Source organism: Chelon labrosus, assembly GCF_963514085.1.
Source record: "Chelon labrosus genome assembly, contig: SCAFFOLD_31, whole genome shotgun sequence".
Taxonomy (NCBI): domain Eukaryota; kingdom Metazoa; phylum Chordata; class Actinopteri; order Mugiliformes; family Mugilidae; genus Chelon; species Chelon labrosus.
The window spans coordinates 674,234-818,412 of NW_028181545.1; the positions used below are offsets into that span (position 1 = coordinate 674,234).

The 144,179-nt window shown below is 42.2% G+C and overlaps 3 protein-coding genes across 3 annotated transcripts; 2 read left to right on the forward strand and 1 right to left on the reverse strand.

Annotated features, from left to right (window-relative positions):
• The first annotated feature begins 41,165 nt into the window (after positions 1 to 41,165).
• Positions 41,166 to 66,109, forward strand: LOC311509919 (NLR family CARD domain-containing protein 3-like). Its single transcript, XM_084575369.1, has 7 exons — positions 41,166 to 41,259; positions 41,381 to 43,166; positions 44,825 to 44,998; positions 53,551 to 53,724; positions 54,668 to 54,841; positions 61,737 to 61,910; positions 62,718 to 66,109. Exons 1-7 carry the CDS (start codon positions 41,256 to 41,258, stop codon positions 62,737 to 62,739), a joined length of 2,508 nt encoding a protein of 835 aa, XP_084431495.1. The 5' UTR covers positions 41,166 to 41,255; the 3' UTR covers positions 62,740 to 66,109.
• Positions 66,110 to 66,156: 47 nt separating this feature from the next.
• On the reverse strand, positions 66,157 to 68,515 carry LOC311509922 (inositol 1,4,5-trisphosphate-gated calcium channel ITPR3-like). The gene is made up of 3 exons (XM_084575373.1): positions 68,363 to 68,515; positions 68,113 to 68,274; positions 66,157 to 67,305 (listed from the first exon to the last, which is right to left on the reverse strand). The coding sequence occupies exons 1-3, from the start codon at positions 68,369 to 68,371 to the stop codon at positions 67,189 to 67,191; spliced, it is 288 nt and encodes a 95-aa protein (XP_084431499.1). The 5' UTR covers positions 68,372 to 68,515; the 3' UTR covers positions 66,157 to 67,188.
• Positions 68,516 to 69,097: 582 nt separating this feature from the next.
• On the forward strand, positions 69,098 to 106,914 carry LOC311509907 (uncharacterized protein; the record flags this gene model as incomplete). Its single annotated transcript, XM_084575347.1, has 11 exons — positions 69,098 to 70,003; positions 70,361 to 70,656; positions 78,469 to 78,629; positions 78,787 to 79,123; positions 89,484 to 89,489; positions 89,657 to 89,735; positions 89,881 to 90,109; positions 90,276 to 92,091; positions 93,747 to 93,920; positions 103,137 to 103,310; positions 104,252 to 106,914. The coding sequence occupies 11 exons, from the start codon at positions 69,098 to 69,100 to the stop codon at positions 104,427 to 104,429; spliced, it is 4,356 nt and encodes a 1,451-aa protein (XP_084431473.1). The 3' UTR covers positions 104,430 to 106,914.
• Positions 106,915 to 144,179: the final 37,265 nt, after the last annotated feature.

The following is a 144,179-nucleotide window of genomic DNA, read 5'->3' on the forward strand; positions in this document are numbered from 1 at the left end:
AATGGGGATTGCGAAGTTAGCTAAGGGAGGAAAAGAAAGAAAGGCATGTCAAAAGCTGAGAAAGTGATGAAAGGAAACAAGATAGTTGACTCCAGGACAACAACAAGACAAAATTAGACCAATGGTCAGTTGGAATAGAAATGTAGACTACTCATCAATGCCTTACTAATGTCTGAAAGTTAGCGAGACAACAACATTTCAGGACAAATGGACATTCACAGTAAAAATCCAATAGTGCTTACAGATGACATATAATAGGCCAAACGTTTTTCTCTGGGTTCTTGGGAATTAATCGCCCCACTGGCCGTCGGTTGAAGAACCCAGCTTTGACTGTGCTCCATTGAATAACAAGTAATAAAAAAACACAATCACGCAATCAAGCTCCTAGGAATGAACCATAAGAGGTTGGGCACAGAGAGTAATTTCTGCAAAATGTTCAAGTGTATTACTCACAAGCGTATCCAGTTGTGCCAATTGTTGAACCAGTTGTGCACGCTTTAACAAATTCATTGTATGCTGTCTTTCTTTAGCATTTCGCTCCTCCTCTGCAATTTTGTAACGATTGAAGCATTCCTCATGGTGCTGTCTATATTTGGCCATTCGAGACTGTAATGACAGCAATCACATAAAGAACGGATTGTTTCAAAGACAGTTTGCAAATACAACTACAAATTATAACACTTCACAGCCAAAAATAAACAATAGTGATTACATTTAAAGATGAAAATTGGCTCTTACTGTATGTGCCGCTGGATTGCTGCTGTTTATTTTGATCTCATCATACACCTGAGATGCATCCACAGGACTTGATGACAGCTAAAAGAAAAAAAAAATTAAATTTAAATTATTTTTGTTAAATGTTACAGCAACTGATGTCATGTAATTGTTATCCTAGAAAAAAGCAAACATTACCTACATGCTAACACCAACTGTTAATGCTAAAGAATCATGGTGTTCATAAGGCAAGGGTAGGCTAAATTGATCTTACAAAATGATATTGTGTTAATGTCGTCACAGTGACAAAACCTAGTGGTTTTTTTTTCCCCAAAGTGTTTTTCAGATTAAACGGGAGGGCACACTGAAATGCAGCCTTCAGAGACTAGTGTGTTGATCCCTGTGACCACCTACCAGAGGTTTGTCCCTGACATCAGGTGTCAGTTGCTCGCTGACATCAGGTGCCATATTCTGCTGGAAAAGGAAACCGGATAAAGTAAATATATAATCAATCTTGATACAGTTGAAATCTCAAGACATATTGAGACAAAGGTGCTGCATGACCTCATTTAGGCCTGAGTAGTGTGTGTGTGTAATAATCTCTACATAAGGAGCACTTTTCTAAATCCATGTCAAAGTGCTTCATAAAGGCATCAACATAAAAGTCATAAAATAATAACAATAATAATAAATCATTTTCTATCTGTTTTAGAAAATCTAGTGTGTAAAAAACAATTCATATCAAGAAAATTAAAGACAGTTCAAAGGAAATTAAAACTCCAGTAAAATCAGCAAAGTATCTTCTAAAAAACAAAGAAAACAGGGCCCAAAAGTAATATAATAATAATAATAGTTATTATTATAATAATTACTATTATTATTATTATTATTATAACCTGTATTTACAGAGCACTCTTCTAAATCCATGTACGAAGTACTTCATAAAGGAAGCAAAATAAATAATACCTTGTAATAAATTGTTTTCTATGTATTTTATTTTAAAACTTGAAGATTTTATGACTTTTATTTTGATGCCTTTATGAAGCACTTTGTCACGTGGATTAAGAAGAGTGCTCTATAAATAAAGATAATAATAATGATAATAATAGTATTCATAATCATCATTATTACATTATTACTTCTGGGCTCTCTCTCTTACTTTTGGGGTCATTTCAAACACACACACACACGCTAACCATATCTAATTGGGGACATTCATCTATGTATATTGTTAAGACACCAGTATGTAAGTCTGTCAGTACTTTAGGAGATGTTCCAAACACAGATCATTGTCCTCACAGTCCATTACTACTTGGGCTGTCATTAGAGAAACACTGGACAATAATACATACTAATATAAAGGGATTCAGCAGTGGTTTAGGTGGCAGGCATAGACCCCCAACACTAAGAAATAAGAAAATACAGACAGAAGGCAGGCTCTCTGTGAACACACACACTGTCACACAGGACTGAATTGGTAGGACCATTTTTGGAGAATTTTCTGCTATTTCAATACAGAAAGTCTTGCTCAACAGGCCTTTAAGTAGTATTTTATAAACTGGCCCCTACCTGAGGTCTGTTAGTTTCCTCCACAATCAGCTGGCTAACATCAGGTGCCAATTGGAAAAACAATGTTATTTACTATTTGTTATCACTTTTGGGGTCATTTCAAACACACACACACACGCTGATCATATCTAATTGGGGACATTCATCTATGTATATTGTTAAGACACCAGTATGTAAGTCTGTCAGTACTTTAGGAGATGTTCCAAACACAGATCATTGTCCTTACAGTCCATTACTACTTGGGCTGTCATTAGAGAAACATTGGATAATAAAACATACTCTGAAACCCACTGAGTACTACACTGAGAACAAATACCTTACAATCTCTAAGAGATTAAGTAGTATGTTATAAGCCGGCCCCTACCTGAGGTCTGTCCCTGACATCAGGTATCAGCTGCTCGCTTACTTCAGGTGCCATTTTCTGCTGAAAAAAATTTAAACAATTATGATATAGGTGAAATCTCAAGACACAATGAGATCAGTTTCATCTGAAAATCACTAAAACAACTATTATCAATATTAAACAAATTGTACCTGTCTGCGCCAAGGCCAGTCTGAATCCCAGTAATTGTAAGTTATTTCTTCACCTGGGGCGATGTCTCTTAGGGCAAACAGGCAAAGATGTGGCATCCCACCAACATCAATAGCTTTTATCTTGCAGTTAGGCTTGATGTGGTCATCATTAACAAGCCTTCCCAGAGACTTGTCTTCAACAGATGCATCAAGACTTAAGGAAAAAAATACTGATGTTAAGAGTAGAAGTAACCTACTTTGTTTGGATACAGTGTTAAGAAGGGCACGTTTTATTTGAAAGCTGAGCAAGCAATTGAGGTAGCTTGCAGCAATATACATTTAGACAATAACCGGGGTGGTGAGTCTCTTGCATGGTTTGTTAGAAATTGGGATATCCTTAGGTTAACAGGTCATTCAAAGCTCATCTTCTAAAACTATTGTAATGTATTACACCTGCCAACAAAAGCATATTTATTATAACTTACCACCAACATCCCCCTTTCCATTTGAAGTCAAACAGGAATACTGCTTCTGTGTCATTGTAGTTCTTCGTAAGAAGACCATCTTGTTTGAAAAGTTTACCACGGTATTCAAGCACAAAATCTCCTTGGTTGAAAACCTCCACAGCAAGCACACCTCGACCTTTAAAATAAGAAAAAACATGATGTGACTCACATTCTAAAACCAGCTGCTGGAGACTTGACAAGCTGAGTTGGAGGCCACAACACTGCTGCAACGTTTACCGTAAATTCCGGACTATGAAGCGCTTTTTTCCCACCCTTTGAACCCTGCAGCCTATAATATGATGCGGCTAATCTATAGATTATTACGGGCTAATGGCCTTCAGGGGGAAGTTAACACCAAGTCCTTACCACAATTACCCATTAACCTCAATGTCCCAATTCCAAATGTCAATCAAATCAAGTTTATTTAACACTTAATTTCTTTTCATTAATTGTATATATTAGGAATCGAGGAAAACATCAATACCTATAGAGAAATACTGCTGTTACATGTTTTTTCCTAAAACGGTCCTAAAATTTTAATCTAGAATAGTTTTTATATAAATTACACAAAATATGATATGTTTTACCTATTTCAGCCATAAGTGGTCATAATGACCACACATCATTTCACAGGGTTTCATTGTTGCATTTTTCGTGTGGTTTGCTTCTTTCATTGTCTCTCTTGTCTCTAACTTTGTTAGGGGTCTCCAACTGTGCTTCTTTGCAAATTTACTTGTGAGTTAATTATTATATAGTTGTATTATATAGTTGCCTGGTTGGCACCATGGGCAAACAAAAACGGGAGTTCCCCCTGTTCAGCACAAGGTACAATTTTTTAAATTAGGTGGTGTTGCTTATATTCAGGTGTGCTCTATAGTCTGGAATTCAAGGTATCTGCAACTTTCTAAAATGGTTTAGTTTTGTCTCATCGCAAATCTTTGGTCTGAACTGGGCTTACAACACCAAAGTCACACAAAAACACAAACTAACTAATCAGGCAGGCAGTGGTAGACTAGCAACTACCATGTTCTGCAAGGTAAAAGACTTTAACTAAATATAACCAAAATTGCTCTAAAAAGTTGTCTAACCCAGCTTTAAAATGTAAATAGCCAATCCACACTGGCAGTACAAAGTAGCCTTGTGTAAATGAGATACGCATAGGAAGCAATGATGAATTTTGTATTTCCATAGTGTAATTCAACATTATTATTAATAGGATGTGTACAACTGACACTAACACTACTTGCAAAATGTAAGAACTTACCTTTGTATGGGTTGATAAAATGGTCTGTGAGACCAGCCTGTTGAGGACGGACCCGTCTTCTCCTTACAGATCTCTCCATTATCGCTTCATTGCCAGCCATATCATCTGTTTGACAGAATACTTCATGTATAATTAACAAAGGTGAGCCACCCAGTTAAGCTAACATACATTCATTGGTTTCCTTTATACCAGGATATACTTTTTATGTTGATAGCTTAGCCACAAACTAATGCAGGCTTTTTATCCTCATAATCAAATCTCTTAAGTAGTAAATGAGGTGGATTTACCTGGAGGACCCCTGTTGTGATCCTCAGTGTGTAGCTCAAGGTATTTACCCTTCTCTCACACACACTCGTTATTTTATTATGCAAACAAGAATATATCTATATATATAGTAAATCATATCCCTAACATCAAAATACTGAGTGAAGTTAAGAAAGAATTTAGAACACAGACGTCAGTCAGTATTTGTCAGATTTTAAGATACTGGCACAATAAGCTAAACAGTTAAACGACCCGGGACAGAGCAGATTGAAATATCGCTTTCTAAGTATTTACATGCTTATGCTCGTTGAACAGGTATATTGATAAAGCACTGGCATTTTTCAACATTAAAAAAGTAAAGCTAAAAGAACCTATCATGTCAGAGCTTATCAATACTACTGTCTTTAATAATTTAGTCCAGGTGACCGGTGCCCATCCTACCACTCCCTGCTAACTAATCTCACACCAAGCAATTCCTGAAAGTTGGCAACCCTGCTAATTACCTTGAAATTATAGTCTTGATAGTGGCTTGCTTGTTCTGATGTTTAATAAGGCTATCCATCACCAGAACAACTTGCTAAAGCTTGTTTTCTACCCAGCTTACTTAGCAAGTGTGCAACTAGCTAGCTAGTGTTAATTAGCTAGCTAGCGTTAGCTAGCGTTAGCTAGCTTTGTGGATAAATATCAATTTATCGTTACCAACTCGACAGAAAATGATCAGTTTCACATTTTTCACTGTCATAAAATGACTGGATGAACCACATGGCATAAAAACCTGATACATTTCAAGAGAAAGGTCCAGTTTGCTTACCTTAAAGACTGCTCCTCTTCATGCCATCTCCCTGCTGTCAGTCTCACGCATCTCATGGGGGGGCGGGGCTCCCGCGCTTCCCGCGCCTCATTGGGGGCGGGGCTCTCGCGCAAGTCATGGGGGGGTTGGAAAACTTCTTTCTATCATGACCACTTCCTTTTAGTTGATTTTGACTTTTTGAATTTATTGAATGAGTTTGTAATTTGTGTTTAGTTTATAAATATTCAACAGTGACTATAACATATAAATAAATAAATAAATAATATAGGCAACAGTACACCCCTATAGGATTTATCAATTAGCCTACAGTATATTAGATAGGTACACCTGCTTGTGTGTCCATAGTGATGGCAAAAGTGGGTTGGGAACAGTGTGCCCTTGTAAGTTCTATCTCCTCAATGACAGATCTTCCTCATGCTGACTGATCACTGATGATTCCCGCATTGGAGACCTGAATGCCAACCCCATATGTTACTATCATGCACATGTGCATTGATGAAATTATGAAATGATGTTGATGACTTTACTTGCACCTGCTTTCACATAGCACATAGCCTACTGTATGTACTGGCTAGCTATTCAAATTATACTGTGTACAATTCAATTAAAATCAAAGCATTTATTGTTATATGCACAGTTAAAACCAAGTTTAAGTACAATAAAGGTCTTACTTTGCCTTCCACTCTGAATGCCATTCAAAATACAATAACATAAATTAAAATATTTGGAGAGATAAAGAAAGAAAAGTATCCGAAGAACACAATAGTCTGTGTCTCCAATAGTCTCCGAAGAACACAATAGTCTGTGCAAAGTCTGTCCAGGTAAAATCTGTCAGTGATTGTGCAGTACGTGTGTAATTGCGTAATGTATGCAAAGTGAAGCTTCCTGTATGATGAGGTGGGTTAGGGTTGAGGTAGGGGCAGTGGATTAGATCTATTGATCAGTCTGAGGGCTGAGGATAAAAACTGTCCCTCAGCCTAGAGGTCCTGCATCGTTTGTACCTTCTGTTAGAGGGCATACATGTGAAAAGCTTGTGTTGCAGTTTGGGGGAGTCATTGATGATGATGTCCTGTAGAGATGGTGGGGGCATCTTGACAATCCTCTCAGCAGTTTTTACCACTCTCTGCAATCTCCTTACAGTATATATATGATAGTGGTAACAGCCAACAGTCTCTGTGTTCTGTTTTGATGTTTGCTGCTGTTTTTATAAATGACTGGTATATTGTTGTCAAAATGTCCTTTCTGACATGAAAACCTTTTATGTATGTGGATATAGCCTTCTTTATACAGGCAACCGAAGGAGGGGTTTCCCTTATATCCCTATTATATACATAGAAATTGTGACTTTTAAAATATGTGATGAAAGAATATGATATCAGGAGATAGAAAACTGTAAACTTTTGTTGTGTACAAACTATGAAACAAATGGGCTGAAATGGGCATATTAATTTATACTATATATATATATATATATATATATATATAAAAATAAGAAGAAAGTCAAGAGCTATAGGTAACTATAGGTAGCCTGTATTTTGCCAGACAGATAGATAGATAGTCAAGAGCTATAGATGGCCTGTATTTTGCCTGATATTAAAGATATAATATATATATGTATATATACACACACACATCATAAATATATATATCTTTAATATCAGTCAAAATACAGGCCATCTATAGCTCTTGACTATCTATCTATCTATCTATCTATCTATCAGTCTATCTATCTATCTATCGGTCTATCTATCTATCTATCTATCTATCTTTATTATCAGGCAAAATCCTATTAGCTCTCTATTTGCCAATTCACATCATCAAAGTAGTTAGCATGTTGCGTTAGCATGTAGCGCTAGCATGCTAATGCTAGCTAAGTCATTTTAACACATTGCTAATGCTCTGCTATGGAAATGTTAATTTTAGAGCCAAACTATATTTTGCTAGGCTATCATAATCTGTCTAATGGAGTTTTTATTAGTGATGCAGAGCTACGCAATGCAAACTATTGTTCTTCACTACGTTTTTATCTGTGCCGATGCACTAGCAGGCGCAGCCTGCCTGTGCATGGCACATATATTGCTATTGATTTGCGTTTATTTTTCTTCCGCCTTCCGCCCGTTTTTTCGGTTCGCTTCTCCTCCCAGAGTTCTTAAAAAAAATAGACAAATTGTATATCCAGACGTGCGCCTTAATCGGGACAAGTGTGCTATGACTTTTCTAAGCGATCCTTCCAACGGGGCGAGAATAATCGGGCAAAAAGCGGGCGTTTTGGCCCATTGAAATGAATGGAGACGCCCGAAAAAAGCGGCAACATTCCAAAATCTCCTTCTTCGCTTTGCCGAGCGATTACTCAGCCGTGCTTCGGAGTAGAAAAATGCTTGGAAGTTTGTACGAGGCACGGGAAGTGGGGCTTTTTTATTCTGAAAACGGCGTTTCGATACCTTTTACGGTTTGGTCAGGGTCGCAGTTTACGTTTTGGTGAAATTTTGGAAAAATCTGAAAAAATCATTGTTTATAATGGATCTCTATGGCCACACTCTGGCGCTCACTCTAACTTCAGAGTTTCGTCGAAATACTGAAAAAAAAAAGGTTCAATCTTACGGGGTGGCCACAGTTTTTGAGATACACCGATAAAAACTATATAAAAACGTAGGGATTTTTGTTGGCTTTCAGATGGTGTGGGTTTTATTTGTGTGGGACGTACGGTTTGGGCTGCAGGCTCCTCCGAGCGAGGAGTGCGCCGATCAGTTTTCGAATTTTTCCCCATGTGTGTGTATGTGGAAAGCGAGAGCGGTTTTTCGACGATTTTTTGTGTCGCGTATTTTTTTTCTAAAACGACTACGGCCACAATTTTCGCAGTAGGCGCGTGGGAACAACACTAAATTGTAGAGAACCCTCGGCTGACGCTCACAATGTGTTCGTTTTCCCGATAGGACTTGTAGTTTTTGATTTATGAGCATTTGTTCGGAGGGCAAATCCTAGGGTCCAACCGGACCCTAACGAGCTTACACACGCAGCAGAAGAGGAGCACATTCACACAGACACAGAGTGCCAAAACATTATGACCAATCCTGACGAGCAGACTCAGCACAGGTGCACACAGAAAGTGGCGGGAAAAGGGTTCTCAGTGGATAACAGGTTCTGCCACAACATTAAACCCCCTCAAACCATTACTGCAGTACTGTAGGGAGCCAGAACCTGACACTATGACCCCCCCACTCCAAACCCCCCCCCCCCCCCCCACTATAGTATTACAGACACAGACTGCCAAAACATTATGACCCCTCAACCTATTACAGGAGTATAGTTGGGCTACAGAATCTGACACTATGACCCCCCTCCACTCCATTTAAGCATTACAGTAAGAGACTGCCAAAACATTATGACCACTTAACCCATTACAGGACTATAGTAGGGTGGCACAATCTGACACTATGACCCCCCCACTCCAACCTCCCACCTCCCGTCCCACTATAGCATTACAGACACAGACTGCCAAAACATTATGACCCCTCAACCCATTACAGGACTATAGTAGGGTGGCAGAATCTGACACTATGACCCCCCCCCCACTCCATTTACAGTAAGAGACTGCCAAAACATTATGACCACTTAACCCATTACAGGACTATAGTTGGGCTGCAGAATCTGACACAATGACCCCCCCCCCCCCCTCCATTTAAGCATTACAGTAAGAGACTGCCAAAACATTATGACCACTTAACCCATTACAGGACTATAGTAGGGTGGCAGAATCTGACACTATGACCCCCCGACTCAGTAATAGACTGCCAAAACATTATGACCCCCTAAACCCATTACAGGACTATAGTAGGGTGGCAGAACACGACTCCATGAAATCCCCCACCCCTCTCTCTCCCCCTGAGTTGGAATTTCTAGAATTATCTATATGTTAAGTGTTTGTGCCCAACATAGCTGCACTGCTAATATATGTTAACTATTAGCCGACCAATGACTTAGCCGGCGGCTAACAATCCAGCATAGCTCATGTATGTTAGCAAGCTAGCGGGGCTAGCCGCGAGCAAACTCGCGGGGCTAGCCTCGGGCAGCTAACCTTCGCTGTAGCTAACCTTTGTTGCAGCTAATCCTCGCTGGAGCTAATCCTCGCTGGAGCTTGTCACAGTCATCACCACGCACACTTGAAACTGGACGTCAGCATCATCGGCACAGTCAAAATTTCCGCAGGAATTTTCTAGTTATCTGTGCCGATGCACTAGCTCCCATTGCAGGCAATGGGCGCTAGTGCCTGCCTGTGCATGGCACATATATTACTATTGCTCGGGCTTAATTTTCTTCTGACTTCTTCCGTAATTTTTCGGTTCGCTTCTCCTCCCAGAGTTTTGGAGCAAAGTAGATAAATTGTATATCCAGACGTGCGTCTTAATCGGGACAAGTGTGCTATGACTTTTCTAAGCGATTCTTCCAACGGGGCGAGAATAATCGGGCAAAAAGCGGGCGTTTTGGCCCATTGACATGAATCGAGAAGCACGAAAAAATCGCCAACATTCCAAAATCTCCTGCTTGGCTTTGCCGAGCGATTACTCGGCCGTGCTTCGGAGTAGAAAAATGCTTGGAAGTTTGTACGAGGCACAGGAAGTGTAGCTTTTTAGTCCTGAAAACGGCATTTCGATACCTTTTACGGTTTGGTCAGGGTCGCAGTTTACGTTTTGGTGAAATTTTGGAAAAATCTGAAAAAATCATCGTTTATAATGGATCCTTATGGCCGCACTCTGGCGCTCACTCTAACTTCAGAGTTTCGTCGAAATTCTGAAAAAAAAAAGGTTCAATCTTACGGGGTGGCCACAGTTTTTGAGGTACACCGATAAAAACTATATAAAAACGTAGGGATTTTTGTTGGCTTTCAGATGGTGTGGGTTTTATTTGTGTGGGACGTACGGTTTGGGCTGGAGGTTCCTCCGAGCGAGGAGTGCGCCGACCAGTTTTCGAATTTTTCCCCATGTGTGTGTATGTGGAAAGCGAGAGCGGTTTTTCGATGATTTTTCGTGTCGCATATTTTTTTTCTAAAACGACTACGGCCACAATTTTTGCAGTATGCGCGTGGGAACAACACTAAATTGTAGAGAACCCTCGGCTGACGCTCACAATGTGTTCGTTTTCCCGATAGGACTTGTAGTTTTTGATTTATGAGCATTTGTTCGGACCCCTAATCCTAGGGTCCAGTTTTTTTTGGACCTCCTTCTCACTCAGTCAGAGGTGAGAGGCAGAAGGAGACTCCAAACAGCAGCTGGACCTGGTGGTCATGACAACCGGACCCTAACGAGCTTACACAAGCTTACACACGCAGCAGAAGAGGAGCACATTCACACAGACACAGAGTGACGAAACATTAGGGACTCTCAGACTGTTACAGTAGGAAGGCAGAACACCCCATGTGCCGTAAACTGTTAAACTATTGCTCAGGTAGGAGTAATGAGTTTTATTGTTAAAATTATTATGATTATTCATTCATTCATCTTCTATACCCGTTTAGTCCTGTTAAGGGTCACGGGGGTCTGCTGGAGCCTATCCCAGCTGTCATCGGGCGAGAGGCAGGGGTACACCCTGGACAGGACGCCAGTCCATCGCAGGGCCAACACAGAGACAGACAACCATTCACACTCACATTCACACCTACGGCCAATTTAGAATCACCAATTAACCTAATGAGCATGTCTTTGGATGGTGGGAGGAAGCCAGAGTACCCGGAGAGAACCCACGCAGACACAGGGAGAACATGCAAACTCCACACAGAAAGGCCATCCGGCCCATGGATTCGAACCGGTGACCTTCTTGCTGTGAGGCATCAGTGCTAACCACCTCGCCACTGTGCCGCCCATTATTGTGATTAACGATCAATTATTACGATTTGCTCGTTCTTTGTCTGGGGATCCTAGTGAGGACGCCCCTCTTAAAGGTGGGGGTGTGACGATCCCTCCCACTCTCTTCCTTATTTGATGCTGGCTTTCAGGTGGAGCTGGGAGGGCTCTGCTGCCTGTACCTGCCCTTCAGTTTGTAGAAGGCGAAGCATAAAGGACGACCCTTCTCAGTGTCTCTCTCTCTCAGCCAGGCCGACTGCATCCTCCTCATCCTGTTTGGTTTGTTGTACCCTGCATGACATCAAACTCACACCCATCCAGTCAGTAGGAACCAGGCCTTAAATTACTATTTGAATGCTATGATGCTAAGATGCTTTAATGATGCTACCATGCTATGAAGCTTTAATGATGCTACAATGCTATGATGCATTGTAGTATCTTAGCATCATAGCATCTTAGTATAATTGCATTGTAGCATCTTAGCATCGTAGCAACATAGTATCTTAGCTTTGTAGCATCTTAGTATCATAGCATCTTAGTATCTTAGCATCATAGCATTGTAGCATCTTGGGTTAGTAGCATCATCATAGCATCGTAGCATCGTACTATCACAGCAATATAGCATGGTATCGCAGACTGCTGCGGCCACTGCATCACTCTCGCGATTTCCCGCAGGGGAATTGTCTAGTTAAACTTTTTCCTACGCGATTTCGAAACCTTTCAACTCAAATACCGTTCGTCGCACACAGACACAAAATACATCAAAACGTGCGTCTCGATCGGACTCGGTGTGCTTCTATACAGTTTTTTCAAACAAGATTTTTTCGCGAATTTATTCGCGAAAAACCGCGATAAATTTCCCATTGAAATGAATGGAGAAGCCCGAAAAAAGCGGCAACATTCCAAAATGTCCAGCTTGGCTTTGTCGAGCAATTACTCGGCCATGCTTTGTAGTAGAAACTTGCTTGGAAGTTTGTACGAGGCACGGGAAGTGTAGCTTTCTCTTCCTGAAAACGCGTTCGATACCTTTTACGGTTTGGTCAGGGTCGCAGTTTACGTTTGGTGAAATTTGGGGAAAAAAATTAAAAATCCCTCCCTCTAAGCCTCACTCTAACTTCAGAGTTTCGGTGATATTCTGAAAAAAAAAGGTTCAATCTCACGTGGTGGCCACAGTTTTTGAGGTACAGAGATAAAAAAATACATAAAAACGTAGGGATTTTTGTTGGCTTTAAGATGGTGTTGGTTTGATTTGTGTGGGACGTACGGTTTGGACTGGAGGCACCTCTGAGCGAGGAGTGCGGCGACAGCTTTTCGAATTTTTCCCCATGTGTGTGTATGTGGAAATCGAGAGGGATTTCTCGACGATTTTCGTGTCGCATACTTTCTTTCCAAAACGACTACGGCCACAATTTTGGCAGTACGCGCGTGGCAACAACACTAAATTGTAGAAAACCCTTGGCTGACGCTCACGATGTGTTTGTTTTCTCGATAGCACTTGTAGTTTTTGAGATATAAGCATTTGTTCGGAGGGCAAATCCTAGTTTGCACTTTCCCTCTGACTCAGGCAGAGGCGAGAGGGAGACTTCAGCAGCAGTTGACCCTGGTAGTCATGACAACCAGACCCCAACCAGCTTACACACGCAGCTGGAGGGGACCAGAGGCGGGAAAACATGATCTGCCAAAACATTAAAACCCCCCAAACCATTACTGCAGTACTGTAGGGGGCCAGAACCTGACATTATGACCCCCCCACTCCAACCCCCCCACCTCCCCTCCCACTATAGCATTACAGACACAGACTGCCAAAACATTATGACCCCTCAACCCATTACAGGACTATAGTAGGGTGGCAGAATCTGACACTATGACCCCCCCCCCCCCCCCCCCCCCCCCATTTAACCATTACAGTAAGAGACTGCCAAAACATTATGACCACTTAACCCATTACAGGACTATAGTTGGGCTGCAGAATCTGACACTATGAGCCCCCTCCACTCCATTTAAGCATTACAGTAATAGACTGCCAAAACATTATGACCCCCTAAACCCATTACGGGACTATAGTAGGGAGCCAGAACCTGACACTATGACCCCCCCACTCCAACCTCCCACCTCCCCTCCCACTATAGCATTACAGACACAGACCGACAAAACATTAGGGACTCTCACAGCATTACATTCATTACAGTAGGGAGGCAGAACACCCCATGAACCCCCCTCCCTCCCTCTCTCCCTCCCTTCTCAGTTGGTGCTTCCACACAGCTGCTGGGCCTCTTAGCTATAGCTCCTCTCATTGACTGAATGACAACTTCTCAGTCATGTTTGACTGACGACAATTTGCTCGCTCCTTGTCTGGGGATCCTAGTGAGGACAGCCCTCTTCAAGGTGGGGGTGTGACGATCCCTCCCACTCTCTTCCTTATTTGATGCTGGCTTTCAGGTGGAGCTGGGAGGGGTCTGCTGCCTGTACCTGCCCTTCAGTTTGTAGAAGGCGAAGCATAAAGGACGACCCTTCTCAGTGTCTCTCTCTCTCAGCCAGACCTACTGCATCCTCCTCATCCTGTTTGGTTTGTTGTACCCTGCATGACATCAAACTCACACCCATCCAGTCAGAAGGAACCAGGCCTTAAATGACTATTTGAGTTGTGCTTTTTGTTACAGCTGCTGCTCATGGTAGTAAAGACATGCTACTTAGTAAAGACATGCTAATTGCTAACATTAGTGGCTAATGCTTTACTACCAAGAGCAGCCAGCGTGCGTCTTGACCAGACCGTTGCTTCTTGTTCTTAGCATCATAGCATCTTAGTATAATTGCATTGTAGCATCTTAGCATCGTAGCAACATAGTATCTTAGCTTTGTAGCATCTTAGTATCATAGCATCTTAGTATATTAGCATCATAGCATTGTAGCATCTTGGCATAGTAGCATCATCATAGCATCGTAGCATCGTACTGTCACAGCAATATAGCATGGTATTGCAGACTGCTGCGGCCACTGCATCACTCTCGTGATTTCCAGCAGGGGAATTGTCTAGTTTTCTGTTTCTATTGTCAGACAATAAAACAAGGGTGAAATGCTGAGTGAAACGTGGCCCATTAACCCATTAATTACCTCGAAGTTCTCGCTCTGTTGATATCAGAAATATGTAAATCTCACTGCGCACAGGTAACTCGGTGAACGTCACGCCCACTAATAACTTTCCTCTGCTCCTCCACCTGTCACTCAACGAAGGACAGGGAGGAGCCTCTGGCCGTGGAAGAGAAAAACCTCTAACTCGCGGACCAATACTAGCGACACTGGCACTTTTCAATTTACCGTAGTCCCGAGTGTTGCCTCTAGGCGCGGGGTCTGAAAAGTCGCTAAAGCCAGAAATTCTCTGCTAAAGCTAGCGACAAAATCAAATTTGATTTGCTGGTAGTGTCACGTGGGGCGCTGCGCTGGCGAGAAGCAGAGAAGCTCTGTACCGTATGTTGCCCAGAACACATGCATGTGCATAACTTTTAACCCGTTTGCATTCGCTCCAGGCAGGCGGAGGATAAATAATTTTCCAGGACATTTGACCCTTTTTCTCATTTTCCATATGTTTTCCATGACTGGAAAATTGGTCAATCATTTTCCAGGTTTTCCAGGTTTTCCAGGACGCGTGGGAACCCTGGTTTGTGTTGTGTCCTGGTTTCACCTAGGCCGGTCATAACACATGCATGCCACAAGGTGGCGCACTAGCCATTTTCTCATGGTCATGATCATCGAGTGCGGTCCCTCTCTGACTAGAGAGTCCTCCATTAATGAGTGAGCTGATGAACGTTGGTGAGAAAGACGACGTGAAGGTGGAATATTGATGATTTATCACTGCATAGCACTGTCTAATAAGTCCTTCTCTGATTAGGAACGAGTCTTGTGCATTATATTGGATGAGAGGAGCTGTTTCACCGCGTGAAGCCTCTGTGAAAACTCCGCTAAGCGTGGTTGCTACATGCTAAGAGGCTAGGCCTCGTTGTTAGCTTGTTGTGTGAAAATGCTTTTCATTGAGATACTTTTCTTCAACCAGTTGGAGCGATAATGTTTCCTAATGTTTGAACCCATCGTGGTTCTGTTTGTATCATTGTGAACCGTAGAAACTGACTTTAAAATGATCGCTAGCTGAGTTAGCATGGGGCTAACGCTACGCTAGCTCAGGTATGACTTGTAGCATGTAACGTGAGTGCTAACGGTGTAGCTGGCTAAGCTAACGTGTCGTTACTGTAACTGAGGAGAGAGATAGAGACGGTATATGATCCATATTTGTGTTGACATGATGCCAGGTTGTGATCATTAATAACGGAATGTGTTTTATTGAACTGAAGCTGTTTAAATATTCATGTTAAAGGTTAAAAAGAGGAGTTTAATACTGTTCATTTCTGGTTAAAAGAGTTAAAAAGAGGTTTATGCTACAGTTCTAAAGATGAATGGTGATTAATAGAGCTGTTTAAAATATAAATAGTACTTTATGAAGATAAATAAGTGCATTTATGTTCAAATCTAAGTTGGTGATGAATCATTGTTTGGTGATTCAGTCCGCATCAACGTATCAGGTCCGTTTGATTGCTCCATAAAAGGACGAGGCTAATTATTGACAGATTAGTTGTTGATAGTCACTGGATGGTGAGATAAACGGGGTTGTGCAGTGGCAGCGTGGGGGGGGGGGGGAGACTCCAGGACGCTGGACGTCCCTGTTCAGCCTTCTTGAGGTGTCCTGGGCCTAACTGAACCAAACATGGGTGAAGGGAGGTGCCCACTTGAAAAGCCCAATGACATGCTGCATACTGCTGTTGACTAGGCCAGGTATCTGATGTCTTCATGCTGCTTGCTAGCTAGGCCTGTCACCACTACACATTTTGCTGGACGATATATTGTCCCACAGTTTATTGCTGATAAACCATATTATTGTCAACATTATTCTGAGACCATTGTTTCACTAATGTAATGATAATATCATAATAATGCAAGTACACCCTTTCAGAAGTACTAAACTTTTATTTCTCAGGAGTATTTAACATTGTAACTGGAATGTCAAGAACTTTTAAATCTCCTAAATAAATCAAACCAACGTAATGTAGTGAACTCCACTCTCTGTGAGCACACACCATTTGACTGTGTTTGGTTTCTGTTCACGTTGTCGACCAAACGTCTCAGTGAGTGTTGACTGTCGGGGTGAAGGCTCCTCTGAATCTAGAGCTGCAGCTTTTTATTCTCAGCTGGAAAACTGGACTGGATGCTTGTGTTTCAGGTGCGTACAAGTTGCTCCTATCAGCTTTTTTCCGTCGCCGCTACTTTCAAACAAACACAACGTACTGGCTCGTCCGTGTTGATGGACTCACCTTGTTGATTGGGTTTAAATCCCAGATGTTCCCACACTGGGGCTGTGCCAGCGTTCTTCTTTTAAATCATCTCTTTTATTCCTCCATGTTTCTACTGGTGTTACCTTACTCTCTGCTCCTCACCAGGCTCACCTGCTGCTCTCTCTCTGTGGATGCTAGTGGCCCCGCCTCCCCCCACTGAGACAAAGACTGGATGACTGACAGGAGGGTTCACTCCGTTCATTATCTGTGGAACCAACGCGTCCAGGTGCTGAGACCGATGCACAGAGTGAACCCTCTTGTCATCCAGCCTGTTTGGTAGAGAGAGACGAGGAAAACAAACACGTATGCACATGGCAACATATGGAGGCCGGGTGATGAACTGATTGATTGATGATTGTGACAGGCCTATTGGTAGCTCTATGTCTTTGTTTGGTTAGCTGCTGAGCAGGCCATACAAGCCAGCACTCATTGACTTAGTTCATGTAGATTGTAGGTTCATGGTCAGATCTCATGACTGGAGGTTTGTTAGAGTTTCTCAGTTGGACAGGGCCTCTACATATGTTTGGCCTGGGATCTTGGCTAAAGGGATTGTAACATCTAATCCTGTGTATTAACCAATGTTGTCATGGTAAAAGTACTTGTACTGTAGTTGTACACTATATGGCCTAAAGTACACACTCACCCATGCAGATAATTGAGTTCAGGTGTTTGACAGGTGTATAAATCCAGCAGCTAGGCATTCAGACTGCTTCTACAAACATTAGTGAAAGAATGGGTCGCTCTCAGGAGCTCAGTGGATTCCAGCGTGGTGCTGTGATAGGACGACACCTGAGCAACAAGTCCAGTCGTTGCTAAATGTTCCACAGTCAACTGTCAGTGGGATTAGAACCAAGTGGAAGAGATTGGGAACGACAGCAACTCAGCCACAAAGTGTCAGGACACGTAACATGACAGAGCAGAGGTCAGAGGTCAGAGGATGCTGAGGGTCATAGTGAGCAGAGGTCAGAGGTCAGAGGATGGTGAGGGTCATAGTGAGCAGAGGTCAGAGGTCAGAGCATGCTGAGGGTCATAGTGAGCAGAGGTCAGAGGATGCTGAGGGTCATAGTGAGCAGAGGTCAGAGGTCAGAGGATGCTGAGGGTCATAGTGAGCAGAGGTCAGAGGTCACCAACTTTCTACAGTTGGGCTTCTAATAAAGGAGAAGGGACATTTTTATTTCACCTTTTATTTTCCTTGTGTTTTTAGAAAGACTCTATATTCTTTAGTCTTTTCTCATTTTTCATCCACTTTCATCAAAAATCATCTTTTGTGAATCAATAAATTGTCAACGTTCAACTTGATGTTCTCTCATGTGACTAATTTAGGAGTCCATCTTTGTGAACCTAGAAAGAGTGTAGTTGTCAGTAGTGTGTTTGTTCTAGTCAAGCTAAGGGCGCTACACATATGTTCAATGTTGTACGTTCTCTATTAATGTTGTCCAATAATAATGTGCAATCTGTGTCTATGTCTTCAGAAACAACATTCTATATTAGTTATTAGTTTGAAATGTAAAGGAGGAAATAGAAAACCATCCTAGTATAGTATGATATAAAAACCATAGATTATAGTAGGTCATCTTCTAGAAGCTCATGGCTTTACAATAAGAATAAGAATAATAATAATACATTTTATTTCTAAGCGCCTTTCAAGACACACAAGGACACTGAACAAAAACAATAAGACACAGAAAGAAAGAAACAACAAGAGCTAATAAAATGGAACAGAGCAACGACAGTGAAGAAGCTTCTGGAACAGGTGAGTTTGGAGTCTGGATTTGAAGAGAGGGAAAGAGTCAATGTGACGGATGTCTGGTGGGAGTGAGCTCCAGAGTTGGTAGTGAGGCGGGCCGAGGGCACAGAGAGGTGGATAGAGGAGGAGGATCTGAGGGAGAGGGAGGGGGACGTCCCACAGAGAAGGAGGGGCCAGGTTATGGATGGCCTTGAAGGTGTGGAGAAGGATCTGGAAGTCAATCCTGAATGTGACTGGGAGCCAGTGGAGATGCTGTAGTACGGGGTGATGTGGTGAAATGAAGGGGTTTTGGTGACGATGTGAGCGGCTGAATTCTGGACCATTTGAAGCTGATGGAGGGATTTGTGAGGGAGGCTGAAGAGGAGAGAGTTACAGTGATCAATGCAGGAGGTGACAAGGCTGTGAACGGGGGGGGGGACCATTTATATTGTGGAGGTGGAAATATGCAGACCAGGTAACGTTACTGATGTGAGAATGAAATGATAATGAGCTGTCAAGGATGACACCCAGACTCTTAACCTGGGGGGAGGGAGGGGGAGACTAAGGAACTGTTGATTGGGAGGAGGGAAAAACTGTCAGCTTTGGAAAGTGTGGATTTAGTTCCATGAGGAGGAGTTCAGTTTTATCACGGTTTAGTTTTAGGAAGTTTGAGGTGAACCAGGATTTTATTTCAGATAAACAGGTGATGAGGGAGGAGGGAGGGAGGGAGGGAGGGAGGGAGGGAGGTGGTTTGGTGGATAGGTAGAGCTGGGTGTCATCCACGAAGCAGTGGAAGTGAATATTGAATCTGCAGAAGATATTACCAAGGGGGAGGAGCTAAGTGATGAAGAGGAGGGGCCCCAGCACAGAGCCCTGGGGCACACCTGAAGTAACGGGAGAGGGCTGGGATCTGAAGGACTTGAGTTGAATGAAGTGGGTACGGCCTGAGAGATATGAGTGAAACCAGTCTAGGGGGGTGTGAGAGATGCCAATGGAGGATAATCTGTTGAGGAGGATAGAGTGAGAGATGGTGTCAAAGGCTGCAGTCAGATCAAGGAGGAGGAGGATGGTGAGGAAACCAGAATCAGCTGCCATGAGGAGGTCATTAGTGATCTTTAAGAGAGCAGGTTCTGTGCTGTGGTGGGGGCTGAAACCAGACTGGACTGGTTCATACAGGCAGGTGTGAGATAGGTGGGAGTGAAGCTGAGTGGCAACAGTTTGTTGAAGGATTCAGGAAATGAAAGGTAGGTTAGAGATGGGGCGGAGCTTGTTGTAGTGGTTAGGATCTGAAGCAGGTTTGTTCAGTATAGGGGGGACAGCTGCAACTTTGAAGAGTGGAGGAACAATTCCAGTGGTAAGTGAGGAGTGGATGATGGCAGTAATGAGGGGGGGCAGAGAGGAGAGGCAGGATCTGACCAGAGTTGTGGGGAGGGGGTCTAGCTGACACGTGGAGGGCTTGGATTTCTGGATGAGGTCTGTGATTTCTGAAGCAGACGGGAGTTGGAAACTGGAGAATAGCTGACAATGGGGGAGAAGTTGAGAGGAGGAGAGAAGAGTTGGAGTTTAAATGACGCTGGAGTTTGTGAAGTTTCTGCTTCTGGTTCTGGAAAAACAGCAACAGGGAGTTCCAGGTATCAGCTGAGTCCATGTGGGGGGGTAGAGAGTCTGGGGGTTGGAGAGTTTTGTTGAGCAAGGAGAACAGTGTCTTGGAGTTCCCTTCATTAGAACAGATTAGACCAGAGTAGTCGTCAGATTTGCTTTGACAAGTTGAGTCCTTGTAATGTAATATGTGAGCTTTGTGCATTTCTTTGTGAATAGTAAGAGCAGTTTCTGTGTAGAGTGGCTCCAGTTGTGGACCTTTGTCTTTCATGGAGCGGAGTTCAGGGGTAAACCAGGGAGCAGTTAGTGAGAAGGTAACAGAGCCAGTTTTCACTGGGGCAAGACAGTTGAGAATGTTGTTGAGGCTGTTGTTGTAATGAGGAACCAGATCATCAGGGTGGAGAGACAGACTGGAGCTGAGATGTTGTCCAGAGTTTGACTTTGCTCAGTGTCGCTTCAGATGTTAAAGAAAACAAAGTGATTTAAAGTCTACATCTATGTTTGATTAAATAGAAGAAAAGATGGTTGACAGGTGATGACAGGTGATCACTTCTCATTTTACAGCTTCCTGGACAAAACATTTCTACAGTTTCTACTCGCTCTGACTGAGAAAATGAAACTTGCAGACGTTTAGTCTTTGAATAAACAACCAGTCATCTTTAACATTTTCATTTTTATCTTTAATAATTCATCTAGACATCAAACACACTTCACTCAAAGCTGGAGACGACACCACAAACTGCTAGAAAATGTGCATTTCTTCTTTAAGGTATGTAAATGACAGTTAGATTCTTTGCTGCCACCTAGCGGCCAACTTTAGCGTCAGCCAGGAAGTCACATGATGAGGAAAACCTGAAGCCTTCATCAGGACTCTTCATCCTCCTCCTCTTCCTCCTCCTCCTCTTCATCCTCTTCATCCTCGTCCTCCTCTTCCTCTTCTTCCTCTTCCTCCTCTTCCTCTTCTTCCTCTTCCGCTTCCTCATCCTCCTCCTCCTCCTCCTCCTCCACTGTGTAATAGTGTGTTGTGATATTCCAGCTAACTTTAACTTTCTGTTCAATAAGTGAGTTGGTTTGTTCTAATTTCTGACAGTGAGAGGAGGGGTGTACATATTTATCACACTTTTATAATCTTAATTGATACCCAATGATTAGATGAAGTCAATCATACCATTTTCGTGAGACTGTTTCCAGTGTTGGGAGTAACGCGTTACAAAAGTAATCTAATTACTGTAATGTATTGCTTTCTGCTGTAACGTGGTAATGTAAGGCATTCCAAAAAATAAATTGGGTAATATTTGACTCGGTACAAAGGTCAGTAACGCGCGTTACAATGAATTTTAACCTGAATTAATTGGTGTTTTGTTTTTATACTATCGCCAATAACACCGCGAGATCAGCAGAGGAGAAACATTCAGCGCTAATTCTAAAACGTTTCTTCCTGTAGGGCTGAAGCAGCTCGACGTAGGACAGTAGCCCGTTTATAGGGGGGCTCAAGCCTCACCCCTAAACTTTGTCCCAGCACCCCTAAAAATAAGAGTTAAAAAAAATGGTTGTTTTATTTTAAAAGGGTTTGTCTATGATAAGATGACAAAAAATAACACAATCGAAGAAATATGTGGTTTAAAAATAATATTTTAACGAGGAAATGCAGTATTACCCCCTCCACACCCCCCAGTGGTATGATCCACCTCTCTCGTTTACCCCTCCCTCCCCCACGCACGCAGCGCGCACACACCTGAGGTTTGTCTGAGCACCTGAGGGGCGTGGCTCCTATAAGTTACCAAACGATCTATTGACTTTATCACTCAGCACCAACACATGACAGGAGTTTACTAGCTGACGTTTCTCTCTCTGGTAGCTAATAGTGCAGGTTGTCAATCAACCACTGTCCACAGTTTATATGAAGCTTCTGGTTTGTGCATATGTGTTGATGTTAAAGCAGGTTTAAGACTAATACTGTCTATCTACAGAGGACATTTACAGCTTTTACAATGAGAACAAATGTAAAGGGGCGGGGCTTTGGTACCTTTCTCTTTCTCATTAAGGAAAATGTCTCCATCAGTTAAATCTTAAAAAACTTATTTAATTATTTTTTCATCATTCTAATTACCTTACAAAGATTGGGGAATTAAAATAAAATGTGATTGGATAATATTTATTTCCTGGTAGTCAGGAGTTTGCATGTTCTCCCTGGAGTTTGCATGTTCTCCCTGTGTATGCGTGGGTTCTCTCCGGGTACTCTCTTCCTCCCACCATCCAAAGACATGCTCATTAGGTTAATTGGTGATTCTAAATTGTCCGTAGGTTTGAATGTGAGTGTGAATGGTTGTCTGTCTCTGTGTTAGCCCTGCGATGGACTGGTGTCCTGTCCAGGGTGTACCCCTGCCTCTCGCCCGATGACAGCTGGGATAGGCTCCAGCAGACCCCGTGACCCTTAACAGGACTAAACGGGTTTAGAAGATGGATGGATGGATATTTCCAGTTATTCTGGTGAAAGTAACTTAAAAGTAATGCAGTAGTAGTGTAACGCCTTACAATTCAGAGACAGTAATATTATAATGTAACAAAGTACTTTGAAATGACAGTAACTAGTACTACGTAATGTATTACGTTTTTGAAGTAACTTGCCCAACACTGACTGTAGCGGTCCCCGGTCAATCAATGGTTTTACTTTACAGATATTGATGAGACGTCGGTAGATTTTCGCTCATTTAATACCGTTCCATTCAACATCCACCAACACCGTAAGAGCTGTTCATTGAACAAAAAATATATACAAATCAATATAACTACATAAATCATAGACACAATCACAGTCACTACAACATCAGAAGATTAAATAAAAGATACCTTGTTGCCATTTTGACAGGGCGCTCAAAATATTTACATCAATTTACAAAGTACACTCCTTTCTTCCCTTTTTTGTGTACTCTTATCCGTCCACTTTTCTCCGTTACCTCCGTAGCCATGACAACATACACGAACATTCGAAACAACACAGAACTATGAATTATGTATTGCAAATAAAACCATATATTGCTTCCAAGTCTTTTACACTCCCACCAAATTATAAGTGTTTTATATAATATGCAAAACATAAAACACTATTAATTTTTACGTGCAATTACTTCATATAAAATAAATAGTAAATACATTAATACAACAGATTTGTTTTGTTTTGTTTTTTGCTCACTTAAGAGGCCTCTACTAGTAGAACTAATTTATGAGCTGGACGTTCTACCAAGGATACTTTGTTCAAGCATTCGCCTCTTCTGTTCAGTTGTCTATCTCCTAAACATATCTTGACCTTTCTTACAAGACCATCATCATCTCTCACTGTCTCTGAGACTCGTCCGAGTCTCCAGTCTGATCTTGGAAGCTGTTCCTCTGTATCCATTACAATGTCACCCACTTGAAGATTCCTCTTGGGCGCATGCCATCTTTGTCTGAGCATGATGTTGTGTAGATATTCCTTTTTCCACCGGCTCCAAAACTGTTCTGCTAAATATTGTACTTGTCTCCATCTTTTTCGGCCATATAAGTCTTCTCTGATGAACTTGCCTGGGGGAGGAGGTGTAGTGACAGCTTTCATGTTAATTAGATGGTTTGGAGTGAGTGGTTCTAAACTGTTTGGATCATTCAGGTTATCTGTTGTAAGAGGACGGGTGTTTACAATAGCAGACGCCTCATATAATAGAGTTCTTAAGGAGGCATCATTGAGTCTTCCAGGTGAGAGAGAGAGTGTGGAGTTGAGCACATTTTTTACAGTTCTGATCTGTCGTTCCCACACTCCACCTGCGTGACTTGCATGAGGTGTATTGAACACAAAATCACACTGCTGTTCTGCAAGGAAGGTTGCCAGTCTTTCAACGTCCAGTTCTTGTAGAGCTGCTCTCAGTTCATTTTTGGCTCCTACAAAATTAGTGCCTTGATCACATTTAATTTGTCTCACTGAGCCTCGCAGTGCCACAAAGCAACGTAGACCGTTGATGAAAGCATCAGTTGACAAATCATCTATCATTTCGACATGGATAGCACGAGAGCTGAAGCATGTAAAGAGTAGGCCATATCTTTTTTGCTCTTTTCGACCTTGTTTAGTCAGGAGAGGGCCAAAACAGTCCATCCCACAGTATGTGAATGGGGGAGAGGATTCCATCCGTTCTGTTGGGAGATCACTCATTTTTTGCCCTACTGCATGTCCTCTTAGTCTCTGACATGTTACACACTGGCGAATGTAGGATGCAACTGCTTGACTTAAACCCGGGATCCAATAGCCACTGGCCCGGATTTCATTGATGGTAAAGCCTTTGCCCTGGTGTTTAACCTTTTCATGGCAGTGTGCAATTATCAGTTTTGTGGCATGATGCTGCCTGGGGATGACTGTTGGGTGCTTTACTGAGCTAGGAAGGGATGAGCAGCGCAGTCTTCCTCCCACCTTGAGCACAGCATCTCTGTCCAGGAAGAGATCAAGGGGATGTAACTTGTTATTCCTTGGTAATAGATTTCCATTTTTTAATGTCTTTATTTCTTCCGTGTATGCTTGTTTTTGTATGTCTTTGATGATCACAAGTTCTGCGTTCTGTCGTTCACTGACTGTAGAGTGAGTGTTTGATTTGTCTTTCAGGAGTCAGCGTTTGAGACGAGCCACAGCACTGACAGCCTTAGACCAGGATGAGAATTTCACGAGGCGGTCAGACAGACTCACTTTTGCAGTAGTCTTTGTTAAGAATGTTTGAACCCTTTTTACTTCTGGGTCTCCTATTGGAAGATCCAGAATCACCTTGGCTGGAGGATATATTTCCTTTTCCCACAGGAACTTGGGACCTGTGAGCCACTCAGATGACAGTAGTTCCTCCACTGTTGTCCCTCTGGACGCATGGTCTGCAGGATTTTCTTTGGTGGAAATGTACAACCACTGCTGGGGTGCTGTACTGTTGCGTATCTTTTGCACCCTATTTGCGACAAAGGTGTGGAACCGTCTTGCTTCATTATGTATGTACCCAAGAGTAACCTTTGAGTCTGTCCAAAAGAATTCATCTATAGTGTCGTGAGTTAGCTCTTCTTTAAGCATGTTACTCACTGTGACTGAGACCGTTGCTGCTGTGAGCTCTAACCTTGGAATAGGGGAGACTTTTGTGGGGGAGACGCGGGCTTTTCCCATGATGAAGGCACAGTGAACATCTCCATCCCCATTTACAAGTCTCAGATAAGAACATTGTCCATACCCAGTGGTGCTTGCATCTGAGAAATGATGCAGTTCTCTTTTCTCCACCTTTCCAAAGTCAGTAGGCACATAACATCTGGCTATCTGTACTTTCTCCAGATTGATGAGATCCCTTTTCCAGCGCTCCCACCGTGGTTTCAGACCTTCAGGCAGTGGATCGTCCCAGCTGGTACCCTGACGGCACATTTCTTGCAGGATCCTTTTGCCACTGAGGAGATAGGGAGCAACAAATCCCAGAGGATCATATACAGATGCGATGGTGGATAATATTCCACGGCGTGTAGGTGGTTGGTCTTTCAGTGTGATGTTGAAAGTGAAGCAGTCTCTTTCTACATTCCAGTGAATGCCTAGTACTCTCTCTATTTGCATCTCACTGAAAGCAAGGTCCTTTGTTTTAATGTCAGTTGCATGCTCTGATGTTGGTATACTGTTTAGAACAGAGTCACTGTTTGATACAAACTTGTGTAGCCGGAGCCCACCATTTGCGCATATTTCTCGTGCCTCTTGTGCCAGCTGAATTCCTTCTTTCACTGTCTCTACACTTGTAACTCCATCATCCACATAAAAGTCTCTGGCAATGAACTGTGAAGCTAGAGGAAATGCAAGGTTGTGCTCTTTGGCCAGATGTTTTAATCCATAGTTTGCACATCCTGGTGAAGACACTGCACCAAAGAGATGTACAGTCATTCTATACTCTTGTGGTTGTGTGCTTAAGTCTCCATTTTTCCACCATAGGAAGCGGAAGTAGTTGCGATCAGTCTCTTGAACTTTGAACTGATGGAACATTTTTTCTATGTCACACATTAAAGCTATCTGATGCTGTCGAAAGCGTATGAGGATGCCTGTTAGATTGTTTATCATGTCTGGACCGGAAAGTAGGTGCTCATTCAGACTGGTTCCCCTGTGTTTGGCTGAGCAGTCAAATACAACTCGCAGCTTTTCTGGTTTCTTTGGGTGATAAATACCATGGTGTGGTATATACCATTTGTTGCCATTAAATCCATCATCTTTAGCTTCCTCAGCATCACCTCTTTTGATTATGTCACTCATGTACTTAACATAATCTTCCTTGTATCTCTCATCCTTAGACAATCGCCTCTTGAGGTGGTTAAGACGAATCTCTGCAAGCTGTCTGTTGTTGGGCATGTATGGTCTTTCCTTAAAAGGCAATGGCATTTCATAATGTCCTTGTTCATCCCTTCTTATGCCTTCCTTAAGTTTGTCCAAGAAGATGAGATCCTCTTGAGACACTGTTTTCTCATTTTCCTTGCTTTCTCTGAAGTCTCTCTCTAATGCTTGAATTGCATCCATAGGAGTTACTGGGGGGATCTCTTTTACAGCTACACGGTGACAGAGACCGTTCATCATGTCTGTTTCATGGTGAGGTGTTTCACTGCCAACTATGCTCCACCCTAGCTCTGTTTGCACTGCATAAGGCTCATCATCTTTGCCTAGTATTACTTGTATAGGTGCTAGTGCCTTTGGACAGTTATAACCTATCAAGAGTCCAATTTCACAACTGAGGAGTGGTGGAACTTCATCGATGATTGGTGATAGGTGACTCCAGCGTTTGGCAGTTTCACAGGTTGGTATGTGTTCTCGGTTCACAGGAATATGGTCCTTTGTGTATGCAGGAGGGAGGAGAATGTGTTTTTCAGAATTGTAACCTCTAACACGGAGACCAGATATTCTCTCACTGTTTGTAACTGCATTTTCTCCCATCATGGTGGTGAGTTTTAGTTTTACTGGACATCCATTTACTTGTAATTCGCAACTCACTTCCTGATCAATGAATGCGGTGTCACTTTGAGTGTCCAACAAGGCATAGACAAGCTTTTCTCTGTATGGGTTAACAGTAGTTGACACCCATACTGGAACAATCATTGAGGTACTAGCTGATTGTCCCTCTCTGGCGACATTGAGTGATACGGCAGTTGTTGTCTCTGATGTGCTATTTTGCGTGGTGTCTGATGTATTCACTTGCCTTTCTCTTGTTATGTTTTTTAAGAAATTGTCATCATGAAGGCAGGTTGGGTGTTTTTTCGAGCAAGTGTCACATTTTAGGCGACGACGACACTCTTTTGCACTGTGGCCTTGTTTTAAACAGCCATAACAAAGTCTGTTCTCCTTGACATATGCTCTTTTTTCTTCCAGTGACTTTTCCATGAGGACAGGGCATTTATGGAGCTGATGTGTGCCTTTACATAATATGCATTGAGGCCCCATGTTTTCTCTCAATGATGTGCTGTCACTGTGCACAGCAGTTTCAGTACTGAATACACTTGCTTTATTTCTCCTAGTATCTTTCAGGTTATCTTTGTTACTGGATAACTCTGAAGAGCGAAGAGCATGGATGGAGGTAACTGGGTTGCAGGCAATTTCTGCTTCTAGCAACAGAAAATCAGCAAAATCCTTGAAACTTGGAAAGTCTTTGCCATCTAACTGGGCCTTTGTAACTTGACGGTTCCATCTAGAAGCTGCCCAGTCAGGCAATTTTTGGGTCAGTTTTTGGTTTTGCTCGCAGTCATTTAATATTTCCAGGCCCTTTACATGGGGAATGGCTAGCTGACATGCATTAATGAAGTCTGCAAAACTCCTTAGTCCTTCAGCATCCTTAGTCTGTATCTTTGGCCAATTTGATAATTTCTCTCTAAATGCTCTTTGGACAACAAAAGCCTGGCCGTATCTCTGATTTAGTTTTTTCCACGCATCTTGATAAGCTTGCTCATCATTTCTAAAAAAGGTTCCTTCTAAGCATTTACGAGCTGGACCACTGACATACTTTTTTAAATAATACAGTTTATCACAGGCAGAAATGCCCCTTTGGTCTATTAGTGATATGAAAGAGGCTTTCCACTCAATAAAATGTATTGGTTCACCATGAAACACTGTAGGCTCAGGTATTGGAAGTCTGTTAAGTGTGATACTGTCCTGAACAGCTTGTGCTAGTTGAGCAACATCAGGGGGCGCTGACAGCACTGTAGGTGAGTATGGAGCAGGGGGCTGGGGGGCTGAAAGTGGGTTCATCTGCTCCCCTTCAAATGATTGTGCATCACTTAACTGTATCATTTCTCTGTTGTAGGATTCTAGTCTGGCCCGTGCTGCCTCCACATCTCTTTCAGCTTTTAGACGTTCCAGCTCAGACCTTTGAATTTCAAGTTCTTTCTGGTGTTGTTCTTCCAAAGCCTTGATCCTTTCCTTTTGTTTGCCTTCCACTTGTACGATCCTATACTCAGCCTCCTTTGCTGCAAGGTCTGCAGCTGCCTCAGCTCGTCTCAAAGCGATGCATGAAGATGAGGAATGATGAGTGACTCCTGATGGTGCAGCAGTGGAACCATAGATGGAGATTGCATAATCACGATCTAGCAGCTCACGCAGACGATTTCTTTCAACTTCAGCATTAAAATCTCCATTAACGCCTGTTAGTCTTTCATATATGACTTTGGTAATGTCATGAGTTACTGCTTCACATGCATCAATTTTCCTCCTCAAATCAGCTGATGGTGCGATTTGAGTTCTTATTTCAGTGTAAAGTCTCAAAATGTCATCTCTTTCGTTTTCTAAAATGTCCACAAGTGATGACATGAGTGCATCACTTATATCTGATTTAAGTTTCTCTCTTGCTTCACGTGCTTGCATTTTCCACTGTTCATATAGGCTTATGAGTTTCTTTTCCTTTTTACTTAGTTCTTCTTTTTGATAAGCAAGCATTTTTTCCGTTGGGACTTTGGGACGCACAGAGCGGCGAGGATCCTCTGTGGCGTTCTGGACGTTACACTGTAGCACAGCCAACGTCTTCTCTTTACACTGTATCGTTTGCCGGATATCCTGCCTCGTAATTTCACTCGCATTTTGAAGCAGTCCTTTATAGTCCTGAATTTCCTTTTGAAGAGTAACAATCTGTTCATTAATGTCCATAAGGCTCTCGGATGAAGCTTGAGTGTCTTCCATACTTCTTTAATGTTTGTGAGATCAACTTTTGCTACTTGCTGTGTCCGTTATCCGTTGAGCCGTTGCTAAGACGCTGTGCAGCATGGCAACGGGGCCAAGCGTTGATATCCTCAGCGGCGAGCGGCGGTGATATCCTCCCGTAACAGCGGCCGGCAGCGGCGATTTCCTTCCTCAGCGGTGGCAAGCAGCAGCGTCAAACTCTTGCTCACCAAGCTCTTACTGTAGCGGTCCCCGGTCAATCAATGGTTTTACTTTACAGATATTGATGAGACGTCGGTAGATTTTCGCTCATTTAATACCGTTCCATTCAACATCCACCAACACCGTAAGAGCTGTTCATTGAACAAAAAATATATACAAATCAATATAACTACATAAATCACAGACACAATCACAATCCTGTCATTTGTTTTACTTTCTTATTTTATTCTGGGAGGACAGAGAAGGATGTAAACTGATGCAGTCCCTGTCACATGTTTTATCATGACAGTAACAAAGATTGTAAAGAGAGCCGTGGTGTGGTGGTGACGTTGTGGGGGTGTTGCAAGCTGGCTACAACTGGATAAGAGTGATTCTCTGTAACTGGTGCCTTTTGTGTCCCAGAGGTTTAACGCAAAGATTTAAAAATAAAGTTACCAATAAAATGCATTTTAACCAAGAAACAGAAAGAAACATGTGTATTTGCATATAACACAAAAAAATATTTGAAAAAAATACATTATTCACATTTTTATAGGTCACTGAGTATCAGATGGCAGACAAAAATGCATGTCCCCAGTGACCAAAGTTACTTTTTCCTTCAATCTAAAACGTATATAAATTGCCATTAACCCCATTTTTTCTGCTAATATAATCATTTACCTGTCTACTTTAACTAAAATAAAAGAAAACTCAAAAGAATTCATGATTTTTTTTCATGAAATGGTACTATGTAATCATGTCCCCCAAGTTTGTTCAACCCCGTAACAGCATAGCATTTTCCCCCCTTTTTGAATAATGGTTCAGTCCAACATACTCAACCTTCAGAAAGTGACCTTACTCAAGTCTTTTCAAGTTCATGCTGTGAAGAGAGGTAATTGTTAGCATACATTTTTAACCATATTTCATTGTTTTTTTTGTGAGATTGACATCGTCATGCTCAACCTTTCAACACTGTTACACAGATAAATGATATTTAGATATTGTTTAGGAAGAATCAAACAATTGTGTGGAAAAGTATATCAATTTCATGATTTCCAAATGCCATGTGGTGCTAACATGTTTGCTAACATGGGAGCTTTGGCTACTTTTAGCTAGAATCTTCAACCCCGTAACATTCAACCCCGTAACAAAAAGCATTGTTACGGGGTTGAATCCTTGTTATGGGGTTGAAAGTTGACCAGTTGTTGAACGCTACTGGTGGGGGCAGGAGACACCCTCCAATACCCCCACCCCACCCAGGCACCTCCCCCAACCCTGCCCACCCTTTATGACTGTTATTCAGTATTTATCAATATGGGCATGCCATATATCATTTTATTGGGTTAAATCACATCTACAACCTCACTGAAACATTACTGGCACCACTATCTGGTAGGTGGCATTTGTAATATACTTTTGCAACAGCGCTACTTTCAATTTGGGTGTACTTTAAAAAAAGGGCTTAGGGCTCTAACAAGTCCTTTGAGTTTAAGAGTTACATGCAATTGTCTGAAAGAAACAAATATTTTCTTAATGTTATTCCATGTTCATTATTTTTAGATGGCAAAATCAAATGCAGAGAGGCAAAGAGAGTACAGGGCGAGAAGAAATGCAGATTCACAGAGAAGAGAAGAATATCTCAGGAAAGAGCGTGCCAGGTGGCAAAGAGATACTGCAGCAGGGAAAAAGAAGTCAATTAATGACCTAAGTGAGAGAGCTAAAAGACATAAGCGGAAGATGTGGCGGAAGGCTAAAGAAAGACAGAAAAGAAAAGCTGAAATTGAGAGCAGTGGGTCTGCACCTTTAACCCCTCCACATAGTCCTGAGAGTGAGAATCAGGATGCAGTGCAAGCCAGACCAGGGTCTTCAAGGTAAGGGACATTGCTACTCAGTCTAAATTGTAATAGAAGCTGCTGTAACCCTCCTGCTGTGGAGGGAGAGAGGAAGGAAGGGAGGAAGGAGGGAAGGAAGGTGTGCTGTGTGCAGCACAACTCAGCCTCCATGCTGGTCCTGGAGGCCGCCATCAACCACCTCAAAGACCACCAGTCAGAGGTCCTCAAACAGGACTTGGTCTCCCTGCTGGATCTCCTGCTGGACACAGGGAAGCGGCCAACTATCTCCGGTCCACTTCCCTCACCTCGGTATGGTGACGTCACCACCAGCCGCCTTCGTCAGCTGCTCCTGTGGCTGAAGGGGGACCGCCTGACCAAAGGGATCCTGTTTGTTGACAGTTTAGCAGCTCTTTTTTAAGCACCGATGCACCTGTTGTTCTCTCTGAGGCTTCCCCACCACATTTTAACTTTCTATTTTCTACTGGGGGGGGGGGGGGGGGACAGAAAAGGTGGAGGAACTGCATCCATAACAAGAACCACAATGTGCTCAGATGAAGTTCCTTTTAACAGCTACTCATCATCTGAGCATCATGCCTTTGTTTTTAGCAGCCCTCCTACTCTCTGCAAAGCGGTCTACAGACCCCCCCAGTACTCCACCTCTTTTATCAGTGAACTCTCTGAATTCTTATCAATCATTCACACCACCTACAACAGAATTTTAATAACTGCTGATTTTAATCTACACGTAAACAACACCTCTGACCCAGTATCCAGAGAATTTATAAACCTCTTCAACTGTTTGGATTTTAAACAGCATGTCACACAGCCGACCCACAGCAGGGGGGGGGGGACACCCTGGACCTGGTCATGACCTATGACCTGTCCGTGGGTGTGTCCTCTGTTGTGGACTTGGCTGTGTCTGACCACTACTGTGTGTTTTTTAACGTCACCAGTGTGGGTTTTTGTCCTTGTTGTTTTTAGCCTCTGAGACACTTTGTTTTGCTTTTATGCTTTTATGGCTTTTAAGTGCCACATAAATAAAACGTGACTTGATTTAATACTCTATACATGTTCTCATTCTCGTAGTACTCCTTGTACATACACACTAGGTTTTAGGGTTGGTGCCATCTTTGTGTTCAGCTCTATTTCTAGATCAGAGAGTCAGGTTTTTGTTGTGTTTCAGTTGTAGCCTCAGTATAGGCCTAGTGTTGTTGTATGTTTTTAGGATTATTTGACACAACCACACCGTCCCACACTCCTCCACATTGTGTTTTTGTATTAGTAGTGTTGCTTGGTTAATAAAGCATTTTTCTTTTCTTCCCCACACAAACTCTGGCATCATTTCTTCTGATTGTTGTGTTTCTGTCTCCTTGCCCTTAAAACATCTAAGGAGTCGTAACAAGACTGAGGCACATATCCTGTTAATAAAGATCAATTGATCTGGTTCAGTATGGAGGTGTTCATTAGTTGGGATTGGATCTAGAAGACAAGTTGATGGTTTAGATGCTGTAATTGTTGAAGAGAGCTCAGAAAGATCTACTGGAGAGAAGGATTCCAGATGTTGATTAGGTCTTCCAGAAGTTTCTAATGTCACTGTACTTCCATCTTTGACAGCTGGAGGAAGGATGCCTTGAATGTTTTCTCTAATGCCAACAATTTTCTCAGTAAAGAAGCTGATGAAGTCGTTACTACTGAGGGCTAAAGGAATAGATGGCTCAACAGAGCTGTGGCTCTTTGTCAGCCTGGCTACAGAGCTGAAAACAAATCTGGGCTTGTTCTTGTTTTCTTCTATTAATGATGAATAATATGCTGTTCTAATATTACACAGAGCAAGTTTTACAAGTTGTTCAACTATCTTTCCAGGCTATGTGAGCTTCTTCAGAATCAGTGGAATGACAGATTCTTCTTCTCTCCATCTTTCAGACTGTCTGCTTTGAACTGATCAGCTGTGAATGATACCATGGAGCTAGCCTCCTCCCATTCATCACCTTCTTTATCAGAGGAGCAACTAAGTTTAGAGTTGAACTAAGAGATGCTGCAGCGCCATCAACAAAATAATCTGTTAGTGCAGGAGTTAAACTGTGGTTGCTGTCGTCCACATCATTGACACATGGCACTGAGGTAAATAAAGAAGGAATGAACTCCTTCTATCTAGTTCCAGCATCATCAGATAAACATCTACTGGAATGAAATGTCTTTTCAGTTCCTGTGTAATCCATTACTGTAAATTCAAATGTTCAGAGGAAATGATCAGACAAAAGAGGGTTATGAGTAAATACTGTTAAACCTTCAGTTTCTATGTTAGGACCAGATCTAAGGTGTGATTAAAACAGTGAGTTGATCTGTTTCCATTCTGAGAAAAGACCATTGAATCTAATAATAATGTGAATGAGGAGCTAAGGCTGTCACTGTCCTACACAAAGCAAAGAACATCCTGAGTGGTCCAGGAGGTGGTCTGAACTGTTTGGGGCAGTTTATCACACAGACTGTATCCAAGGGCAGAACATCCACGTTCAGGCTCTATGTTATTAGAGGTGAGAATGTGAACGAGCTGCTCAGCCGGCCAGCATCTTTAGCAACGGGGCTAATAAAGCCAGTGTATGAGATCAGGACCAGTGAACAGGAGTTTGGCCGACTGAAAACACAGCCTGTGGAAATGACACTGCAAGATAACACTCAACCCTATGCAGTGGCCACAGTACGCTGAGTCCCCATACCTCTGTTAAAGGCAGCCGCCCATGAGCAACTCCAAGTGGTAATCAGGTCCATTAAGAATGGGTGGCCAGAACACATGACACACACACAGAGCTGAAATGAAGTGTCTGTGCATGATGGGTTGGTACTCAGAGGGAGCAGGATAGTGATACCAGGGTCAATGAGATCAGAGATGTTAGAGACAATACATGATGGTCATCAAGGACTTAACAAATGCAGAATGAGAGCAAACACTTGAGTGTGGTGGCCTGGCATAGCTTCACAAATCACACACAAAGTGGAGAAGTGCATGTAGTGTCTGGAGCATAGGAGAGCACAGAACAGAGAAGCTCTCCTGTCAACAGCCCTCCCAGACAGGCCGTGGAGGAACATCAGCATAGATCTCTGTCAACATGAAGAAGAGAACGTTCTACTATTCCAGATACCCACTACAAGTGCACAGGTGACTTTAAAGCTGAAAGCTGCTTTTGCCCGGTATGGAATACAGGAAGAGGTTGTCAGTGACAACGGGCCACAGTTCAGCAGTGACGTTTTCAGAGACTTTGCCCGTGAGATGGACTTTAAGCATCATGTGACCTCTAGCCCCCACAACCCACAGGGCAATGGCCATGCTGAACGTGCAGTGCAAACAGCCAAAAGAATACTGAGACAAAAAGATCCACTACTGGCTCTTATGGTCTACAGATCCTCACCGCACAGCAGCACTGGTGTCAGTCCGGCTGAACTATTAATGGGCAGGAACATCTGAACAACTTTACCCACTCTGTCTAAAGTGGCAGCACGTCAGACATAAGGACGCTGTGGAGAAGAGTAAGCAAGCTTTCCACTACAATAAGCCACATGGTGTGAAAGCGCTCACACCACTGCAGCCAGGAGGCCCTGTTCTCATTAGGCTGGACAATCAAAAGACTTGGTCCACACCTGCAGAAGTGGCTGGGGAGAGCACCACTGAGAGATCACATGTCATTGTTCCAGAGCAAGGAGCCCTGTACAGGCCAAACCGCCGCCATCTCCAAGCACTGCCTGATGTGGAGCCCCCAGTCAAAACCACTACAAAACCAGATCCACCAGAGACTCAGGCCAGACCAGGATGGAGCTCTCCTGGTCCAAAGGTGACCCCTAATGGACTGTCTCAAACCAGGTCTGGTAGAGTTGTTAAACCTGTCCAGAGACTGGATCTGTAAAGGACTTTATGTTGAAGTTGTTCAAAAGGGAATCTGATATTGTATTGATCCAATATAAAGTTGTTTGTTGATAGGGCTATTAATGGCTAATGGATAATAATGGTTCCAGACCATAAGAGGAATTTACTGTGATGTGACTGAAGAGTTGATGTTTGTAGGCATTAACAAGGATGATGTTAAAAAAAATAAAAAGATGTCAGAGAATGTGTTTTACGACAGATGTGTTGCGACAGTTACGGTCGTACGAGGCATGCACGTTTTCCATTAGTTCTGTTATGGTTGAGAAGTGTGTTCAAAGAGCACTCTGTCAATAAATGAGCAAAGGTTGAAACAACAAGAACTCTCATCATTTTAGGCCCCGTCCATACGTAAACGCAAATATGCCAAAACGGAGGTTTTTTTAATCGTTTTGGCCGAGCGTCCAGACGTATCCTGTAAACGCATAGCCCTAAAACGCACTTTTCTGAAAACGGGTCCCAGGGTGGAGAAATTTGAAAACGCAGCTCTAGCGTTTCCTTGTGGACACAGAAAAACGAAAACGATGACGTCATCGTATGCGCCCCCCCCCCCAGCAGCCTTCCACCTCCCGTGAGCGAGACGTCTCGTAACAACATCAACAACAATGGCGGACTACATGCTAGTTTTCCTGCTGGAGAAGATATTGAGCCTATTAGGGTTACCAGGGCAAAATATCATGCTCCTGTGCCACCACGCTGAGCAAAAAAGGCGATTTGTAAACAGCGCTCAAGCTTTGTGCGCATGCTCCGCCTCTTCCTCTCCATTTTTGGTGAATTTCTGAAACCGAAACAGCGCCACCTATAGGCCTGGAATAGGAAGTAGCGTTTTCGGTCGTGCTGAAACGGACCCGTATGGACGCGGATATTTCTTGAAACGATGACGTCAAAAACGGAGAGAAAAAAGATCGTTTTCATTTTGGCGTTTACATGTGGACAGGGCCTTAGAATCAACTCATCAGTTTATTCCACAGTCTGTTTGAGGCGGGAGGACAGAAGGTTCAGTGAACACGAAGACAACACGTTAAGAGGCTGAACTCACACTAAACATCCACAAACATTCAGGACCGGGTTCGAGTCCAGCTGAGAGCTCCGTCATCTTCATACAACCTGGAATATTATTTAGTTTTTAGTCCATGACACAAAACATTATTTATTGATGGATTTGAAGAAATCTTCAGACTTTTAATCTGAGTCATGAAACGTTTGTGTTGACTCCTCCTCCAAACACCTGGCAGGTAGTTTCCTGGTTTCAGTTTAGTTTCTCTTTCACCAGGATCGTGCCGCAGATATTTTTCTCTCCGTGTCAAACTCCGTCTGAAGGTAATGAAGCAGTTTTGAATGTTTTCTTGGTTAACATCAGATGTCAGCAGCTCAGCTCCAACAGAAGCAGCAGAAATCTGCAGCTCCATAAATTCACGTTAATCTGAGTCAGAGCTGAAAGTCCAGAGTCTGGAGGAGGACTAGTATGAAACTGATCCGCCATTTCTAGTCTCTGCGTGATCAGCGCCAGACCTGCTTCCTAAATATGATTTCAACTTATTTGATTATTTCCATCCATGACACAGTCTTTGATTTGAAATCTGTCTCTAGAAGTTTGATCTGCTTTTCTAATGGGAAGCGCTGAAAGTAACTAAGTACTTTTACTCCAGTTCAACATAGAGACGCTTTCTACATGATATACACATTTCTATCTAGAATATAGAAGAGTTTAAAACATGGAATGGACATGAGATATGTTGTGTTCATATGTAAATCTATGTCTGATATCTAGAGTTTTCTATCTAGAAGGTAAATCTATTAAAGACTCAAGTGGTGTTTCTTGTCACCTCCTCAGTATATGAATGAAAACATATTAGTGTGAGATTGTGTTTCTCCTGGTCCCACTGTGCTACATATCTGCTGACAAGACACCACAACATGTTACAAGACAGAATACAAAAGGAATAAATGAACAGAAGGTTTACTAGTATATGAAGAATGTGTCTAAAAATATATACAAGATATTTAATGTCTGCATAAAATATAGAAAGTCTATGAACTGGAAGATAGTATAAAATATATACGTTGATCATGATGGACCTGAGTTTGTTGAAAGTCTCAGTGTCAGTGAACGCATCATGTGTGTCCTCCATGGCTCCATCTAGTGGACGGATAGTAGAAGTACAGCAGCTGATGAATAAGAGCCAATCAGTGGAGGATCAGCTGATCTGTTTACAACATGAATGATTAGTGTTTCAGCAGCATGGACCAGAGAGAGGACAGACTGGAGGGACCTGGACCTGGACCTGGACCTGGATCTGGACCTGGACCTGGACCTGGATCTAGACCTGGATCTGGACCAGGACCTGGACCTGGACCTGGACCTGGATCAGAATCTGGAGCCAGCTCTGTGTCCTTGAAGAGCGACCGGTCAAAGGAGATTATTACAAATTTTAAACAGAGTCAAAGGTAAGTTGTTAATATTTCATCAGAATTATAGGATTTTAATCAAAGGGAATTTTCCTGAATAATTGATCTAATTTAATCAGTGATGTTTTTCTATCAGGACCCGTCAGAGACCAGAGTCTGATCACCATGAACCCAGCTGTGTGTCCTTGAAGAGCGACCGGTCTAAGGGATTTATTATTGGTTTTAAAGGAGGACGTGGTTCTGGTCCAGAGAGGTAAAGTGTCAGTAAATCTGTCTGACTTGAGGAGCTGAGGATAAATAAACGTTGACTTGCTCATGTCTGTTTCATCTCTGCTGCTTAGATGTTGTAGATGTTTCCTCAGAAGATAAACAGATGTTGATCTAAAACAACACAGACACACTGGAAGAAGAAGATAGACAACATATAGATATACAGTAGAACAATCACTAACTTTATACAAGTCACATGGTTTGAGTAACTTGCTGAATTCTTGCTTATTTTACAAAGATCTTCTAAAATGGCCGACACAGTAAGTGTCAGGCCTTAGAGGAGGAGACAGATAAGAGACTGATCTTTGAAGCAGAGTAGTGTCTTCAGTCTTTAATCAGCTGTTCAGTCTGTTTCCATGGAGACAAGTCTTCATTCTGTTTGACTGTGGACTAGAGAGAGAGAAGATGAGATGTGTCTGAGGAGAGGAGGAGCTAAACTAATGCTAAGCTAACCAGAGTTCATATAGACACAGTCTGCACATTAGTATGAAACATTGAGGAAGAGAGTCAGCAGCTCCACGTCTGAGGCCTCGGCCTGCAGGTCTTCTTCATGGTAGAGACTCAGATGAAACTCATCAGCTGTAACGCTGCAGAGGAAGTGGAGCTGGAGAATAAAAACTCCTGCTTCATCTACGTTCTAGTCTTCATGGACACTCGTGACCTTTGGTTTATTCCTGGAAGAGTGAACATTGTTATGTCCAGAAACTAAACTGAGACAAAGACGTCTGGACAAGAAGACGTTTCCTCCAAGTGTTCAGCTCTAAATGACTGGTGGGGAGTTTAGGTTTTTATCACCTGAAGGTCACATGACTAGAGTCTGTTAATGACCTGATACTCACCTGGACCTGGACCTGGACCTGGAGGAACCTGTTCTGATCAACCTGGTGGTTCTCTGATGATCCATTAATGTCCAGAGACTCCTCAGATGTTCAGAGCATGTGGACATTGTTGTCCCTTGTCCTTCAGGTGTAGGTGGACAGCTGAGTCCTGACCTGAAGACCTTGTTTGAGTCGTAGACAAGATAAACTCAGGATGAGTTGGGGGGAAGGACATCCAGGCTATTTTGTGTAGACACTTTGTTTCTAAGTGTCCAAAGTTGAAATAGTGAAATATGTTTGAGGAGACAAAGAAACAGCTGATGGCTCTGAGGTGAAGAACATGTGCCTCGCTAGGATTATCATCTCTAACATGATCAGTCAGAGAGTCTGAGGTTTCTTAATGTTTCTGTCTGCTTTGTTTTCTGTGTGGCTGATAATGGCCTGTCAGTCACTCACTGTGGACTGGTGGACGTTTTACAGTCTTCAGTCTCTGGCTCTGGGTTCCTTCTCCAGCTGATTCATCAGGGAGGCAAAGCTTTATGAAACAGCTGCAGACTGAGCTGTTGATGGTCAGTGGGATCAGCAGGACTAGTAAACCTTTACCACTACAGAGACTCATCTGATTCACTCTTCACATCCACATATCACTCCAGGGACATTTACCTTGTGTTTGTCTCTGTGTGGACAGACATGATGAGAGCTAATTGTTGATGATTGGTCCACAGAGTCCACCAGCAGAGCTCAGAGGTTCTCAGTGGTCAGTCTGCCCAGCAGCATCAGACACAGCTGGACTCCATCTTTCTGGTCTGTACATGTACAACAACTACTTTCCATCATCTCCATGCTGCACTTTGTAGACCAGTGGATTGTCAGTGTGTCCAACATGGATCTGATGTTTGTCTCCATGATTTCAGTCTGCCTGTGTCATTCATATGGTATTCTGTTCCAGATGCTGGAGGACAACATCATCACTTTTGTGAAGAACCAGCTGAAGAAGATCCAGAAGGTTCTGAGTCCAGATTACCCAGAATGCTCAGAGAGTCAGAGGGAGGATGAGGAGGTGTTGGAGGGTGAGGATGAAGAGCAGAGGAGGAGCAGCAGAGATTTATTTGTGAAGATCACAATGAACTTCCTGAGGAGAATGAAGCAGGAGGAGCTGGCTGACTGTCTGCAGAGCAGTAAGAGGATTTCTCTAAACATTGAAGCTGCTGGAGAAATGGGACATTTACTAATGTCTCCAGAGATGAACCAAGATACACTATATTACCAAAAGTATTCGCTCACCTGCCTTTACTCATTCTATGAACTGAAGTGCCATCCCATTCCTAACTCATAGAATTCAATATGATGTCGGTCCACCTTTTGCAGCTATTACAGCTTCAACTCTTCTGGGAAGACTGTCCACAAGGTTGAGGAGAGTGTTTATAGGAATTTTTGACCATTCTTCCAAAAGCGCATTGGTGAGGTCACACACTGATGTTGGTCGAGAAGGCCTGGCTCTCAGTCTCCGCTCTAATTCATCCCAAAGGTGTTCTATCGGGTTCAGGTCAGGACTCTGTGCAGGCCAGTCAAGTTCATCCACACCAGACTCTGTCATCCACGTCTTTATGGACCTTGCTTTGTGCACTGGTGCACAGTCATGTTGGAAGAGGAAGGGGCCCGCTCCAAACTGTTCCCACAAGGTTGGGAGCATGGAATTGTCCAAAATGTTTTGGTATCCTGAAGCATTCAATGTTCCTTTCACTGGAACTAAGGGACCAAGCCCAGCTCCTGAAAAACAACCCCATACCATAATTCCTCCTCCACCAAATTTCACAGTTGGCACAATGCAATCTGAAATGTACCGTTCTCCTGGCAACCTCCAAACCCAGACTCGTCCATCAGATTGCCAGATGGAAAAGCGTGATTCATCACTCCAGAGAACGCGTCTCCACTGCTCTAGAGGCCAGTGGCGGCGTGCTTTACACCATTGCATCCGACGCCTTGCATTGCACTTGGTGATGTGTGGCTTGGCTGCAGCTGCTCGGCCATGGAAACCCATTCCATGAAGCTCTCTGCGTACTGTACTTGGGCTAATCTGAAGGTCACATGAAGTTTGTAGCTCTGTAGCAATTGACTGTGCAGAAAGTCGGCGACCTCTTTGCACTATGCGCTTCAGCATCCACTGATCCCTCTCCGTCACTTTACGTGGCCTACCACTTCGTGGCTGAGTTGCTGTTTTTCCCAAACGCTTCCATTTTGTTATAATAGAGCTGACAGTTGACTGTGGAATATTTAGGAGCGAGGAAATTTCACGACTGGATTTGTTGCACAAGTGGCATCCTATGACAGTTCCACGCTGGAATTCACTGAGCTCCTGAGAGCGGCCCATTCTTTCACAAATGTCTTGTTTCACAGTCTGCATGCCTGAGTGCTTGAATTTATACACCTGGGGCCAGGCCAAGTGATTAGAACACCTGATTCTGATCATTTGAATGGGTGAGCGAATACTTTTGGTAATATAGTGTATATTCACACACTCATTCTTTAGAGCAATGACATGTTGGAATATTTACTGGAGAGTTTATTCATTCATCTTATTTCTTGCTTTTTCATTCAGGACTTGAAGCTGCAGTTTGTGGACGTAAAGTTAAATCTACTCTGAAGGAGAAGTTCCAGTGTGTGTTTGAGGGGATTGCTAAAGCAGGAAACTCAACCCTTCTGAATGAGATCTACACAGAGCTCTACATCACAGAGGGAGGGACTGCAGAGGTCAATGATGAACATGAGGTCAGACAGATTGAAACAGCATCCAGGAAACCACACAGACCAGAAACAAGCATCAGACAAGAAGACCTCTTTAAAGCCTCACCTGGAAGACATGGACCAATCAGAAGAGTGATGACAAAGGGAGTGGCTGGCATTGGGAAAACAGTCTTAACACAGAAGTTCACTCTGGACTGGGCTGAAGACAAAGCCAACCAGGACATCCTCTTCATATTTCCATTGACTTTCAGAGAGCTGAATGTGTTGAAAGAGAGAAAGTTCAGCTTGGTGGAACTTGTTCATCACTTCTTTACTGAAACCAAAGAAGCAGGAATCTGCAGCTTTGAAGAGTTCCAGGTTGTGTTCATCTTTGACGGTCTGGATGAGTGTCGACTTCCTCTGGACTTCCACAAGACTGAGATCCTGACTGATGTTACAGAGTCCACCTCAGTGGATGTGCTGCTGACAAACCTCATCAGGGGGAAACTGCTTCCCTCTGCTCGCCTCTGGATAACCACACGACCTGCAGCAGCCAATCAGATCCCTCCTGAGTGTGTTGACATGTTGACAGAGGTCAGAGGGTTCACTGACCCCCAGAAGGAGGAGTACTTCAGGAAGAGATTCAGAGATGAGGAGCAGGCCAGCAGGATCATCTCCCACATCAAGACATCACGAAGCCTCCACATCATGTGTCACATCCCAGTCTTCTGCTGGATCACTGCTACAGTTCTGGAGGATGTGTTGGAAACCAGAGAGAGAGGAGAGCTGCCCAAGACCCTGACTGAGATGTACATCCACTTCCTGGTGGTTCAGACCAAAGTGAAGAAGGTCAAGTATGATGGAGGAGCTGAGACAGATCCACACTGGAGTCCAGAGAGCAGGAAGATGATTGAGTCTCTGGGAAAACTGGCTTTTGATCAGCTGCTGAAAGGAAACCTGATCTTCTATGAATCAGACCTGACAGAGTGTGGCATCGATATCAAAGCAGCCTCAGTGTACTCAGGAGTGTTCACACAGATCTTTAAAGAGGAGAGAGGACTGTACCAGGACAAGGTGTTCTGCTTCGTCCATCTGAGCGTTCAGGAGTTTCTGGCTGCAGTCTACATGATCCACTGTTACACCAACAGGAAGTCAGAGGTGCTGGAGGACTTCCTGGGAGGAAACTACAATAACTCACCTCTGGATGAATTTCTGAACAAAGTCATGATTAAATCCCTGGAGAGTAAAAATGGTCACCTGGACCTGTTAGTTCGCTTCCTTCATGGTCTCTCTCTGGAGTCCAACCAGAGACTCTTAGGGAGTCTACTAGGTCATAGAAAGAACAGTCCAGAAATCATCCAGAGAACCATCAACAACCTGAAAAAGATGAACACTGATGAAATCTCTCCTGACAGAAGTATCAACATCTTCCACTGTCTGATGGAGATGAACGACCTCTCAGTTCATCAGGAGATCCAAGAGTTCCTGAAGTCAGAGAACAGATCAGAGAAGAAACTCTCTGAGATCCACTGCTCAGCTCTGGCCTACATGCTGCAGATGTCAGAGGAGGTTCTGGATGAGTTGAACCTGAATCAGTACAGAACATCAAAGGAGGGACGACGGAGACTGATCCCAGCTGTGAGGAACTGCAGAAAGGCTGAGTGAGTCCTGATGTGATCATTAACAGAATCAATCAGTGGAGATTAGTAGTTTAGTTCTTCAGACGTTCTCATTCTTCTTCAAACAGTGTTCCACTTGTTCACTGTAAACATCACAGTCAGTTGTATTTAGTCCCAGATGTTCTCCAGCTGTTTAAAGCTGTTCTTCTAGTTATTGACTCTTTTCTTTCTATTTCTCTGTCTTATTATTCTCTCCATCAGTAAGTTAGTTTAGCTGAAGCAGCCTCTGAGGCCTCACGTTACAATGATGAGAGGATATTGAAGGCTGTTTGTAGAGTACAGAATAATCCTGAAGTCAGTGAAGTGGCTCCACATCAACATCTATCTAAAGCTTGTTAAGATCAACATGAGCCACCGTAAACTACTGATCATCCCACACAGAGACTGACCCATCAATGGAGCATTTTATTGACTGAGTTCAACGTTTCATTTTAAGGAGAGAAGTCGAGTCACATGGTCTTGTTTTTATGTCTTTCTTTCTATTTGTTTCCTGTCTTGTTGCTGTAGAGAAGAGTTGAAGCAGGAAATGCTCAGAGGTCTGAATATATAAGAGCAGAACCGTAGAAGTCTGACTTGTTAAAGAGATGTGAAACACACAAAGGTCAGAGTTTAGTTTGACAGATAAAACCCTGAGAACATCTTTGTGATGACTTGATGGTGAAAAGAATTCAACCTGATTGTTTGTTCATTGTGTTTGTGCTGAACAACTAAAGTTGAGCCAGTCCTGTGTCCTCCACATGGAAATATTTCACCATGTTCATACTGAATGATGTCCATGTCTGAGGTTGTCAAGTGATAGCTTTCATTTGTGTTGGACTAAAGACTAAATGTTCCACTTGTGGACTGAAGCTGACGGCAGCAGGTCGACAGCAGAGATCATCTTTCCAACTGGAACTGTTCACTGAGCTGAACTCAGTCAAAAGATCCAGAGTCCATTAAACAGTGAAGACAGTCCAGATGTTTGTCTCATCCAGATGTCCTCATGATGGGATCAGATTAGGGTTGCCAACCGTCCCTTGAAAAACGGAATCGTCCCGTATTTAGAAACAAAAGTACGCGTTCCGTATGGAGCTGAAACAGGACGCACTTTGTCCCGTATTACCGTGAGAATCCAAAATAGTGTAAAATGTCAATGGAATGAATGAATAACAGGACGCTTTATATGAACAGTTACGGTAAACTTATTCCCAGGCCGTCTCCTGCTCTGTGACCAATGAGCTGACAGCAGGAATCCCTCTCATCTCATTGGTCGAGGTACTGTTGCTTGTGAAGAAGATACCAGAAGACAACAAAGCAACAACTTTTCCTCACACTTTCTGTTTGCACTTTTCTTATTGTACTATTACAAGAGGAATGTTCTGTTTTCTATTGTTTTATATTAATTTATACAGTTTTAAGTGAAGCAGGACAGGTTTCTGTTTTATTCTGTTCATCTGCACATTCAACTAAACAAAGGTCTGAGAGAGATGATGAGAATGATTGTTTCCTGTCAAACACAGTCAGAGAAGACGAGCTGAACCACTGATGTGGAGACAAAATGTCCAACATGATGTGTCCAACTGTCCACTCATCAAACCCATCATGTTCATAGAAATGTCTTCTTCCATTATAACAGATTTTATTTATTTGTCTCATGACAGACTTGGTGGCTGTGAACTCTCAGAGAGTCACTGTGAAGTCGTGGCCTCAGCTCTGAAGTCCAACCCCTCCCATCTGAAACATCTGAACCTGAGTGACAATGACCTGGAGGATTCAGGAGTGAAGCATCTGTCTGCTGGACTGGAGAGTCCAAACTGTAAACTGGAGACTCTGATGTGAGTTTTCATTTATTTTCTTCTCAGGCTTCTGAAGAATGGAGATCCAGTTTAGATGAGTTCTCTTGTCAGGACTGTCAGATAGAAAAGGAGCTCAAAGAGTTTAAATGAAGGAGCATCATGTTCCTGAACATCAGCAGGTATCTCCTCAGTCATCAGACGTGCACAGGTACGGGCTATTGTTGCTCAGGAAACAGCCCGTTTGCCCTTAGTAGCTGAGCTGCCCCTCTGGAGAGAGAGCCTTTTTTATTTTGCTGTTGTGTCTACATCAATACAATGAGCCCATAACTGGTAAAGTAGAAGTGTTCATTCATTCATTCATCAGCTGTAACAGCTTGTTCCTGTGGTTGAACAGGAAGTGATAACGTGATCACCAGAGGTGGGACGTAACGAAGTACAAATACTTTGTTACTGTACTTAAGTAGATTTTTCAGGTGTCTGTACTTTACTTGAGTATTTCTTTTTCTGATGACTTTTTACTTTTACTACATTTGTACACAAATATGTGTACTTTCTACTCCTTACATTGTAAAAACAGGCTCGTTACTTTTTTAACCTCCTCGGATGACAAGACGTAAAAGACGTGACATGATGGGACATGACTACAGCATCGGACCAGAGAAGGAAAGTCAATGATGTGCTCATAAAATGAGCGGCCTGTTGGTGATACCTGTTGACCTGATGCTGATGCTGAAGGTGCCTGTTATCAATCCATGGAAATTCACAGGGGACTGACAAACTGAGCCTAGAATTAGACCAGTCGCTTCATATTTAGTAAAAAGGTGATCTATGCACATGAACACAGTTCTAAAGATAAATACCCTCTGATACCCTCCATCAGCTCTACACCTGTGTTCCTGTGTTCTTCTTCTACTGGGTTGAACAGGCAGCCTGTTGACAGCGTTGCCAAGTCAGCTTATTATAAGTGACTTTGGGCTTGTTTTCCTGTAAAGTCTCTTACAAATATTGGTAGTCACAGGTCGTGTTTTTTTGGGTCTTGTTTCTAAAGTGTAGTTGCTTATTTAGGCTTGTTCCCAGATCCATAATAAATTGTCAAGCAGATATTTTCATTATGTACGGAAGCCCTAAACGGCCATGCATTCATACATTTTATTTCCTCCGTTTTCCCGAGATAACGATGTGCTGCCTTAAAATGTTAAAATGTTAAGTTAAATAAGTTAATAATTGAGCAGGTTAAAAGTCTAAAAAGTCTATATTTCTTGGTTTAGAGAAACCGCGTCAGAGTGAGAGCTCCTTTCTTTGGTTTAGAGAAACCGCGTTGGTGTGAGCGCTCTTTCATTTCATTTCCAGCTATGTTGTGCCGTGTTGTGTTTACCTGCTGCATGCGCCGCTGAGTCGAGTTAGCTCAGAAGAGCAAAGCAGACGCTAATCATTATTGTTGAAGTGTTGTCGACGCTTTTGCCTTGGAAAATAATTATCTGTAAGTGTTACTGTATATGTAGGCAGTTGTTAAATGCTTGTGTATTTTTGTGAGGAATGTTTGATGGAGACTTCATTTCTTATGTTGGCGAAAAACGTACTTTGCTAGCTTTCAGCAGATGCTAACTCATTCATTTTGTCTTGATTAGAGATGCTAATTGAAATGTACTTATACATTGCTTTGCTTGTTCAGTGTTTAACAGTTGTGTTTCTATCTGTAATAATTTTCAGTTTTACGGGAGAAAAAATAACAAAGAGGACTTCATTAAAGGACGAGAAAAGTCCAGCCTTGTTGTTTATTGAAGGACTTTCATTCGTTAGCTGACTGTCTAGCTGTGCACAAGCATACGCACTGCGAGGGCAGTACAAACGAGATAACTTCATTTGTTTTCCCGAGATAATGATATAATTAATTCTTGATCTGGAGATGATGACAGTGTGATAGGTGTCTATTGTCTGTAATAGCAAGGCATAATGCTATTTCAGCCTGTGTCAGGCCTTGATTGAAAAGATATGTGACGCGGTTATCAATATGCTCCTGCTCCTCTGACATTGCTGCACTGAATGATGTTTCCTGCAATGATTTAATATAGCCTACTACAATATTGTTTTGTTTTCCCGAGATCTCGAATTAATTATATCGTTATCTCGGGAAAACAAAGCTTCATTATCACGAGATCTCGAGAAAATGATCCCGTTATCTCGGGAAAACGGAGGAAATAAAATGTATGAATGCATGGCTGTTAAGGGCTTCCGTAATTAACTAATAATAACTATATACATAGGCCTATACAATATAAGGAGAATTAATTAGTAACCCTGTTAAATTTAATGATGTAATAATTGGCCAATTTTACAAAACTGGGCTTCCCCTATTTGAAAGACCAGCAGCCGCCACTGGTACGAGCCAATCAGAGGCAGAGCAGGACAATCTGTTTGTTTCTAGTTAGGACGTTTAATTGAAAATACGCGTGGATGATGGTGGGCTTTAGGAGAGGTTTTGAGGAACAAATGCCCGGGACAAAGTGGTTGAAATACGGGAAGAAATATATCAAAGACTGGGAGAAATATAAAGTTCCTGAAGCTCAGGAAGAGAAAACATAAATAAACTGTGAACCGTGGGCTTGTTATCACAGGCCTGGTTGCTTATTTGTCTCACGAGATCTGGCAACACAGCTGTTGATCAGTTTGAGCTCTGCTGCCACCTAGTGACTGGAGGCTTGTGTATCGTTCAAGCATCAATAAAGACACTAATACTGACCCTCCAGTTTACAACGTTAGCAATGCTATGGGAACACACCGTTTTGATAGTTTATAGCTAACGCTAGCTAGCTCTCGGTTTATAAACCGGGGGCGCTGGTGAGAAGCTCATGGAGTAGATGTGCTTTCAGGGGGCTCTTCCGTGCCAGTGGTAAAATTATTATTTTGACAGTCTTATACATAATTTCATCAGCCTCTGGAGAAACTGTGAACACTGGGGGCTTAACCAGTTATGTTTATGCAACGACATGCCGAAGAAGTCGCCCAAAAACGTCGAGTGGCCTGGACCTTCCTCAGCTTCTGCTAACGTTGATGCTAACAGTGCTAGCGGTAGCCGGCTAGGTCATGATTCAGGCGACAGCGACACTGAACATTTGCCTTTAATCTGGGAGAAAGTTTCTGTCAAGATCCTTGAACATATCAACGGCAGGTTTGATAAATTAGAGCAAACACTAGAGGTGGTGCAGAGCTCTCAAAGAGAACTACTGGAGAAGGTTGAAACGGTGGAAGAGCGAGTTCTGGATCACGAGAACCACATAACCTGCTTGGAGAAGACGGTCTCTGGCCTGAAGGACGAGAACAACGCGCTCAAGTTCAAAATGGATGACCTTGAAGGCCGGTCCCGTCACAACAATATTAAGATTATCAGCATTCCTGAGCATGAAGAGGGGGTAAACCAACAGAATTCATCGAGGCATTAATTACGAAGCTTTTCAGAGAAGACATCGTTGGGTCACCGGTGGTTATCGACCGGGCGCACCGGACCCTGCGGCCGCCGCCCACAGCTGGAGCTGAGCCTCGCTAAGCCATCATCACCAGGGTCCACTTCTATCGGGAGAAGGAGCTCATACTTGGCCTCCGGAGGGAACGACAACTGGAGTACAAAGGCAACAAGGTGCTTATTTTCCCGGACTACACGCCCGATGTGATGCAGCAGCGGCGTGGATACACCGAGGCCCTGGGGATGCTGCGGGAGACAGAGAAAGGGAACGATGGCCGGCCAGCCGGGGTTTTTTGGTAGAAGAAGAAGAGAAGACATTTGGAAAAACTTTAAATACATAGAAGTGGAAAATAAAACCGAATGTCTTGTGGTGAAAGATAGGGAGAAGTGCGGCCACAAAATCGCAGGGAAGAACACAACAAACTTGAAGAGACATCTCAAGGCATTACATAAAGAAATTGAGGTAAGTCAAGACATTAACGTAACGTTACTTTCTATTTTAGAAAGCTCATGCCAACTCATGAGGCTGTGGTGAATGTGTCTCATTTTAACGTTAGCCTGGAGCTGAAAACGAGTGAGCCAAACGTATGTGACTAGCCTTTGCACTTGACTAAATGTAGACTAAATGTCATCAGTTTTCGTTGACTAAAACTAGACGAAAATAGTCATGGATAATTCTGACTAAAATAAGACTGACTAAAAAAATGCTCAGACTTTTAGTTGACTGAAACTTGACTAGACTAAAAAGAGTATGAACATGACTAAAACTAATAAAAACTAAAATGACAGCTTGACACAAAGACTAGACTAAAACTAAAATTAAAACAGGCCGCCAAAAACAACACTACTCAGTGGTAGGATAAAGTACACAGGCTGCTGTTTTATCTCTTGACGCCCAGAAGACATTTGATCAGATGGAATGGCCGTACATGCTGAAGACACTGAAGTAATTTGGATTTGGAGAAATTTTGATTGAATGGGTGAAAATAATTGACCTTAAACCAGTATCTTCTATTCTCACTAATTCAGACACATCTCAGCCCTTTGAGTTACAGCGGGGTGTGAGGCAGGACGCCCCTCTTTCTCCTCTTCTTTCTGATATCACCTTGGAACCACTTGCTATAGGTATAAGAGGTCACCCAGGTATTCATGGTGTAAAGTTTGGTGATGCTGAAAGCCTTGTTAATCTGTATGCTGATGATTTATTGATTTGTTTATCAGACCCAATGGTCTCAGTTCCCAACCTCCTGGATTATAGAAAATCATTTAGTAGATTGTCTGGGACACAGTTAACTGGGACAAGTGTGAGTTCATGCCATTGACTAACATGTGTCCTACTTTCTTGAAATCTTTGCCATTTAAATGAGCTACTACTCATATTAATTATCTTGGCCTTAAGATCTCCAGAAACCCCAAACTTTTACTGGAATTGAATTCTTTGGACATGGTGGATGAACTTAAAGCCAGTATTAGAAACTGGAAGTTGCTCCCTCTCTCAATGATTGGCTGCATTAATGCCATTAAAATGGTTGCACTTCCAAGGTTCTTGTAACTCTTTCAAAACCTCCCTGTTTATTTACCATTACATTTTTTAAACAACTAATCCAATGTACAGAAGTGTTCTATGAACTCCAGATATCAGTTCATTCAGTTTAAAGTCATACATAGACTGCATTATTCCAAAACTAAACTTAATAGAATATGTGGATCAGTGTCTTCCATGTGTCATAGATGTAACAGAGCTGAAGGTTCACTCTCACATTTGTTCTGGTACTGCCCAGCACTGGACAACCTTTGGAGCGACATATTTAACTGGTTCTCTAGGCAATATAAAATAAATATTCAACCGGACTGTAACCTGGCTATCTTTGGTTCTTCTGGAAGGATATCAACCCTCCCTTCCCACTGTGAGCAGGTTCTCAAAACGGGCACGGTAGCAGCCAAAGAACTGATTTTACTTCATTGGAAGTCTCCATCAGCGCCTTGCTTTAAGAGGTGGCTCCATGAAATGTTTTTTGTTTCTAGGATGGAACAGATTCACCTTAGCAGATGGAGTGCACCAACTTTTTAGGAGAAAGCATGGAAGCCATTTTGGCCTTACTTGATGAGACCTAAATGAACAGTCTGTGAATTAGACTGCAATGTGGTGGTGGTTTACGTGTGTAACCTAACCTGTTAGCTGTCATACGTCAATCATTTCATTCCTGTGTTGTCATTGGTTATCAAAGTCACGAGCCCATCAGAGTCAATGAATTGTGTAAGTGAGGGACTAATGGTGCAGGTTAGTGTGATGTGTAGTGAGCATGCAACAAGAGAGACAGACGCTATGGACCAGAGAGCTAAGACGGAGGCTTGGTGGTGTGGGGAGCATTTAAGTTTAGTGGTGGAGGTTGACTACTCGTTGGTCCTGATATAAACTTCTGTGTGACCTGAAGAGGTGAATATGATGCGTCTGCTTGTATCTTGTTCTATATCTAACTGTTCTAGTGTAAAGGGTTAGGGTTAGAGTTCTAGTTTTCAGGCCCCACCGCACACAAGCTTCATCAACAGGCCTGCAACGGTTCAAATCTCATTAATAGAGTGTGTTTTATAAATGAATGTGTGTGGGCCACAGGTTAATATTGAGTTTAGAGTTGTGAATTAAAGCACACTGTTTTAAAGGTGACTTGAAGATCCTAAAGAGATCAGAGTTAGTTTGAAGAGTATCTTACAAATAGTTTGGTCTTGAAGTTAAAGGAAAGGTGTGAAACCAAGAGAACCTGAGAATTTTATTTTGAAAACCTCTTTATTTACATATTGCATTTTATTTTTACTGGACAATCAAAACCTTTACATTTTATTTCATTTAGTAAATAAATACCTGAGGAGGAGGATTATTGCATTTAAAGTAGAGTTGTGGTCATTTATTAAAGTAACCTATATTATTAGAGTTACATACGTTATAAAAGTGACATATAAAATAGTTGTATCTTTCTACAAGGAGCCCAGGCCCAGTCTCATAGTATTAACCACTCTAGCTTTATATTTAACTACATGGGACCTGGGTTACATATGTTTTAGTTCAAACTGTTATTAAAAGTGTTAAAATAACATTTCATGAAGGTTAAAATAGTTTGATGAATGGGTTAAAAATGTAATAAATAAGTTTGAAATGTTTTTTTTAAAGACACAGAAGTGCATTATTAAATCTTTGATTTTATTTTGAAAGAGCTCATGGTGACAGAGGAAGTACCAATGGAGAAAGAGAGTAATACTGGTCCCTGATTGGTCAAAGGTGTGTGATTGGTGGGGTCAGACCGGAAGAGAGAGTGAGTGTAAAAATGAACTAGAGAATGAACGAGAACGAGAGACGATCGGAACGAGCGCCGACGAGTCACCTGGCAGTAATGTAATGTAATGAGATAAAGTGGTAGTTTCAGTATCTAGAGGACTGTCTGCTCCACATTCTGGACCTGGACAGCTGAGCTACGCCTGATTGGGGACAACTAGAGACATTTCTGCTCCAAGTTTCTTTGGAGTTGTGCACGTTTCGCTAGCTTCTTCGCGTCATTAGCATTCGCTAGCTAAGTGAATGGAGCATTAGCCGCTGCGTAGCTAAAGCAGCTAACTCTGTGGCTGAGCCTTGCTGTTTCTACACGGGACCGTGAGGATTTATCTGGAACACTGCCGGTACCGGGACAAGTTGTCGGTCGGACGTCGTCTCAGGCGGGTTGCCTGTGGAGACTCCATCTTTCTTTCACCTGTCTGCTTCCATATTGGGCCATTACCTTCAGCCTCGCCCTTTCATCACAGACTCGGACTGGATCAACTTCATTTAAATCACCAGTGTGGGAACACTTTGGTTTCCCGGTGCAACATAACGGTGATGGCACGCGAGTGGTGGACCGGACAAAGACTGTCTGCCGACGATGTTTGGCGGAGGTGCGGTACGTCGCTGGAAACACATCAAACATGCTAACGCACATAAGACGGCATCACCCCGATATGTCTGTCACTGGTGCGAGGAAAAAAAACGTGTGTGCAACAAGTTAGTTGAGTTAGTTTCTTCTAATCAAGTTACCAAAGTTGCCAGTTGCTACCTGACTACCTCAGTTTATCCCTACAAGAAATTGTGCTTTTTCTTTTCCTCTGTATGAACAAAATGAATGAATGGTATGAGAACCCTCCTAATGCATTAGTTGGATGTTTGATTCTAGTTTTTACTTTTACAACAGGAGGTGGTTTTTAGTTTTTTCACTCTATTGGTGTCTGCTCAAAATCAATGAATAAAGCTAGTTTTCTACATGTGTGAGTTTTTGTTTCTTTGTTCCTGTTGGACCGAACCGTGACTTGTGTGGACCGTTCCACCCCTATCATTAACAGAGTTCTTGGTGTCACTAATCATTCTTTCTGTCCATACTGTCTGTGGAGACGTCCCCTTCTAGTCTGACTCCAATGAGACAAGATGGAGGACAACATCCACAGTGTTGTTGTGTGGATGAATGATTGTAAAGTTGATCTTCAACTCATCTTGTTCTTCAGCACATCCAGTCAGTATCTTTGTGTTTCCACAGTGTTTCCTGCTGAGCTGCAGTGGAGGGACAGGAACTCAAAGAGGAACTTTGATTAGTGTCAGTCAGACTGCTGAAGCTTCATATTAGTGTCAGCTGAACAGTGGAGTTGTGTTAGGAAGAGACCACTTCACAGTCAGTGTGGACAGCAGGAATCTGAAGAACTCTGTAATGTCCATATGACATGTGACTGTTGTTGGAAGACACACTTGAACATGTCAACTTGTCCTTTAACATTTGAATGACACAAACCTCCTGAGACACCAAATCCAGGAAGAAGAAGGTCCTGGAATCAAAGAACTAATCAACAGTTTGTAGTCCAACATGTGTGAGGAGGAGATATTGATCCTGTAATGAGGTCAGCAGCATCTTATTGATCTGTGTTGACATGAATAGTTGTCTGAATGTTGTGCTGACGTTTGGATGATGTCTGTAGAAGGCTGACATGATGAAGATCCACAATAACACAAGGACAAAGTCACTCTACTCATTTTAGAGAACAGCTCATTGATCAGGACACATTTAAAACCTCAACACATCTGATTGATCATCAATCATTTCATCTTTTATTCTTTATTCAGATTGTGGAACTGCTGTTTGTCAGAGATCAGCTGTGATTCTCTGGTCTCAGCTCTGAAGTCCAACCCCTCCCATCTGAAACATCTGGACCTGAGTAACAACAACCTGAAGGATTCAGGAGTGAAGCAGCTGTGTGGTTTTCTGGAGAGTCCAGACTGTAGACTGGAGACTCTGGAGTGAGTTCACTGTCTGTTACTGTTGTAGATCTGATATGTTTAATCACCAACTGAATCTAATTTATTTTAAATAAAACTTTATTGTTCCTCAAAGTGAAGACAAATACAAACTCATTTAAATAACTGTATAATGTTGAGCTTCATTTATGGAGTGAAATTAGTCTCCAAATGGTCACAAATGCATGTTCCATGATCCACACGTGAAACATGACATTCACTAATGTGTACCTAGCTATCTGAACGTGTGTGATTGTTTTGCAAATTCACAAATCAGATGGTTCAACTTCACAAAGCTCATCCTTTTCGTTTTCAAAAGACTTCCTGTCTTACGAGTGTCTAAGCCTACGCATACGGATCAGCAGATACGGACAGATCAGGCTGCGCACGCACACGGAGTTTTGAGACTATTTTCACACTGCTCAGATCCACAGATCCACAAATGCATGGTGCCTTTAAGTGTCACCGGGAAAATGGGAAATCTGGGCTTTGGGCCAAGTGAGCTATATCTTTCCTTTAGGGAAAATGAATCTTTACTGATATAACTCACTTCTCGTTTAGTTCCAACACTGAACTCAACAGAGGACCACGTAGATATTAATATATATTTTTAATTTAAGATTATTTTAAACATTTAAACATCTTTGGTCCAATAAGTCTTTGGTACAGGCTAAAAGCGGTTAGTGCTCAACCGCAGACAGTACCGGGACCCCCGACTAGTTGGTCCGAAGTGAGTTTATAAATCAAATATAAATGTAAATAATACAAACTAATACTTTGTTATAAACTCTGTGATAATGTTTTGGATAGATGGCGGTATCTAATGCGTTGCTGATTCCATTGCTGATAATCATTCCTGGTGAACACACACATTGATGAGGACACATTTAAAACCTCAACACATCTGATTGATCATCAATCATTTCATCTTTTATTCTTTATTCAGATTGTTCAGCTGCAGTTTGTCAGAGATCAGCTGTGATTCTCTGGTCTCAGCTCTGAAGTCCAACCCCTCCCATCTGAAACATCTGAACCTGAGTGACAACAACCTGAAGGATTCAGGAGTGAAGCAGCTGTGTGGTTTTCTGGAGAGTCCAGACTGTAGACTGGAGGAACTGGGGTGAGTTCACTGTCTGTTACTGTTGTAGATCTGATATTAGGGCTGGGTGACAGTGTTGGGTATAGTTACTTTATAAAGTAGTTAGTTAGGTTACTACGTTACCATCAATTAAAAGTAATCTGTTACGTTACAGCGTTACCTATGAATAAAAGTAACGCGTTAGAGTACTCGTGCGTTACCAAACATTAAAAGCCGTTTGCAGCGCCTCACACATGCTGCAACTCAGCGACACAGACACACAGCCTCCTTTAAATGCACAGAGAAGTCCTGACAATGAATAACGTCAGTCATCCAACCAAATGAACTCTGCAGGATAACAATACCAGGAAAGACAGTCAGCAATATGCCACAGAGCGTTTTATTCATGAATTATGTTTTGATCAGTTAGAACATACAATATATTACCAAAAGTATTCGCTCACCTGCCTTTACTCATTCTATGAACTGAAGTGCCATCCCATTCCTAACTCATAGAATTCAATATGATGTCGGTCCACCTTTTGCAGCTATTACAGCTTCAACTCTTCTGGGAAGACTGTCCACAAGGTTGAGGAGAGTGTTTATAGGAATTTTTGACCATTCTTCCAAAAGCGCATTGGTGAGGTCACACACTGATGTTGGTCGAGAAGGCCTGGCTCTCAGTCTCCGCTCTAATTCATCCCAAAGGTGTTCTATCGGGTTCAGGTCAGGACTCTGTGCAGGCCAGTCAAGTTCATCCACACCAGACTCTGTCATCCACGTCTTTATGGACCTTGCTTTGTGCACTGGTGCACAGTCATGTTGGAAGAGGAAGGGGCCTGCTCCAAACTGTTCCCACAAGGTTGGGAGCATGGAATTGTCCAAAATGTTTTGGTATCCTGAAGCATTCAATGTTCCTTTCACTGGAACTAAGGGGCCAAGCCCAGCTCCTGAAAAACAACCCCATACCATAATTCCTCCTCCACCAAATTTCACAGTTGGCACAATGCAATCTGAAATGTACCGTTCTCCTGGCAACCTCCAAACCCAGACTCGTCCATCAGATTGCCAGATGGTAAAGCGTGATTCATCACTCCAGAGAACGCGTCTCCACTACTCTAGAGGCCAGTGGCGGCGTGCTTTACACCATTGCATCCGACGCCTTGCATTGCACTTGGTGATGTGTGGCTTGGCTGCAGCTGCTCGGCCATGGAAACCCATTCCATGAAGCTCTCTGCGTACTGTACTTGGGCTAATCTGAAGGTCACATGAAGTTTGTAGCTCTGTAGCAATTGACTGTGCAGAAAGTCGGCGACCTCTTTGCACTATGCGCTTCAGCATCCGCTGACCCCTCTCCGTCACTTTACGTGGCCTACCACTTCGTGGCTGAGTTGCTGTTTTTCCCAAACGCTTCCATTTTGTTATAATAGAGCTGACAGTTGACTGTGGAATATTTAGGAGCGAGGAAATTTCACGACTGGATTTGTTGCACAAGTGGCATCCTATGACAGTTCCACGCTGGAATTCACTGAGCTCCTGAGAGCGGCCCATTCTTTCACAAATGTCTTGTTTCACAGTCTGCATGCCTGAGTGCTTGAATTTATACACCTGGGGCCAGGCCAAGTGATTAGAACACCTGATTCTGATCATTTGAATGGGTGAGCGAATACTTTTGGTAATATAGTGTATGATCAAATCTCAGGAGTTTCATTTTGTTTGCTACTCATATACACCTACCCAGCCCAGGTAGCCTATATATGAGCACCTAACAAGATTAGGAAACTCCTGAATTAGTTTTAACCTGAATGCAGTTATGAAAGTGCATTTAATTGAGCTGAAGTAAACACAATCTGAGGTAAACAGGTAGCAGATTCACATCCATTAAAAATGAACGACCAGTCAACGATCTAACAGACATTTTTACAGCTGCCTCTATGTCAAACAAAAATGATAACAGGCCGAATAACACAAACAATAAAATGGCTCACTGGCACACAGGCAAATGACAAATAGCCTAATAGCTGAACTATGAAAATACTATTCAAGTGTCACAAGCCTAAATTCACTTTACCATCGTCCACTTCCATTTACTCTTCAAAGTAGTGATTAAAATGTAGCAGAAGAAGATTTTAGAAACGTCTGTCTGACAGTCGACTTCTCTTAGGAGTAAGAACGAGACTCCTGAGGCTGGAAAGCCTCTCCACGGGTGCACTGGAGGGTGGTGGAGTATTGAAGCCCAGAAATACTGTCTTGATCCTGGGGAACTTGTTGAACATATCGATCTCCACACCTGACTTAAAATACTCAGCAATTTGAGTGTCCACTGACTCTGAGACCTGGCTGTCCTCTGTAAATGAAAAAAAGTCGTCTCCTCCGCTGAATGAACAATTCTCCAACCTGCCTGTGATTCCTCTTCCATTTTCAAACTGTCATGTAACATCATCAGTTTGTATCATCAGATTCCACATGTACGCTTTAGTCAGATATGTGTATCTATGACAGATGGATGTTTATCTTGCTGTTCTCTTCTCTCTTTCTTCTGTCTGTACCCGGCTGGCCTTAGGCAGATGGTTCCTCCATATGAGCTGGGTTCTGTTCAAGGTTTCTTCCTGTTAAAGGGAGTTTTTCCTGCCACCGTCTCCTTCAGGCTGCTCTGGAGGTTTCAGGCCGGGTTTTGTAAAGCGTCTGGAGACGATTTTTTATTGTTACTGATGCTATATAAATAAAATTGAATTGACAGGTGCAGGTGACAGTTCCTCCAGCAGTGGATGCTCCAGCACACGGCACTCGTCAGCAAGCAGCACCTTGGCAGCGTCTTTTTTAGCCTCATCCTTTACCCAGCACAGTTTGAGTTTAGGAATGGTCAGTGCAGCCAGCAGGGCCTCCTTGCTGTCCAGCGTGGATGCAAAGCGTCTCTTTATGGCCTGCAAGATATAGGCGTATTGAAATTAGTTTAAAGCCTGCAGTGTAAATCTCATCAATGTTTGTTTGATATGAGCAAAAACAAAAAACAGACGAAAAAAGCTCAACTACCTCAACTATGACATCAGGCAGGCCAGATGTCATCCGGGAGAGACTGTCTTTTAGATCCAGTGTTTTAGCCATCAGGGCCTCCAGTGTCGGCAGGATAGTTCCATAAAAGCAGTTCTCCTCCCCTTGAAGAATATCCAGGGCCATGGCCAGCGCTTTGAGAATCACGCAGTACTCTTTAATAAACTGCTGCTCCCTGTCCGTAATGCACCTGATGCCCAGTTGGGTGCATAAGTTCTGCAGGTCAGTGATGGGGATGTCTATGACCCTGCACAAAGCCTCATGAAAAGAGTCCATCTGGTCGTCGTGGCAACCAGCAGCTTTCTCCTGCTGAATGTTTCCACAGTTTCTGATGCTAATGTTGATCTGCTGGCTTTGGTCCAGAGTGCTGAACATTTAGCGATGGCTCTCCTGTTACTGCTCCAGTGTCACTGTTGGAAGACAGCCATTTCTCTATGTCAGTGGTGGAGATGAGATTCAGACTGATCATACTGTCATTGCCATCACCATCACAGCTGGACAGTACATTGTTTAGATCCTCCATAGTCACACTTTCATTCCCATCTTCCTCCTCCTCTGTTTCTGAGTCCGAGGCCGTTTTGTGAAACACCTGGAAAGCCTCAACAAAACTAGATCCATAGTCAGTGACCGTGGCTGTCACTTTCCCACCAAGGCCATATGACACATGGATTTGTTCAATCTCCCCGGCAGTTACGTCATACGTGTGCCGTCCTCTCACCCGCCTACATGCGACTGCAGCTTTCTCCAGCTTCAGAGTGAAGGGATGTATCCAGTGTGCCGTCATTCCCATGAAGCTCTTATTATTAGCTGTCCACAAGTCTGCCGTGCTAGAAACATATTCCAGATCTTCAAAGGTTGTTTTCAGTTCTTTCTCCATATCTAGGTAGGATTTGTCCAGATAGCTTGCAAAGGTTTTTCGGTCAGGCACTGTTCCCTCTGTGTTACGTGTCGTTGGGATTTTACTCATTAGTTTAGGGAAAGATGGAGACTCCACAGTTGTAACTGGAAGCATCTCCTCAACCACATAACCGGCCACAAGCTTGTGAACGTCACTGGTAGAGACAGTTTTAGCTGAGGCTGAGCTAAAACCCAGACGCTGTTGCTTTGCAGCTGGTGCACCACCGTGGTCTTCCTCAGCAGGCTTTGCTACCAGGGTGATAGAGTGGTGCTTGGATAAAAGATATTTTTTTAAATTGGAAGTGGAATTTTTTGCCATGGACAGAAGCTTTTCACCAACGCAGAGTGAGCGTTTTACCGTCATGTTGTTCTTGTCCTTTTCACTGGTGAATTGAAAATAATGTGCGTACTTCCACGATTCAAAAGCTGTCCACACACACACACACACACACACACACACAGACACACACACACACACACAGGTAACGTAGGTCAGCAGGTCACAGACGCATCATCACAGCGCTGCTCCTCCACTGACACATCTACAGGTGGCACAGTACTGTCTGACAGAAAGCAGCTGGAGTCGGAATTTTTCTTTCCTTATCTGGAGAAATTCTTAAAGTAACGGATTACTTTTTTAAAAAAATGACGAAGATGCTGATTACTTAACGCACGAAACTAACACGTTACATTACAAGTTACACGAAAAAAGTAATTAGAGTACTCTAATGCGATACTTTGTAATGCGTTACCCACAACACTGCTGGGTGATGTGGACCAAAAGTCATATCCTGATATATTTAGGCTGAATATCGATATACGATATATATCCTGATATGGAGCTTTTTCAGGTTGTGGATGGCTTACGACTGGGGCTTCTGCAGCGTGCAGTTTCACACACTCTTCGTACTGCAGTTTGTGCCACTGTTTTAGGTGGTGAAAAGGATTTGAAGTGCTTCCACCCTTTGCTGTATCTTGTTCATGGCTCTATCTACATATAACCAGGGGTCGCGTTAGCCCAATATTTTCCATCATTGCCCGTTTTTTTAAACTGTGACGGAAAAACCGTACGTCCCACACAAATCAAACCAACACCATCTGAAAGCCAACAAAAATCCCTACGTTTTTATATATTTTATATCAGTGTACCTCAAAAACTGTGGCCACCCCGTAAGATTGCAACCTTTTTTCTGGAATTTCTAAGACAATCTGCTCCCTTTTGGAGCCAGCCTCAAGCGGTCACTCGATGAACTGCAGTTTTTTGCACGGCCGCTCAAGCTGAAGCCTGTTTCCCTTAGTTTAGCCCCGCCCACAAGCTCCTCCATTGGCTCTGCCGTCTCTTGTGTGATTGGCCGTCCCCGCTGTCACTCCACCTTGCTGTCACACCGGTCTGCTAGTCTGCGGTCAGGAGTCCTTGTTAATCTGCTACTGTAAATTGTTCCTTTGTTCTGCCTGGGTCACGTCAGCTAGAAGGATTGTAATATCAGAGCTTTCATTTACATTAACCTTTGAATCGGTGTCCATGTGTGGATGTGTGTTTGGTAATTAGCCGCAGCCAGGATGTCTACAAAAAGAAAAGTGGACATAAGAGACTTCTTTACAAGTCAAAGTGGAAGTTCCTCAAAGAAATGTGTTCCAGCCATCCTGCAACACCTTCACTGGCTCCAATAAAGCAGCAGATCCACTTCAAGATCCTCCTCATCATTTACAAAGCTCTCAATAATCTTGTAAAGTCTATTAGTTTGATTGAAAGTGCTGATGAATCAAACTTCTCTCTGACACTAATTTCAAATCAAATGTAATACTTGACTACTTCCACTGAATAATGGACATTTGATTCAGTTTCTCTCCACCTGTGATGCCAGTTTGACCTGCCCACCACTGGGTGCTGCTTTGTAAATGAGCTCTGTTTACCATAGATTCCATAAATAAGTGTAACATTGGTGGTACTGAGTTGGAGTGAAGTTGACTAACAAGGTGAAACACAGAATTGGGTGATAATGTTTTGCTACATGCTTTACAAGCAGTCAAACCAAAAAAGGGAACATTAAAGTTAAAAGTAGCAATAGAAAACTAGAAGAACTACTAGAAAACACAGTCAACTGAAAGATTAGAGTTTTATTAAAAATACTTGTGTCCCCCCCACCTCTGAAATCAAAATGTGGTCCTTGACCGAAGCACTTCAACCCTACGGTAACGTCTAAGAGCTGTTAGCGCTAGCAGTCCCGGTCCCAGTACGGACAAGACGTGTCGGCAGCACAAACTTTGTTTTTTCTACCATTTAAAGTCAATACTGTCAATACTGAAAAAGTACTTAGAGTTAATGATATTTTAATGAAAATTAAATGCTATTGAATTACATTATTATCATTTTAAAAAATGAAAGTGACGGGTAAAAATCGATTATGACGGGATTTTTATGACCCTGTCAGTCAAAATGAGAGACAACTAAAAAGTCTAGCACAACCTCTGCATATAACGTCATTTTGTTGCTCATCTGATACTTTGAATCTGAACCATCTCCAAATTACTGAGCCACTGCTTTTTCTTTTACTAACCAATTTCTCCTCCACACACTCTGCAGACGTTGTTGCTCCTCCTCTGTGCATGAAAGAGGAGGGACGGGGGGAGCAGTGCAGAGAGCTCCGGGTCAGCAGCTTGATGGAGCAAGGATCACAGCGCTAATTTGAACTATATCCATATACGAGATATAGTTTAAATACCGTATCACATTAAAACATATATCCATATATTTATTAATGTGATATATCGCCCAGCCCTATCTGATATGTTTAATCACCAACTGAATTTAATGTATTTTATGTAAAACTTTATTGTTCCTCAAAATGAAGACAAATACAAACTCATTTAAATAACTGTATAATGTTGAGCTTCATTCCTGGTCAACACACACATTGATGAGGACACATTTAAAACCTCAACACATCTGATTGATCATCAATCATTTCATCTTTTATTCTTTATTCAGACTGAGTGACTGCAGTTTGTCAGAGATCAGCTGTGATTCTCTGGTCTCAGCTCTGAAGTCCAACCCCTCCCATCTGAAACTTCTGTACCTGTATAACAACAACCTGAAGGATTCAGATGTGAAGCAGCTTCTTGATCTTGTGAAGAGTCCAGACTATAAACTGGAGACTCTGTGGTGAGTAGAGGGTTCCAGTCAGTCCATGCTGCTTTCATCAGTATTGTCCTAAACACAGTTAGTATCAAAGATCCAGTGTTTCCTGTAAACCTGCAGCTTCTCAGTGAAGCTGTGAGAGGAGAATGGAGACAGGCTTCAGGATTGGACAGAAAGACAGAGAGAGAGACAACAGTCAGCCAATCAGATGAGCCAGAAGCTTGTTGTGATCATGTGTTTGAGTTGATGTGAAGACGACTGTTGTTGTTGTGTTGATGTGTCCAGGAAATAAAGCTGGATTCCAGCTGACAGCCTTCCAAGATGTATAGAGACAGTGGTGGTCATTCATCAGATCTGATCAACAACTGATCACAGCTCTGAGATCAGTCTGACTGAAGCCTGCACATCACAGAACCAGCATTACATTTAGTAACCATGAGCAGAGTCATCACATGTGTCATTAGTTTGATCAGATCTCTTCAATGACAGCCTCCATGTTTATTAGTCAGCTGATCTTTGTTTAAATGGAGCAGCAGTAAATCCATCACTAAAGTGTTGGTGCAGTAATGAAGCGTTCAGGACTCTCAGCAGTTTATTAGTCAAATCTGCAGAGGAAACAGACTTGATGCTAAAAGTCTCTGCAGGTCTGTGTGTGTTCACTCCAACACGTTAACATGAAGCTGAAAGGAAGCTGGCTGAGCTCCACAGCTGCTCCACTGCTGCTCTGAACAGGACTGAAGTCCCTGCTGCTCTTTCTACTGGATGTGATGATGAAGGGAGACTCTGGAAACACTCCTTTACCTCCTCTCTTCTTTCTCCTCCTCTCTACAGGTGGAAGGACTCACAGTGGTAAACAGGACGGTGTGTGTTGTGAGAGGATGAGCTGTGTCCTGATGATCCAGAGGTTGAAGCAGACTCTGACTGGACCATGTTACTGGGAGGTGGAGAGGAGAGCTTCATCCACATGGTCTCCATTTAAGACCATCAACAGAGCTGCACTTCAACTCTTCACAGAGCTCCAACAAATCAAGTCCAGTCCCTCATGAATGATTCAGACACATGTCAACCTGCCAGCATCAACAGTCCTTCCTGTTGTTGTGTAGATGTTTGTTCCATGTCTTCTCTTGTCTCTGTAGAAACAGTAGATTCCAGATGTTTTTACTCCTGTTTCATCTAGTGTTAATTTTGTCACCTATTTTTAATTTAGTCTTAGTCTTAGTCTTGTGCCAAATGTCCTTGTTAGTTTTAGTCATATTTAGTCATTCACGTATCTTTTTTTCTTAGTCAAGTTTTAGTCGACTAAAAGTCTCGTCATTTTAGTCTAGTTTTAGTCAAAAGAGAACTCAAGGTATCTTAGTCAAGTTTTAGTCGACTAAAAGTCTCGTCATTTTAGTCTAGTTTTAGTCAAAAGAAAACTCAATATATCTTAGTCAAGTTTTAGTCAAAACATTTTAGTCTTTTTTTTATATAACAAATTATTTCTGAGATTATTTCTGATAACCATTTCAGTCAAATATCGAGCCTCTTCCTTCTACCTAGCATGTCGACGTCTGCACCCACTCTGGCAGAAATCTCAGGTGTTTGCTACTGTCTATCTATGGGTGTTCTTGCTCCATGTAGTTTCATGTTGCAGCCACATGTTGGCAGCATAGCCACAGGCTGGCAGCAACAGCACGAACACATTCGGAATATTTTGAAGGCCTAACAGTTGAATAGTTCCGGACTATAAGGCGCACCTGAATATAAGCCGCACCAGCTAAATTTTGGGGAAACTACAGATTGTTCCATATATAAGCCGCACCCGACTATAAACCGCACCCGACTATAAACTGCTGGTGTTTTAATGTTTAATTACCGTAAGAGTTTCTTCTACCACGGAGGGATCGGGACAGAAATGACTGTTTGGAAACGCAAAGCGTCCCATTTATTTACATTTGACAAACATAAATCTTTCGATCAATCAAACAAAAAATCAATCGATCAAACTTTCACATCTTTGACATTACAAACAGCATTCGTGCAGTGCACAAATAATACAACGGTGCGCTCCTAGCGCACTTCCTGCAGTCATAGTACCGTATTAGTGCAGTATAACAAAAAACAAAGCTTACAACGCTTGACGAGGCAATAACGTTAAATGGCTAAATTTAATTCGTTTTTAAAAGTGCTTGCCTGTAACACGGCAGCAAAAGTGCAGTAACCCGGCTGCTCAACAAAATAACCAGCATCTTTTTCGAAAACAGCCAACACAGCAGTAAAGGTGCAGTAACACGGCCGTTTACTGTATCTAAATAACCAGCCTACTATACCAGAAAAGTCAGTTCTTAATCCTCGTGTCATCGTCTATGACATGATAGTGCGCCCCTGGTGACCGTTAGCTGTAAAGATCCATCCGCCGTTGTATAAGCCGCAGGGTCCAAAGCAAGTGACAAAAGTAGCGGCTTATAGTCCGGAATTTACGGTATTCTATCTCACGATGAAAAAGTAGAGACAATTGTAGACGAAACTGAAGAGAGATTTTATCTTAGTTTTTATTTTATGCAAAACATTTTAGTCTCGTCTTTTTTCGTCAACAATAATGGATGTTAATTTAGTCTTAGTCAGCGTTTTTGGACAATGGTGCAGTCTCGTCATCGTCTCGTCTTAGTCATGGAAAAAAAGGTCGTTGACGAACATATTTAGTCTCGTCTCGTCTGACGAAATTAACACTAGTTTCATCCACATGTTTATTGTGTTGGAGCGAGCAGCAGCTGCTTTATCTGTCATTGGTTATTGGTTGGTGAGTGTTTCCTGTTTGTAGAACTGGTGGTGAACTGTAGGAACAGGTGAGTTTAGAGACTAAAAGATGATTTAAAAGCAGCTGAAGATAAAACATGAAGCTGTCGACTGTAAAGCTCACAGTCAGACCAGAGACTCAATCAGATCCATGCTGGAGCTGGAATGAGTCTTCTTCAGTTACATCCACAAATACATCACTGCAGATGATCATATATATTAGAGGTGGGACAGTTGTTCTGTGTGTACAACAGTATCACAATGGAGGATAACGTATGTGGTATTACAACGACAGAGTGCAGTAGAGAAGTAAATAACTACATGTAAATATTGTAAAGCTTAAATAAATCATAAGTTGCCTTTTGGTTAGTGCTGTCAGATATTGAAGAGTTGTATAGTTTGACATTTGCTGTTAGTTCAAGGATTGTTGGTTTCTTTTTTAAAACTTTGGATCGATGAATATAAAGTTTGGTTAAAATAATAAACAAACTGATCACATAGAATTGTGAGGAGAGATTTCTGTCAAAGTCTATAAATCCAAGTAGTACATTTCTCCAACATAAAACTAAACCAGAATATAACCAATCAATAATGTAATGTGACAGTCTGCTGCAGAGAAATGTTGGAAGCTCACATGACCAAGATCAGTGAGTCAGTGTTTCCCTGAGATCTCCACAAAATGTCCAGTTTACATCCATGTCTCTTTTCAGCCTTTGTATATTAATATTAGTCGTGTAAAATCTGTGGATCATTTTGATCTTATTGGTTCAACTAAACTAATGTGGTAAAAGTCCACATTTATTCCAACAAACGTTCCCAACAAAGGTAGACCAGTACGATGAAGCAGAAGGTGAACTCATCATGTCTTGGTGAAATAGTTGTCAGATGATTTTGTTTCTGTTTTAGATCCGTCCAACAGTGCAGCGTGATCAGTGTTTCCTCTGGAGTCTTTTAGAAGTGGAATAATTCATGGCGCGCACTGCTCACACGTTCTCCACGCACAAGAAAATATATGCAGCGCATAAAATAAAATCCAACATGAACTGTAAATAAATAAATAAATCATTTGTTTATGTGCCATTTTGCAATGTAACTCAGTGAGTCAGTGGTTCTACATTGAATTACGCCCCGGGTGAGACCCCCTCCAAGCAATTACTGTTGTATAAGCATTGAAAGCATCAGAGTAAAAAGGTTAACAAACGTAGAGCAACAATTAACATGGGTTTGACTTTGCTCAGTGTCGGTTCAGATGTTAAAGAAAACAAAGTGATTTAAAGTCTACATCTATGTTTGATTAAATAGAAGAAAAGATGGTTGACAGGTGATGACAGGTGATCACTTCTCATTTTACAGCTTCCTGGACAAAACATTTCTACAGTTTCTACTCGCTCTGACTGAGAAAATGAAACTTGCAGACGTTTAGTCTTTGAATAAACAACCAGTCATCTTTAACATTTTCATTTTTATCTTTAATAATGAATCTAGACATCAAACACACTTCACTCAAAGCTGGAGACGACACCACAAACTGGTAAATGTTCTTCCTCCTCCTCCTCCTCCTCTTCTTCCTCTTCCTCCTCTTCCTCCTCCAGTGTCTGAACTAAACTCCAGCAGATTACAGCGTTAAAAACAAACTAGATCTAACATCTCCTTAAATATGTCTCAATTAAACCTTCATAGAAACAAGCTCTTCAAATCTACACGTCTCTTTCTAGATCAACATGATCTTAAACCACTAAAGCTGATCATGTTTACATCCTTACAAACACTTTTTTATCACACTCACTAGAGAAATGTTGTTTGAACTCGTCCTTCAGCGCCCTCAGCGTTTTAGTTTTCACTTTCTTTAAGAAGCTTTATCTTTATCAACCATTTTCATTCCTGTTAAATTCAGTTTCTACTTTGTGATTTTAGTCCATTTTCATTGGACAAAGCTGGTAAAGGTCAAAGGTCATGGTTGGTTTTGGTTCCAAATCTAAAAAGGGCTGCAGAACAGGTCAGTGCTGAGCCAGGTTGATGCTTTAGAGCTAAAGAAAGTCTAAAGCTCTATCTGCAGCGCCCCCTGCTGTGTGGACGCCAGCGTCTAAACAAGCTGCTCATTAACTGGAACTAAGAATTCATCATTTTAGCAGCAGCTCAGAAGCATTTAGTGATTCATTCAAGTCTTTTCTAATCATCAATATTTCTGTTCATGTATTTTATTCAGAATAATCAAATCTCAGAAGGAAAACGTTCTCCTGGTTTGATGCTGATCAACCAGAGAATTGAACTCATTTCTGGGTCTAAATGTTTTAATTGTAAAATCAGGAGGAAATCGACCCAGATCAGAAAGAAGTTGATGAACTGATGGACTAATGTCCTGGGATAAAAGATTCAGATCAGCTAAGCTTAACGTTGGAGACACTTGTCCCACACGTGTGGACGTCCCGTCACTGAAGGTCCAACTGTCCATCATCAGCTGCATGTGTTGTAGTGTTTTTCTGACTGGATCGTTGTCAGCTCTTCTAGTGTGTTCCTCAGTGTCTCTTTACGTCTTGTAGATCTGGTGGTTTCCTCCTGCGGCGCTGGGAGGCAGCGCGGCGCTGGCTCCAGACTGGGCGTCGACGAAGCCCATCCTCTGCCTCCTCTTCCTCTGCTCTGTCATCTGGACACACAGGAAGTAAAGGAAGTCCACAACAGTTCAAAGTGGTGACTACAAACACTCTGTGTGGGACACTGGTCCAGTGGGTGCTCTACTGTGTCAATAAACGGCTCCATTCAAACATCTTCCATCTCACTCTGCAGAGAAACAAACCGTACTTGACCACTAGCAAACTAAGACACTCAGACACTCATTCACTGATGCACAATACGCAGAGAAACCAAACTGAACCCACTCATAAAAAGATCTGAAGGGTTGAGAATTTATATCTGACGTTACCGAACAAACTGTGGCCGTTGTATTATATTGATAGTATTATATTTATATATCATTATATATCATAGAGACTCTGATGCTGCTAAGGCTAACACAGGCTAGTACAGGCTAACGCAGGGTAACACAGGCTAGCACAGGCTAACACAGGCTAACACAGAGGTCAGCACTGATGCCTCAGAACAAGAAGGTCGTGGGTTCAAACCCCGCTGGGACCCCATTTACATGAAAGGTGCTTTAAGAGATGTTAATAGTTGTAGATGAGGATGATTCTAAACTCCTCATCTTTCTCTATGACCTCACATTTAATTACCGACTCGTTAGCTTGCTAACCTTTAGCAGCGGTGCTGTCATAACTTTTTTCATTTGTAACTTGTTGTTTTAACCACGCGGTCTGTTTGAAGGCAGCATGAGTCCAACTTTAAAATCTACTCCATCTTTTAAGAAGCAACCCTCTGATTGGACAGCTCAGCTCTGCCTTGTGATTGGATTGTCGCTGTCCAATCAGATTCCCTCTACTTCCTGCTGAGTGAATACCTGCTCCTTCAGCTCCGTCAGCTGGGACGTTAGCGTCGTCACCACCTTCATGGTTGACGCCAGTTTGTCCTGTAACATCCTCATCTCGTTCTGCTCCCCGTCGCCGTCGGTTACCACCAGAGACATCGCCTGCATCCGTGGAAACCAGTCCAGGTTGTTGTTCTGAAACAGCAGCAGGAGGAGGAGGAGGAGGAGACGTCAGCTGATGAGTGTGAATCGTTCCTGGTTTCTGGTGGTGCAGGCTTCATACCTTGATCATGTGGGCTACGTAGCTCTCTGGTCCGGTGTAGTCCGTCTTGTTTTTCTCCCGCACCAGAACGATGAAGTACAGATAGTTCCAGATGTTGTGCTCCAGTTTGATGTGCTCCTCAAACGACACCGTCTTATTGTCGAACTTAACCCTCTCCAGACCTGCAGCGACACCGTCAGTCACCAGAGTTTAGCTGTCAGTTAGCCGTGTTAGCATTGTTAGCATTGTTAGCAGATCAATCACTATGTGGAACGCACCGCAGATGAAACATTTCATTCAAATACCTAGTATTACCTTTCTATTGCGCTGTGATTGGTCCCATGATGTACCATGGAAGGTATTCTGCCACAATGGTGTGTTTTTCATCCAAAGAGCTGACGTGTCTGAAGCATCCAGCAGTTTGAAGCAAGGAGCTGTGTTTCAGTAACGCATCTTGCAGAGACGAGTCAAAGAATGTGCAGACTCAATCTTAATGGAGAATCCACACACAGTAACCATCAAAGACATGTATACAACTGCTAATTGTAATATTGGATATCACTATACTGCTGAGACAAAAAAGAAATGGAACAAGTAGTTGAATGAATGTTGTTTCATTCAGTGTTTTCACTAATGATTCCTCTTCAGCATTATCAGTCATTTGAATAAGGGCCTTTACTGTACACTTAACCAGATGTACTGCACTTGTAAGTATTTCATTCATTTAATGACCAGTGTACTCTCTGGCCATACCTCATGGAGAGCTCTCCCTATCTCATCATCTGTCACATCCTTCACCTGTGCACAGAAACCAGGCTGTCCAACTATGTGATTGACCAGGTCAATCACATAGTTGACCTAAGCCTGGTTAGAGACCTAAGCCTCCTCACAGACTCCATCTCCTCCTACCTGTCCTTCTGTGAGGAGTCTGCCATTCCAACTAAACAGGTCAAGCTGTATCCTAACAACAAGCCTTGGGTCACCAAGGACCTGAAGCATTGCTTAAACAACAAGAAAGTGGCGTTCCTCCAGGGGGACACACACAAAGTCAGAGAGCTGAATAAAGAGCTGAGGAGGAAAACCAGGCTGGCTAAACTCCAATACAAAAACAAGGTGGAGGACAAATTCACTGCTGGCAACGCAAGGCAGGCATGGCAAGGACTTAACATCATGATGGGCAGAACAGCTAAATCTGCCCAGATTCAGTGCCCTGATTCTGCCACCTTTGCAGAGCAACTCAACACCTACTATGGCAGGTTCAACAAGCCCTCTGCTCAAAAAGACTGGCCCCTGATCAACACCACTCACTCAGCCATCACAGTGGATAAAAAAATGGTTACATCCACACTGAGCCGTGTCAACCCCCGGAAAGCACCTGGTCCTGATGGGCTGAGGGGCAGGGTGCTGAGGGAATGCTCAGCCCAGTTGGGTGACGTCATCACCCGGCTATTCCAACAGCTGTTAGACTCCAACTGTGCCCCACAGTCATGGAAAGAGTCCACCATCATACCTGTGCCTAAAAAATCCTCTGCCAGGGACATGAAGGACTTCAGACCAGTGGCTCTTACCTCAACACTATGCAAATGTATGGAGAGGGTGCTGAGCGACCATCTTACTGCTATGGTGGCAGACAAATTAGATCCTCTCCAGTTTGCCTATAAGGTAAAGAGAGGGGTGGATGATGCCTGCCTCACTCTTCTGGACACCATATGCCAGCACCTGGACTCTTCACAACCACACACAAGGATTTTATTCATGGACTTCTCCTCTGCTTTTAATACAGTTGACCCACACATTCTATGTGACCGTCTCCTGGAATTAGAGGTCAACCCAAATCTGATTTTATGGATAAAAGACTTTTTATTGGATAGACCCCAGCATGTCGTGGTCAATGGTTTTACATCCAAAAACATTGTTTTAAGCACAGGAGTCCCCCAGGGCTGTGTTTTATCCCCCATTTTATTTTCTATATACACAAACAACATCACATGCAACAACACAGACTTTTCACTGCTGAAGTATGCAGACGACATGGCCCTTGTAGCCCACATCAGGGACATGAACTCCCTCGCTGCATACCATGGGCTGGTGGGCAAGCTCTTGGACTGGATTGAGGAAAACTCCTTGGAACTTAACATCTCCAAAACCAAGGAACTATGCTGTCGGGGGAAGCGAACACCTAACGCCCCTCACCCTCACCCCCTCTTTGAACCCCTGAGGCTGCATGGGCAGGCAGTGGAGCAGGTAGAGGCCTTCAAGTACCTGGGCATAGAGATTGACAGTTGCCTGTCCTTCTCCCAGCACACTGACTCAGTGTACAAGAAGGCACAGCAACGCCTATTCCTGCTAAGGAAACTCAGAGACTTCAGTGTCAATAAGGACATTTTAACTGTGGTTTACAAATCACTTATTGAACCAATTCTCACCTTCAATATCTCATCCTGGTTCAACTTCACATCTGTTAAACGCAAATCAAAGCTTTCCAGGGTCATTAACCAAGCAAGTAAAATAATTGGCAACAATCAAACCCAATTATCTGTACTTCACACACAAGCAATAGAAAGGAAAGCAAATAACATCACATCAGATCCCAGCCATCCCTTGCATAAGTCTTTCCAGTTACTGCCATCAGGCCGCCGCTACAGAGTCCCCTCTTTCAAGAAAAACACTTACAGAAACTCATTTATTCCCACTGCCATCAAAACTTTAAACGAACAATAATAACCCCCTACTTGCCCCCCTCCCCCTCCTTCCTTCTTTTAGATGGTTATGGCATCATGGATTATTTATTTATTTATTTATTACATATTGACTGATTGCACTACCGTATTTTCCGGACTATAAGTCGCACTTTTTTTCATGGTTTGACTGGCCCTGCGACTTATACTCAGGTGCGACTTATATATTAAAATATATAATTTCACGTGTTCGTTATTTCACACTGACAGCCGCGAGAGGGCGCTGTAGGCTTGTGTGCCAGTATCTGCTACTTCTTTTACTCCTGCGTAATAGCGGCGGCGTAGAAGTGACACAGAGGACGAAGAATTCAATGGATTTAGTGATTTGGAGTGAGATCGAGAGTTTGGTAAACTTGTTATGTTATGTTGTTTATGCTATAGTTATCGGAATAGCTGTTAATATGTTACGTTAACATACCAGACACCTATTCAGCCCGTTGTTCTCTATTCTATTGTTATTACTATAACTTGCCTTTCAAGATGAAATGTGTTCTTGGTCTCTGATTTTATCAAATAAATTTTCCCCCAAAATGCGACTTATAGTCCAGTGCGACTTATATATGTTTTTTTCTTCTTCATTATGCATTTTTTAGCTGGTGCGACTTATACTCCGGAGCGACTTATAGTCCGGAAAATACGGTAGTCACTTTCCACTATTTCAAGTCTGCTGTTTCTTTGTGGTTAGTCCGTATGTGGTGTTTGTATTCTGTTGTTCATGTTGACCCATGCTGAAGACAATTTTCTGACATGTCAGATAATAAAGTTTTTCTGATTCTGATTCTGATTCTGATTCTTGAGAGACAATGTGGGCCTGGTCCTCCATGAACAATGGACACAGCTATCATCTTCCCTGCCAAGACATACTCATCCTCTCTTATTGCTGGGGGAATGCACATGGTGGAGACAAACCTACAGTACAGTACATCACATTCCAAAAACAATCAGAGTGGAGTTAAATAACTCTTTACAGTTGGCACAAAAATAATGCTTTAAAAATATGACCAGAGTTTTCTTGTAGAGAAACAAAATGAATGTTTCTATGAAGTGTTACTTTAAAACTCAAATGAATGGAAAAACTATTTGCAAAGCTGAACATTGTTCACATCCATGTTTACTGACTGTTCTTCTTTCTTGCCTTTGCTGATACATATGAGAAATAGGCATGATTGAATCAAACTATGCAAGCAAGGGCTGGCCTGACAACAAACCTGTAGCATTGTAAATAAGTACCGACTGGTGACTGCAAGAGGCTCATAAGAAGTGGGAGAAACTCTGGCCTTGGTCCACCTGTGTCTATCCCCTCTTCTAAAGAGCCTGCATCATCAGTGAATGTTTCAGAGAAGCTTGAACGTCTGAACCCTCTGACAGCTCCATCCCAAACATTTGAGCATGTTCTGTTGAATCTGCTGACATGTTTGTGGTTTTTGGCACATGCTAATTCCTCAATGATCTGGGCTGCAGATATACTTGTGTCCCTGTAACCATACCAAACAGAATGGAATCAGATGAAGCAGAGAAAATAATTGTTCTTCCAGACACTCAGGAACAATGATTTTAAACACCATATCAGTGTTTTTGGATGTTTTCTTCAGTTTGTCATTAGAATGTTTTTAATAGGTGGAACCTTGACCTCCAACACCACACAAAACGTCAGTTTAAAGATGACAAACCATAAGAAGAAAACGTTCCTCAGCTTTTTTTGCAGGGTCAGAGCTTCTGGGTAGAACATGGAAATCTTCACTCCTGTCCTCATCCTCAATAACAATAGGAGCATAAATGTGGCTGGATTTGCTGCAACGAACAAAATGGAATGAAAACAATGTGCCAGAACACTGTTTGGTGTCCATCTTTAATCTTGTATGACAGCCACATTGAAGTGACTACCTTCAACTTAACATTACCTGTATAATGTGTTCTCTGTGGACTTCCCAGCATTGATGGTGGAAAGGGCTGCATGTGCAACACTACTCATTAATCATTAGTATAGGGTATCTGCCTTATGGAAGAAGAAGAAGAAGAAGAATGAAGATCCATGGCTCAACTCAGGACCTTGGAACAGTGTTGTTTCTTTCAGAAGTGCCCTCCATAGGGTCATCAGTGTCCCAAATGAATATCTGATTGGAGATGAATATTTTAGCATATATATGGTGTAGACGCCAGCTAGAATTGGTTCAGGGTTTGTTGCTATGGTCACATACGGGGATGTGGGTCACGTGGTGGTGCATCAGCCAGGTAGTAAAATCAGCTGTTCACCTGGTGAATGAATGAAGTGAGAGGGTGAGGGGGGAAGTCGTACTTTTGCTGACCGCATGATCTCATGAAAAGTGACTGGATGTTTTTTATGGATTGTTGAAATATTCACCGCTTGAGTTTTTAACAGCAATAAATCTGTACAAAGCAGAACTCCAGAGATGTTTTATTGAACAGCCAGCGCGTCCAGCAGCTAAAGTTTTTCCCCTGCTTAGCCTCTCGGTGACTAGAAGGTTTGTTTGATAGTCGCCCAACATTGTCAGTAAAACAGACAAACTAAGTTGGACTGGAGCCGTGAAGGAGTCAACAAGCCACGTACGCTTTGGACTCGGAGCCTAATGGATAAATGGAATAATTGATGGCTGACACGGACGCCTCACAGCGCATCAACCGGGCAACATGACATGGTGATCAGCGGTATGTAACCTATTTCTGCTGTTACGTTGCTCTGTTGGAAACACTTTGACCTGGTTGCTGCTGAGTGGAAAGTGACGTGTTGTCTGATGCGTTGATTGACGATGATGAGAGGACTTGTGATGCAATGTTTGGATTGATGCATCCGCTCAGTGTGTGCTTTGTTACGCAGCGCTGGATTTCATGAAGTTGGGATCTCACGCGATACCTGTGGCTGCTGTTGATGCTGCTGCTTTGGATTGGATTCTCATGTGATCATTCCTTAGTGCATGCAGAATGAGTGCTACAAATGCTGCTTCAACTGTTGGTGAACTTGAAGAGAAAAGAAAAAAAGGCCATGATGAATAAAAGTGAATGAATTCAAAAGGAGCGTAAAAGGAACGTGGATGAAATAAAAGGCCTGATTTTGTCTCTCAAAGAGCTCATGAGGGATGAGAACAATGTTTCATTGGTCAGATCTCAGTTGGATGTTTTGATGCAACTATCTGATGATGCTACTGCTTTGCATGAATCTCTGATGTCATTCATTCCCACTGATGAACAACAAAAGCAAACGCTGTGGTTTTCAAAGGTTAATAAACATCCAGAAGGATGCATTGAGGATGTTGAAGCATGCTTTAAAAGAATCAACATACTCACATGCCTGGAAGGCCCCATCAGCAGGAGGCCTCATCAGTGGAGAAGGATGAACATGAGAATGGGAACAATGGAGAAAAGCTTCACTTTCACCAAACTCTTTAAAATGATGATCAGGATGAAATAGCACCATGTGACAGCATTTCAAATCAAGGCAGCGTGAAATGTGGCACAAAGTCTAATGTGTCATCTACTGCATCTGCACGTCTCAGAGCTGAGGCTGAAATGACTGCTTTACTGGCACGGCAAAAGTTGCTCAAGGAAAAACATGCTGTTGAAGAGCAGGAAGAGAAAAGAAGGAAACGAAAGGAACAGCTTCAACCTGAAACAGAGATATCTGCATCCATGGCAACAGTGAATGTCTTGAGAAGCTCTGGATCAAGTGTGAGGAGTGCTTCTTCTATTAAACTGGATAAGACAGAAGACATGTTTATGTAGCCCTGGTAAGTTTATTATTATCGAAGGGTATAAAATTAATAAATAGAGTTAAAATACAGAACAGTTTAAAAATGTTAAAAAGTGATGTTAAACTAAGTCATTTCATGTAAAAACAAGAGTTAAATTCATTTAGTGCTTGTGAGATACGAGTCCTTCATGATGGTTAAGGTCACTTCATTATTATTTGTTTGATGAGGTGTCAATCAATAACTTCTTTAATAGTATTGGCAGGTTTAGCGCTCCGGTGACTCCGACCAATCACAGGGCAGCCTGAGGTGAGAGGGCGGGAGATAGCGGAATGTTGTTGGTTGTGGTGAAGCAGAGCGAGAAGAAGAGAAACGCGAGTCACCGTGACCGAGTCAATGTTGGAGTGATTCTCTGGACCAAGGTTCTTGTTTTTATGGTGAACGGCCAGTTACCTGACGCAGAGAACTCTGGGAACAACAAAGAGGTAATTATGAGCACGTGAGTGTTTTAAAACTGTGACTAAGTAGAACAGTATAAACCGAACCGTTAATGCTAATCCTAACTAGCCGTTAGCTTTAGCCTAGCGCTGTCTGCGACTCACTCACATTCTGTTCAGACTAAATCTGAAACAACATATGGACTGTGTCCGGAATCACTCACTCATCCCCTGCTCCCTAAATAGAGAATAAATGTAGTGGACTATATATTGAGCTCAACAGAAACATATTTAGGACACTTCTCTTGGCGCCGGTAATTACGTCATCGCTGTCGCACAATTAAAACGTACCACATTAACGTCTTCTCACATAATACTTGTCCATTTACTACTGCATTTTTATTAAATTAGAGTCTTTTGATTACTGTCCTGTACTTTTTATTTTCGTATTTTATTCTCTTGGCTCTTCAGTAACAGAAAGTTACAGTGTAATCTACTGGAATGTTTAATTATATGCTGTTTGTTTTTTAATGAATGTAGGAAGCCATTTAAATTGCCTTGTTTTGAAATGTGTAATAAAATAAACTATAGAATAAACACTGACTGACTGACTGTTGTACTGCTCCACAACTCAGGACTTTGTTTCACGCCTCTCATCCTTTCATCCTCTCATCCTTTCATCCTCTCATCATCTCATCCTTTCATCCTCTCATCCTTTCATCCTCTCATCCTCTCATCCTTTCATCCTCTCATCCTTTCATCCTTTCATCCTCTCATCCTCTCATCCTTTCATCCTTTCATCCTCTCATCCTTTCATCCTCTCATCCTTTCATCCTTTCATCCTCTCATCCTCTCATCCTTTCATCCTTTCATCCTCTCATCCTCTCGTCCTTTCATCCTCTCGTCCTCTCGTCCTCCCGTCCTCCCGTCCTCTCATCCTCATCCTCTCATCCTCTCATCCTTTCATCCTTTCATCCTCTCATCCTTTCATCCTCTCATCCTTTCATCCTCTCATCCTCTCATCCTTTCATCCTCTCATCCTTTCATCCTTTCATCCTCTCATCCTCTCATCCTTTCATCCTTTCATCCTCTCATCCTCTCATCCTTTCATCCTCTCATCCTCTCATCCTTTCATCCTTTCATCCTCTCATCCTTTCATCCTCTCATCCTTTCATCCTCTCATCCTCTCATCCTTTCATCCTCTCATCCTTTCATCCTCTCATCCTCTCATCCTTTCATCCTTTCATCCTCTCATCCTTTCATCCTCTCATCCTTTCATCCTTTCATCCTCTCATCCTTTCATCCTTTCATCCTCTCGTCCTCTCGTCCTCTCGTCCTCTCGTCCTCTCGTCCTCCCGTCCTCCCGTCCTCTCATCCTCATCCTCTCATCCTCTCATCCTTTCATCCTTTCATCCTCTCATCCTTTCATCCTCTCATCCTCTCATCCTTTCATCCTCTCATCCTCTCATCCTTTCATCCTCTCATCCTCTCATCCTCTCATCCTTTCATCCTCTCATCCTCTCATCCTTTCATCCATTCATCCTCTCATCCATTCATCCTCTCATCCTCTCGTCCTCTCATCCTCATCCTCTCATCCTTTCATCCTTTCATCCTCTCATCCTTTCATCCTCTCATCCTCTCATCCTCTCATCCTTTCATCCTTTCATCCTCTCATCCTCTCATCCTTTCATCCTTTCATCCTCTCATCCTCTCATCCTCTCGTCCTCTCATCCTCTCATCCTCTCATCCTCTCATCCTCATCCTCTCATCCTCTCATCCTCTCATCCTCATCCTCTCATCCTCCCGTCCTCTCGTCCTCCCGTCCTCTCGTCCTCTCATCCTCATCCTTTCATCCTCTCATCCATTCATCCTCTCATCCTCTCATCCTTTCATCCTCTCATCCTTTCATCCTTTCATCCTCTCATCCTCTCATCCTTTCATCCTTTCATCCTCTCATCCTCTCGTCCTTTCATCCTCTCGTCCTCTCATCCTGTCATCCTCATCCTCTCATCCTCATCCTCTCATCCTCTCATCCTTCCATCCTTCCATCCTCTCATCCTCTCATCCTTCCATCCTCTCATCCTCTCATCCTTTCATCCTCTCATCCTTCCATCCTCTCATCCTCTCATCCTCTCTTCCATTCATCCATTCATCCTCTCATCCATTCATCCTCTCATCCTTTCGTCCTCTCGTCCTCATCCTCTCATCCTTCCATCCTCTCATCCTTTCATCCATTCATCCTTTCATCCTCTCATCCTCTCATCCTCTCATCCTTTCATCCTTTCATCCTCTCATCCTTCCATCCTCTCACCCTCTCATCCTCTCATCATAGAAACCTCCCGTAGCGCTATAGAAATGCCGTTTCCTGTTAGTCTGGCTGTGTTGGTTTTGTCCATAATTCAGTTGTTGGTGATCAGGAGGAGGATTAGAATGGAAAGAGAGAGAGAAAGGAGAAGATGCTGCTCTTCTGAGACGAGCAAGACGTCGTCCAACTGTGAGTGATAGCCTCCTGTTTAGCTCCTTGTTTATTAGAGGAGATATCATTGTCTTTAATTCTCTGAACAATAAACTATCCTCCGTCAGACTACACCCCTGCTGGAGCTGAGCATAGAGCCAGCTGGTGTTCATAGCCTATCACGGTGCTGTTGTCAAACAGTGCTACTGTCACTTTTCACTGTACTAGCATCATTAATAAATGGAGAATTAAGCTTTACTTATTAAACGATCTATGTACATGTTCTAGATAAAGCTGCAACCATCTCTATTACTACAGTTTAAATATTAATTTACCATTTATCAATGATAGTTGCATCTTTCTACAGCCAGATGTTTATAGATGATTTACAAAACATAAAGAAAGGCTTCTGTCATCACTTTTATCAATATAATGTCATTTTAAAGGTGGTTATTATAAACAGTTACCCAACAGAGTGTGATTGTATTGACATGATTTCATGACACCATGTTATCAGTTTTAATTATTCTTGACAGCGTGGTCACCTGAACCGTCCCGTCCCCGTCTTGGTCGTCTGTTTTGATGGTGAGAGTGAACTGCGCCCAGACCTCCTCCTTTCTAGACCAGGTGTCGCCCACCTTATCCAGCTCCTTCGCTCTCCACTGGACCATGGCTGGGGTCATGACCTGGAGGTTGTGGTCTTCCTCTTCTGGATGGCAAGTGCTACATCTTACCGTGTCATGTCCAGAGCGTTTGCCGTCCCGTGATCCACGGTCCATGACATCGTCCACAGGGTCACAGATAAAGTCCTCAGGCTGAAGAACAGGCTCATCTGTTTCCCTCCGCTGATCAGCGTCAAACAACCGGTGCAGGTTCCAACGTTTGGTGGATCTGCAGCGTTTGCCAGGGTTGTGGGCAGTATTGACGGCTGCCACATCTGCATTAAGCCACCAAGTGCTGATGCCCAATGTTACTGTAACAGAAAACTGTTTGACTCCATACAGCTCCATCAGTGTGTGACCACCAGTGCTGATTTCTGGACATATTTGTTGGCTACCCTGGCTCTGTCCATGACGCCAGAGTTTTGAAGAACAGCCCCCTTTATGTCCAGAAGTTCTACCTGAAGGCTTCCAGATTCTTGGAGATGGTGGGTATCCCTGCACCTCGGAACCAGTCGCCCTCACCCCCCCTTACAGGGAGCCTGTCAGAAACCCTGTTGAGGCCAGATTTAACAGGCACCACGCCGAGGCCCGTTCCGTGGTGGAGAGGCCATTTGGCATCATGAAGGCCAGGTGGCGCTCAGTTGTTTTCAAGGCCTTGGAGGTGAAGCCACACTTTGCTGTGAAAGTCATCGCCTGTTGTACCATCCTCCACAATCTCTGCTTAAAAGATGGAGACATCCTGGAGCCTGTGGAGGAGGCACTGGGGCCAGATGATGGCGCCATCAGGTCCAGACAGATTTGGCAGATTTGGCTTGTGGAGAACGTCTGCGTGGTCACATTGCTGCTGCTGTTTCAGCACCAATAAACAATCCTCCAGCTCTGAAAGACCACAATTATTAAGAGACAAAGATACAATCAGTTGTTAATAGGTTCAGTTTAGATGTTCTCTCTCTCTCTCTCTCTCTCTCTCTCCTCACTAATTAAATTCTCTTCTCTCTAACCTAATGTCACTCTCACTCTCCTCCTCCCTCTTATCTTCTCTTGGTTCAAGTTGTGATTCATGTAAATAGTTTCAGTAGCGTTTCAACTGTTTTATATGTTCTCTGTAATTTTGTTTGTTCAAATGTTCATCTGTTATAATTTAGTAGTTACGTTGATAAAGAACTGAAAACAAAGTGAGACATGTATTTCCTTTTTGTTATTTATTAATCTAATTTACAGTTTCTCCACAATTTTTTCGAGGAGGTTCAAAGGCCTCTCCTCCCTCTCCTCCTCCCTCTCCTCCCTCTCCTCCCTCTCCTCCTCCCTCTCCTCCCTCTCCTCCCTCTCCTCCCTCTCCTCCTCCCTCTCCTCCTCCCTCTCCTCCCTCTCCTCCTCCTCCCTCTCCTCCTCCCTCTCCTCCTCCTCCTCCTCCCTCTCCTCTGCCCTCTCCTCCTCCCTCTCCTCCCTCTCCTCCTCCTCCTCCTCCCTCTCCTCCCTCTCCTCCTCCCTCTCCTCCCTCTCCTCCTCCTCCCTCTCCTCCTCCCTCTCCTCCTCCCTCTCCTCCCTCTTCTCCTCCTCCTCCCCCCTCTCCTCCTCCCTCTCCTCCCTCTCCTCCTCCCTCTCCTCTGCCCTCTCCTCCTCCTTCTCCTCCCTCTCCTCCTCCCTCTCCTCCTCCTCCTCCTCCTCCTCCCTTTTGTCCCTCTCCTCCTCCCTCTCCTCCCTCTCCTCCCTCTCCTCCGCCCTCTCCTCCCTCTCCTCCTCCCTCTCCTCCCTCTCCTCTGCCCTCTCCTCCTCCCTCTCCTCCCTCTCCTCCTCCCTCTCCTCCTCCTCCTCCTTCTCCTCCCTCTCCTCCTCCTCCTCCTTCTCCTCCCTCTCCTCCTCCCTCTCCTCCTCCTCCTCCTTCTCCTCCCTCTCCTCCTCCCTCTCCTCCTCCTCCTCCTTCTCCTCCCTCTCCTCCTCCCTCTCCTCCTCCTCCTCCTCCTCCTCCCTCTCCTCCTCCCTTTTGTCCCTCTCCTCCTCCCTCTCCTCCCTCTCCTCTCTCTCCTCTGCCCTCTCCTCCCTCTCCTCCCTCTCCTCCGCCCTCTCCTCCTCCTCCTCCTTCTCCTCCCTCTCCTCCTCCCTCTCCTCCTCCTCCTCCTTCTCCTCCCTCTCCTCCTCCCTCTCCTCCTCCCTCTCCTCCTCCTCCTCCTCCTCCTCCTCCCTCTCCTCCTCCTCCCTCTCCTCCTCCTCCTTCTCCTCCCTCTCCTCCCTCTCCTCCGCCCTCTCCTCCTCCTCCTCCTTCTCCTCCCTCTCCTCCTCCTCCTCCTTCTCCTCCCTCTCCTCCTCCCTCTCCTCCTCCCTCTCCTCCTCCTCCTCCTCCTCCTCCTTCTCCTCCTCCTCCTCCTCCTTCTCCTCCCTCTCCTCCTCCCTCTCCTCCTCCTCCTCCTTCTCCTCCCTCTTCTCCTCCCTCTCCTCCTCCCTCTCCTCCTCCTCCTCCTCCTCCTCCCTCTCCTCCTCCCTTTTGTCCCTCTCCTCCTCCCTCTCCTCCCTCTCCTCTCTCTCCTCTGCCCTCTCCTCCCTCTCCTCCCTCTCCTCCGCCCTCTCCTCCTCCTCCTCCTTCTCCTCCCTCTCCTCCTCCCTCTCCTCCTCCTCCTCCTTCTCCTCCCTCTTCTCCTCCCTCTCCTCCTCCCTCTCCTCCTCCTCCCTTTCCTCCTCCTCCCTCTCCTCCTCCTCCTTCTCCTCCCTCTCCTCCTCCCTCTTCTCCTGCCTCTCCAACAGTTCCAGAACTGGGTCACGTCGCTGTCGCTTTGGTGGAGCTGGCTCTTCAGACTCTGAGTCCTGCTCAGCACCCTGACACTCTGTCTCTAGTGGCCCTGAATCAGGGGAGGCTGATGCTGAGACTGGTGGCTTCTCCCCCCAGGCTGAGGCAATAAGACATGGAGGCCCAATAGAAGGCCTCCCACCTATTGCCTCATCCATGAGGGAGAACCACTTCCAATCTCTGGCAGTGGACTCCCCTGACTCAGTGCCACTCCCTGTTGGTGGCTTCCTCAGCTCCTGCACACATTGCAATATACACACATTTGATGTGTGTAATTACTGGTAAAAGTCACTGTACTTTCATCTGTGCTTTCACAAAATACAGCTGCATCCTTACCTTGTATGTTTTTTTTAAATGTTCCCATTTTTTGCCCCCCGGGCAGGTGTCACCACACCCGTCAGCCCCATCTCTTTCAGAATAGCTCTAAAAAATGCAACACGTACAGGATGATAAAAACAACAACAATTAACCTATCATTAATGCTGTCAGTATCAAGTGCTTAAGATATTTTGTCAAAAGTCCGTGTCATTTTACAGTTGTTCTCAGTTTTCATCTTAATAAGATAACGTCACTGTTTCACAAGAATGAAATAACCTTTACTCACTCCCAACCGGCTGCGGAGGCGAAGCGTTCGTTCTCCTTTCTCAGGCGGATTAAACTTGCCACATCGTCCTCGGTCCCTGCGAGATTAAAATAAATTAACGAGCTTCTCCCCTGCTGATTTGACACTTGAATGTAATTTCGCTAACGTTACTTATTAATTATAATAGGCTGTAGTACATTTTTACTTCAGCTTAACATGAAAAACAGCATTAAATTACCCGTAGTACTGACCTCGGTCGCTAGCCACGATTGGTGCCGTAATGGCTGTGTACCCTCCAGTAAGTTTTTAAATAGTATTGCATATTAACAACCTGTTTTAAAACTCGGAATCAAACGTCAAACAGAAAAATACTTACATTTGTACACAGTCTCCCGTCCGTCTGCCATATTTAATTTACTTTCCACGCCAAGAGAACTTCTGGCAATGCATGATGGGACATCTTGCTCCGGTTAGTGACCATCGGATGTTCACTACATTTCGCGGTGAATTGTGGGATACATGCAGTGCACTATATAGTGGACACTAAACATTCGGACACCACTACAAAATGGCGTGGTCACTATATAGTGGTTAGGGAGTGATTTTGGACACAGCCATGGACTTGGAACTTAGCTTGTGATTCTAATGAGGAAATAAAAGACGGACATTTTGAAGCATTAAGGAGGGAAGCGAAGCTCCTGTGAGCTACAGAGGAACTGCGACCATTCCTGCTGCGAGTGTGAGCTGTGGATCGAGTTGGACGTGAGGATTGTGTATCGCTGCTGCGCCCTGTCGGTGACGTCATCGTTCCGTCTTTTCACCGCTAACTGTCGGTGACGTCGTCGTTCCCTCTTTACACCGCTAACTGTCGGTGACGTCGTCGTTCCCTCTTTTCACCGCTAACTGTCGGGTCGTTCCCTCTTTTCATCGCTAACTGTCGGTGACATCGGCGTTCCCTCTTTTCACCGCTAACTGTCGGTGACGTCGTCGTTCCCCCTTTTCACCGCTAACTGTAGGTGACGTCGTCGTTCCCCCTTTACACCGCTAACTGTCGGTGACGTCGTCGTTCCCCCTTTTCACCGCTAACTGTCGGTGACGTGTCGGTGACATTGTCGTTCCCTCTTTTCACCGCTAACTGTCGGTGACGTCGTCGTTCCCTCTTTACACCGCTAACTGTCGGTGACGTCGGCGTTCCCTCTTTTCACCGCTAACTGTCGGTGACGTCGTCGTTCCCTCTTTACACCGCTAACTGTCGGTGACGTCGGCGTTCCCTCTTTTCACCGCTAACTGTCGGTGACGTCGTCGTTCCCTCTTTACACCGCTAACTGTCGGTGACGTCGTCGTTCCCTCTTTTCACCGCTAACTGTCGGGAGCCGTGAGGACATGATTTTGCTCGTGCATTTTATTTCCATCTTGTTAAAGGTGAAGCGGTCAGTTTGTTTTAGGCCTCAACGCACCCAAGCTACGACACAGGCCTGCACCAGGGGTTTGGGGTTGTTGTGGACCAAGTGTGTGTGTGAGAGTGTGTGTGGGTCCATTATGTTTTTTCTTGCTTCATATTATTTGAGGGTTTTGAACATAAGAGACTGAGTAATACCAAAACCAGGTCCCATCTCTGTTAATAATCAATACCCAAGTGTTTTTTTCATTTCATTTTATTCATTTTGGAACTTAAATTTAATTAGAACTAAAGAAGAGTTTTTGCATTTCCAGTTTTGTTGTGTGGTGTTTTGTTCAAATAGTTATATTTTATTTAAAAGCATAAAACAAAGGGAATATCATCAGAGTAACCCAGGCCCCGCCCCATAGCTACATGAGACGGGTGGTACATTTATTAATCCCACGTATGGAAATGACCTCGTCACAGTAGCGCGCAGTTTGGCAAAAATATCTACAAAAAATAACAAGACTCTGAAAAATGTAGAGAGAAAACTATAAATGTAAAGACATTACATCCAGTGTGGTGGTGGAGAAAAGTTTCCAGATAAATGATCTAGATGGCATGGAGTCTTCTGTTGAACAGAGACTTAATATCCATGCAGAGCCTTTTGTAGCACATCAAGATGGAAGGGATGGAGGAGGACCACCGCCCCAAGTAAGAAGCTTCCATCCATATTTTGGGGGCGCGAGGTCAAAGCAATCTGAAGGAGCCAGTTATTTACAACAGGGGCCCTCGGTGCCAACTGAACCACAGAGCACAGCTCCTAAGGATGCAGCACCTCCAGTGTCTCATCTCAAAGATGCAGATGTACCCTCTTTCAGGAAAATCAGCAGTGAACATAACATGCTGTCTAGAATGGAAGAACAACATGAAATAACATCAATGCTGGTGCAGCAGCAAAGTCTAGCATCACTGCCAAAAAGGGACGTTCAGATCTTTGATGGCAATCCACTGCAATATCATGCCTTTATGCAGTCATTAGAACAAACACTAGAACCAAAGGCCAACAATGGGGTGGACTGCCTTCACTACCTGGAGCAATACACCAGGGGGCAGCCACAACAGCTGATCCAAAGCTGTCAACATGTGACTGATGGAAATGGATATGCTCCAGCAAAGGCTTTGCTCCAGGAACATTCTGGAAATGATCATGTAATTGATCTGATACATGAATAAAATATTGTCATGGGCAGCAATTAAATCAGAGGATGCAAAGGCTTTACAAGCATTCAGCTCTCCCTACTCAGGCCCTGGGTAGTCCGGTCCCCTCCCTCCCCCCCACTACCACGCCCATGGTCATGAAACTCCTCCTCCAAACACCTGGCAGGTAGTTTCCTGGTTTCAGTTTAGTTTCTCTTTCTACAGGATCGTGTCGCAGATATTTTTCTCTCCGTGGCAAACTCCGTCTGAAGGTAATGAAGCAGTTTTGAATGTTTTCTTGGTTAACATCAGATGTCAGCAGCTCAGCTCCAACAGAAGCAGCAGAAATCTGCAGCTCCATAAATTCACGTTAATCTGAGTCAGAGCTGAAAGTCCAGAGTCTGGAGGAGGACTAGTATGAAACTGATCCGCCATTTCTAGTCTCTGCGTGATCAGCGCCAGACCTGCTTCCTAAATATGATTTCAACTTATTTGATTATTTCCATCCATGACACAGTCTTTGATTTGAAATCTGTCTCTAGAAGTTTGATCTGCTTTTCTAACGGGAAGCGCTGAAAGTAACGAAGTACTTTTACTCAGTATCAGGTCATGTATTTTCCACCTTGACCTTTATACTGTGGTCATGTGGGCCGCCGTCGTCAATTCAGCCTCGCTCTGATTTTTCTTTCCTTCTACTTGTTTATTTGGTGGATTCTGGTTCAGATTTAATAATCTGGTTTCCTTCATAGATTACCACGATTCCTGACTTGATTCTTGTTCACAACATCCCTCTCTATTACTGTCCAACATTTCAAGTCATTTAACTTTATAATGTGGAAGAAAAATACCTCAAGCGTCCTGACAGTTCAGTTCATCTTCAAACAGTCATAAAACCCTTTCCTTCATAGGTTTGCTCAGATATTTTCTTGATTCTTGTTCATAGTGACCCTGACTACTACTGTAAAATAGTTCATGTCATTTTATTTTATAACTTGGAAGAAAATCAGTGACAACAAAATAAGAGAAAGGAAGAAATATTGAAGTTGATCAACTAATATCATCAGACAGGCTCTAGCACAGTTTTGTAGCCCATTAATCATTAATATCTTTAATATTATATTTTACATTGTTGATCCTTGAAGTGGTACAGTTACTTTATTTTTTAGGAATAGTATAAAATGGTCATGTTCATGTTTAGATAATATTCTTTGATAGTTTTTCCTTGATTCTCTTCTTTTTAGCAGACAGGATGAATTTATTGAATGAAGTGACAGTTAAAGACCCCCTGGGATATTCAGGGCAACATTTAGTCTTTGGGAGTTTTTGGCTGAACATGTTGTTTAGAAAATGGGAGAAATCCTTGATGGAGAGGACTTTGGACAACGTCCTCCTCTCCATGGACATATGCAGAGTGTCCAGCCTTAACCCAGGACTGAGCTGAGCAAGCTTTTAGAAAAAGGCACTGGGAGCCACAGACACATTCAGATTCAGTAGCATGGTGCAACAGATGTGGATGGAGCCAAAGCAGGAGCAGAGTCTGGCCTTTACTGTAGACAACTGATGAGTTTCTGCTACCATTCACTTTGACATTTCTCCCTGAATCATAGAAGGTGGAGTCAGATGAAGTCTAGCACAAGTTCCTTTCATCTGGATGCAGATGGTACAGTTCACACCAGCCCATAAAACTTTCCACCACTGTCCTGTACTCTTCCACATCCTATTTAGGGACTGCTTTTTGTCATTGTACCACACCCTATGCTCCAGCTTACTCCACTATTATTAATAATAAGAACAGATTGATGGATAAAGACAGTATATAATTAGCACTGACACAAACTTCAATACCAACTCCAATCTCCTGCCAGCAGTGGGAACTACTCACATCAGTGTGCCACATATGAAGCAGCCCACCAAGACTCTAGACCTCTCTGATATTCACTTTGTTCTGCTCCTTCTTTGCTGCCTTCATTCCAGATGTCCTGAATGCATTCTTCTTCTCATGTAGGAGCACTTCAATGACTTGGGTGACCCAGGGCTTGACATTTAGCAAACAAGAGAGAGTTTGGACTGGAACAGAGGTGTACACACAGAAATCAAACAGTCTGTCAGTCTATTTGACAAATGAATGAAGTGAATCAATTCAAACTACATTGAATACAGTCAGATCAGCTGATTATCTCAAGGCTGTAATTAATAACAAGCTGTAAATATAGAAAGATGGTGTCATGCAGATGGAAAGATTTGATATTTAGCTTCATGACAGAAACCTAATATGAGTCTGATGTTCCACTGCTACAACAGCATGTGGAAAGGTCTGATGCATGGATGTTGATGAAAGTAAATCAATAAAATAGTGATCATTGTGAACAGAGGACATGACACTGGTACTCAGTTTAACAAGATCTGATTTTACATGGACAGTTTCAAATATAGGAGGCTAAAAATATACTTTACTACTGATTCAGATATAATGCAGTAATAGTCAGGGTCACTGTCAGCAACAATCAAGACTATATATATATATATATATATAAAATATATGTTTATTAAATGTTGACGATAAAACATGAACATATATGACAGAACAAACTAACATACATCTTGTCATAATATGAATTCTAACAGTTGTCAAATAGGGCTGTCAGCTGTGGACCAACCTGACTGATGGTCCCAACCCCATTAAGAAGACAAGAAACTCCACAAAGTAACCCTGACAAGCCACACCTGTGAAGTGAAAACCATTTCAGGTGACTACATCATGAAGCTCATTGAGAGAAGTCCAAGGGTTACATTAGATTAGATTATATTCAACTTTATTGTCGTTACACATTTACAGGTACAGAGCAATGAAACTCAGTTTAGCATCTAAGCAGAAGTGCAATAGGCAGTAAGTGCACGTGGCATAAATAGTGTGGTGTATAGTAGTATGGTACAGGTTATTTTTACAGTATATGGACATTATTTACAGATCAGACCTATGTACAGGTGAGACCATATATACAGGTGAATGAGCAGGATATACACAATGATTGAATGAGGTACTATGAACATATTATACAGATGGATTTGTTCATTAAATGTGAGTAGACTATAAACAGGAACTATAACATCATTTACAATAAAGGAGATGGACAGATGATAAATTAGTTGATACAAAATACAGATAAAGTGAACAATTAAGCAGTGAATAAACAATAAGCAGTAGCTACCTAATGATGAACCACCACTGGTTTTACTCCAGTTCAACATAGAGACGCTTTCTATATGATATACACATTTCTATCTATAGAAGAGTTTAAAACATGGAGTGGACATGAGATATGTTGTGTTGATATGTAAATCTATGTCTGATATCTAGAGTTTTCTATCTAGAAGGTAAATCTATTAAAGACTCAAGTGGTGTTTCTTGTCACCTCCTCAGTATATGAATGAAAACATATTAGTGTGAGATTGTGTTTCTCCTGGTCCCACTGTGCTACATATCTGCTGACAAGACACCACAACATGTTACGAGACAGAATACAAAAGGAATAAATGAACAGAAGGTTTACTAGTATATGAAGAATGTGTCTAAAAATATATACAAGACATTTAATGTCTGTATAAAATATAGAAAGTCTATGAACTGGAAGATAGTATAAAATATATACGTTGATCATGATGGACCTGAGTTTGTTGAAAGTCTCAGTGTCAGTGAACGCATCATGTGTGTCCTCCATGGCTCCATCTAGTGGACGGATAGTAGAAGTACAGCAGCTGATGAATAAGAGCCAATCAGTGGAGGATCAACTGATCTGTTTACAACATGAATGATTAGTGTTTCAGCAGCATGGACCAGAGAGAGGACAGACTGGAGGGACCTGGACCTGGATCTGGACCTGGACCTGGACCTAGACCTGGACCTGGACCTGGATCAGAATCTGGAGCCAGCTCTGTGTCCTTGAAGAGCGACCGGTCAAAGGAGATTATTACAAATTTTAAACAGAGTCAAAGGTAAGTTATTAATATTTCATCAGAATTATAGGATTTTAATCAAAGAGAATTTTCCTGAATAATTGATCTAATTTAATCAGTGATGTTTTTCTGTCAGGACCCATCAGAGACCAGAGTCTGATCACCATGAACCCAGCTGTGTGTCCTTGAAGAGCGACCGGTCCATGGACTTTATTATTGATTTTAAAGGAGGACGTGGTTCTGGTCCAGAGAGGTAAAGTGTCAGTAAATCTGTCTGACTTGAGGAGCTGAGGATAAATAAACGTTGACTTGCTCATGTCTGTTTCATCTCTGCTGCTTAGATGTTGTAGATGTTTCCTCAGAAGATAAACAGATGTTGATCTAAAACAACACAGACACACTGGAAGAAGAAGATAGACAACATATAGATATACAGTAGAACAATCACTAACTTTATACAAGTCACATGGTTTGAGTAACTTGCTGAACTCTTGCTTATTTTACAAAGATCTTCTAAAATGGCCGACACAGTAAGTGTCAGGCCTTAGAGGAGGAGACAGATAAGAGACTGATCTTTGAAGCAGACTAGTGTCTTCAGTCTTTAATCAGCTGTTCAGTCTGTTTCCATGGAGACAAGTCTTCATTCTGTTTGACTGTGGACCAGAGAGAGAGAGAGACGATGAGATCTGTCTGAGGAGAGGAGGAGCTAAACTAATGCTAAGCTAACCAGAGTTCATATAGACACAGTCTGCACATTAGTATGAAACATTGAGGAAGAGAGTCAGCAGCTCCACGTCTGAGGCCTCGGCCTGCAGGTCTTCTTCATGGTAGAGACTCAGATGAAACTCATCAGCTGTAACGCTGCAGAGGAAGTGGAGCTGGAGAATAAAAACTCCTGCTTCATCTACGTTCTAGTCTTCATGGACACTCATGACCTTTGGTTTATTCCTGGAAGAGTGAACATTGTTATGTCCAGAAACTAAACTGAGACAAAGACGTCTGGACTAGAAGACGTTTCCTCCAAGTGTTCAGCTCTAAATGACTGGTGGGAAGTTTAGGTTTTTATCACCTGAAGGTCACATGACTAGAGTCTGTTAATGACCTGATACTCACCTGGACCTGGACCTGGACCTGGACCCGGAGGAACCTGTTCTGATGAACCTGGTGGTTCTCTGATGATCCATTAATGTCCAGAGTCTCCTCAGATGTTCAGAACATGTGGACATTGTTGTCCCTTGTCCTTCAGGTATAGGTAGACAGCTGAGTCTTGGGATCAGCAGGACTAGTAAACCTTTACCACTACAGAGACTCATCTGATTCACTCTTCACATCCACATATCACTCCAGGGACATTTACCTTGTGTTTGTCTCTGTGTGGACAGACATGATGAGAGCTAATTGTTGATGATTGGTCCACAGAGTCCACCAGCAGAGCTCAGAGGTTCTCAGTGGTCAGTCTGCCCAGCAGCATCAGACACAGCTGGACTCCATCTTTCTGGTCTGTACATGTACAACAACTACTTTCCATCATCTCCATGCTGCACTTTGTAGACCAGTGGATTGTCAGTGTGTCCAACATGGATCTGATGTTTGTCTCCATGATTTCAGTCTGCTTGTGTCATTCATATGGTATTCTGTTCCAGCTGCTGGAGGACAACATCATCACTTTTGTGAAGAACCAGCTGAAGAAGATCCAGAAGGTTCTGAGTCCAGATTACCCAGAATGCTCAGAGACTCAGAGGGAGGAAGAGGAGGTGTTGGAGGGTGAGGATGAAGAGAAGAGGAGGAGCAGCAGAGATTTATTTGTGAAGATCACAATGAACTTCCTGAGGAGAATGAAGCAGGAGGAGCTGGCTGACTGTCTGCAGAGCAGTAAGAGGATTTCTCTAAACATTGAAGCTGCTGGAGAAATGGGACATTTACTAATGTCTCCAGAGATGAACCAAGATATATTCACACACTCATTCTTTAGAGCAATGACATGTTGGAATATTTACTGGAGACTTTATTCATTCATCTTTCTTGTTTCTTCATTCAGGACTTTGTGGACGTAAAGTTAAATCTGCTCTGAAGGAGAAGTTCCAGTGTGTGTTTGAGGGGATTGCTAAAGCAGGAAACTCAACCCTTCTGAATGAGATCTACACAGAGCTCTACATCACAGAGGGAGGGACTGCAGAGGTCAATGATGAACATGAGGTCAGACAGATTGAAACAGCATCCAGGAAACCACACAGACCAGAAACAAGCGTCAGACAAGAAGACCTCTTTAAAGCCTCACCTGGAAGACATGGACCAATCAGAAGAGTGATGACAAAGGGAGTGGCTGGCATTGGGAAGACAGTCTTAACACAGAAGTTCACTCTGGACTGGGCTGAAGACAAAGCCAACCAGGACATCCTCTTCATATTTCCATTGACTTTCAGAGAGCTGAATGTGTTGAAAGAGAGAAAGTTCAGCTTGGTGGAACTTGTTCATCACTTCTTTACTGAAACCAAAGAAGCAGGAATCTGCAGCTTTGAAGAGTTCCAGGTTGTGTTCATCTTTGACGGTCTGGATGAGTGTCGACTTCCTCTGGACTTCCACAACACTGAGATCCTGACTGATGTTACAGAGTCCACCTCAGTGGATGTGCTGCTGACAAACCTCATCAGGGGGAAACTGCTTCCCTCTGCTCGCCTCTGGATAACCACGCGACCTGCAGCAGCCAATCAGATCCCTCCTGAGTGTGTTGACATGGTGACAGAGGTCAGAGGGTTCACTGACCCCCAAAAGGAGGAGTACTTCAGGAAGAGATTCAGAGATGAGGAGCAGGCCAGCAGGATCATCTCCCACATCAAGACATCACGAAGCCTCCACATCATGTGTCACATCCCAGTCTTCTGCTGGATCACTGCTACAGTTCTGGAGGATGTGTTGGAAACCAGAGAGGGAGGAGAGCTGCCCAAGACCCTGACTGAGATGTACATCCACTTCCTGGTGGTTCAGACCAAAGTGAAGAAGGTCAAGTATGATGGAGGAGCTGAGACAGATCCACACTGGAGTCCAGAGAGCAGGAAGATGATTGAGTCTCTGGGAAAACTGGCTTTTGATCAGCTGCTGAAAGGAAACCTGATCTTCTATGAATCAGACCTGACAGAGTGTGGCATCGATATCAGAGCAGCCTCAGTGTACTCAGGAGTGTTCACACAGATCTTTAAAGAGGAGAGAGGACTGTACCAGGACAAGGTGTTCTGCTTCATCCATCTGAGCGTTCAGGAGTTTCTGGCTGCAGTCTACATGATCCACTGTTACACCAACAGGAAGACAGAGGTGCTGGAGGACTTCCTGGGAGGAAACTACAATAACTCACCTCTGGATGAATTTCTGAACAGAGTCATGATTAAATCCCTGGAGAGTAAAAATGGTCACCTGGACCTGTTAGTTCGCTTCCTTCATGGCCTCTCTCTGGAGTCCAACCAGAGACTCTTAGGAGGTCTGCTGGGTCAGACACTGTCCATCCAGAGACTCTTAGGGAGTCTACTAGGTCATAGAAAGAACAGTCCAGAAATCATCCAGAGAACCATCAACAACCTGAAGGAGATGAACACTGGTAAAATCTCTCCTGACAGAAGCATCAACATCTTCCACTGTCTGATGGAGATGAACGACCTCTCAGTTCATCAGGAGATCCAAGAGTTCCTGAAGTCAGAGAACAGATCAAAGAAGGAACTCTCTGAGATCCACTGCTCAGCTCTGGCCTACATGCTGCAGATGTCAGAGGAGGTTCTGGATCAGTTGAACCTGTATCAGTACAACACATCAAAGGAGGGACGACGGAGACTGATCCCAGCTGTGAGGAACTGCAGAAAGGCTGAGTGAGTCCTGATGTGATCATTAACAGAATCAATCAGTGGAGATTAGTAGTTTAGTTCTTCAGACGTTCTCATTCTTCTTCAAACAGTGTTCCACTTGTTCACTGTAAACATCACAATCAGTTGTATTTAGTCCAAGATGTTCTCCAGCTGTTTAAAGCTGTTCTTCTAGTTATTGACTCTTTTCTTTCTATTTCTCTGTCTTATTATTCTCTCCATCAGTAAGTTAGTTTAGCTGAAGCAGCCTCTGAGGCCTCACGTTACAATGATGAGAGGATATTGAAGGCTGTTTCTAGAGTACAGAATAATCCTGAAGTCAGTGAAGTGGCTCCACATCAACATCTATCTAAAGCTTGTTAAGATCAACATGAGCCACCGTAAACTACTGATCATCCCACACAGAGACTGACCCATCAATGGAGCATTTTATTGACTGAGTTCAACGTTTCATTTTAAGGAGAGATGTCGAGTCACATGGTCTTGTTTTTATGTCTTTCTTTCTATTTGTTTCCTGTCTTGTTGCTGTAGAGAAGAGTTGAAGTAGGAAATGCTCAGAGGTCTGAATATATAAGAGCAGAACCGTAGAAGTCTGACTTGTTAAAGAGATCTGAAACACACAAAGGTCAGAGTTTAGTTTGACAGATAAAACCCTGAGAACATCTTTGTGATGACTTGATGGTGAAAAGAATTCAACTTTGTTTGTTCATTGTGTTTGTGCTGAACAACTAAAGTTGAGCCAGTCCTGTGTCCTCCACATGGAAATATTTCACCATGTTCATACTGAATGATGTCCATGTCTGAGGTTGTCAAGTGATGGGTTTCATTTGTGTTGGACTAAAGACTAAATGTTCCACTTGTGGACTGAAGCTGACGGCAGCAGGTCGACAGCAGAGATCATCTTTCCAACTGGAACTGTTGACTGAGCTGAACTCAGTCAAAAGATCCAGAGTCCATTAAACAGTGAAGACAGTCCAGATGTTTGTCTCATCCAGATGTCCTCATGATGGGATCAGATTAGGGTTGCCAACCGTCCCTTGAAAAACGGAATCGTCCCGTATTTAGAAACAAAAGTACGCGTTCCATATGGAGCTGAAACAGGACGCACTTTGTCCCGTATTACCGTGAGAATCCAAAATAGTGTAAAATGTCAATGGAATGAATGAATAACAGGACGCTTTATATGAACAGTTACGGTAAACTTATTCCCAAGCCGTCTCCTGCTCTGTGACCAATGAGCTGACAGCAGGAATCCCTCTCATCTCATTGGTCGATGTACTGTTGCTTGTGAAGAAGATACCAGAAGACAACAAAGCAACAACTTTTCCTCACACTTTCTGTTTGCACTTTTCTTATTGTACTATTACAAGAGGAATGTTCTGCTTTCTATTGTTTTATATTAATTTATACAGTTTTAAGTGAAGCAGGACAGGTTTCTGTTTTATTCTGTTCATCTGCACATTCAACTAAACAAAGGTCTGAGAGAGATGATGAGAATGATTGTTTCCTGTCAAACACAGTCAGAGAAGATGAGCTGAACCACTGATGTGGAGACAAAATGTCCAACAGGATGTGTCCAACTGTCCACTCATCAAACCCATCATGTTCATAGAAATGTCTTCTTCCATTATAACAGATTTTATTCATTTGTCTCATGACAGACTTTATAACTGTGGACTCTCAGAGAGTCACTGTGAAGTCGTGGCCTCAGCTCTGAAGTCCAACCCCTCCCATCTGAAACATCTGGACCTGAGTCACAACAACCTGGAGGATTCAGGAGTGAAGCATCTGTCTGCTGGACTGGAGAGTCCAAACTGTAAACTGGAGACTCTGATGTGAGTTTTCATTTATTTTCTTCTCAGGCTTCTGAAGAATGGAGATCCAGTTTAGATGAGTTCTCTTGTCAGGACTGTCAGATAGAAAAGGAGCTCAAAGAGTTTAAATGAAGGAGCATCATGTTCCTGAACATCAGCAGGTATCTCCTCAGTCATCAGACGTGCACAGGTACGGGCTATTGTTGCTCTGGAAACAGCCCGTTTGCCCTTAGTAGCTGAGCTGCCCCTCTGGAGAGAGAACCTTTTTTATTTTGCTGTTATGTCTACATCAATACAATGAGCCCATAACTGGTAAAGTAGAAGTGTTCATTCATTCATTCATCAGCTGTAACAGCTTGTTCCTGTGGTTGAACAGGAAGTGATAACGTGATCACCAGAGGTGGGAAGTAACGAAGTACAAATACTTTGTTACTGTACTTAAGTAGATTTTTCAGGTGTCTGTACTTTACTTGAGTATTTCTTTTTCTGATGACTTTTTACTTTTACTACATGTAGCTGTCCCTTGGAATTAATGAAAAGCGGAGAGTTCCGTACTGGTGCTTAAATGTCTTTATTTCTGTACACCGTGAAAACTGTAAGTAATTAATACAAAAAAAAAGAAAATTAGTCAACCAAACAACAAACAAACAAATATGAGCAAACTGCCATCAAGCATCAATAAAACATTCCTGTACAATCCCCATGCTTAAACCAATCGATTTAAAATACATTTATTCATTCACATATATTTAAATTTAAAGGGGGTAATTGTTAAAATTCAATTAAACATAAGGATTAAGTGCCCCATACCTCTTTCCACACCAAGGGAGCTAACTTATAAGGGTACCAGCAATACTGCCGTCACGGATACTTCTGCTTCCTAGCAATCCCAAAAAACAAACAAGCATTAACTTAACATGGCTAAACAATTTATCAGACCATTGTTAATAAGCAGACCATATATAACTCACGTCTGAATAATCCAGGAGCGAGCCAAACTCAAGAAAAACTGCCACAAGGTAACGCCAGCCAGGAGCCTTCAGAAACACCCGAACACCGCACATGCTGCGGTTAAGAATTGTATTGATTACCAACTTCCGGTTTCCTGATCATCTGACTTCCTGGCTGGCGCCAACATTGGGCACTAGGGGGCAGCAAGGAGTCTTGCTGTCATTTACACTACATTTGTACACAAATATCTGTACTTTCTACTCCTTACATTGTAAAAACAGGCTCGTTTAACCTCCACGGATGACAAGACGTAAAAGACGTGACATGATGGGACATGACTAGAGCATCGGACTAGAGAAGGAAAGTCAATGATGTGTTCATAAAATGAGCGGCCTGTTGGTGATACCTGTTGACCTGATGCTGATGCTGAAGGTGCCTGTTATCAATCCATGGAAATTCACAGGGGACTGACAAACTGAGCCTAGAATTAGACCAGTCGCTTCATATTTAGTAAAAAGGTGATCTATGCACATGAACACAGTTCTAAAGATAAATACCCTCTGATACCCTCCATCAGCTCTACACCTGTGTTCCTGTGTTCTTCTTCTACTGGGTTGAACAGGCAGCCTGTTGACAGCGTTGCCAAGTCAGCTTATTATAAGTGACTTTGGGCTTGTTTTCCTGTAAAGTCTCTTACAAATATTGGTAGTCACAGGTCGTGTTTTTTTGGGTCTTGTTTCTAAAGTGTAGTTGCTTATTTAGGCTTGTTCCCAGATCCATAATAAATTGTCAAGCAGATATTTTCATTATGTACGGAAGCCCTAAACGGCCATGCATTCATACATTTTATTTCCTCCGTTTTCCCGAGATAACGATGTGCTGCCTTAAAATGTTAAAATGTTAAGTTAAATAAGTTAATAATTGAGCAGGTTAAAAGTCTAAAAAGTCTATATTTCTTGGTTTAGAGAAACCGCGTCAGAGTGAGAGCTCCTTTCTTTGGTTTAGAGAAACCGCGTTGGTGTGAGCGCTCTTTCATTTCATTTCCAGCTATGTTGTGCCGTGTTGTGTTTACCTGCTGCATGCGCCGCTGAGTCGAGTTAGCTCAGAAGAGCAAAGCAGACGCTAATCATTATTGTTGAAGTGTTGTCGACGCTTTTGCCTTGGAAAATAATTATCTGTAAGTGTTACTGTATATGTAGGCAGTTGTTAAATGCTTGTGTATTTTTGTGAGGAATGTTTGATGGAGACTTCATTTCTTATGTTGGCGAAAAACGTACTTTGCTAGCTTTCAGCAGATGCTAACTCATTCATTTTGTCTTGATTAGAGATGCTAATTGAAATGTACTTATACATTGCTTTGCTTGTTCAGTGTTTAACAGTTGTGTTTCTATCTGTAATAATTTTCAGTTTTACGGGAGAAAAAATAACAAAGAGGACTTCATTAAAGGACGAGAAAAGTCCAGCCTTGTTGTTTATTGAAGGACTTTCATTCGTTAGCTGACTGTCTAGCTGTGCACAAGCATACGCACTGCGAGGGCAGTACAAACGAGATAACTTCATTTGTTTTCCCGAGATAATGATATAATTAATTCTTGATCTGGAGATGATGACAGTGTGATAGGTGTCTATTGTCTGTAATAGCAAGGCATAATGCTATTTCAGCCTGTGTCAGGCCTTGATTGAAAAGATATGTGACGCGGTTATCAATATGCTCCTGCTCCTCTGACATTGCTGCACTGAATGATGTTTCCTGCAATGATTTAATATAGCCTACTACAATATTGTTTTGTTTTCTCGAGATCTCGAATTAATTATATCGTTATCTCGGGAAAACAAAGCTTCATTATCACGAGATCTCGAGAAAATTATCCCGTTATCTCGGGAAAACGGAGGAAATAAAATGTATGAATGCATGGCTGTTAAGGGCTTCCGTAATTAACTAATAATAACTATATACATAGGCCTATACAATATAAGGAGAATTAATTAGTAACCCTGTTAAATTTAATGATGTAATAATTGGCCAATTTTACAAAACTGGGCTTCCCCTATTTGAAAGACCAGCAGCCGCCACTGGTACGAGCCAATCAGAGGCAGAGCAGGACAACCTGTTTGTTTCTAGTTAGGACGTTTAATTGAAAATACGCGTGGATGATGGTGGGCTTTAGGAGAGGTTTTGAGGAACAAATGCCCGGGACAAAGTGGTTGAAATACGGGAAGAAATATATCAAAGACTGGGAGAAATATAAAGTTCCTGAAGCTCAGGGAGAGAAAACATAAATAAACTGTGAACCGTGGGCTTGTTTTCACAGGCCTGGTTGCTTATTTGTCTCACGAGATCTGGCAACACAGCTGTTGATCAGTTTGAGCTCTGCTGCCACCTAGTGACTGGAGGCTTGTGTATCGTTCAAGCATCAATAAAGACACTAATACTGACCCTCCAGTTTACAACGTTAGCAATGCTATGAGAACACACCGTTTTGATAGTTTATAGCTAACGCTAGCTAGCTCTCGGTTTAAAAACCGGGGGCGCTGGTGAGAAGCTCATGGAGTAGATGTGCTTTCAGGGGGCTCTTCCGTGCCAGTGGTAAAATTATTATTTTGACAGTCTTATACATAATTTCATCAGCCTCTGGAGAAACTGTGAACACTGCGGGCTTAACCAGTTATGTTTGTGCAACGACATGCCGAAGAAGTCGCCCAAAAACGTCGAGTGGCCTGGACCTTCCTCAGCTTCTGCTAACGTTGATGCTAACAGTGCTAGCGGTAGCCGGCTAGGTCATGATTCAGGCGACAGCGACACTGAACATTTGCCTTTAATCTGGGAGAAAGTTTCTGTCAAGATCCTTGAACATATCAACGGCAGGTTTGATAAATTAGAGCAAACACTAGAGGTGGTGCAGAGCTCTCAAAGAGAACTACTGGAGAAGGTCGAAACGGTGGAAGAGCGAGTTCTGGATCATGAGAACCACATAACCTGCTTGGAGAAGACGGTCTCTGGCCTGAAGGACGAGAACAACGCGCTCAAGTTCAAAATGGATGACCTTGAAGGCCGGTCCCGTCACAACAATATTAAGATTATCAGCATTCCTGAGCATGAAGAGGGGGTAAACCAACAGAATTCATTGAGGCATTAATTACGAAGCTTTTCAGAGAAGACATCGTTGGGTCACCGGTGGTTATCGACCGGGCGCACCGGACCCTGCGGCCGCCGCCCACAGCTGGAGCTGAGCCTCGCTAAGCCATCATCACCAGGGTCCACTTCTATCGGGAGAAGGAGCTCATACTTGGCCTCCGGAGGGAACGACAACTGGAATACAAAGGCAACAAGGTGCTTATTTTCCCGGACTACACGCCCGATGTGATGCAGCAGCGGCGTGGATACACCGAGGCCCTGGGGATGCTGCGGGAGACAGAGAAAGGGAACGATGGCCGGCCAGCCGGGGTTTTTTGGTAGAAGAAGAAGAGAAGACATTTGGAAAAACTTTAAATACATAGAAGTGGAAAATAAAACCGAATGTCTTGTGGTGAAAGATAGGGAGAAGTGCAGCCACAAAATCGCAGGGAAGAACACAACAAACTTGAAGAGACATCTCAAGGCATTACATAAAGAAATTGAGGTAAGTCAAGACATTAACGTAACGTTACTTTCTATTTTAGAAAGCTCATGCCAACTCATGAGGCTGTGGTGAATGTGTCTCATTTTAACGTTAGCCTGGAGCTGAAAACGACTGAGCCAAACATATGTGACTAGCCTTTGCACTTGACTAAATGTAGACTAAATGTCATCAGTTTTCGTTGACTAAAACTAGACGAAAATAGTCATGGATAATTCTGACTAAAATAAGACTGACTAAAAAAATGCTCAGACTTTTAGTTGACTGAAACTTGACTAGACTAAAAAGAGTATGAACATGACTAAAACTAATAAAAACTAAAATGACAGCTTGACACAAAGACTAGACTAAAACTAAAATTAAAACAGGCCGCCAAAAACAACACTACTCAGTGGTAGGATAAAGTACACAGGCTGCTGTTTTATCTCTTGACGCCCAGAAGACATTTGATCAGATGGAATGGCCGTACATGCTGAAGACACTGAAGTAATTTGGATTTGGAGAAATTTTGATTGAATGGGTGAAAATAATTGACCTTAAACCAGTGTCTTCTATTCTCACTAATTCAGACACATCTCAGCCCTTTGAGTTACAGCGGGGTGTGAGGCAGGGCGTCCCTCTTTCTCCTCTTCTTTCTGATATCACCTTGGAACCACTTGCTATAGGTATAAGAGGTCACCCAGGTATTCATGGTGTAAAGTTTGGTGATGCTGAAAGCCTTGTTAATCTGTATGCTGATGATTTATTGATTTGTTTATCAGACCCAATGGTCTCAGTTCCCAACCTCCTGGATTATAGAAAATCATTTAGTAGATTGTCTGCGACACAGTTAACTGGGACAAGTGTGAGTTCATGCCATTGACTAACATGTGTCCTACTTTCTTGAAATCTTTGCCATTTAAATGAGCTACTACTCATATTAATTATCTTGGCCTTAAGATCTCCAGAAACCCCAAACTTTTACTGGAATTGAATTCTTTGGACATGGTGGATGAACTTAAAGCCAGTATTAGAAACTGGAAGTTGCTCCCTCTCTCAATGATTGGCTGCATTAATGCCATTAAAATGGTTGCACTTCCAAGGTTCTTGTATCTCTTTCAAAACCTCCCTGTTTATTTACCATTACAGTTTTTAAACAACTAATCCAATGTACAGAAGTGTTCTATGAACTCCAGATATCAGTTCATTCAGTTTAAAGTCATACATAGACTGCATTATTCCAAAACTAAACTTAATAGAATATGTGGATCAGTGTCTTCCATGTGTCATAGATGTAACAGAGCTGAAGGTTCACTCTCACATTTGTTCTGGTACTGCCCAGCACTGGACAACCTTTGGAGCGACATATTTAACTGGTTCTCTAGGCAATATAAAATAAATATTCAACCGGACTGTAACCTGGCTATCTTTGGTTCTTCTGGAAGGATATCAACCCTCCCTTCCCACTGTGAGCAGGTTCTCAAAACGGGCACGGTAGCAGCCAAAGAACTGATTTTACTTCATTGGAAGTCTCCATCAGCGCCTTGCTTTAAGAGGTGGCTCCATGAAATGTTTTTTGTTTCTAGGATGGAACAGATTCACCTTAGCAGATGGAGTGCACCAACTTTTTAGGAGAAAGCATGGAAGCCATTTTGGCCTTACTTGATGAGACCTAAATGAACAGTCTGTGAATTAGACTGCTATGTGGTGGTGGTTTACGTGTGTAACCTAACCTGTTAGCTGTCATACGTCAATCATTTCATTCCTGTGTTGTCATTGGTTATCAAAGTCACGAGCCCATCAGAGTCAATGAATTGTGTAAGTGAGGGACTAATGGTGCAGGTTAGTGTGATGTGTAGTGAGCATGCAACAAGAGAGACAGACGCTATGGACCAGAGAGCTAAGACGGAGGCTTGGTGGTGTGGGGAGCATTTAAGTTTAGTGGTGGAGGTTGACTACTCGTTGGTCCTGATATAAACTTCTGTGTGACCTGAAGAGGTGAATATGATGCGTCTGCTTGTATCTTGTTCTATATCTAACTGTTCTAGTGTAAAGGGTTAGGGTTAGAGTTCTAGTTTTCAGGCCCCACCGCACACAAGCTTCATCAACAGGCCTGCAACGGTTCAAATCTCATTAATAGAGTGTGTTTTATAAATGAATGTGTGTGGGCCACAGGTTAATATTGAGTTTAGAGTTGTGAATTAAAGCACACTGTTTTAAAGGTGACTTGAAGATCCTAAAGAGATCAGAGTTAGTTTGAAGAGTATCTTACAAATAGTTTGGTCTTGAAGTTAAAGGAAAGGTGTGAAACCAAGAGAACCTCAGAATTTTATTTTGAAAACCTCTTTATTTACATATTGCATTTTATTTTTACTGGACAATCAAAACCTTTACATTTTATTTCATTTAGTAAATAAATACCTGAGGAGGAGGATTATTGCATTTAAAGTAGAGTTGTGGTCATTTATTAAAGTAACCTATATTATTAGAGTTACATACGTTATAAAAGTGACATATAAAATAGTTGTATCTTTCTACAAGGAGCCCAGGCCCAGTCTCATAGTATTAACCACTCTAGCTTTATATTTAACTACATGGGACCTGGGTTACATATGTTTTAGTTCAAACTGTTATTAAAAGTGTTAAAATAACATTTCATGAAGGTTAAAATAGTTTGATGAATGGGTTAAAAATGTAATAAATAAGTTTGAAATGTTTTTTTAAAGACACAGAAGTTCATTATTAAATCTTTCATTTTATTTTGAAAGAGCTCATGGTGAGAGAGGAAGTACCAATGGAGAAAGAGGGTAATACTGGTCCCTGATTGGTCAAAGGTGTGTGATTGGTGGGGTCAGACCGGAAGAGAGAGTGAGTGTAAAAATGAACTAGAGAATGAACGAGAACGAGAGACGATGGGAACGAGCGCCGACGAGTCACCTGGCAGTAATGTAATGTAATGAGATAAAGTGGTAGTTTCAGTATCTAGAGGACTGTCTGCTCCACATTCTGGACCTGGACAGCTGAGCTACGCCTGATTGGGGACAACTAGAGACATTTCTGCTCCAAGTTTCTTTGGAGTTGTGCACGTTTCGCTAGCTTCTGAGCGTCATTAGCATTCGCTAGCTAAGTGAATGGAGCATTAGCCGCTGCGTAGCTAAAGCAGCTAACTCTGTGGCTGAGCCTTGCTGTTTCTACACGGGACCGTGAGGATTTATCTGGAACACTGCCGGTACCGGGACAAGTTGTCGGTCGGACGTCGTCTCAGGCGGGTTGCCTGTGGAGACTCCATCTTTCTTTCACCTGTCTGCTTCCATATTGGGCCATTACCTTCAGCCTCGCCCTTTCATCACAGACTCGGACTGGATCAACTTCATTTAAATCACCAGTGTGGGAACACTTTGGTTTCCCGGTGCAACATAACGGTGATGGCACGCGAGTGGTGGACCGGACAAAGACTGTCTGCCGACGATGTTTGGCGGAGGTGCGGTACGTCGCTGGAAACACATCAAACATGCTAACGCACATAAGACGGCATCACCCCGATATGTCTGTCACTGGTGCGAGGAAAAAAAACGTGTGTGCAACAAGTTAGTTGAGTTAGTTTCTTCTAATCAAGTTACCAAAGTTGCCAGTTGCTACCTGACTACCTCAGTTTATCCTACAAGAAATTGTGCTTTTTCTTTTCCTCTGTATGAACAAAATGAATGAATGGTATGAGAACCCTCCTAATGCATTAGTTGGATGTTTTATTCTAGTTTTTACTTTTACAACAGGAGGTGGTTTTTAGTTTTTTCACTCTATTGGTGTCTGTTCAAAATCAATGAATAAAGCTAGTTTTCTACATGTGTGAGTTTTTGTTTCTTTGTTCCTGTTGGACCGAACCGTGACTTGTGTGGACCGTTCCACCCCTATCATTAACAGAGTTCTTGGTGTCACTAATCATTCTTTCTGTCCATACTGTCTGTGGAGACGTCCCCTTCTAGTCTGACTCCAATGAGACAAGATGGAGGACAACATCCACAGTGTTGTTGTGTGGATGAATGATTGTAAAGTTGATCTTCAACTCATCTTGTTCTTCAGCACATCCAGTCAGTATCTTTGTGTTTCCACAGTGTTTCCTGCTGAGCTGCAGTGGAGGGACAGGAACTCAAAGAGGAACTTTGATTAGTGTCAGTCAGACTGCTGAAGCTTCATATTAGTGTCAGCTGAACAGTGGAGTTGTGTTAGGAAGAGACCACTTCACAGTCAGTGTGGACAGCAGGAATCTGAAGAACTCTGTAATGTCCATATGACATGTGACTGTTGTTGGAAGACACACTTGAACATGTCAACTTGTCCTTTAACATTTGAATGACACAAACCTCCTGAGACACCAAATCCAGGAAGAAGAAGGTCCTGGAATCAAAGAACTAATCAACAGTTTGTAGTCCAACATGTGTGAGGAGGAGATATTGATCCTGTAATGAGGTCAGCAGCATCTTATTGATCTGTGTTGACATGAATAGTTGTCTGAATGTTGTGCTGACGTTTGGATGATGTCTGTAGAAGGCTGACATGATGAAGATCCACAATAACACAAGGACAAAGTCACTCTACTCATTTTAGAGAACAGCTCATTGATCAGGACACATTTAAAACCTCAACACATCTGATTGATCATCAATCATTTCATCTTTTATTCTTTATTCAGATTGAGGAGCTGCAGTTTGTCAGAGATCAGCTGTGATTCTCTGGTCTCAGCTCTGAAGTCCAACCCCTCCCATCTGAAACATCTGGACCTGAGAATCAACAACCTGAAGGATTCAGGAGTGAAGCAGCTGTGTGGTTTTCTGGAGAGTCCAGACTGTAGACTGGAGACTCTGAGGTGAGTTCACTGTCTGTTACTGTTGTAGATCTGATATGTTTAATCACCAACTGAATCTAATTTATTTTAAATAAAACTTTATTGTTCCTCAAAGTGAAGACAAATACAAACTCATTTAAATAACTGTATAATGTTGAGCTTCATTTATGGAGTGAAATTAGTCTCAGAATGGTCACAAATGCATGTTCCATGATCCACACGTGAAACATGACATTCACTAATGTGTACCTAGCTATCTGAACGTGTGTGATTGTTTTGCAAATTCTCAAATCAGATGGTTCAACTTCACAAAGCTCATCCTTTTCGTTTTCAAAAGACTTCCTGTCTTACGAGTGTCTAAGCCTACGCATACGGATCAGCAGATACGGACAGATCAGGCTGCGCACGCACACGGAGTTTTGAGACTATTTTCACGCTGCTCAGATCCACAGATCCACAAATGCATGGTGCCTTTAAGTGTCACCGGGAAAATGGGAAATCTGGGCTTTGGGCCAAGTGTGCTATATCTTTCCTCTAGGGAAAATGAATCTTTACTGATATAACTCACTTCTGGTTTAGTTACAACACTGAACTCAACAGAGGACCACGTAGATATTAATATATATTTTTAATTTAAGATTATTTTAAACATTTAAACATCTTTGGTCCAATAATTCTTTGGTACAGGCTAAAAGCGGTTAGTGCTCAACCGCAGACAGTACCGGGACCCCCGACTAGTTGGTCTGAAGTGAGTTTATAAATCAAATATAAATGTAAATAATACAAACTAATACTTTGTTATAAACTCTGTGATAATGTTTTGGATAGATGGCGGTATCTAATGCTGCTGATTCCATTGCTGATAATCATTCCTGGTGAACACACACATTGATGAGGACACATTTAAAACCTCAACACATCTGATTGATCATCAATCATTTCATCTTTTATTCTTTATTCAGATTGATTGGCTGCAGTTTGTCAGAGATCAGCTGTGATTCTCTGGTCTCAGCTCTGAAGTCCAACCCCTCCCATCTGAAACATCTGAACCTGAGTAACAACAACCTGAAGGATTCAGGAGTGAAGCAGCTGTGTGGTTTTCTGGGGAGTCCAGACTGTAGACTGGAGGAACTGGGGTGAGTTCACTGTCTGTTACTGTTGTAGATCTGATATTAGGGCTGGGTGACAGTGTTGGGTATAGTTACTTTATAAAGTAGTTAGTTAGGTTACAACGTTACCATCAATTAAAAGTAATCTGTTACGTTACAGCGTTACCTATGAATAAAAGTAACGCGTTAGAGTACTCGTGCGTTACCAAACATTAAAAGCCGTTTGCAGCGCCTCACACATGCTGCAACTCAGCGACACAGACACACAGCCTCCTTTAAATGCACAGAGAAGTCCTGACAATGAATAACGTCAGTCATCCAACCAAATGAACTCTGCAGGATAACAATACCAGGAAAGACAGTCAGCAATATGCCACAGAGCGTTTTATTCATGAATTATGTTTTGATCAGTTAGAACATATGATCAAATCTCAGGAGTTTCATTTTGTTTGCTACTCATATACACCTACCCAGCCCAGGTAGCCTATATATGAGCATCTAACAAGATTAGGAAACTCCTGAATTAGTTTTAACCTGAATGCAGTTATGAAAGTGCATTTAATTGAGCTTAAGTAAACACAATCTGAGGTAAACAGGTAGCAGATTCACATCCATTAAAAATGAACGACCAGTCAACGATCTAACAGACATTTTTACAGCTGCCTCTATGTCAAACAAAAATGATAACAGGCCGAATAACACAAACAATAAAATGGCTCACTGGCACACAGGCAAATGACAAATAGCCTAATAGCTGAACTATGAAAATACTATTCAAGTGTCACAAGCCTAAATTCACTTTACCATCGTCCACTTCCATTTACTCTTCAAAGTAGTGATTAAAACGTAGCAGAAGAAGATTTTAGAAACGTCTGTGTGACAGTCGACTTCTCTTAGGAGTAAGAACGAGACTCCTGAGGCTGGAAAGCCTCTCCACGGGTGCACTGGAGGGTGGTGGAGTATTGAAGCCCAGAAATACTGTCTTGATCCTGGGGAACTTGTTGAACATATCGATCTCCACACCTGACTTAAAATACTCAGCAATTTGAGTGTCCACTGACTCTGAGACCTGGCTGTCCTCTGTAAATGAAAAAAAGTCGTCTCCTCCGCTGAATGAACAATTCTCCAACCTGCCTGTGATTCCTCTTCCATTTTCAAACTGTCATGTAACATCATCAGTTTGTTTCATCAGATTCCACATGTACGCTTTAGTCAGATATGTGTATCTATGACAGATGGATGTTTATCTTGCTGTTCTCTTCTCTCTTTCTTCTGTCTGTACCCGGCTGGCCTTAGGCAGATGGTTCCTCCATATGAGCTGGGTTCTGTTCAAGGTTTCTTCCTGTTAAAGGGAGTTTTTCCTGCCACCGTCTCCTTCAGGCTGCTCTGGAGGTTTCAGGCCGGGTTTTGTTTTTTATTGTTACTGATGCTATATAAATAAAATTGAATTGACAGGTGCAGGTGACAGTTCCTCCAGCAGTGGATGCTCCAGCACACGGCACTCGGCAGCAAGCAGCACCTTGGCAGCGTCTTTTTTAGCCTCGTCCTTTACCCAGCACAGTTTGAGTTTAGGAATGGTAAGTGCAGCCAGCAGGGCCTCCTTGCTGTCCAGCGTGGATGCAAAGCGTCTCTTTATGGCCTGCAAGATATAGGCGTATTGAAATTAGTTTAAAGCCTGCAGTGTAAATCTCATCAATGTTTGTTTGATATGAGCAAAAACAAAAAACAGACGAAAAAAGCTCAACTACCTCAACTATGACATCAGGCAGGCCAGATGTCATCCGGGAGAGACTGTCTTTTAGATCCAGTGTTTTAGCCATCAGGGCCTCCAGTGTCGGCAGGATAGTTCCATAAAAGCAGTTCTCCTCCCCTTGAAGAATATCCAGGGCCATGGCCAGCGCTTTGAGAATCACGCAGTACTCTTTAATAAACTGCTGCTCCCTGTCCGTAATGCACCTGATGCCCAGTTGGGTGCATAAGTTCTGCAGGTCAGTGATGGGGATGTCTATGACCCTGCACAAAGCCTCATGAAAAGAGTCCATCTGGTCGTCGTGGCAACCAGCAGCTTTCTCCTGCTGAATGTTTCCACAGTTTCTGATGCTAATGTTGATCTGCTGGCTTTGGTCCAGAGTGCTGAACATTTAGCGATGGCTCTCCTGTTACTGCTCCAGTGTCACTGTTGGAAGACAGCCATTTCTCTCTGTCAGTGGTGGAGATGAGATTCAGACTGATCATACTGTCATTGCCATCACCATCACAGCTGGACAGTACATTGTTTAGATCCTCCAAAGTCACACTTTCATTCCCATCTTCCTCCTCCTCTGTTTCTGAGTCCGAGGCCGTTTTGTGAAACACCTGGGAAGCCTCAACAAAACTAGATCCATAGTCAGTGACCGTGGCTGTCACTTTCCCACCAAGGCCATATGACACATGGATTTGTTCAATCTCCCCGGCAGTTACGTCATACGTGTGCCGTCCTCTCACCCGCATACATGCGACTGCAGCTTTCTCCAGCTTCAGAGTGAAGGGATGTATCCAGTGTGCCGTCATTCCCATGAAGCTCTTATTATTAGCTGTCCACAAGTCTGCCGTGCTACAAACATATTCCAGATCTTCAAAGGTTGTTTTCAGTTCTTTCTCCATATCTAGGTAGGATTTGTCCAGATAGCTTGCAAAGGTTTTTCGGTCAGGCACTGTTCCCTCTGTGTTACGTGTCGTTGGGATTTTACTCATTAGTTTAGGGAAAGATGGAGACTCCACAGTTGTAACTGGAAGCATCTCCTCAACCACATAACCGGCCACAAGCTTGTGAACGTCACTGGTAGAGACAGTTTTAGCTGAGGCTGAGCTAAAACCCAGACGCTGTTGCTTTGCAGCTGGTGCACCACCGTGGTCTTCCTCAGCAGGCTTTGCTACCAGGGTGATAGAGTGGTGCTTGGATAAAAGATATTTTTTTAAATTGGAAGTGGAATTTTTTGCCATGGACAGAAGCTTTTCACCAACGCAGAGTGAGCGTTTTACCGTCATGTTGTTCTTGTCCTTTTCACTGGTGAATTGAAAATAATGTGCGTACTTCCACGATTCAAAAGCTGTCCCCACACACACACACACACACACACACACACAGGTAACGTAGGTCAGCAGGTCACAGACGCATCATCACAGCGCTGCTCCTCCACTGACACATCTACAGGTGGCACAGTACTGTCTGACAGAAAGCAGCTGGAGTCGGAATTTTTCTTTCCTTATCTGGAGAAATTCTTAAAGTAACGGATTACTTTTTAAAAAAAATGACGAAGATGCTGATTACTTAACGCACGAAACTAACACGTTACATTACAAGTTACACGAAAAAAGTAATTAGAGTACTCTAATGCGATACTTTGTAATGCGTTACCCACAACACTGCTGGGTGATGTGGACCAAAAGTCATATCCTGATATATTTAGGCTGAATATCGATATACGATATATATCCTGATATGGAGCTTTTTCAGGTTGTGGATGGCTTACGACTGGGGCTTCTGCAGCGTGCAGTTTCACACACTCTTCGTACTGCAGTTTGTGCCACTGTTTTAGGTGGTGAAAAGGATTTGAAGTGCTTCCACCCTTTGCTGTATCTTGTTCATGGCTCTATCTACATATAACCAGGGGTCGCGTTAGCCCAATATTTTCCATCTTTGACCGTTTTTTTAAACTGTGACGGAAAAACCGTACGTCCCACACAAATCAAACCCACACCATCTGAAAGCCAATAAAAATCCCTACGTTTTTATATATTTTATATCAGTGTACCTCAAAAACTGTGGCCACCCCGTAAGATTGAAACCTTTTTTCTCGAATTTCTAAGACAATCTGCTCCCTTTTGGAGCCAGCCTCAAGCGGTCACTCGATGAACTGCAGTTTTTTGCACGGCCGCTCAAGCTGAAGCCTGTTTCCCTTAGTTTAGCCCCGCCCACAAGCTCCTCCATTGGCTCTGCCGTCTCTTGTGTGATTGGCCGTCCCCGCTGTCACTCCACCTTGCTGTCACACCAGTCTGCTAGTCTGCGGTCAGGAGTCCTTGTTAATCTGCTACTGTAAATTGTTCCTTTGTTCTGCCTGGGTCACGTCAGCTAGAAGGATTGGAATATCAGAGCTTTCATTTACATTAACCTTTGAATCGGTGTCCATGTGTGGATGTGTGTTTGGTAATTAGCCGCAGCCAGGATGTCTACAAAAAGAAAAGTGGACATAAGAGACTTCTTTACAAGTCAAAGTGGAAGTTCCTCAAAGAAATGCGTTGCAGCCATCCTGCAACACCTTCACTGGCTCCAATAAAGCAGCATATCCACTTCAAGATCCTCCTCATCATTTACAAAGCTCTCAATAATCTTGTAAAGTCTATTAGTTTGATTGAAAGTGCTGATGAATCAAACTTCTCTCTGACACTAATTTCAAATCAAATGTAATACTTGACTACTTCCACTGAATAATGGACATTTGATTCAGTTTCTCTCCACCTGTGATGCCAGTTTGACCTGCCCACCACTGGGTGCTGCTTTGTAAATGAGCTCTGTTTACCATAGATTCCATAAATAAGTGTAACATTGGTGGTACTGAGTTGGAGTGAAGTTGACTAACAAGGTGAAACACAGAATTGGGTGATAATGTTTAGCTACATGCTTTACAAGCAGTCAAACCAAAAAAGGGAACATTAAAGTTAAAAGTAGCAATAGAAAACTAGAAGAACTACTAGAAAACACAGTCAACTGAAAGATTAGAGTTTTATTAAAAATACTTGTGTCCCCCCCACCTCTGAAATCAAAATGTGGTCCTTGACCGAAGCACTTCAACCCTACGGTACCGTCTGAGAGCTGTTAGCGCTTAAAAATCGATTATGACGGGATTTTTATGACCCTGTCAGTCAAAATGAGAGACAACTAAAAAGTCTAGCTCAACCTCTGCATATAACGTCATTTTGTTGCTCATCTGATACTTTGAATCTGAACCATCTCCAAATTACTGAGCCACTGCTTTTTCTTTTACTAACCAATTTCTCCTCCACACACTCTGCAGACGTTGTTGCTCCTCCTCTGTGCATGAAAGAGGAGGGACGGGGGGAGCAGTGCAGAGAGCTCCGGGTCAGCAGCTTGATGGAGCAAGGATCACAGCGCTAATTTGAACTGTATCCATATACCAGATATAGTTTAAATACCGTATCACATTAAAACATATATCCATATATTTATTAATGTGATATATCGCCCAGCCCTATCTGATATGTTTAATCACCAACTGAATTTAATGTATTTTATGTAAAACTTTATTGTTCCTCAAAATGAAGACAAATACAAACTCATTTAAATAACTGTATAATGTTGAGCTTCATTCCTGGTCAACACACACATTGATGAGGACACATTTAAAACCTCAACACATCTGATTGATCATCAATAATTTGATCTTTTATTCTTTATTCAGATTGTGGGAATGCAGTTTGTCAGAGATCAGCTGTGATTCTCTGGTCTCAGCTCTGAAGTCCAACCCCTCCCATCTGAAACATCTGGACCTGAGTGGCAACAACCTGAAGGATTCAGATGTGAAGCAGCTTCTTGATCTTGTGAAGAGTCCAGACTATAAACTGGAGACTCTGTGGTGAGTAGAGGGTTCCAGTCAGTCCATGCTGCTTTCATCAGTATTGTCCTAAACACAGTTAGTATCAAAGATCCAGTGTTTCCTGTAAACCTGCAGCTTCTCAGTGAAGCTGTGAGAGGAGAATGGAGACAGGCTTCAGGATTGGACAGAAAGACAGAGAGAGAGACAACAGTCAGCCAATCAGATGAGCCAGAAGCTTGTTGTGATCATGTGTTTGAGTTGATGTGAAGACGACTGTTGTTGTTGTGTTGATGTGTCCAGGAAATAAAGCTGGATTCCAGCTGACAGCCTTCCAAGATGTATAGAGACAGTGGTGGTCATTCATCAGATCTGATCAACAACTGATCACAGCTCTGAGATCAGTCTGACTGAAGCCTGCACATCACAGAACCAGCATTACATTTAGTAACCATGAGCAGAGTCATCACATGTGTCATTAGTTTGATCAGATCTCTTCAATGACAGCCTCCATGTTTATTAGTCAGCTGATCTTTGTTTAAATGGAGCAGCAGTAAATCCATCACTAAAGTGTTGGTGCAGTAATGAAGCGTTCAGGACTCTCAGCAGTTTATTAGTCAAATCTGCAGAGGAAACAGACTTGATGCTAAAAGTCTCTGCAGGTCTGTGTGTGTTCACTCCAACACGTTAACATGAAGCTGAAAGGAAGCTGGCTGAGCTCCACAGCTGCTCCACTGCTGCTCTGAACAGGACTGAAGTCCCTGCTGCTCTTTCTACTGGATGTGATGATGAAGGGAGACTCTGGAACACTCCTTCACCTCCTCTCTTCTTTCTCCTCCTCTCTACAGGTGGAGGTAACAGTAAACAGGACGGTGTGTGTTGTGAGAGGATGAGCTGTGTCCTGATGATCCAGAGGTTGAAGCAGACTCTGACTGGACCATGTTACTGGGAGGTGGAGAGGAGAGCTTCATCCACATGGTCTCCATTTAAGACCATCAACAGAGCTGCACTTCAACTCTTCACAGAGCTCCAACAAATCAAGTCCAGTCCCTCATGAATGATTCAGACACATGTCAACCTGCCAGCATCAACAGTCCTTCCTGTTGGTGTGTAGATGTTTGTTCCATGTCTTCTCTTGTCTCTGTAGAAACAGTAGATTCCAGATGTTTTTACTCCTGTTTCATCCACATGTTTATTGTGTTGGAGCGAGCAGCAGCTGCTTTATCTGTCATTGGTTATTGGTTGGTGAGTGTTTCCTGTTTGTAGAACTGGTGGTGAACTGTAGGAACAGGTGAGTTTAGAGACTAAAAGATGATTTAAAAGCAGCTGAAGATAAAACATGAAGCTGTCGACTGTAAAGCTCACAGTCAGACCAGAGACTCCATCAGATCCATGCTGGAGCTGGAATGAGTCTTCTTCAAAACCGTCCCTCCAGAGGACATCTCTTCTGTCTGTACCCGGCTGGCCTTAGTCAGATGGTTCCTCCATATGAGCTGAGTTCTGTTCAAGGTTTCTTCCTGTTAAAGGGAGTTTTTCCTGCCACCGTCTCCTTCAGGCTGCTCTGGAGGTTTCAGGCCGGGTTTCGTAAAGCATCTTGAGACAATTTGTATTGTTATTGACGCTATATAAATAAAACTGATTTGAATAATCTGGCCCGCAGCATGAATCTGCAAAGTACGTAGAAGACTACTGGTATTTGGGAAGGTTTGTTAAGTATCTGGAATGTCTTATGTTCAACATTGTACCTGAAAGCACCATTTTCTTGTGGCGTTAATGGTATGGACAGGTGTCAGTCTGTTTGATTAGCCAATCAGCGATGTTCAAGTTAACCTGCCTGGTAACCAGGTGGGTGGGACTGAGAGGAAAGAGACGGAGCGAGACAGAAAGTCACCTCTAAAACTTAGTTCAATAATGTATATTTATTTAAGTTAGTGTGATTTAGTTCCGTGTCTGCCTGAACCACTTAGTGTATTTGTTTGTTGGAGAGACTGGACGCTCAGTGGAGCCTTTTCTGTCTGGAATTCTACTTAATTGATGCTAAACCGTGACCACACTGAGGACTGATGCTAGTTAGCTCCTCATGCTAACAGTATGAGAGACTTGTTGTTGGGAAACACTTCCTGCACCAAGCTACTGAGAACCTACTGGATGCTTCTGAACGTGGACGGAGCCTGAGGACGTGTTTCTACACCACAGTGACGGGACACTGCTGAAGGAGGGTTTACCAAACTATATCTAACAGCACTCTGCATCCCAGGAACTGTGAGGACTGTTAAGACACTGACAACTGGATCCAAATGGGCTCCAACATGCTCCAATGGTTTGGTACCATACACTAATGAACTAAGAATCTATTCAAAATACATTTTCTTCTTTTGATATTAAATTCAACACCTGGTCACAAATCAATGTTCTGTGTGCTTCTATTAGTACCTTAGTGATCATGTATTTCCTGGTAATCAGTAGGGACCTACGTTAGTATGGGTATTCGGATGCACCCTAAGCTCCACTTCCCAATCTAGCTCCAAGTCGTTCCATCAAGTGAAATCAGCTGGCTCCACCTGACGCTTAGTCAAGCCTCACCTGTTAAGTCTCAACTTGTGCACCTAAGAGTGCGGGCAGGAATGTTTATTTGGAGCAGGTTAGTGAGGTAGTGAGGGGCGAGGTTGTTTAATGCCTTGAAGGTGAGAAGTAGGACTTTGTAGATGATATGGAATTTGACAGGAAGCCAGTGGAGTTGCTGCAGGACCGGTGTTATGTGACTTATGGAGGAGGTTCTAGTGATGATTTGTGCAGTGTAGTTTTGAACCAGTTGTAGCTTATGGTAAACCAAATAAAAGGGAGTTGCAATAGTCCAGACGTAACGTGACCAGGCTATGGACAAGAGTGGCAGTATTTTCATGTGAGAGGGATGGACGGAGACGGGAGATATTGCGTAAGTAAAAATAGGCTGAACGGGTGATGTTGTTAATATGAGAATGGAAAGAAAGAGTGGTGTCAAGGATGACACCCAGACTCTTAACCTGGGGAGAGGGGGAGACTGGGGAATTGTCAATTTGAATAGAGAAGTTGTTTATATTAGATAGAGTGGTTTTGGTGCCAATGAGAAGAATTTCAGTTTTTCAGTTTTACTACTGTAAAAAGCCCATTATAGTCGAGTGCCGAAACGCAAGGGAAAGCGTGCAGAAATGTTCTCTGCAGCGGAGCAAACCCTCCTCATGGAGGTAAATGAGGATTACAGTCACATAATCTGAAAGAAGGGCAACACCGCGGCAATAAGCGAGGGATGTGGCGTGGCAGAATATTGCCGACAGGCTGAATGCGTAAGTGACAAAGAAAATTAAGTGTTTCAGCATCATCATGTTATATAAATCCCCCATCAAAGGGACAAAATATATGTAGACAATAATCTACCAATTGATTTCTTGATGGTTTTTGTTTTAAACTAATCAATTATGTGGACCTATTAATGCAACCAAATCCCTAAAATTAAAAGGAAAATCCCCAAAGAACAAAAAGACAGCCCTAATAAGTAACATTCATATCAACATAATTATAATAGCATTATTGTTTCACTGCAATTTATGTGAAATTCTCCATATTTTATCATTTGGCAGCCCTAGTATAATGTTAGAAAGTAATATTCATCACATTTATCAACTGATTGTTATGCAAATCGATGGGATAGCTTTAATTTATTTCCTGCATGGCCAATTGCTCTGTTTAATTGTATAGAATTTATATCATTTTCATTTAAGCTTGTCATTTTTACATGCTGTATTTGTGCTACTTCTGTATTTTGTCTCAGATGCTATATGTTGAATTGTTGTATTTTCATTTTATTTTATGTAAAGCACTTTGAATCACCTTGTGCTAAATGTGCTATATAAAGTTGCCTTGCCTACATTTTTGATAATGATAGGCTACATTTAATCAAAGTATTTTACATGACTGTCACAGAATGTCTCCTTGATCCGCTGTGGGTCATGATGGCCAGGGAAGGTGATGTAGATATTAAGGAACTGCTTCAGGGCCAGGTAGACTGCTCTTACCTGTAATGTGTTTGCTCTGTGTCATGTTTAATGTATAAATATGAACGATAACTATGGAAATTACTTTATTCAAATAAATATATTACTTCATTGCCATCTGTCTCTGTTTCCATTTAGTCATGGCCTATGACAATATGACATCATGGACACCCCCATGTGATCATCTCAACTCCTTTGCATAATATGTGGCGATGCTGGAAATAATCACAAATGAATAGAGGACATATAATTGTTACCTCTCTGCAAACAGTTGCCTTGCTTAACTTCTCAGCATCACCAACACTGTAGAGAAATGTACCACTGGCAAAGAACCGCAGTGCAATACAGACTGACTGCACAGTGGTCAGAGACTGGCTGCGGCGAGTGACCCTCATAATGTGTGGTTCAAGCAAACTGCATAAATACACAATGCTTTGCCTGCTGAACTGGTACCTCTCCCACAGGTACGCATCTGTGTGGGTCAACGGGTTGGTCCTGTCCTGGAAGACCCTTGGTGCTGGTGGTGGTTTTACACATTTACATCTAATTGTGGTTTGGTGTACATATTCAATCTTTTATTTTCAATGCCTCAATTTCCTTTTATTATATTTTTTGGCTAATTAGTTTAATTTTATTAATTAATTTATTTGTGTCTTATTTTTTATTATATTTTATTTTCATGATAATGTTCTTTAATGTACTTATAGATAATATATATATAATTATTAGTATAAATAATTTCTTTAATACATTTTATTATATATTTTATGTTTTACATATTATTTTATCATTCCATGACAGTTGTGTGTCTCTGTTTCTATCTATTTGACATTCTTTGATCATAGATGGTGCTAAGCTTCACTTTTAGCCTTAGCTTTTAGCTACAGACCAGGTTTACCTGGCAGGATAAGTTACCATGGTTACTTGGCTGGCATTCACATTAGCCACCTTGATGGAACAGGGTTGAGGCTCAGATTGATGGAACGGAAACCTGAGCCACAGTTCTGACTTAGCCATGGTTGAGGCTTAGCTGGAGTCATAGTTTCCATGGTTACTGAGTTGGGGCTAATCTCAGCCTCTTTGATGGAACCGAACTCTCACTCATATTAGCCAGACTTGGCCATTTAAGCTTGACTTTGCCTTTAGCCTGCTTGATGGAATACCCCCCTGGATATGTTGGTTATCCCGGCTTAATTTAGCCTCAAGTCGGTTGCATGAAAGCAGCTCAAACTTAACCCGGACAAGTTACTATGGTGATTTATTCTCTGAAGCTAGCCTGCTCCAGACCAGGCTAACAGCCAGGCTAAGATTAATCCTGGTGATCCACATGTATTTCCACCGTCAATCCTGTGAGGAATTAATGTGTTTTACGGCATGTCCATGGTCATTCTAAGTATGTTGCATCATTTTAATTATCCTGTATTAAAATATTACATATATATAGTCATTTCTCATTTAATTTAAATCTGTTGGCTGTTTGTAATTGCAATAGTCTTTTTATATTGATTTAAGTGGTAGTATTATTACTCAGGCCAAGTGTTATATTGCTATGACTGCTTGTCAAATTGCCGTCAGAGGTTTCATAAATATGTGTTTTATTGCAGTAATTGAGATTACAAAACACAGCTGATGAAGTTGCAAAGGTGTTTTCAGTGAAATCTGTGACAAGGGCAATATGGCATTTAGGCGTGAAAGAGTCTTCCGGGACAGGTCAGACCCGTTGGCCTTTGGAGATGACTATCTCACTGAAAGATACAGATTCTCAGGTGATGGACTAAGATATTTATGTAGGCTGCTGGGTCCAAAAATACAGCACCAGACAGCGCGAAGCCATGCTCTCACTGTACCACAGATGGTCTGTGTTACACTGAGATGGTTTGCAAGTAGGAGCTTCCTTTATTCTGTTCGGGATGCAGAAGAACCTCAATTAAGGAACCATTTGCCGCACAATAAGACGTGTTTGTCTGGCGCTGAAATCATTTAGCAACATATTCATCACCTTCCCTGGCCACAGAAGACCCCTCTACATCAAGGAGGAGTTTTACAAGATTGCAGGTAACCTCAATTTCAATGTGCAACCATTAGTTTCTAATTTGATCAGTCACAGTTGGATACTCACTATTCTTTGTTACAGCGTTCCCTAACGTCATTGGTGCAGTGGATTGCACACATGTAAGGATTACATTAACAGGAAATCCTTCCACAGCATCAATGTTCAGGTAAGAGTGATTTGTGGTTATGGCCTACAGAAATTAATTCTGTGCATTTAATGACCTTAATATGTTACGACTTAACATTTCAGATGATCTGTGATGCTGAGTCTTTCAGGCTAGTCCAATTTACGAGTGGCTTTCACAAGGTAAGCCACACATTTTTTTTTATTTGTACTGTAAGCACCTTGGACATCGTGTGTGTAACTCTGCTGTGTTTTCTAAATGATATCTTGTATTGTCAGGCGAATTCTCTGGTGTGCTGCTGGGAGACAAAGGATACGCCTGCGAGTCATTCCTCTTGACTCCCTTTGCGGACCCCCAAACCCCACCACAGCAGGCATTCGACCTTCTGAAATCTCGGTTTCAGTGCCTGCACTACCTAAGGGTTCCCCCGGACACGGCCTGTGACGTTATGGCTGCATGTGTAGTACTGCATAACATTGCAGGCCCCCCGAGTGGCTGTTGATGTTGACTGGGGAAATGCTCCCATCTTCCTAGACAACACTAATGGCAGACTCGTGAGGGAGCAATATATTGCAAGTTTTTTCACTTAATTTTTGGATTTAGCCTCTTTAGTTAATTAAAGATCTTAAATGTCACTTTTTGTTGTGTGCATTTTGCTTAGCATTGGTGGTTCTCTTTTAAATTCTACTAAGAGGGAGGACACCACAATGTTTTCTAGTTTTTTAAAAAAACAAAAACAAATTATTGATTGATTTATTGATTTGATTTTGTTCCATGTGCAGTAGTGCTACAATATGTACCTTGTATGAAGCGGACAGCTTCTGTGGCTGGGACAGAGTCGGTTACTGTCCCTCCCTGATCCCCTCCATCACTGGCCTCCCTTTATTTAAAGTCACTTACCAGCCTGCAAAATGTTCTTATATTTAATTTTAACTTCCTGCCAGGCCCTTTTATGGCCAGACAAGTTTGTTCTTTATTAAAGATAAAATAGATAAAAACGTAACATGAGAAAAATAGATTAAACACACACATTGTGGATACTTGTTTGCACTTAATCATACTCTACATTTCCTGAGTAACTTGAAAAGTAACTCCTTTAGTCCTTTTTAATTGTAGCCTAATTATGACGGTTCCAATGGAGCACTGTTTATTAATTGTACAGTTTTGGACTACTTACGCATTAAGCCGGCCCGCTATTGTCTGCCAGGCTTTCTCGCGTTGTTTAATTATGGCAATATGCCTTTTTTCATATTGAATCTTTCACCTCTTCGTAAAACTGCATCAGGAGCTGTTGTTCCGCGGCCGTGAAATATGACGCGCGACTTTTATCTATGTTCTCATCAGTGATTCTGTGAGCGATCGCGAGGTCTGTTTAAGTATCCCGTGAACGCGCATTTATCCCAGCTATCTTCATCTGGTTTAACATAGCCGCGCCTTTTAATCCTGGCTCGGCAAACGTGCAACCAATTAAGCCAGGATGCGCCGAGCAGGCTAAGTCAAGCCGCGCTTGCTCAATTATCCTGGATTTCTTTATTCTAGTTTTGTGCAATACCCCTCAGGTAGCAAAGCCGGGTTTCTTGAAATCGGGAAATGAGCATATCCCGATTTCTGAATTCGGGATATGGTGTTTACATGGACAAACACGAAATCGGGATACTTCAATATCCCGATCAAATTCGGGATACTAAAGACCATGTACGCAGTCATTAAGTCATTGAATCAACATCGAATTCTGATGTTGATTCAACATCATTTTGCACCGTTTTAATATTGAAACAACGTTGAAATCCTGTCCATAGATCAACGGAATTTCAATGGTATTTCAATTATCAGGAATATTGAAACAATATTGAAATTTCAACTAAACTAAGGATCAACGTGATTTCAATGGAAATTTTAATGTTATTAAGCCATAGAAAATGATTGCTATGCATACGAAAATAGGCTTATGCCCTAAATTAAATAGACTCTAATAAATATCCTGCTTTATCTACAGCCAGGATGTTAAAAAGGAACATTTTAAAGCGTGTAGCTTATCCTAGCCTAAAACACCACACCACACTGTTTCAGGTAAAAACAAATGAATTTATTAGCCTCTTATTTCATTGTTTGTAGGCTTAGGCTATCTAGCCTATTTACAGTTCATGGTCCTCTGATGTCTGACTGGTTTGTCGTCCAGTCCCTCCTGCCCGGTCTGGCGCATAGCGCAGCCACTTTTGTACAGCCTGGGCGAAAGTAAATTGGGTGACGGCGGATGTCCCCATCTAAAACAGAAAATACAAGCAGTGCAAACAATTAGCAATTAACTCCCACACGTGCACATTTAGAAACAAATTCAGCCCCGGCCTAGGATTTTTCAGCAAGGCAATTTGTCTAGGCTAGTCTGTTTTCCTTACATTCAAAGTAGGCCTACGTTTCCAAAATTATCCGTAGACGTGCTACGCGCATAGTGCTCTATGATCTTTGGGTTAAACTATGACGGCCTAGCAAGATAGCAACACAGATCGCTGTTGCCATGATACAGACAACTGACCATGATGCCAGAGCCCCTGACACCGACAGCTGACGAGACAGCTGATGCCGGTCCGGTCGACAGGATTACTTCACCGTTGACATATCTGGCTACCAACCAAAAATCCCGAGGTAAGTACCGTTAATATACCGTTATCATAGATAGGTGTGTAGATTTGAACAAAAGTTTTGGTTCTTAAATACAAGCTTCGGTGTGTTGCATAGACCATAGACATATACAGTATAGTAAAGCTCCGCTTTAACCCTCATAGACATTGCCATCGTCATGTCCACCGGTCTGTGATTGGTTCATTCTGCATTCTGAAGCGAAAATCGGAAATCTGCCTAGCAGCGCCACTGAAATCACACACACTGTGATTTCATTGGCGCTTCTACGCAGATATCCGATTTTCGCTTCTGAGGTGAGGTCGCGAATGTGTTGCAGGTGTAGAAAAATACGGCTACCATTTGAACAGTTACAGTGTTGAAGTGGTAGGCTAAGCAATTAAATCAGCACTGAATTAGGTATCGGTTAATAGAACGTATAAAAATGGGAAAAAGTTAGGGATGTGATGTGACATGCTTATAGCTGTTAACATAACTGACTAGCGCTGGGTGTAGGCTATGGTATTATGAGAACTCATAACCTTATATTTTAACCGATACATTTCAGAAAGATATGCATTTTGAGACAATCAGCCATTCACGCCATTCTAAAGTGAATGTAGGTTATGATAGGCTAGCCTTTTGTGTGCACTGGGAGATAGTGGCGTGAGCCGACCAGGAGTGATGTCTGTCACAGGTGAGATTTAAGTACTTGAAACTTTGAGAATTCAATATTCGATATATATATATATCGAATATTGAATTGTGTAAATTAGCATAGCAATGTAGCAACGTGTTTTCTTCTAATGTCGTGAACGTTAACAATAATAGACTGTTAATTAACAAATACAATACAAATCACTGAATGCTAAGGCTTCTGTATTATCGTGTTAACTTCGTGTTAAGATTCCTGGTGATGTGTGGGGTGAGGCGGGTTATTAGGCCTTATGGCTTGCAGCCTATTGAATTGATCACGGTGATTGAAAATGTAGCAGGACTTACCAAACATACATCGGCAGAGTGCCAACTCTTTAAAGGGCCGTTTTTGTTTGGATGGCTCCTTGTTCTTCTTTCCGGCCCAGTTCAGTCCTGAAGCCAGTTCATTCGATAACATATGTGCCATCATACGGCGGACCCTCATCTCTAGGGTAGTCCCTCCAATAATGGCGAGACGGGCAGTCTGGCAAAGTAATAACAAATTTGCAGGGTTAACACACGCACACTGGAATCGCATGGTCATGCCAACATATTCATGGGTTTCATCAGGTCCCTTTCCACAGGTGTTTTAATCAAGCACCATGCAGTCTACATTCATAATCTAGGTGCTTGATTTTAAACACCTGTGGAAAGGGACCTGGTGAAACCCATGAACAGTTTCCAGCGGGGTTACTTTCAGGAGAGCGCCACCATATTCCTCACCAATCTCGTATATTTTAGCAGTGCGTGAACACAAGGTATTTGAAAGAGAGAGAAAGAGAGAGAGAGATTGGGGGTAGCCAATTTAGCCTACAGAATTATCTCTTTTTTTCAGTCTGAATATAACTGGGATTGATAAAGGTGTACTGAAACAACAGCAGTTTTTAGGAGATATTGAAGTCTGAAATGCTGACTGAGACTTTTGGCATCTTAATGTGGAATGACTGCGACTAAGGTTCAACACAAATTACCTCGTGTGTACTGTCATCATAACTGTTTAAGGTAGTTGTGCATATCAATGAAGTTTTCTAACAGAAGAATGATGTTACTATTAAACAACAACTACCATTGTTTTACGGTTTGTTCCATTCTGTAGTGTCTCCTCCGCACGGTCCAGGTCCTCCATGGTGTTGAGGGGCAGCTCCAAGGGCTCCGCGAGTCCAACGGTGTCAGACTGCCCACACCTGTAGGAGTGGCGGAATTGCCGGAATTCCTCCCGCAGGTCCTTCACCTCCTTGGATAACTCCGTCACCGCAGTGAGAAGTTTCTGCATAGCCTCTATTGACAGAGAAAATATTAACATTTGAATGCAAAAGCTGACCCTTTTAAAATCAGAGGGAGTTGAACAAAGAACTACTTATAGCAGTCAGTGTAATGTTTAATGTTTTTAATGTTCTTTTATCATTGACATACACTAATTTTCAAAGGTTTGGGATTACCACTAATTTTTCCAGTGGGCTTCATTATAGTAAGCATGTATGGGACGACTCATAGGACTGTTGTAAAACCATTCCCAGTGTCTAAGTGTATTTATTCCAGGTAACTATTTCATGAGGCTGGTTATAATGAAGCCAAATGGTAAAATGAATGATGATTACAAACTTTTGAATAGTTGTGTATATTTAAGCAATGTCTCCTTCCATTGGTTTAAGCTAATAGTTTATTGGTGGTAAATAATGATTCAAAGCATTGAGGAAAGATAAGGCAGGGCCCCTAGCACATATATTAATGGAATCCTATGATAGCCTTAGAACTTAACATTCCTGTACTTGCCTTTTAATGCCAGCCTGGCAGTGCCTGTAGAATCTGTAACAGGTATGAAGAGAGAAAGTACACCATTTGACTGGCTATACTGCATTTGGTTTGAATTTTGAATCTTTGAATTTACATGAAGACTTCTTTTTAAAAACATACCTTCAGGAGATGGCCTCTGGAGCAGATGGACCGGGGTGAGTGGAGAGAAGGCCAGTTCATCTCCAGCGAACGACACTGGGAAAGGGACATTGGGGTAAGGGAACTTAGGGGAATGTGGGCGTTGGAGGGTCTGATAAGTCTTTGGAGGTGATCCTTGGCTGGCTTGTTGGGTTGCTGGTTTGTTTAAAGAAAAAAAGAGTGGGGGGGGGACAGGAAAGGTGCGTAATAATGAGTAATTAGATTCTCTATTCTCTGCATAAGCTTACTTTGTTATGTACACACACACACACACACACACACACACACCACAATGTGGCTAACTATACCTGGAAATAGCACTTTGGGGGCTTGGGCAAATCTACGCACAACCTGGGGCTCCTCGTCTGATTCATAAATTGGATTGGGTCTAAAAAAGTAAACAAGCCAGTGACAGTCACGGTGCGTCTGTGAATGGAGGTGCATCTTTGCATGTATACGTCAGTGTCCATTGAGCATTAGACCCTCTGCCCAACATAGCTGCAGGTGCCAGTGACAATGGTTATGGTTATGGTTATGCTATTTGGCAGACGCCTTTGTCCAAAGCGAATCATGATGATAGTGTCTGTAATTGACACGGTACAAACAGCAGGGCTAGTAAAAATAGGGCTCTGGAGAACTACAAAGTCACCCGCGATAGGAACGGATTTGACCATGCTACTTTATAGTAGAGTTGCATGGTTTGTGGTTATAGTAATAGTTTACTATTGTTGGTTTAGATGTGACTGTTTTCCTGTTTGTTTATTATGTGGGTGAAATGACAAAAAAAAAACCCAAAGTAATACTGCTGAAATATGTTCAACAACCAGTATTTACTGAAAAGTGCATAATGTGATGTGGTTGTCATCCAGTGATGTCATAATATGCCAATTAAATGAGTAAATTCACCCCCTTCATAAACTTTGTTCATACTCAAAGATTTTTACATTTACAGTTGAACTTGATCTCTGACCACTTTCAAGCCATGGCCTTTTGAAATTTTTATGTAAAAATCCAATGTTGTTGTTTTTTTAGTTTAAAAAAAAACACTGGCGCCCAAAGGTAAACTGCTTATATGTTTGCTTTGGACAAAAGTATCTGCCAAATATAAACAAATATGTGGAACTGGAAATTGAACATTCATTATTACCTTCTTTTTCTTTTTAGGCCATGGTGGCTCTCCTCTTCAGACTGGATGTCTGTGGTGTCGCAGTCTTGATTGATGTACCGCTCCAGGCTCCTCGCCGCCTCATCATGACTATCTACAAACACAGAATAACAGTACAGTACAGTCAGATAAATATTGTCAGATGGGTATGTTCAGATTCTTATTATCAAAAGAAAATTAGAGAACACCCACCTCGAGTAATGGGGAGACGGATCGGCTGGTACGTGTGCCATCCATGTCCAGGTTGTTCCCTGTTAAGGACGGCTGCATTCAGCCTATTGGAATCCTTAGGAGGATATGGGGGCCAGAAAACCTTTTCGCCTTCGACCCATGTGTTTGGGACAATTTCAGTTGCACCACTGCTGAACTGAACAACGCACCACGCCATTTTTTTTTTTTTTTTTTTTTTAAGGCAGGAGATTTTCAAAAAACTGTAGAAAACAAGATACACCAACATGAACTCAGAAACTGATGAACTAATATGGATGAAATGATTATATGAACTGATTTGGACATTTTGGACATTTCAATTGGTGTGAATGATAGGAATGGCAATGAACTGTGTTTTGGTAACTGTGTCAGGGTAAAGAATGTATTTTTTGCCAATGTGTTGAAGCCTTGCCACAGAGACATCATTTGTCAACCCCCAAACTGCATATATCCCAATGTTTGCCGATGGAAAGGGATACTGGCCATAGGACTCTTTCTTCGTAAACTTCCTAAAAATGATGTAAGTCTCCTGATTAATCCTGACAATGTTCTCAACAACAGCACTGTCATCTGCAATTTGAAAACAGTTATCCCCAGACCTAGATGACAGCGTGTACTGTTCTGTAACTAGCTTACGGTACTGATCTCCACAACTTAGTGAAGAAATCAACGGACCGTCATAATGAGGATGCATGAATTTTTGTCCTTTCTTCATAGTGTCTGAGGTCAGTACAGGTGATTCTGACAGCCTTTTTACAACTTGCTGTAAAGGCAATTGAGGCTTGCGCAATAGGCGCTTCAGTTGTGCTAAATAATTTTCATAAGGAAATGCAGATATGTTGTCCAAAGGACCAAACAGACGGTATTCGGATGCCAAGTGTGTCAGCTGATGTACATTGTAGGTAATTTCACCTTTCCCATACAGCTGCCCAAAGTGAGTAACAAACGAATTCAACAATCCCTGAGCACAGTTAATCATTTCTTCTGATGTCCCAGGAGACAACAGCAGATGCATGGCCACAGAAAATAACATAAAGTTCTCATACAGTTCAAGTGCAATGATATTTCTCAAGACTACTGGGCCAGCATACAGCATGAAATACCGAAGCTCTGTAGCCTTCCACCGATCAATTTCAGAAAGGTGCCTGGGTTTCCGGCTGAACTCAGAAGGAGTGTAAGGTCCTAGTCCCTTCAGTTTAACTGAGATGTGTTCAATTGATTTACTGGACAACCTAGTTCTCAGTGATTTGCCCCTCATCCAGATGTATAGCATTGAACAATTGTACACATTAAAGCGTTTATTAGACGTCGAAATGTTTGCAGGGAACACTGCAAACAACAGTTGTTCGGTCGCTATCATTATGAGAGCGATAGTAGTTATTCCTGTGTGAGACTTTGGCTGGCCGCCATTGTTGGGATAACTGTTCTTGTTGTTTTTCTCCGGCAATACAGACGCATTCTAAAAAAGCTGGGGGTGTTAACTGCCGTTTCGATCGCTAATCATTTGTCTTTTTCTACTTGTGCAGATGGAGTCATCCTGTTTGATAATCGGGCAACTGAGGACTTCATAAGGGCACTTTTTTTTTACTTTTATTTTTATTATGTTATTGTTCTATTTGTATTATATTTGTAGGCTATTGTTACATTTTTATTCACAGACCAAAGGTAATTTTATTTATTGTATTTTACCACTTTCACAAATTGTACTGCATTTTATGCTGCCTAAGACTGACGTTTGCAATAAAGATTGGGGAAAAAACTGTCGGGATTGGATTGTGATTTATTGTAGACCTGGGGGGTATTCCAGAAAGCAGGTTTAACAAACACTGAGATAAAACTTAACCTCTGGGTTGTCTGAACCTGAGGCGACTAAACCCGAGCTGTCGGTTCCACAACACCGGTTAGCAATCAGTTCAATCAACCCCGTATTGGTTAACCTAGAGTTGTGCGCGATCACGGCGAAGTTATAAAGGCATCATCTATTGAGAGTCGAAACCAGGATTAAAAATGGCAAAGCGCAGAGCAGCCTATTTTTGTGTAATTTTTAATGTATGTCAGAAGCACAATAATTCAGTAGATATTAGGCTACATATTAACTGCTTTGTATGAGACTTTCTTATACTATAGACTACCTTATCATATATTGTATTATTTTTAATTAGATTGTTACGGTCTCTAAGGCTCAACAGACACATAACATATTAAGGGACGCCAGACAACAATCGGAGGGTGTACAAAATGTGTGTTTTATTTAAATTCAAAACCAAGAGCAGGGGATAAACAAACTCAAAGAACCAAAAAGGACTGTAGGTGCCGGCCAAAAGGAACAAAAGAGAGATTCGGACCCGAGGAGACTGTCCTCCTCGAAAAAACGACCACATAAGTCGTGTGTACAAGCGGCGTTTTACGACCACATTTTACGTTTCAAAATTTAGCGACCTCTAGCGGTCGAGCAAATATCGCCACTCTGGTCAGCACATGAAGTTTAACGGGGGAGGAGTTTCATCACTTCGCGATTGAACGTAGCATCGGTAAGTTCGACAAGTTTGTATATTTAATTTTATTTGCTGATGTTTTATATGAAAGTAATCTATTACTTAATTCATATGTAGCCGAGTTTATTTAGTTTAAAGTTTTAGTTACAGATCAGTTGTGAATGATATTAAAGACATGATTTTAACAATAAAACGATAACGTTAGCTCACATGCTAATGTTCTAGCTAGTTTAAATAATCCCTGAACGACCCTGAATCTCAAATAATACACAAACTTGTAGGTGAAGGTGAATATGAAAGCACATTGCAGGTGCAGCACTGGCTGGATTTACAGACTCGAGTTCACGTTGTTATTGCTGATTTAATAGCCACCATGCCTATCAGTGGTCAAGGACCAGTCTTTGACAGTTCCTAAACTATCTAGTTTGTTTGATGAATGTTCTTTTGTTTTAGCTGTTGTACACAACTTATGCCCCTTAGACCTTTTTGTGATAATTCACTTTGCATTTAGCTAAATGTTCATTTCAGTGGCAACAAATTGAAGGCATGATTGCACAACTAATCCTAGTTCATCCGTTTTGTTAATTTTATTACTGTTTTCCAGGTCTTGTGAACATCAAACGTCAGTAATAGTATAATCCAACGGTTCTTATAAGAACCAGTTTCTTATTCCTTCTTTTACTGGTTTCCTTTTCTCTTGCAGCTTTTGCTTTGTCTTATAGTGTCTCTGTCTTTCCCTTGTCATCTTTCTACTTTGACTCTTTCCATCCTTCTTTCCTTTATTCTTCCTTTCGTCTCTCTAAAATGGCATCTGAGAACTTCAGACAGTGGCTGGATGCGGGGAAACAGTTGGCAGATGAGTTGGAAGCAAAAAAAGTTATATTTTTTAAATATTTTTCTCTGTTATTGCACTTACCTAAATTTTTCAGAAAACACTTTTGTACACACCTGAAAAGGATGTGTGTGCCCCAGTAAAGGCAAATATATCTTTCTTTCTTTCTTTTTTTTCTTTTTTTTTACTTTCAGCCATCAAAGAAGAGGAAACAGAAGAGGACTGGAGGCTCCACTGTCTCCTGGAGGACGAGGGACCATAATGGGTACATTGTACCAAAATACATCCCAAAGAATCGATCTGGTCAGCAAAATATTATAGTTATTATTCTAAGTTGATGCTGTTGGTCAGCAGTAATGTTTCTTACGTCATTGTTTGCAGTTAAACCCACTCACACTCTGGAGGTGCCAGAAGGTGAGGCCTTGCAGATGGATGAAATTCCTCAGGAGGTCCCAAATCTTGGTATGCATATTGAAATCTGACAGCTCAAAAAAAGTCAGTGTTAATCTTTGAATTTGGAAAATGTCAAGTATGTTTAGGCATCTGAATATTGTATGTACTGTAGCAGCCATGTATATGATGCATTTGACATGGCAAAGCCATGCAGACCTTTTTGTTTTGTTAAAAATCACTGTTATGACTGTCTTTGACATTTTTGTATACTTTGTCAATTTAGATCAACATCTTCAAACACTGAGAGACCTGCTGTGTTCGGTCACCGTCCCTGCATCAGAGGAAGTGGAGGAGACAACCAGCATGTCTGTGTGGACCAGGAGGCAGCTGACCACAGAGAGAAGATTCAAGGCTGCAGTGCCAGAGCTCCTGAGTTGTATGCTGGCTGCAGAAAGCGTTCCCCAGCATTGCTGTCAACAGTGCAAAATGGTCAATGCTGTGGTCAGGTGCTTGGACTGTGTTCCCTCTGGAGTTCAGTTTCTCTGCGCAGGATGTGACGCAGTGGTCCACAACAAACTTATATTTCATGACAGAGAAGTCATGATTGATAATTTTTATAAACACATTCCTCCCACATCCTCAGTGAAGATGGATGAAAGAGGTCATTATGAACTGGTTGAACAAGGTGTGTTCAAAAAATGTAGCTTTCTGTTTTTGTTATGTGTCCATAAAATGCACTACATATACAGTGGTATAATATGAGCTATGTCTGAAGTTTTCTATAACTGTTAAAGTGTTTTATTATCTGACTGCAGGTATTCATTTCTGAACTTTTCATTACTACAGTGTGTCTGCTGCCTATACCTCCACCAACACAAATCTGCTCCTGTGGCCAAGACCAAGATTATACCATCATGCCAGGAAAGCAGACTGTCTTGGTGACTATCAATGGTATATTGTCACTTCATTCTACTGTTTGTGTCCCATCACAAGGCAATAATGGCTCACTATTATCACTTTGTCCTGTTTTGTACGGATACTTGTGAAACGGTATATGTATTTTGTTTTCAGGTCCATACAACCTTTGTCTGCCTGCTGTGTGTTGCCCACGTTGCTCCTGCAAGTGGACCCCAGGGATCAGTGACCTGATTAGTAGCCGATACTGGCCAGCAACAGCAAGCTGCCAAATGCTGTTCAAATTTGATGTCTTTACATCATTTCAAGAGATGAAGTTGGCCAGCCCAGCTACGTCCCAAAAAGCATTTATCCGAATGCTTGAACATCGGGCCCATCGCACGGGACGGGTAAGAACTCTTCTCATTCGAAATCTTGAATTCCAAACTGCAAAGTTTTTAATTAACCAAAATAATACCATCCTTATTTTCAGAATGGCAGTATATGTAGTGATACATTCCACAGGGTGTATCGTGAATTTTCCTTCTGCAACTGGAAAAAAGAGCATTTGTGCCTGGTTGAGCCCTTCAAGTGCCCTGCATGCACACCAGACATGCTTGCTGTATCTGCAGATGGTAACAGAAAGCACTACCGCTTCAAGAAATCCAAAGGGTTAGCGGACTAATTTTCTAATTTTATTAACTGATATATTAATTATAATGAACCTCATTGCTAAGAAACGTATCTTTCCATGTATATACAATTCATATTCCATTCATGGTATCTAAAAAAAAATTCTAATTTGAAAATGTTTCTGGACAATCAGAAAAAAATGTGGTTTGTAATTACATAATTGCATTATTGTAATTCATAATTATAATCCTGATTTATAACACATTTGAAGTAACAGTGTATAAAAGCCTTAAATGTTCAACATTACCAAACATTAGTTAATACTGTCAGCCCACATTTGAAATAGTGTTTTTTACAATTGGTCAGATATGTTATAGTTCTGTTCAAAACAGCTTGTGATATCATAGTTCCATGACAACAATCCATTAAATTGTTCAGGAACCTTTTGTCTCTAAGCCCTAATCCATGCACAACAACTTCAGTAATGTGATTTATTTTTACCTCTACAGTAAAGCAATACTTAACTACTCATTTAATGTGAACTACCAGCATTAAATTCCACAGGTGACATAAGGGCTGTAATAAACCAAGGACATTTTTTGTAATTTAACAGGACTGATGAGCTATCTCTCTTTGATGGCCTGTTCATCGCACAAGATGCCAAAGTGTCTGCCTTTGTTGAGCAGATAAGAAGCCAAATGACAATTGTAAGGTTTTATCCAAACATCTACCCCTTAATTTTTTTTTTTTTTTACTTGTCTCCGGGCTACACGTAACAGATTGTGTCTCCTTTCAGAGGACTGGTCATGATGTCTGTGGGCCGGCAACATTTACAGCAGGGCGGGAAACCTCACAGAAGTCCAAGGCCAAGGTGGACGAGGAGGGCCTGGAAATTGCTGTTTGCAGACACGGACTCTTGCTACAAGGCTTAAATCACTACCGTGGTGAAATATATGCTTACCCATTGTTCCTGCAGAAAGAGTTGGCTGAAGCTGCAAACATAACGTTTTTTTGTATGGACCTCACTTGCAGGTAATCTTAACCCTTGCCAAGTCATGCCTGAAGTTTTTACTGGTATTTTACATTGTATTCATTTGTTATAGTTAGGGACAACAGGCCTATAATCATACCTCTGAGACATTATGGCTGTAGAAAGTTGATATGACTCATGTGGTATCACCTCTATGTCCAGCAGATATAAGGCATTATTAGCATTAGCATTCATTTTGCTACATGTTGTTCTTTGGTTGATAACAGAGATTTTACTGTTGACTTCCCCTGATTTGTCTCCTAATCATTATGTCAGTATGCTCCCCAATGGTTTTCTCATTACAGGTATTGGCCATATTTGCAGAAGATGGCAGAGAAGTTGCCTGAGCTTCAACCACTAACAGTGATGAGGCCTTTTCTCTCTGTAATGCATGCCAAGGCTCACACTGGCAAATGTGAGGTACAGTGAGCAAGTTGAAAGTTTGTGTCATAAGAAGATTGACCACATTAGTGAAATCACTTCATATGTTGTGACCATGTTACGACCTTGTCAAAGTTCCTGGAGTGTTTTCTTCTTGGTTCAGTTTCTTTTCACACAGAGGAAAAATTCTAAGCCTGCCAAAATTCATTACTATAATCATGTGAGGACATTCACTCCACATATTGGTCAGTCTATAACTAGTGCATATATTTGTGTGTATGTTTGTTTTATTTTCGAGCAGGTGAGGTGGGGTGGCAGAAACCAGGAAGGTGCAGTGAATACTGTTGGTGAGGAGGTGGAGCAAGTAAACAGCTTTCTGTCAAGGGCAGCTCTGACCACTAAATATATGACCAAGACAGGTTGGTTAAAAAAATGGCATGCTTTGACACAGCACCAGATGATAACATTGGTTTGACATATTCTCTGTTTTATTTGTACAGGCAGAGCAGATATGTTAACAATTCTTGCCATGGGATGGAACAGCAGGAAGGTGGAGAGTCTCCACAAGACACTGGCGAAGCGATTTGTCAAAGTAAGAAGTCTACACTGTATTTTAATGTTTAAATGGATGGTAAATGGATTAAATTTATATAGCACAGATTTCTAGTGTTTGCAGTCACTCAAAACGCTTTACAAAGCTAGTCAACATTCACCTCATTCACACATTCACACACAGGTGACTGAGGCTACTGTACAATGTGCCACCTGCTCATCAGACTATCATTCACATACACAGCAATATTGGGTTGAGTATCTGTCCCAAGGATACTTTGACATGTAGACTGAAAAGTATTAAGCATCTTTCAACAGCAGATAGATAATTGAACAAAAACTATTCTCACATGGTATTTTTTCTTCTGAAAATATTATAAATAGACTACACAGAGAGCTGAAATCGAAGCAGAAAATCTTCAGCGTCTCCAGCACAACCTCAACATCACTCAGGATGACACAGAAAAGTGGGTTGAGGATGTGAAGCAGTGGGCAGCCACCAGTAAGTAACATGGTTGCCGGTGTGTCGGTTTGGTACTGTCATTAATTTGGCTACATTTGCTTTTCCAACTCTGCTTGTTTCTGTTTTTCAAGAGAAACACGGTGCTCATAGTAGCCAGGAAGAGCTCCAGACAGAGATCGATGAGATCATCTATTCCCTCAGAAGGAAGAAGCATGATCTCTATCGACAAAATGGTATTTATTATTGCGACACTCAACATCTAATGCTCGTTTGTTGTTCTTACTAATAATACTTTTTTAACCTAACAGACAGCAATCAAACAAGGCAACGGAAACGGAGGAGACTGGGTGAGCTCAAGAAGAGACTCAGAGAGAAGGTCATCCAGCACAACACTGTTGCTGCCCATGAAGACAAAATTGACACAGAAGCAGCATGCAGTCTCTCTGAGGATGTAGTTCTGCCTTGGGAAGCGCAAGGAGATGGTAAGCAAAGTGTTGGCATTGGTGTGCTTTAGAAAATAACAAAATTCAGCTGAAGATTAATCTAAGTAGTACCTTTAAGTCACCATGTTAATACTGAGATGAGAATATTGGTTTAACATACAGCATATAGGTAAACATAACAGTAAAGAACTGACCCATTTATTATTAACCAGTGGGTTCCATAAATTATAGCCTTAAACATAAAAATATTCTACAATTGACTGATATCGGAGATTTTAGACGTATGCCGATGTAATCCAATACTTGAGGGTTTTTTTTGATGATGTCGGGCCGCTATCAATATCGGATTAGAACACCCTTAGTATCTTAATACTGGATTGAGTTAAATCATACATTTTTTTTGATTTTCTCCATGTTGTATTTGCATTGTAATAGTTAGGGATGGTATCATTAGGCTTTCATCGCTGCCATTACTACTATTTTATAATGACTTGTAATTCCAGCCACCTGTTAAAAAATGCTGAGCCACATTATGAGCAGTGAATTATGGTGGAACATGTTCAGAAGTTCTGATTCTGTCACATCTGTTCTCTTTTCCAAAACAGTGGTGAGCCTCCGTTTGAAGAGGCGACTTTTTGACCAGGTCATGCTGGTCAGACGCATGGAAGAGGAGAAAACAATCATTGTGAAGGAGATGACCCAGCATTATCAGTGCCTAAGAAAGGCATTGGACAAACTAGACAACCTCCTTCATCATACTGAAGAGAACATCACAAATCATAGTATGTTCTACAAATATTCTATTTGTAAAAGAGGAGCATTTCCAGTGACTGACATTTTTTATCAAATTTGAAAGCCTTTTTAATAACAAATCCAGCTAGCTGTTTGTTTGTTTTTTTACACAAAAACACAGCCTCAGAGTTGGGCATTCAAAATGCATTACATGTTTCCAACTGTATCTGCCTAATTTTAAATCTCATTCTTCTTCAATTTTCACTCAAGCTACTCCTACAGATATGACAGAGGCCGGATACAGGGGACTGCACTGCTGTCTTTTACAGAAGAAAGACGTTCTACAGAAGAAACTGAGTGCAGTCACCAGCACCTATGCTCGTGTAGACACAGACCCTGGTTATTTTAACATCTTGGAAGAAGACGTGGAGGACTGTGAAGAGAACAGCAGCAGTTCAGAACTCTCAGATGAAGAAATGTAGTTTGGCTGCATTTATTTATTGGATGTTATTGCAGTGTGTCTGCCAGTGTGGGGGCGGGGGTAGTGACATCACAACACACCTGGACATACGTGTTTTACGCTGTCGTTCGTTCTTAAAAACATCTAAAGTTTGAGTTTAATTGCACATTAAAAAGGAAAATGAAGCTCATTATCTACATGTTGTACATTCGAATTGACCATGAAATCGGTCCAAAGTACACAGAGAAGAATGGGGACAGACAACTTTCTGTCGTCTCAATGCCCCCTTGTAGTATCTTCACAAGCGGTAACGTTGAGCTAACAAATGTTTATTATTAAGCGATCTGATTGATTGACTTGTACAGGCCACCGTCTTGGTAGGAATCCACATTTTATTTAAACAAACTTTAAAACACATTATTACTCCACAACAACAACAACAGGTCCAAGTTATGATCCCCGGAAGTTCTGTTTTCGAACGTTGCTGAATCAGTTCTGCCTTTGAAAATACCCTTTTTAGTCGGCGAAACAGAGCGACTGGAGTAAGTGTAAAAATAGCGCGAATAAATGATTATGTTAATGTTTTTATGTCAACAAATTTCTCAAAATAAAAATATACATTATATGGTTTGACTTTTTTGTTGAAAAACGAGTGCATAGATCATTTCTAAACCCTAATGTCACAAACCTAAACCTAACCTGGAAGAATGCTTGAAGAACTACAATTTGTACAGGGTTGCAATATGCAGACGTGTGGCGTGGCACATTTTTTGTAGTTCTGAAGTCTTTGCTCTATTATGTGACAAGATTACAAGGGAGGTTGGAGGCTCTCTGGAGCTTCTTGATGATGGAAAGCAAATATTTTTGGTCAAATTTGAGATTTTTTATAATTTAGGGGGTTAACTTGTGTTTTTTCCGGGTTTTTACCACACACAGTGGCGCCCCCTGTTGGATTACGCTCTGTTATGGTAATAGAGGTCAAGAGCTCTCCAAAACTGTTGACCCCATGTTTGTAACACATTTTGTTCCTGTCCTGTAAGCATTCATAAGTGTCTCATTTTCAAGGTTCAAAGGTCACTCCTGAGGAGCAGGAACCTCACGCAGTTTTCATACTGACATATGTTACTCCCTAGACCTTTCCAACGATGTCTTCATTGTTGTCCTACGACAAAGTTTAATTTCAATCTTTGCTCCAAGCCAGCCCCTTTCAGATGTAGTTTCTTTCACCCTTTTCAGGGAGCAACTTGGATAAAATTAGAAAAACCTGTTTTCACAGGTATTTACTAGCCAAATGTGTTTAAGATATTGATGACTGACCTATGCACAATCATATTTCTCATTTTGGATCAGTTTACACCAATTTTTTCCCCATTATCAACATAATGTTGTAGGGTTTGGCCTAATGAGGGTTAAAAGGTCAATGAGAGACTGTCCTCGAAAAAACGACCACATGAGTCGTGTGTACAACTGCGAATTACGACCCCATGTTACGTTTCAAAGTTAAGCGACCCCTAGCGGTCGAGTAAATATCGACACTCCGGTCACAGTTGTCGTTTTGCATGCACCCAAATTACGACTCACTGTTACGTTTGAGGGTGAGTAGCTCTAGAGCTGTTAATACGTCACTTAATTAAGTTTTAATATTTTTTTCATGCGAGAAAGTAACCGTGTAGATCCCGAATATGTGATCAGTTTATTCAAATAATGCCTGTTTAGAAGTTTGCTCGGACGTTTTCGGAGAAGTGAAGCGCCACCTGTGGAACCAGCCGACCGGGGGCGGCGGGTCATCAGAGGCAGCAGCCGGCCTCCTGAGATGATCGACCGGTCAACCTCCATCGTCATCCCGGGGTAGAAAACAAGCCGATTAGTTTGAAAATACTACCCATACCCTCAAAGTGAATGCTAGTAATGCCGTGTTACTCAATGCATTCGTTAAACCTGGTGCATTTTGATCAGTATTATTAAAAGAAGGCTTTTGAGATCGGCAGTAAGTCTAGTGACGTTATTGGACTCATTCCAATCCTGTCTATAGCTGTCCGCCGTGGATTGGCTGCGTTCGGTTTCTGCCGCTCAACCAAGCTACAGCAAAGCTTCATAATATTTTCAAATAAACGACTCAAATGCAGTGTTTGTCTCATTTCTTAACTGAAAGCAACTATAATCACTGTCATTACAAGTTCGGCTGTAGTAAATATTTCATGTGTTAAGCAGATAAACCAATGCTAACCCTATCTACTGTTCTATAAAGCCGGAGAACCAAACTGCATTGCTTTTCGGCGTAAATCTACATTGGGCGGTTCTAAACACGTCTTAAATAAACTATCTTTACTTTTTCTTAACATACATCAACTTAAAGCAATGTCATCGCTAGTTCGGTAATACTAGATATTCGATGTAATCAGTATATATATTTTTTACAACCCTATTTTAACGTATGCGTTTGAAAACCGAAAAACTACAAATGTCACGTGACTTGGTATAAAGCTACATGTCGCAGCTCAAGGGATTTGTAGTTTCTACCACGATTAGTGATTTCCTAGAATAGGAGGTTATAAATAATAAAATGAATACATAGCCGGGGGTTTAAGGGTGTGGGAAACACATTTCTGTGACCAGAATTTAAGTATATAATTGTCAAGTGGGTGAAAAGATATGTTTACCATTTTGAACAGCGCCCCCACTTTCTGTCTATATCCACTAGGTATAGTCACACAGCTGAGTTCATAAGCTTTCTAGAACACTTTGTCCCATGTCTATAGCCCCTTTTGATGCAGAATAACAGCCCTTCAGAACTTCTCAGAAGTCAGAGTTCAAAGGTCAATAGTTCAAAGAAGGAGCCATTCACAATCCCCTAACTGACATATGCTATTCCCCAGGTTGAGCCCTTTCCAATGATATCTTTATTATAGTCCTACAACAAAGTATGGATTTTCACATTTCATGGACACAGCTGTGCACAGGCTTAGATTCAGAGAGCCTTTTGAGGACTCAGACCATGAAATAAGGATATATATATATATATATATATTTAAATAACAATGAGAAAAATCATGTAAGGTAATCATATCTGACAGATTTACAACTGAATTAGTAATTTATATTGTATCTGCTCATTTGTTTTTGCCAATTAATTCCACCAGACATCTTGAACCTGTGTGTAAACTAACATCACAACAGCTATTTGTCAAGGGACTTTGAGTAAATCAGTTACACATACCGTTGTTATGATGTCCATAGGTCATTTCTGACATCTGTGTGTTTCAATGAAAAAACAGCATCTCAACAAAACACTACTGAGGATATGCGACAGGGGCATTCCTTGATTTCAGAATATTGTAACTTCTATCCTCACCTATAGTGGAACTACAGATTCACGGCTTATGCCTTTAACAATAAATGTTAATCAAAACTAAATCAATTCCGAGTAATTAACAAGCAATATAAGCACAAGAACTCCGCTGATGGGTAAGAATGGACTTCTCGATGACATGGGCTTGTCTTTTATGCTGGCTAAGCTACTGTAATGTTTATAAACTGTAAACAATCATGAAACTGAATTGAATGGAAATGAACACAGACAGAGACAGGTGGCAGGTATTTTATTTTAAAACATTACCAGACATTAACATTTATCATTCATGTAGCCTGCCTCCTCAAATATCAAGCAAAATAGATCATAAAGCAGTTACAGTTTATCAAAGAATATATAATAACTGATTTTCACTCTTGTCATCAATTAAATACCAGTCTGAATCAAACAATAAAAGCTAATTATTAAAAAAGAAACATGTCTATACTTGAACATTTTTGATTACCACAGTATGGCATAAAGCCCTGTCAGTCTCCATAACTGCCATACAACATAGCAACAATAACAAACAATACAGCACAGCCACAATAACAAAATCAATATGACACAGTAACAGTCTATTTCAGGATGTTAGCTTTGAATGTTGTCTTTTGGCTCCCAGGAGTTTTTCCACTTTGTCCCACTGCAAGACAGACAGATAGACAGCATTAAGTATTACTGTTAAATTGTTTGAAAATTATTGGAAAATGTACACTTTCCAATGACACATTGATTCCCAAGTTATGCAGGCATTTTGTAATCAGAATACCTGGTAAAATGATCCACATTCTGTATATGTATGCAACAGCCTATATTAGAAGATGACGTGATAAATTAGTGTAGCCAAGTTAGATAAAAAGGTGCATTATGTAACACAGTATGCATGTAGTACACAACGTACATACTATGTAGTCAGGCACCTACAAGATACAAACATGTCATGTTTTCAGTTTGCAGTATAACATTACTCATAATGCTTCTAACATTAGAAATATAATGTACTGCAGAAACTTATGTCAGAATTTGGTTTCCCATCACAAATCATAGTAGTTGTTCCTTAGTGACATTGAGGGTCTAAGGACAGAGGATGTCACATACTGTATAGATTGTAAACCCCCTGGGACGATTTGAATTCAGGCTATATAAATAAAATTACATTTGACTTTAAGTCCTTTTGATGCTGGATGACATCAGTAAAACTGTCTAATCAAGGAGCTACCTGTCTGTTTAACTTCATGTTTACCCCTTATTTTCCAGTCAGTATCTTACTATTATATGCATGTTATGTTCCTTTGTAGAAATCATGGCCAATCAAACAGTGATGCAGGCTATGGGTTAAGAGAAGGCTAGAATGAGACTGTTCTCACTGAAACAGTTTGACAGGTATTCATATAGTGATAATAAAATTACTGATGACACACTTTTAAATGATCCAATGATCACTCTGACCTGTCAAGAGGGCCTCAGGTTCTCAGGGACCATGTCTGATTTCAGACATTGGCCAGTTATAAATATATTACTTAACTACTTCATTACACGCTTTCTCTTCAGAACAATAGATACTGTGATTGGTAAATTAAGTATGTAAAGTATGATAATAGCATTTGAAAAGCATTTGTACTTTTCCATTCCAGGCTTTCACCTGTGCATGTCCCATATTTACATAGCTGTTATAATGCTAGCTAGCTAGCTATCGTTTGGCAAGCGTTGTTTTAATGTAACGTTAGCTCTTATAACATTAATTTTACCCCCCGTAGTAATTCTAGATAGTATACTAGACAGCGAAACAATATTAAAACGAGCTGACAACATGTTATATTGTTCTCAAATGTCAATTAAACACATTTGCTGTACTTACCTTAATTCGTCCAACTATGACATACCGATGTAGACGATTAATCCCCGCAATCCGCAATACTCTCCTGTTACCGGTAGGGGCGCTATTACAAGAGACGCTCCCATGGGTCGTATTCCCGAGCATGTACACACGACCTATGTGGTCGTATGAGTTGGGAATAGGGTGACCAGATCCCAATTCACCAGATGTGGGACAAAGGCTACGTTTGTGTGGGACAATGTGGGACAATGTGAGATACCAGTGCATCAAGGTACCCTAAAAGAACTAAAAGAAAAAATAAACATTTCTATTCTGCCCCTTTGCTTATAACATCACTATGCTTTGCCATCTGATTGATTCAGTAGCACATAACAGCCTGCAAATAAAAACTTAAATATATTCATTCATTCATCTTCTATACCCGTGTAGTCCTGTTAACGGTCACGGGGGTGTGCTGGAGCCTATCCCAGCTGTCATCGGGCGAGAGGCAGGGGTACACCCTGGACAGGTGTCCAGTCTATCGCAGGGCTAACACAGACAACCATTCACACTCATACGCACACCTACGTCTAATTTAGAATCACCAATTAACCTAACCAGCATGTCTTTGGATGGTGGGAGGAAGCTGGAGTACCCGGAGAGAACCCACGCAGACACAGGGAGAACATGCAAACTCCACACAGAAAGGCCAGCCGGCCCATGGATTCGAACCCGGGACCTTCTCGCTGTGAGGCATCAGTGATAACCACCTCGCCACTGTGCCGCCAAAATATTTTATAATATATTTTATAAATATATATATATATATATATATATATAAACTTATTTAAATGCAACTTTCCCAAGTTCCCAAGTTGAGCAGCACGTTTTGTCTCGCATTGTCTGTGTCACGTCGTATTCACCTCCGTGTGAAACGGAAAAATGACACAAGCAAGCTTCACAGCAAACTTTACCAGACTCGCCTTGCACTGGTTTCACCCAGGGATAGATCGTTTCCTAGTCTTTATCATAGCTGCATTTCCTCTTCTTAGCCGGGTTGTGCTTCCCTCCATGTCTCTCGCTGCATGCCGTTCTGATCTGATTTGCATTGTTTGTTGTTGGTGGGCGTGCCCTTAACCTGCGTCCGCGTCCCAGTTTGATTGACATGATCAAACAGCCCGCCCCGACCCCTGATGACAGCCCTCACTGCTATTTGATAAATGCCAGATTATAAAACACGCATTTCAAAACTGGAGTCTGACTGTCAATAATGCGGGACAACGTCTCAATTTGCGGGACGTGTGAAAAGTAATGAAAATGCGTGACTGTCCCGCACAAAGCGGGACATCTGGTCACCCTAGTTGGGAACCTTGCTGAACATAGGACATTCCATATACTTAATGAGCAGTCCCAGATACCAGTAATCTTCTATGTAATTTCCACATTTTGCACATTTCATGTATGTATAAGAAGGAACACAGCAGCAAGTACTATATGTTATTTCTAAAGATTTTATTACACATCTATCCAGATATGAAAATTGAGGTGATACACTTCATACAGCAGTTACATAAAATCATTTCCTTCTCCTTGCTCGGCTTTCTTTCAGTCATCTGCTCAGTGACTCTCCGCTCTCCAGCAGGTTGGGGGGGGGGGGGGAGGGGGGGGCAGCAAGAGGAGAGAGAGAGAGAGAGAGAGAGAGAGAGAGAGAGAGAGAGAGAGTCTGTCTTGCTTCATGAACACAATAATTTAATGGACATATAGGCAAGAAAATGCAACTAGTATAGTATCAATCTGATACCAATACACACCTTAACATTGATACTATCAATATTTAGATCAACACGCCCAGCTCTTGAGCCGATCAGAAATTACATGAAATGCATCCAACTCTACAACAATAACAATATAACAGAATGACACAGTGTCGGTAGAGTAAAACAATATATTTAGGGTTACTTAATACATTTTTATCACCTTCCCAACACTGGAAACAAACAATTTAGCAACAATTTAGGTCAAGTCTCAACATTGTCCTTGGGCTCCCAGGAGTTTTTCCACTTTGCACCACTGTAAGACAGACATAGACAGCAAAAAGCATTACTTTCACATTCTACTATCACATTATACTATCTGAAACATGTACCATGCTGACACTGTACTACATACAATGAGACATGGAGTCTTAAGTGATGTATGCATTCTGTCTTATTATCATCCAAATACCCAGGCATAATGAAAGTTCAGTTTAAGCCCATTTTTTGAAGATGTAACTGGGTAACTAACGAAGTTACTAAGTTACTGGGTGTGTATATTGCATTACAATATATGTATATAGTGAAAGACATGTATTGCAAGACTACTAATATAAGGTAAATGTTTATTTTGGGTTAATGATTAATGTTCCCATTCCTTTGATGTTATTGTGACATTGATGCCAAAAAATATTTCTATACACATACTGTATACAGTTTGATATGAACTGAAAATTTGCTTTCAAACATCAGAGATATACAGTATATAGTAAAACTGAACACACCCCAGGTCAATGCCACTAAAATGTAGTGATGTAAACCCTAACCACCCTGAAACTGTGTTTGGGCTTCAGTTCAGCAGCCTACTGATGATCTTGCATAAGTCTCACAATCTGGTGTCTTTTGTTCAGGCAATTCCTTACAATGTGGAGTAACGTTGCAGTTTACTTCTGCATATTAGACAGGGAATTAAATGTATTAATTAAATACATAATTAAAAATGTTAATATTTTTTGTAGTTACGTACTCCTAACCCAATCACCATCAGTACAGTAAACTACAGATAACATACACACCATCCAGAGCAAGGTTGCCACTGCACCAACACCTCGACACAGCCCTTAACAAGACAAAAAGACACAAGGTAAACTTAGTTAAATTTTCTTTCAAATAAATGAACAAGCAAATACACCCTGAAGTCCAAGTGATATCAAATAACAAAGTGCAATATGGCTAAAGACCCTCTTTTAAACAAAACACTTTGACTTATTTCTGTGCGGACAATTACAGCATATGGTTCAAAAGAGTTATTTTCATCATCAGTAATTTCTTATGCTTCTTGAAACAAACCTCTCTGACTCTTTGCTTCAGTATTTTCTTGTAAGGGAAAATGAGCCTTGATGAATGGGGCATTCTGAAATTAATGAAAATTTAGTAAATCATTTGTTAACAGACATCTTCTCAATATTGCCATGACACATCCAATAACAAAAATGACTGGTAACTGTTATCTGAACAGGACCTTTTTTCAAAGATGATACAGTAACATGACATGGAAGGAGGACATTTTGGAGATAAGAAAATTCGCCTATGTTTTTGTTTATTTTTTAAAAATTGCTATTTAAAAAAAAATGCTATGATTATTATTTTTTATTATTTTATGATAATCTTAAACAAACTTATTTCCTATAGTTCAGACAAATCTGGGGTGCATTTTTCCAGGTAACATTTTTCATGGCTCACTAAACCAGAATCAAGAGAGATACCAATTTGATTTCACATCTGACCACTACTAAAATACAACATTATCTTCAACCCTCGTTGAGCCATCATGCAGGTGTGAAAGCATCCATAAAAGTTGGCTACACATCTATTGGATATTTCAGCTACACTACAATCATGTTACAGAGGGATGTTTTATGGATAGTATTAACATGAGGAATGATCACAGCAACCAAAAAGTCTTTGCATGTAAATATGAACATATGAGTATTAAGCTTAGAAATACTATGAGGCTATCCTAATTGCACCTACATTACTCATCTTTTATTTTACCCCAAAAGAAATATTCTGAGGTACTATATGATCATTCAATAACTTGCTATAAAAATGACTGCTGCATTTTGCGATCATTTGTAGACATATTCCCTGATCAAACCACATTGAGGCAGGTCCTGTTCCTTCATCCAAGAAAAAGCTAGAATGAGCCTGATCTAACAGAAACTGACTGACAAAGTAAATTCAAACACAGTTTGGATTCACAGAAAAAGACATGTACCATTAATGTCTGCATTCCTTCTTAATTTTCTTTTCTGCTGGGAGCCGGACACTGGTGGAATAACGGAGGTGGACAGAGGCAGAGAACATGGGGTGGACAAAGGAGGAGAACAGGGGGTGGACATTGGTGGAGGAAGGGAAGTGGACACAGGAGGAAAACAGGGGGTGGACATTGGTGGAGCAAGGGAGGTGGACACAGTAGGAGAACAGGGGGTGGACACTGGTGGAGGAAGGGAAGTGGACACAGGAGGAGAACAGGGGGTGGACATTGGTGGAGCAAGGGAGGTGGACACAGTAGGAGAACAGGGGGTGGACATTGGTGGAGGAAGGGAAGTGGACACAGGAGGAGAACAGGGGGTGGACATTGGTGGAGCAAGGGAGGCGGACACAGGAGGAGAAAAGGGGGTGGACACAGGAGGAGAACATGGGGTGGACACAGGAGGAGAACAGGGGGTGGACACAGGAGGAGAACATGGGGTGGACATTGGTGGAGCAAAGGAGGTGGACACAGGAGGAGAACATGGGGTGGACACAGGAGGAGAACATGGGGTGGACATTGGTGGAGCAAGGGAGGTGGACACAGGAGGAGAACATGGGGTGGACACAGGAGGAGAACATGGGGTGGACATTGGTGGAGCAAGGGAGGTGGACACAGGAGGAGAACATGGGGTGGACACAGGAGGAGAACATGGGGTGGACATTGGTGGAGCAAAGGAGGTGGACACAGGAGGAGAACATGGGGTGGACACAGGAGGAGAACATGGGGTGGACATTGGTGGAGCAAAGGAGGTGGACACAGGAGGAGAACATGGGGTGGACACAGGAGGAGAACATGGGGTGGACATTGGTGGAGCAAGGGAGGTGGACACAGGAGGAGAACATGGGGTGGACACAGGAGGAGAACAGGGGGTGGACACAGGAGGAGAACATGGGGTGGACATTGGTGGAGCAAGGGAGGTGGACACAGGAGGAGAACATGGGGTGGACACAGGAGGAGAACATGGGGTGGACACAGGAGGAGAACATGGGGTGGACATTGGTGGAGCAAGGGAGGTGGACACAGGAGGAGAACATGGGGTGGACACAGGAGGAGAACAGGGGGTGGACACAGGAGGAGAACATGGGGTGGACATTGGTGGAGCAAGGGAGGTGGACACAGGAGGAGAACATGGGGTGGACACAGGAGGAGAACATGGGGTGGACACAGGAGGAGAACATGGGGTGGACATTGGTGGAGCAAGGGAGGTGGACACAGGAGGAGAACATGGGGTGGACACAGGAGGAGAACATGGGGTGGAAACTGGAGGAGCAGAGGAGTTGCTTATAGCAGGATCCTCACTGGTCTGTGCTGGAGTCTCCTCCGTCCTGGTTGCCACAGTCACTTTTGAGAAGAACAAACTGTGTTGTGAATATTGGCATAAGCAGTTGCAAACCAAACATACACATATCAAAGACTATTAGTCTATTGAAGCTGCACAAAGAAATGACTGATGTGAAATATATAAAAAACAGTATACACCATCTACAGTATCAATTCATATGATAAGCTCATATCTTGACAGATAATTAATAGAATGCAGAGCTTTTAGGTAACTGAGTAATCTGAGTAATCAAACGCTTTATTTTTATTAAAGGCGTACCGTTCTTGAATTGTTAGTTGTTGTTTGTAAACACACCATTCAAAGCTGGCACCTCTTAAAAAAAGAGGAGAAAAGAGAGAGAGATAGCTAGAGTAGTTGAAGATTTGTTGTCTCGTTTTAATCATATTCTTACTCACACACTAATGTGAAATGTCTGCAAATCTCCACTAGGGATGTTCAGGAAAATGTTTCACAAGAACAAGCAATGGCTGAGATTTAGATGTAGATAATAAACAGTGAACATTTGGCCTTGGCAGAGATCTACACTCACCAAGTGCCAATCTAATGGGGGCTTAGTCCCTGAGTTGTACTATTTCCTCCCTCTGTTTAAGCGTTATGTATCTACAGAGAATTAACTGAATAATTGGCTGAGATACATGTCACTGCAGGACCAGAGGGGGTGGATATTGATACGACAGACAGACAGAATGTGTCAATTGTTCAGCTGTCCGCTTGCTTTTTGTGGTTTTAAACAGAAGAGATGGTTGGCAAGTCTTGAAAGCCTCCTTTAGTCTCTTTATCCTGGTTCCTGGGCTGAGCTCTGTCAAACAGACACACAAAACTGCAGCTCTGTACACTGTCCATCCACGACACTGTCAGAGAATAGGGATGCCACAGTGAGATCATATTCCTACCTGTTTTAACACCGGTGTTAGCACTTACTTAATCATTAATCAAAAATGCATCTACAAGACAAGACAGCAGTCATCTTCTGCATCATCTGATAGTGGATTAGTTTAAAATATCGCAGTATGGGAGTATAAGAACAAGACAGAGCAGCCACAGTGCCATTAGATTGACATCTGCAGACAACACATTGAGCACCAACTTCTTTTTTGCTTTTTGCTTTGAATCCAATTCCTCCAACACTGTCTTGTCGTTCCAAGTCTTATGACTTTTCAAGTATTACTAATAAAACTAAAATGTGACTTCTGCTACTCTGTGCTGTGACTCTATTACTGCTGTTGTGCGGAATAGTTTCATTCTCAGTTTATGAATGAATGTTGTCTCACTAAATATTGGTAAAACAACAGATAACAATACCAGTAACACATTACTGCTGCATTACCAGAGGGTAAAGGAGAGATGCAGAAAGCACATGATGTAGTTTGTGAGAGTGCAGAGTAAAAGGTGCCAACTAGGATATGATGAAAAAATGATTAACAATATGATATTACAATGTTACCCTTAACTATTTTTGGTACCTCTATTTTTCACC

Coding starts and splice junctions, on each gene's coding strand:
- LOC311509922 (XM_084575373.1), bottom strand. Junction 67,306..68,112: donor TGACGGAGCTGAAGGAGCAG/GTATTCACTCAG, acceptor CTGTGTGTCCAG/ATGACAGAGCAGAGGAAGAG.
- LOC311509919 (XM_084575369.1), top strand. Junction 53,725..54,667: donor TGTAGACTGGAGACTCTGGA/GTGAGTTCACTG, acceptor TTCTTTATTCAG/ATTGTTCAGCTGCAGTTTGT. Junction 54,842..61,736: donor TGTAGACTGGAGGAACTGGG/GTGAGTTCACTG, acceptor TTCTTTATTCAG/ACTGAGTGACTGCAGTTTGT.